Raw genomic sequence first — 119335 nt, forward strand, 5'->3', positions numbered from 1 at the left:
CAACAAAGAAAGTAAAAGAACGCCACTAGCCGTCACTTTCAGCCTCCAACTAAAACCTCTCCAGTGCATCATCAAGGATCTACAACCTTTCCTGAAGGACAATCCCTCACTCTCACAGATCTTGGGAGACAGGCCAGTCCTTGCTTACAGATAGCCCCCCAACCTGATGTAAATACTTACCAGCAACCACATACCACACAACAAAAACACTAACCCAGGAACCTATCCTTGCAACAAAGCCCGTTGCCAACTCTGTCCACATATCTATTCAGGGCACACCATCATAGGACTGAATTACATCACCCACACTATTAGAGGCTCGTTCACCTGCACATCTACCAATGTGATATATGCCATCATGTGCCAGTAATGCCCCTCTGCCATGTACATTGGCCAAACCGGACAGTCTCTACGTAAAAGAATAAATGGACACAAATCAGACGTCAAGAATTATAGCATTCAAAAACCAGTCAGAGAACACTTCAATCTACTTGGTCATTCGATTACAAACCTAAAGGTCATAATATTACAATAAAAAAAGTTCAAAAACAGACTCCAACAAGAGACTGCTCAATTGGAATTAATTTGCAACCTGGACACCATTAAATTAGGCTTGAATAAAGACTGGGAGTGGATGGGTCATTACACAAAGTAAAAGTATTTCCCCATGTTTATTTCCCCCCCTACTGTTACTCAAACTTTCTTGTCAACTGTTGCAAATGGGCCATCCCGATTATCACTACAAAAGGGTTTTTTTTCTCCTGCTGATAATAGCTCATCTTAACTGATCAGTCTCATTATAGTGTGTATAATTTTTTCATTTTCTCTGTGTATATATATATCTTCCTACTCTATTTTCCACTGCATGCATCCAATGAAGTTGGTTTTAGCTCACAAAAGCTTATGCTCAAATAAATTTGTTAGAGTATATCTATACTACGAAATTCGGTCAAATTTATAGAAGCCAGTTTTATAGAAATCGGTTTTATACAGTCGATTGTGTGTGTCCCTGCATAAAATGCTCTAAGTGCATTAAGTCGGCGGACCGCGTCCACAGTACCGAGGCTAATTAATCATTAATCATTAAATACGCTTGCTTTTAAAACATGTGTAATATTTACAAAGGTACACGCACCAGAGGTCCCTTGTGTGCTCTCAGGGTCTGGGAGCACACCTTGGATGAGTTCAGGGGTTACTGGTTCCAGGTCCAGGGTAATAAACAGATCCTGGCTGTTGGGGAAACCGGTTTCTCCGCTTCCTTGCTGTGAGCTATCTTCATTGTCTTCATCACCATCTTCCTCGTACCCCGAACCCGCTTCCCTGTTGCGTGATTCTCCATTGATGGAGTCAAAGCACATGGTTGGGGTAGTGGTGGCTGCACCCCCTAGGATGGCATGCAGCTCTGTGTAGAAGTGGCATGTCTGTGGCTCTGCCCCAGACCTTCCATTTGCCTCTCTGGCTTTGTGGTACGCTTGCCTTAGCTCCTTAATTTTCACACGGCACTGCTGTGCGTTCCTGTTACGGCCTCTGTCCTTCATGGCCTTTGAGACTTTTTCTAATATTTTGCTATTTCGTAGTTTACTGCTACAGAGTTCAGCTAGCACTGATTCATCTCCCCATATGGCGAGCAGATCCCGTACCTCCCGTTCGGTCCATGCTGGAGCTCTTTTGCGATCCTGGGACTCCATCATAGTTACCTGTCCTGATGAGCTCTGCGTGGTCAGCTGTGCTCTCAATGCTGGGCAAACAGGAAATGAAATTCAAAAGTTCACGGGGCTTTTCCTGTCTACCTGGTCAGTGTATCTGAGTTGAGAGTGCTGTCCAGAGCGGTCACAATGAAGCACTGTGGGATAGCTCCCGGAGGCCAATAACTTTAAATTCAGTCCACACTACCCCAAATCCAACCCGCAAAAGCCGATTTTAGCGCTAATCCCCTTGTTGGAGGTGGAGTAAAGAATTCGGCTTAAAGGGCCCTTTAAGTCAAAAAAAAGGGCTTCGTTGTGTGGACGTGTCCAGGCTTAATTCGACTTAATGCTATTAAATTTGACCTAAACTCGTAGTGTAGACCAGGCCTTAGTCTCTAAGTTGCCACAAGTACTCCTTGTTCTTTTTGCAGATAAATTAATGGAGGTTAAGTCCATTAATGGCTATAAGCCAGGATGGTTACGGAAAGTATCCCTAGCCTCTGTTTGTCAGAGGGTGGAGATGGAGGCAGGAGACAGATCACTTGATCATTACCTGTTAGGTTCACTCCCTCTGGGGCACCTGGCATTGGCCACTGTTGGCAGACAGGATACTGTGCTGGATGGACCCTTGGTCTGACCCACTATGACCATTCTTATGTTCTTATGAAGGGTGGGGCAAAGCACTGCACCAGAGTTTCTCTAGTGATGTGGTTATCATATTTGCCTAACACGCAAAAGGCCCCTGGCCTGAAACCAGGCAGAAACATGGTGGTTTACTTTTCTCAGCTCCCCTAGCTGTCCAGCAAGGCATTCCTACTGCTGCCACTGGCCTGTCACTGCGATATCCCCAACCCCTGCATGACAGAGGGTGGTGAAATGAGCTGAGAAAAAGCCTTGGCATCAGTAGGGGAAAGCTAGAGGATCTAGGCCAGTCACCTTTTGAAGCCTTGTGGCTTGGCATCCTCTGCCCTGGGAGTTTGGCCTACAGAGGCCGGCTCTTACTGTTGGCCTTCTTTGCGTGACTTGCCAAAGGAGGAAGTGAGGCAGGAATGGGGCAAAAGAGGAAAGTCATGCTGAGGAAGGCAGGGCGGCAGCTAAGTGCCTCAATGTGGCTAAGTGTGGATAGTAGAGTGCCACCACTCATTCTGCAAAGCCTGGGGAGGTGCAGTTGGCTGCTTGGATGTAGAATCCTGCGCCTGCCTCTTGGCTTACCAGGGATGGCTACTTGCAGCCCAGGATTGTTCTGGGTGAAAGGAAGACAAGCAAAGCTATGGGAGGAAATTTGGGTGCGGGGTGCAGGCTCTGCGCTGGGGGAGGGGGTTGGTGTGCAGGAGGGATGGCGCTTACCTTGGGCGGTGCAGCTCCCAAAGTGACCGGTACACACAACCCTTCGGCAGCAGCTCCTAGGTGGGTGGGGCCAGGGGGTCTCCGTGGGCCGCTGCCTGCAGACACTATCCCCAGAGCTCCCATTGGCTGCTGTTCCTGCCCAGTGGGAGCTGTGGAGTTGGTACTCGGGGCAGGGGCAGCACATGGAGACACTCCCCTCGCCCCAGGGGATGCTGGGACATGCCGGCCACTTCTGGGAGTGGCACGGAGGGATGGAGGTAGAGTGGGCAGGGAGTCCCCTTAGTGCTGCTGGCACATCTCTGCACACCCAATGTGGGAGGGGAGCAGAGGGCCCCCATGTGCTGCCTGGGGTAGGAGCAGTGCACAGAGCTGACTCCCCTCCCGGGTCTATTACAGGAGTGGGTGGGGTCTTTTGGCCTGAAAGGTGCAGCAGGTCGGACTAGATGATCACACTGGTCCCTTCTGACCTTAAAGGCTTCGAGTCTAAAAGGGAGAGGGAAGTAAAGGAAAAAAAATGAAATATAAACCAAACATTGTAATACCAGGATGACTCCAACTGCTCGTTGTATAGTCCTGGCTGTTTCTTCCTCCCATGTGTGTTTAATGACCTGCTGGGATTTGGGACATTGATTCTCTCATTCCATTGATAAACTGATACAATGGGACTGAAATTAAACCAATTCCCAGGGGAGAAAACATCACATGACTGTATTGGCTGGGAATTGAACCCACATCAACTGCTTGAAAAGTAGCTATGCGCACCACTATACCACCAATGCATTTGGTGACAGTATTGCTCCTATTTGCCACTTATGCTTGCCAAATGACCCACCCCCTGAGCTAAGGAGCTGGCTGGAGAGGCTGGAGGCAGCCTGTCAGCTATGAGTAGAGACAGGTTCCCAGAGTGACTGACAGATGGGGACATGGGCTCTACATCCCAGCCTAAGGTAGCTCCAACCCCATCTCTGCTCTCAGAGAAGGGAAATGAAAATTAATTACCATAATGAAAAATTTTACCCCAGAAGGAAGGAGACAGCTCCTTTTAAAGGCCATTTTGTGTTGGTTCCTTCTACATACAGATGGTTTTGTTGCTGATGATGCCAATCCTTGGGCTCTGCCCAGATAAGGAACGATTCAGGGTGTCACTCAAGTGAAGAAGAGAGATGATTTTTTGACAGGGACGGCTACCTCGTCTTAAAGGTGTTTGTCTGTCACCTTCTAATCTAGTGGGTGCTTGGTACATGCAGGCAGCCCCCACTCCTAGATCTCTCCTGAGGAAATAAAGTTTCTACACAAAATCCCAAAGCTTTTCACCAAAAGGAGGGAAAGGAAATGGTCACAAGATGGAGTGAGGACATAAGGAATGTAACACAACCCCGTTCTTAGGGGTAAGCCATTATTTTTTGTCAAGGTCCAAAATTGTTGGTCAAGGTCTAGTCAAGGTCCAGACTCCAGCATAAATAATAATAAAAAATAACAATAATGATGATGATGATAACAATAAGTAAATAAAAAGATTTTGGGGTCCATTCAAAAGCGATTTGGCCTGCCGTCTGCCTATTGATTACCCTGCATTGACTCTGAGAGGTGATTTATCTCCACGCTCTTGGATTTGAAGAGCTGGTTAGTGTTACCCTTGGTATCCCACCAGGCTGAACAAGCCATGTTATCGACGGTGACACTAGGAGTGAAGGATTGAAGGATTATATCGTATTATAAAAAACTGTAAATAAGGATGTAGTCTGAGCGTAAGTGTTCTGTTCTGAAAGGCTGGTTTGAATTCCGAATGTTCTGCTAGAAATGCTCCCTGGGACCTTGGCACTCCCCAGCAGGAGTGAAAGGAGAAACCCCCAACTCTGCACGTAGCTCCAGGCTCATTCATCACAGGTGGGGGGAATTGACTTATTTGCTGCTGAGAAGGGAGCTTGGGCAGTTCTCTGGGAATGAAGGTTCCCAGCCTGACCCAGCTGCTTCATTGCTTCATTCATAGCAGGCTGGCTAACCTAGTGAGGAGGGCTTTAAACTAGGTTCACCGGGGGAAGGAGACCAAAGCCCTGAGGTAAGTGGGGAAATGGGATCCTGGGAGGAAGCACAAGCAGGAGAGCGCAACAGGGGAGGACTCCTGTCTCATGCTGAGAAAGAGGGACGATCATTGAGTTATCTTAAGTGCCTATACACAAATGCAAGAAGCCTGGGAAACAAGCAGGGAGAACTGGAAGTCCTGGCACAGTCAGGGAACTATGATGTGATTGGAATAACAGAGACTTGGTGGGATAACTCACATGACTGGAGTACTGTCATGGATGGATATAAACTGTTCAGGAAGGACAGGCAGGGCAGAAAAGGTGGGGGAGTTGCGTTGTATGTAAGAGAGGAGTATGACTGCTCAGAGCTCCGGTATGATACTGCAGAAAAACCTGAGAGTCTCTGGATAAAGTTGAGAAGTGTGAGCAACAAGGGTGATGTCGTGGTTGGAGTCTGCTATAGACCACCAGACCAGGGGGATGAGGTGGACGAGGCTTTCTTCTGGCAACTAGCAGAAGTTGCTAGATCACAGGCCCTGGTTCTCATGGGAGACTTTAATCACCCTGATATCTGCTGGGAGAGCAATACAGCGGTGCACAGGCAATCCAGGAAATTTTTGGAAAGTGTAGGGGACAATTTCCTGGTGCAAGTGCTGGAGGAACCAACTAGGGGCAAAGCTTTTCTTGACCTGCTGCTCACAAACAGGGAAGAACTAGTAGGGGAAGCAAAAGTGGATGGGAACCTGGGAGGCAGTGACCATGAGATGGTCGAGTTCAGGATCCTGAAACAAGGAAGAAAGGAGAGCAGCAGAATACGGACCCTGGACTTCAGAAAAGCAGACTTTGACTCCCTCAGGGAACAGATGGGCAGGATCCCCTGGGAGAATAACATGAAGGGCAAAGGGGTCCAGGAGAGCTGGCTGTATTTTAAAGAATCCTTATTGAGGTTGCAGGAACAAACCATCCCGATGTGTAGAAAGAATAGTAAATATGGCAGGCGACCAGCTTGGCTAAACAGTGAAATCCTTGCTGATCTTAAACGCAAAAAAGAGGCTTATAAGGAGTGGAAGATTGGACAAATGACCAGGGAGGAGTATAAAAATATTGCTCAGGCGTGCAGGAGTGAAATCAGGAAGGCCAAATCACACTTGGAGTTGCAGTTAGCAAGAGATGTTAAGAGTAACAAGAAGGGTTTCTTCAGGTATGTTAGCAACAAGAAGAAAATCAAGGAAAGTGTGGGCCCCTTACTGAATGAGGGAGGCAACCTAGTGACCGAGGATGTGGAAAAAGCTAATGTACTCAATGATTTTTTTGCCTCTGTCTTCACGCACAAGGTCAGCTCCCAGATTGCTGCACTGGGCAGTACAGCATGGGGAGAAGGTGACCAACCCTCTGTGGAGAAAGAAGTGGTTCGGGACTATTTAGAAAAACTGGACGTGCACAAGTCCATGGGGCCGGATGCGCTGCATCCGAGGGTGCTAAAGGAGTTGGCGGGTGAGATTGCAGAGCCATTAGCCATTATTTTTGAAAACTCATGGCGATCGGGGGAGGTCCCAGATGACTGGAAAAAGGCTAATGTAGTGCCCATCTTTAAAAAAGGGAAGAAGGAGGATCCGGGGAACTACAGGCCAGTCAGCCTCACCTCAGTCCCTGGAAAAATCATGGAGCAGGTCCTCAAGGAATCAATTATGAAACATTTAGAGGACAGGAAAGTGATCAGGAACAGTCAGCATGGATTCACGAAGGGGAAGTCGTGCCTGACTAACCTAATTGCCTTCTATGATGAGATAACTGGCTCTGTGGATGAGGGGAAAGCAGTGGATGTCTTATTTCTTGACTTTAGCAAAGCTTTTGATACTGTTTCCCACAGTATTCTTGCCACCAAGTTAAAGAAGTATGGGCTGGATGAATGGACTGTAAGGTGTATAGAAAGCTGGCTAGATCGTCGGGCTCAACGGGTAGTGATCAATGGCTCCATGTCTAGTTGGCAGCTGGTTTCAAGTGGAGTGCCCCAAGGGTCGGTCCTAGGGCCGGTTTTGTTTAATATCTTAATTAATGATCTGGAGGATGGTGTGGACTGCACTCTCAGCAAGTTTGCAGATGACACTAAACTAGGAGGCGTGGTAGATACACTAGAGGGTAGGGATCGGATACAGAGGGACCTAGACAAATTAGAGGATTGGGCAGAAAAAAACCTGATGAGGTTCAACAAGGACAAGTGCAGAGTCCTGCACTTAGGACGGAAGAATCCCATGCACTGCTACAGACTAGGGACCGAATGGCTAGGTAGCAGTTCTGCTGAAAAGGACCTAGGGGTCACAGTGGACGAGAAGCTGGATATGAGTCAACAGTGTGCTCTTGTTGCCAAGAAGGCTAACGGCATTTTGGGCTGTATAAGTAGGGGCATTGCCAGCAGATCGAGGAACGTGATCGTTCCCCTTTATTCGACATTGGTGAGGCCTCATCTGGAATACTGTGTCCAGTTTTGGTCCCCACACTACAAGAAGGATGTGGAAAAATTGGAAAGAGTCCAGCGGAGGGCAACAAAAATGATTAGGGGTCTGGAGCACATGACTTATGAGGAGAGGCTGAGAGAACTGGGATTGTTTAGTCTCCAGAAGAGAAGAATGAGGGGGGATTTGATAGCAGCCTTCAACTACCTGAAGGGGGGTTCCAAAGAGGATGGAGCTCGGCTGTTCTCAGTGGTGGCAGATGACAGAACAAGGAGCAATGGTCTCAAGTTGCAGTGGGGGAGGTCCAGGTTGGATATCAGGAAAAACTATTTCACTAGGAGGGTGGTGAAACACTGGAATGCGTTACCTAGGGAGGTGGTGGAGTCTCCTTCCTTGGAGGTTTTTAAGGCCCGGCTTGACAAAGCCCTGGCTGGGATGATTTAGCTGGGAATTGGTCCTCCTTTGAGCAGGGGGTTGGACTAGATGACCTCTTGAGGTCCCTTCCAACTCTGATATTCTATGATTCTATGATTCTATGATTGTCCCCTGGGGCTCTGCAGGCTTAGACTGTTCCTGAGGACAAGCAGCTACTCAGGGTACGTCTACACTATGAAATTAGGTCAAATTTATAGAAGCCGGTTTTATAGAAATTGGTTTCATACAGCTGATTGTGTGTGTCCCCATATAAAATGGTCTAAGTGCATTAAGTCGGCGGACCGCGTCCACAGTACCGAGTCTAGCGTCGACTTCCGGAGCATTGTACTGTGGGTAGCTATCCCACAGTTCCCGCAGTCTCCGCCCCCCATTGGAATTCTGGGTTGAGATCCCAATGCCTGATGATGTAAAAACAGTGTCGCAGGGGGTTCTGGGTGCATGTCATCAGGCCCCTCCCCCTCAGTCAGAGGAATGGTAGACAATCGATTCGCACCTTTTTTCCTGGGTTACCTGTGTGACGGGTTGGATCACAGAAACCCCCTTGGGAGCTGCCACCCGATGTGCAAAGACTACCCCTGCTCCCATTTTCCTTGCCAGCTCAGAACTCCAGCACCCTGTCTTGCTGAGCCAGCCACTCCTGTCTGGCTCTAACACAGATCCAGGGTCTGAATCACTTGTCCCAAAGCTGCAGGTTTACCTGAAAACAGCTCACAGAAGTGTGCTTGTCTTTAGCACTCAGATGCCCAACTCCCAATGGGGTCTAAACCCAGATAAATCCGTTTTACCCTGCATAAAGCTTATGCAGGGCAAACCCAGAAATTGTTCGCCCTCTATAACACTGATAGAGAGATATGCACAGTTCTTTGCTCCCCCAGGTATTAATACATACTCTGAGTAAATTACTAAATAAAAAGTGATTTTATTAAATACAGAAAATAGGATTTAAGTGGTTCCAAGTAGTAACAGACAGAACAAAGTAAGTCACCAAGCAAAATAAAATAAAATGCGCAAATCTATGCCTAATCAAATTGAATACAGATAATCTCACCCTCAAAGACGCTTCAGTAAGTTTTTTCTCAGACTGGACACCTTCCAGGCCTGGGCACAATTCTTTCCCCTGGTACAGCTCTTGTTGCAGCTCAGGTGATAGCTAGGCGATTCTTCATGATGGCTCCTCTCTCCTTTGTGTTCTCTTTCACCCCTTTATATATCTTTTGCATAAGGCGGGAACCCTTTGTCGCTCTGGGTTTCCACCCCCCTCACTGGAAAAGCACCAGGTTAAAGATGGATTCCAGTTCAGGTGACATGATCACATGTCACTGCAAGACTTCATTACCCACTTGCCAGCACACACATATACAGGAAGACTCACAGGTAAATACAGCCATCTGCAGACAATGGGAGTCATCAAGATTCCAAACCATCATTAATGGTCCACACTTTACACAATTACAATAGGCCCTCAGAGTTACATTTCATATTTCTAGTTTTAGATACAAGAGTGGTACATTTATACAAATAGGATGATCACACTCAGTAGATTATAAACTTTGTAATGATACCTAACAAGAGACCTATTGCATGAAGCATATTCCAGTTACATTATATTCACTTATCATATTTTTTTTAAAACCATATAGACTGCACAACGTCACAACCTGTGCAGACAACATACCACGGCAAACATGGAGCCCGCTCAGCTCAGCTCAGCTCACCGTTACCATATGTCCTCTGGGTGCCGGCAGACGTGGGACTGCATTGCTACACAGCAGCAGCTAATTTCCTTTTGGCAGTAGACAGTGCAGTGTGACTGGTAGCTGTCATCAGCTACCTGGGTGCTGGCAGACATGGGGCTGTATTGCTACACAGCAGCAGCAGCTCCTTGCCTTTTGGCAGTGGATGGTGTATTATGATTGATATCCGTCATCATCGTATTCCTCAGTGAGTTCAATCAGAGGCACCTGGGCAAACATGTTTTGTCTCCTGGCCTATTTAACCATCTTGACGATGATGGCTAGCAGTCGTAGTACAGCATCTTCTGCCAAGCACCCAGAAGATGCCGGTAGCCAACAGTCATGCTGCACCGTCTGTTGCCAGCTTAAGATGTAAAAAATAGATGGACCAGATTTGTTCTGTATTCATTTGCTTCCCCTCCCTCCATGAAATCAACGGCCTGCTAAACCCAGGGTTTTGAGTTCAATCTTTGGGGGGGGCCATTCTGTGTGACAGTTGTTTGTGTTTCTCCCTGATGCACAGCCACCTTTGTTGATTTTAATTCCCTGTACCTGTAAGCCATGTCGTCACTCACCCCGCCCTCCCTCCATCAGACAGTAGTTTCACGCCTTTTTTCAGCCCAGACGCCATAGCACTGGGATCATGGAGTCCGCTCAGATCACCGCGGCAATTATGAGCACTATGAACACCATGCGCATTGTTCTGGATTATATGTAGAGCCAGAACATGCCAAAGCAAAACCAGGCAAGGAGGCGATTGCAGCGATTGCATCGCGGCGATGAGAGTGATGAGGAAATTGACATGGACATAGACCTCTCACAAAGTACAGGCCCCAGCAATGTGCAAATCATGGTGTTACTGGGGGAGGTTCATGACGTGGAACACTGATTCTGGGCCCAGCACAGACTGGTGGGACAGCATCGTGTTGTAGGTGTGGAATGATTCCCAGTGGCTGTGAAACTTTCACATGCGTAAGGGCACTTTCATGGAACTTTGTGACTTGCTGTTCCCTGCCCTGAAACGCCAGAATACCAGGATGAGAGCAGCCCTAACAGTTGAGAAGCGAGTGGTGATAGCCCTGTGGAAGCTTGCAACGCCAGACAGCTATCGGTTAGTCAGGAATCAATTTGGAGTGGGCAAATCTACTGTGGGGGCTGCTGTGATCCAAGTAGCTAACGCAATCAAAGACCTGCTGATATCAAGGGTAGTGACTCTGGGAAACGTGCAGGTCATAGTGGATGGCTCTGCTGCAGTGGGATTCCCAAACTGTGGTGGGACGATAGGGAACCCATATTCCTATCTTGTCACCGGAGCACCAAGCCACGGAGTACATAAACTGCAAGGGGTACTTTTCAATGCTGCTGCAAGCCCTGGTGGATCGCAAGGGACGTTTCACTAACATCAACGTGGGATGGGCGGGAAAGGTACATGATGCTCGCGCCTTCAGGAACTCTGGTCTGTTTCAAAAGCTGGAGGAAGTGACTTTCTTCCCGGACCAGAAAATAACCGTTGGGGATGTTGAAATGCCTATCGTTATCCTTGGGGACCCAGCCTACCCCTTAATGTCATGGCTCATGAAGCCATACACAGGCAGCCTGGTCAGGAGTCAGGACCTGTTCAACTATAGACTGAGCAAGTGCCGAATGGTGGTGGAATGTGCATTTGGACATTAAAAAGTGCTCTGGTGCAGTTTACTGACTCAGATAGACCTCAGCGAAGCCAATATTCCAATTGTTATTGCTGCTTGCTGTGCGCTCCACAATATCTGTGAGAGTAAAGGGGAGACATTTATGGCGGGGTGGGAGATTGAGGCAAATTACCTGGCTGCTGATTACGCACAGCCAGACACCAACGCGGTTAGAAGAGTACAGCAGGGCGCGGTGCACATCAGAGAAGCTTGGAAGATGAGTTTTGTGACTGGCCAGGCTATGGTGTGAAACTTCTGTTTGTTTCTCCTTGATGAACCCTCTCACCGCCCCCCGCCCCCCGGTTCACTCTACTTCCCTCTAAGCTGTCCAGAGCGGTCACAATGAAGCACTGTGGGATAGCTCCCAGAGGCCAATAACGTCGAATTCAATCCACACTACCCCAAATCCGACCTGCAAAGGCCAATTTTAGTGCTAATCCCCTCGTCGGAGGTGGAGCAAAGAAACCGGTTTAAAGGGCCCTTTAAGTAAAAAAAAAGGGCTTCGTCATGTGGACATGTGCAGGCTTAATTCAGTTTAACACTGCTAAATTCGACCTAAACTCGTAGTGTAGACCAGGCCTTAGTTAGCTTTCCTGGTGTAGCTGTCAGTGCAGGAATATCCCATTCTAAGGGCCTGAGTTCGGCCATCAGGAAAGGCAGCAGCTTTGCTCCCTCCTTCTAAACAGAGCTCCAAGGGAGTGGTTCTCAGCCAGGGGTCCGGAGCTCCCTGGGGGGCAGTGAGCAGGTTTCAGGGGTGGTGCGCCAAAATAAACCAGAAAGCGGGGGTGGCATTAGACTTGCTGGGGCTCAGGGCAGAAATCTGAAAACTGAGCCCTGCTGCCTGGGACTGAAGCCAAAGCAACTTAACTTCATGGGGGCCCCTGTGCTGTGGGGCCGTGTGCAATTGCTCTGCTGGCTACCCCCTAACGACAGTCCTGGCTTTTAATCAACTGGACATGCAGAAAAACAGTTGTTTTGGCACGATTGTGCTGTGGAAGTTTATATCATGTTGGGTGGGGGTAGGGTGACCAGAAGTCCCGATATTATCGGGACAGTCCCGATTTTAGGGGACTTGCCCGCGTCCCAACCTTACATTGGTCGGGAGGTCTGGTCACGCTATATGAGGGGGACTGTGGCAAGCTGGCACTGCCAGTGCCACTCACCTTTCCTTCCTGGGCACTGGGGCAGCGCACAGCTGAACTCCCGGTGTGACAGCGCAGCCCTGCCCCTGCCCCGGGCACACAGAGAGGCAGTGAGGAGGTCTCACTCCGCTGCATGCTGCAGTGGGGCGGGGCTTGTAGACTCCGACAGCAGGCAGCGGGCGCCAGGCAGAGAGCTCCCCCATCCCCCTCCCCTCGACCCGACTCTAGAAAGGGGCCAGAGGCACTGGGAGGGACCTGCCTGCTGGATGCCTCCTGGGATCCGCTCCAGGTAAGCACTGCTGGGCTCACCTGGCCCCCTGGCAGGTCCCTCTGGGGGGGCTCCCCTCAGACCCACTGCCCTCAGCCCCCACCTTGACGCTGTTCCCTCAGTCTCCCCCGCAGTCCCCCCTGTTCCTCCCACCCTCAATCCACTGCCCTCAGCCCCCCGACCCTGTTCCCTCTGCCTCCCCCACAGTCCCTCCCTTCCCCCGATCATCTGACCCGACTCACTGCCCTCAGCCCCCACCCTGACCCTGTTCCCTCAGCCTCCCCTGCAGTGTCCCCTCTGTGTCCCCCACCCTCAATCCACTGCTCTGAGTCCCTGCCCCTGTTCCAACAGCCTCCCCCACAGTCCCTCCCCTCCCCCCCCCCGATCATCTCACCCTGCATGTGGAAATCTGTCCTGGATTCCAGGATGTCGTTAGCCCCTGGGGCAAAAGATCAGCAGAGGTTTCCAAAGGGAAGTTTGCAGCCTTTTCTCAGACCCAAACATTTTCACTTAAAAAAATAAATAAATAAATTCCCAAACCCATCCTGACACCCATCTGCTCTCTCCAGATTTGCTGTTATCCCTGTTGAGGCCAAAGTGGTTTGAAAAATTAAAAATCCTTGACACCACTGTGTTGCTTCCCCCTGTGTTGCTCGTTAATCTGATGGACCTGCCGATAATGAATAAAAATGAATGCCCTGGGAGCAATGTGTCAGGCAGACAGTTTGTAAAGTAGGAGTGTGAATGCTGAAGCCCTCACAAAATGCAGAGGTTTTTCTTAACCTGAGAACTGAAAAAGAGTCAGATACCCTGCATGGGTTTCAAAGAGACAAGAGCCTAGCGACTGACCAGAGCAGCATCAGGTTTGAAGTGATGAGGAGGGTCTGTGTCATGAAGTCTGCATTTCCACTGAGGACTCTTCCATCACCAGGGTAGCGCTGGCACAGGTCTGCCACCCGGCACAGCAATGCTGAGAGGTGCCAGTGTAGATTCGACCCACTGCCCTCAGACCCCAACCTGACCCTGTTCCCTCAGCCTCCCCCGCAGTCCCCCCTGGACCTCCCACCCCGAACCCACTGCCCTCAGTCCCTGCCCTACCCCAAATCTCTTCTTCAGCCTCTCCTGTCATCCCACCCCCATCGCTCCCCCTGCTATCCCACCCCCTCAACTTCCTCCCATTCCAGTCCTGCTCCCCTCTGTCTCATCTCCTCCAGACCCTGTTCCTCTCCCCAACCCCCCCGACCCTCCCCAACCCAGCCCCATTTTCTACCCCGCCCTGCCCCACTCTACACAGCTCTCTACCCTGTCCCATTCATGCTCCCCTCAGCCCCTACTCTACTCTTCCCATCCCAGTCCTGTCCCATCCCCCTCAGCCCCCCTGACTCCCCCCAGTCCCAGTCCTGTCCCCCTCAGTTCTTCCACCCTGCTTCCCCTGGTCCATCCCCACACACCCACCGACTTCCTCAACGTCCTTCCCCCCAATCTCACTGCCTGGACCCACTCCCGTCCCACTCAGTTCATGCAGGAAAAAGAAGCAATGGGCTTAAATTGTAGCAAGGGAGATTTAGGTTAGACATTAGGGAAAACTTCCTAACTGTAAAAGTAATTAAGCACTGGACAAATTATCTAGAGAGGTTATGGAATAGCAGTCATTGGAGTTTTTTAAGAGGTTAGACAAACACCTGTCGAGGATTATCTAGTGTTGTTATTACTCAGTCCTGCCTCAGTGCAGGGGTTTGACTAGATGACCTGTTCATGCCCCTTCCAATCCTACATTTCTGTGATTCACACTGAATAGCCTTGTGCTACTGTCTAGTAGTAGTGGCACACAGTTCTCTGACATGCAGGTTTATAAAATTGTAGTTAATATACAGTTTGGAGCATAGCAGTTTTAAAGCTCTGCATGTTCAGCCCAACTGAGCTGAAAATTGTGATCTATAATATTCAAAACTATTAAGATGTGGGCTGAAATAAAATCAGCATGAATTGCTCAACAATATCAATGGAATCAGCATTGCGCTGCTATATATTGTAAAACATTACAGTGAAATCTTGCAAGTATTACATAGCACGCCACCTTGCCCAAGTGGTAACTAAGCATAACATCTTCCTGTTCCAACATTCTTAACTTGTATCCCATAGCTCCTAGAAGTTGGTTTTTTTCAAACACTGAATGCTGCTAAGTTATGAGTTTTAACAGTTTTTTTTTCTTTTAAACCACAGCATTGAATGTTATTCTAAAATTGTTTTCCAAATATTCTTAAACTCCCAGTTTATCCCCCGCTGATGTTCATTGTGAAAAGTATTGCAGGTCTAATAATAATATTTGGCACTTTTGTAATTCACTGTCCAACCTGTGTTTTGTGCCCTCCTCTGGTGGATTTTTAGAGGATAACTGTATAGCTACCAGCTAAGGGAGTTATATCTTGAACTCAAGTAGTAGAAGCTCAAGCTTTTAAGTAGGGTTACCATATCTCATAAATAAAAAAAGAGGACCCTCCACGGGCTCTGGCCCCGCCCATTTCCCCACCCCTAGCCCCGCCCCAACCCCGCCCCTTCCCCACCCTAACTCCGCCCCCTCGTCCCTTCCACTCCCAGCCAGGGGGAAAGGGTTGCCCCAGTGCTACTGGCTTCAGGGTTTGCCGGGCAGCCCCCAGACCCTGCGCCCCCAGCCGGCGCTTCCCCAGCGCAGCTGGAGCCCGGGAGGGGAAGCGCCCAGCCAGGGGCGCAGGGTCTGGAGGCTGCCTAGCAAACCGTGAAGCCGGTAGCGCTTGGGCTTTGTGCAGCCCCTATGCCTCCGGACCCTGCGCCCCCAGCCGGGCACTTCCCCTCCCGGGCTCCGGTGGCGCAGGGTCCGGAGGCATGGGGGCTGCCCGAAGCCGGTAGCTCTCGGGCAGCCCGGCTCTTAAACAGAGCTGAAGAGGAGCAGAGCCTCCAGCCGCGGCGGCTCTGCGTAACTTACACTGTGTCAGTTACACAGAGCCGAAGAGGAGCAGAGCCACTGCGGCTGGAGGCTCTGCTCCTCTTTGGCTCTGTGTAACTGACACTGTGTCAGTTACACAGAGCCGAAGAGGAGCAGAGCCGCTGCAGCTGGAGGCTCTGCTCCTCTTTGGCTCTGTTTAAGAGCCGGGCTCCCCAAGCGCTACTGGCTTCGGGCAGCCCCCCTGCCTCCAGACCCTGCGCCCCCAGCCAGGCACTTCCCCTCCCGGGCTCTGGCGGCGCAGGGTCTGGAGGCACGGGGCTGCCCGAAGCCGGTAGCACTCGGGCAGCCCTGCTCTTAAACAGAGCCGAAGAGTCGGGGAGGAGCAGAGCCGCCATTTTCCCGGACGTGTTCGGCTTTTTGGCAATTGCCCCCGGACGGGGGTTTGACTGCCGAAAAATCGGACATGTCCGGGAAAAAGAGGACGTATGGTAACCCTATTTTAAGTCTGGATGGCTCGGGTTCAATCTTTGGTGACTAGCTATGATGGAGGTTGCTACACTTATAATCCCTTTAATCAGAGGTTCTGAATATGCTTTGTTGTAGGCAGAGCTAGCCTATAGTTAAGCAACCGAAAATTTAGAATGGGAAGTGTTGAAATGTTGGGAAGCCTTTTAATTTTGCCAGTCTGGAATGAACATCCCATCTGAGGGATGGGGGCGGGGAGAGAGGAGAGAGAGACAGGACCAGGAAACTGGGACAAGGAATCCAGAGTGGTAGTGGGGGGGAAGTTGAAATCAGATGAGGAGCTGGGGCAAGTTAGACAGCAATAGGATAGACATAGACTGGAGGGGACGGGGAAGAAGGGTTTTTGACTACTAGAGACCACTCCATTCGGGAGCTTGGAATAGACCCAGGATTCCTGAGTTTCCCAGTTCCTCTTCTGTCAGCAGATATCTGTGAAACCCAGTGGCAAAAAAAGTGTCTCATCCCCCTATACAGCTGATCTATCACATATAGGATGACAACTTACTGCCTCTGCCATCACTTTAGCTCAAGTGGCAGAAGTCTGTGCAGTGGATCTAAAGATTCATTAGCAGGGTTGGAGCCATACGAGTTTCACGATGATTCTACATGCCAGAATTTCTGGGGCAGTTCAGTTTTGATTTTAAAAAAAAAACCTGGGGAAATGCATACAGAAATCGGGTGACCAGATGCCGAAATAGGGGAATCTCAACAGGAGTAGAGAGGTTATTTTATCTCTGTATTTGGCACTGGTGCAACCACCGCTGGAATACTGGGTCCAGTTCTGGGGTGCACAATTTAAGAAGGATATTGATAAATTGGAGAGTGATCAGAGAAGAGTCACAAGACTGATTAAAGGATTATAAAACATGCCTTATAGTGATCGACTCAAGGACCTCAATCTATATTTCCTCTAGGAATTATTTTGGGAAAGTTCTATGTCTGTGCTATACAGGCAGTGAGACCAGGTGATCACCAGATCCCTTCTGGCTTTATAATCTCAGAACTAGGCACATCAATTCACATGCAAAATTCTCATTGACTTCAATAGGTGTCCTTGCCCTGTGGCTTGTGGTGCGGGCTGCAGCAGGGGCCATACAACCCCTCTTGCAGCTTCCTAGGGCCCCCTCTCATGGCTCTGTGCACCTGTGTCTGTCATTGTCATCCTCTCCCCTCCCCCGCCCCGCTCACCCAATGTGTCCTGATATTTCACTCTTGCGATCTGGTCATCCTAGGTGGGGGCCACAGAAAGAACAATGTTGGGAACTCCTGCTCCAGGGAATCCCGGAGAATAAAGACTCAATCCGACTCAGTGCTGCCAACTCTCATGATTTTGCCTTGAGTCTCATGAGAGTTTTTGTTTTCTTTAAAGTCACAGCTCTTGGAGTCAAGTGGAGATGTGATGATTTCAGCCTTCACTCTTAAAGAAACCGTACCTTTCTAGCCCTTGTTGCTGTGGAGAAAAATTCAAAATGTGACCCCAGTGCACCTTAAAGGCTCATCAAGCAGAAGGCAAATAAAAAGATCCCCAAACCTATTAAAATTACATAATCTCCTGATTTTAAAGCCAATCTCATGATTTTTGGTGAGCCTGACTCACGGTTTTTGAATGTATGGGGTTGGCTGTACTGCAGACCGAGAGCTGGGCACCGTCCTTCACATCCAATGCACCCGGACTTTCCTAAAGTGTTAACTCTTTCTTCTGCTTCATGACACTTTAATGCAGCTGGGAATCCCCATTCCTAGACGAGCTTTTCCACAGACAGTGAATTCCTCATAGGGCTGAGTCCCCCCAGGCAGTTCCAGGGGCTCCAATCTCCCACCCCAAAACAGTTGGGGCAGTAACCGCACATCACCCCTTTGTGACTCCCAGGGACCCTGCAGGGACAGCAGCTCCATGCTGGGCTTAGGGCCCCCAAAAGCACCTGGGGGGAGGGGCAGTAAACCCCCATGTCAGGGGGCTCCTGCTGCCTGGCGGTGACTATATCCTCACAGAGCCTCCCCCTCACACTGATATTCCCATGGACCCTCCCCTTTAGAGCCCCTCCCCTCACAGAGACACTCCATAGCCCTCCCCCTCACAGCCCCTCCCGTCACACTGACACCCCCATGGACCCTCCCCTTCACAGCCCTTCCCCCTCACACTGACACCCCTATAGACCCTCCACCTCACAGCTCCTCACCTCACACTGACACCCACATGGACCCTCCACCTCACAGCCCCTCCCCTCACACATAGAGGGACTTGCTTGCTGGAACCTAACATAACAAACCCAGGGGTGAGATTTTATGGATGTGGAATTCTCCCAACCACATATTAAACTTCCCAACCTCCCCCAGTGCAACGACTCCCCAAGGTAGTCGAGTCCATATGTGGTTCACTCTTTTCATCACACCAGACGGCTCCCTTTGACCAACTACCTTTTGAGGCCAACAAGAAACCTTCCAGTTTGGGCTCATTCATGCACCACATTTACCAGTTGTCCTGGGCTCATTGCCCATGACCTGCATGTCTTTTGGCTGTCAGGTGTGAGACCCTTCCACTCCCTGCCTTGCCTACAATCCTGTTTCTCAAGATCGAGCCCAAGACCAGAAACTTGCTGCAGCTTATGCAGCCCTATAGAGAATTCAGAGACACAAAGAGAAGATCCATAGGTGACCTTGACAAACCCCATAAGAATGGCCAGACTGGGTCAGACCAAAGGTCCATCTAGCCCAGTATCCTGTCCTCTGACAGTGGCCAATGCCAGGTGCCCCAGAGGGAACTAACAAAACAGGCTTCCTGAGAGCATCTGCCCCCTTCCACCACAAAAGCCAGCAGGCAGGTAAAAGAGAGGGGGGGGAAGTCCCAGGAACCCTTCCTCTTTTTTCCACAGCCACTGCCCATCAGCAGGATTTCTCATCCATCTCCATCCTGTGCCTCGGTGAGACTAAAACTCCTCACCTAGACAGTCGGCCCATCCGCCGCACCCTGATCCCCCATGCTTAAACCTCCCTGCCAAAGTCCTGCACCTGGCTCCATAGAATTAAGTCTCACATCTCACTGGGAACTCAACTTCTTGTGCCCAGAGTGTCTCTGCCCCCTCAGCAGATGACCCAAGAAATGCAGTGTCCGCCTTTGCTAAAGAAGTGCTTGGAGAGACTTTTCTCATGTGACCGCATGGCTTAGCAGATAAGGCGTCTCATTTTGGATCCGGTGATTGAGGGTTCAATTCCCTTTGCTGTTGTGCTTGTGCAGTTTTCCCTCCATGCTGAAAGTCCTGCTCTCTTCCTGGCTGCTCAGGCCGATCCTCTGGCTTCAGCTAGAGCCCTGGGAAGGAGTTGGGGGTTGGGTGTCACAAAGGCTAGGGCATGAGCCCCAGGTCTTCCAATCTAGCCTTTGTCATTCCTGACTTTCCAAAGAAAATGGGTGGCTGCCCGGGCTAAAGTGTAGAGCAGTTTCCCTCTTCCAAATGTGCGCCTGTCCCTGTGCTTGATGGGGCTTGCTAAATAGGTGTTTCTGGGTGTTTCTCTGCTTCTCACCAGCTGGGGAAAAATCTCCTGCCCCACTACAAAAGTGAGCACCTTTTGTGGGAACGGTCAGAGGCCTCATGAGGGGGGCTGGCCCTGCTTTCCTGCAACATTCTGATGTTGGCCACAGAGCATCAGCAGCCGCCCTGCATGCTGGTCTGTGGGTGGCCTTCAGTGAGTGTTTGGCATGCCAGGGATCAGGCTGACCAGGTGCCTTTGTGGCTGTCAGCTGGCCACACATAGGCCTGGTCCTCCTCGCCCTTGATTACTCTGTTGCTTTTAAGCCTTCCCTTGGAGCTGTCAGCATGAGCTGCCTCTGCTCTAGGTGCCCAGAGGAGGAAAGGTGTGCTGGGATCCAGCCTGGGATTCTTCCCCCTCCTGCCTAGCCCTGACTATGAAGCCTGGCCCTGGCACTCCTGTCCATGTGAGCAAGAGGAAAAGTGTGGCAGCAAGCACAAGGGCCAAACTTGCAGGCATCATGTGAAGCAGCAAGAATCCCAAACATCAGGTCAAACCACAGGACGGCCAGCATCGATAGCCAGGGGGCAAGTTCTAGAGGCCCAAACCACTGCCACCATCCCGTCACGCCATCCCGACCAAAGACCTGGCTCCAGGGCGTGAGTCACCCAGCAGGAGGGAAAAGACTCGCTCTTTCACAACTGGAGCCAGGGAAGGTGAGCACTTCAAGCGTCAGGGCTTTGCTGCACACAAAGACAAGGTCCCACTGCTATTTGAATTCGGATTGCAGGATTCAGAGTCCTGAGTGCTGACCGTTACACCATGGAACCAGCTTGTGCTGTTTCCTCTGGACATCTGTGACCCTCACGGGGCTGGCTTGTGTAAGGGGATTGTTGGCCCCTTACTAAAACTTAGTGGGTTTTTTTTGGTGGGCTAGTTCCCAGTATCAAAAGAAAGGGGAAGAGTCAATGAGAAATCAGGACCCTGAGACTAACAGTCCCCAGGGGCAATGGGGAGAGGCCAAAGCTCCAGCTCACCCTGACAGACAGGCCAGGCAGTCTGATGAGGGAGTCACCAGGCCAGGGGGTCCCATTCTCCATGTGAGCTGGAACTACCTGGGCCAGAGTGGGGCCGAGCTAAGGAGAGAACAGGAGCTGAAGAAGAGCACCTGAGGCAGCGTGAGGACAGTGGCTCCATCACTGTCCAGGTCCCGCCCAGGCGTGTTACCCGCCCGGAAGCAGATTCCCAGGAGCTGTGAGACCTGCTGCTCCTGGAGCCTTTGGGCAGAGTCTCTGTCCTGCCTGCCCAGCGCTGGCCCCAGGGTCTCTCTGGCCCTTGGTGCCTGCAGCTCCGGGCCAGGGGCAGCAGAGCCTGGGACTGGGTACAGCTGGAGAAAGTTCCCACCTCAGATGGGCACAGAAAGTGCTTCAGTGAAAGTCTGTCCCTGGACCAGCTGCGCTGGGGCCACAGCAGCACCCCAGAGCTCAGCCCCGGCTCCCAGTTCACACTGGAGGCAGCAGCACCAGCAGTGTCTCGTACCTTACAGAGCCCTGCCTCCGGGATCTGCCCCACAGCTCTTTTCCTGCCTTCCTTCCTACCAGCCCCCGGCTCCCCACTGCTCCAGCCCCTTCCTGGCTCCTTCAAGCCCAACCCAGGCTGCAGCTGCCGAATGCACCAGGCCAGGGACTTTCTGAGGTGGGAACTAGCCCCATCTTTGCTCCTCCTCCTGCCTCTGTGTGTCCCAGAGCCACTGCAGAAACTGACCCACACCTAGGCCCTCGCTCCTATTAGCACTCGCAGGGGCCGATCCAGCTACAGGAGAGTGAGCGCCCCTGGGAGCAGGGAAGTGACCAAGTCTCCCTGCCAGAGGGTGGGGGGAGGGGGAAGAAATGGAAAGAGGAGAGAGGGACCAAAAGGGGATAAGGAGAAATAAGTGGGGAAAGCAGCACCCAGCCCTTTTCTACTGCATCACCCCTGAGTAGATGGCTCCTGAGCTCTGGGTAAATATCCCCCAGTTTCCAGGGTCTCCCACATCCCCCTGCCTCCAAGGGAATGCACATAGGTGTCTCCTTCCTGCCAGGCATGATTACAAGGAGCTGTAGGTGTCACCCTTATGCCATGATTGGAGAAAGACAGCAAACCTTGGGAATGTGCATTTGTATTTACAGTCCAGTGTGAGAATCCCTGCTCCAGGAGGGGTTTGTTCTCTACTCCTGCTGGATGGGCACAGAATGGGGCAGCAAAAGGCTTGTGTCAGTTTTTGTTGCTGCACATTCCTTAACTTAGAAGAGTATGAAATGAAGAAAATGGAGATTGAATTAAAGGGAAATATAGAAATAAAAGTTCCAGCCCCGGTTACTTATTGAAAGAAATGACTCAATATCCCAGTTACATGTTTTATTAACATGAACAAATAAAAGCCAAGAGCACCACATCACTAAGGCTAAATGATTATAGACATCACTCAGCTAAGGGTTAAACAATACAGTGATAAAGTTCAGGTCAAATCAGTAAATCAATGATTTAACATGGCTATTGCATTGGAATCAAGTCATCAATTTAATCAAACCATCAGATTAACACAGCAGAAAATCAACCCTTATAAATTCTAAAAGAGCAACCCAAGAAGGCAGGTGCATATTTAGTGATGCCAAAACCCCAATCAGAGATTTTTACCCAGGCAGTGCATCCCAGATTTACCCAGCTGAATATTTCAATACCAAAACCAAATTATTGCTTACATTTAGTCTACAATCTCAAAGCCAATTACAGTTTTCTCCTTAGATTTCACTATTGTGTAGCTAATACTTCTCCTGTCCTCTCACCCCAAAGCACATACAGACCTTAGAAAGACATTAGTAAAAGAAGTTCAAACAGCTCTCACTGAACAATACATATCTGAGACCTCAATTCCTTGCAATGCTTCCATAGGTGAGGAGCATGCGTTCAGTCATTTCATAGAGCAGAGTTTTAAGGCTATTAAGATTTGGGGAACTATTCTTCTGAGCATCGTCCCTTTTGTAGATTTCAGAGGTGTTCCCAGACACACACACACACTGAGCCACACTGTTACACACAATCTAATAGAAAGGCTGGGAGGTCTCCAAGTTAAGAAAAAGAAACAGACACAAAATAGAAAAAGGAACAAAATGTTCCTAAGATTATAAGGGGTTGGGTCTCTGCACCTCTCGGTCTTTGGATTCACCTGGAGTAGGAACTGTAGTCGCAGTTTAGGAACCAGGTAATGGCATAGATGGTCCAGCACTTTGGGCTAGCAGGCTTTTCAGGTACAGGGAGACTTGTGAAGGCTGCATAGACTGTCGCCTTTGTGTTTCATTCCCCAGAGGGGATCAGTCCTGAGATCCTGGCAGTCAGTCTCTCTGAGGCTACGTCCACACTGACAGAGCTATAGCACTGGGAGTTACAGTGCGGCTCAGAGAGCGCTGAAGGGAAACCGCTATTGTGTGTTCACACTGTCAGCTGCCTGTGCAATAGCATGTTCACACTAGTGGTACTTGGAGTGCTGCACTCTGGGCAGGTATCCCACTGAACATCACTTCCTTTTCTGCCACTAAGAGTTTTGGGAAGGTGGAGGGAGGTGTTTCCTAAGCCCAAAAGTGGCATTCCACTGTGGTCAGCACTCCGTGAATGCCATGTTATGCATTGCTTCACATCTCAGCAATCCCTGTGCTTCCATCTGCATTTGGCGCCATCATTCAATAATTTGTGTACTGCGCACTCTGCCTATTTGGTCTGTAGGAATGGGTCTGCACTTACTAAGACATCACGAGTGGCAGTGGAGATATTACTTAAACTACAAAGACAAGAGGAGTTCAACATTGATTTTGCCATGAGTAGTAGCTATGACATGGGATTGCTTGTGGCATTAATGGAGGTGCTGACCACAGTGGAACACCACTTTTGGGTTCAGGAAACAAGCACCGAGTGGTGGGATCACATCGTGATGCACATCTGGAATGATGAGCAGTGGCTGCAGAGCTTTCGGATGAGGAAAGCCACATTCATGGGACTGTGTTATGAGCTCGCCCCAGCCCTGCGGTGCAAGGACACGAGAATGAGAGCTGCCCTCTCATTGGAGAAGCACATGGCAATTGCACTGTGGAAGCTGGCTACTCCAGATTGCTACCAATCAGTCTCTAACCAGTTCAGAGTACGAAAGTCATCCATTGGACAAGTGTTGACAAATGTGCAGGGCCATTAATTGCACCCTGGTCTGAAAGACTGAGACTCTGGGAAACGTGTGTGACATTGTTCATGGCTTTGCACAAATGGGCTTCCTTAACTGCGGAGGGTGATAGATGGCATGTATATTCCAATTCTGGCACTTGACTACCTAGCCACCGAGTACATTAATCACAAACGGTATTTTTCTATGGTTCTCCAGGCACTTGATGACCGTGGGCATTTCACGGACATTAACACAGAGTGATCCAGAAATGGGCATGACACACGCATCTTTCAGAACACTGGCCTATTCAGGAAGCAGAAAGCAGGGACTTTCTTCCCGGACCAGAAGTTCACTGTAGGGGAAGTCAAAATGCCTATTGTGAAACTGGGAGACCCTGCTTACTCCTTAATTCCGTAGCTTATGAAGCCATACACGGGGCATCTTGACAGCAGCAAGGAGCAGTTCAACAACAGGCTGAGCAAGTGCAGAATGATTGAGTGTGCTTTTGGCAGTTTAAAGGCCCGCCGGCGCTGCCTATGTTTAAGGCTGGACCTGGCTGATGACAATATTACTATGCTTATAGCCGTGTGCTATACACCCCATAATATTTGTGAAAGGAAGGGTTAAAGCTTCACTCAGGGCTGGACAGCTGAGGCTCAGCACCTGGAAGCTGAATTTCAACAGCCAGAGACCTGGGCTATTAGAGGGGTGAAGCGTGGGTCAATAGGATCAGGGATGCCTTGAGGCAGCAATTTGAAGCTGAAAGCCACTAATATTTATTGCTATACATGGGACTGCAGTGCTTGTAATGCTAAGAGATGATTGTGATTGGTGCAGATGATGCATCACAAAGGTTTAAGAGAATTGCGTGTTTCTTTGCAAGGCTCTGTTTGCTTTCAATTAATGGAATGACGATTGCTTTCAAACCAAAACTATTCTTTTATTAAAAAGCAACCACCGGAGGAGAGAAAAAAAAGCACATCAGCACTGTGGGGGATGGGGGATGGTGGAAGGGAGGGTCCCATGAGGAGGTGGGGTCCAATGACGGTTAAAGAGTTGTGTATATCCGGGTATCATATGCAACCTTATCCTTTGGAGTACACAGCAGCGGGTACTGTACTTCAGCAGGAATAAACTACAGAGGGACAGGTGTTGAGTGCACTGGGTACTGAGCGTCCACAGGGTTGGACTGTGATGGGGCAGGAGTGGAATGCAGCGGCTTACAGACTGGAGCCAGGAGGTTGCTAAGAGTGTGTTGGCACTGTCTGGGGGAAAGAGTTTTGTGACAGCAGATGCCGGGGAGGGCGGTCATGGAGCTGCTTGGTTTGCAGTGCTAGTAGCGCCTGGAGCATGTCTGCTTGGCACTCCATAACATTTAAGAGCCGTTCCATGGCTTCATTCTGGTGCACCGTGTTCTCCTTTCGGTCTGTGTTTTTCAGCAACAGGGTGCATCATGACATCATGCAGAAAAGTTCTCTTTAGTTCTTCATGGCCGCTTTCTAATTCTGCACAGCTGTTCAGCCGGCAGTAACAAAGAGAGAGGCTGGGATCCCAAGGTCATATCTGTGAAGCCAAAATGCAACATTTTACAGAAGCAGACCACTGATGCAGTGATTTAAAACACAGCCACTATTCACATACCTATCACTAACTGGCTAAACCCAGGCAAGCACACATGAGCCACAAGACCCCCACAAAATGATAACAGCAGGGGCAGGGGAGTGTCCTGTACACTGGGCATGTGGCTCTTCGGGAGAGATGGCACTGTAGGGGGGGCTTTATAATCATTTCTGTGCCCACATTTTCCACAGGCTGTGTTCATTATGGAAGATATCTCACTGCTCAGTGTGATCAGGGAATCAAGGGAGGGTCTTCTCCAAGACTGTGGCATCCGCCCTGGCCCTTATGTGGCTCACCTATGTGCAGCAATGGTTCCCCCCCCACACCCCTCCCGTGATGGCAGAGTAATGCAGGAAAGTTACTCTTAATGGGGCACGAAACAAAGCAGCTGTGCCAAAGAAATTGCAGCAGCGGATTGCTCTGTATCTCCATGAGAGTTTCATGGAGATCTCTGGAGCAGATTCCCAGGAAGCAAGGGATTCAATCACCACCCTGTTCCACCGCTCAGACTGGGCCTGTGGTGGTACGCACATCATACAGATACAAGCCTGCTTTCTGCAACCCTCCTGCCCTCAAGAACTCACTTCAGTGATTCCCAAAATCTAAGCCACTTACCAGGGGCTTCCTCTCCTGTTTCCACTTGGCCAAGCTCCGACAGCTGTGACTGTCTAGCCTCCTCTGGGGTAGAGGAGAACTCCTGGCTGCATGCATCCCTGACCTCCGACTCACCCTCTGCCTCTGGGTCTCCCTCTGCCTCTACAGCCTCATCCAAGATTTCCTGCTCCTGGCTCGGTCCACTCTCGACTGGCATGTGAGCCACCGAAGTATCCACAGTGGCCTTTGCAGTGGAGGTGGGGTCACCACCGAGTATCGCATCCAGCTTTTTGTAGAACCGGGAGCTTGTGGGTGCAGCACCAGAGTGGCAGTTTGCCTCCTGCGAAATGGAGTAGGAGTTCCACAGCTCCTTCACTTTGATCCTGCATTGCAGAGTGTCCCAGTCATGGCCCCTTTCTCTCATGCATCATGAAATCTGTCCATAGGTATCATAATTCCTACAGCTGGAGCACAGCTGGGAATAGACAGCCTCCTCTCCCCAAATGCTGATGAGGACCAGCAGCTCAGCATTGCTCCAAGCAGGCATAGAATGGCTCTGAAGGAATCAGCTGTTTCTCTCTGTGATTAATGAAACTTTGGATCCAAATGGTAAAAGACAGTTGTGCTCAATTTAATCATGGCATCCTTTAGGAGTGTGATCAATGCCACTTAACAAGGGAGCAGTGTTATAAAAATACTCTTCCTGGGCCATAGGTCAACATAGTGTTCATCTCTGGAGTGAAAATCAACTACTAGTACCGGCTATTTCTACCTGAGGTCTTGTCAAATCTTTGACCTTACTTGGAATAATTTTACACTTCTCTGGCATAGAATTCTTCACCAACCACACAACATATCAGTAGCGATGAGCTGAACAGAAATGTCACTTCCATTTTCCCCATCTCTACCTAGATAGGGATTGCATTTCCCAAATAATAGGCAACATGCACCTGATTAGGAAGGAGATATCTTCAAGAGCGACCTCCTGCAGAGCCCGTGCCACAACTGCTTTGGGAGCCCAATGCATGGGTATTTTGCTTAGTTCCAAGTCATTTACTAGGGAATCCTCTTCCCAGCCCTTTAGAAAAAATATTGACCTAACAAACTGAACAACAGGGGGATTGGGATGGTGATGGGGAATAAGGGAATCCCTCTGACGTACTCTATCTTCTTCTGTTGTTACAGAGGGTGAAATGACATTTTTCCCTATCCCTGCCCTCTTCCTGCACTTTGTTATAGTTCAATATATTTTAAGTGAGGAAAATGGTAATAAAAATATCTGCTCTCCAGCACAACCTGAAGCAGCATCAGAACAACTGGGAATGAAACAATTTGTTCCTGAAGAGGGAACTTGATGATTAACAATTGCTTTAAAATGGGGGAACAGTATAACCGTGATGGTTAGGGTTTGTTTAGACTAGGAAAAGTGATGGAGTTTAGGTCAGGTCAAGGGGAAAGTTAATGTCAAACACTGCAGCTGGGCTGCATCTGCTCTACAACGATAATTGTCTTTTTACACCAAGATCACTAACTTGAGCAGCCAACGCCATGTACAGTCCTAGTGGATGTAAGGCACGGGCAGTTTTTGCCTCAGTGTAGCTTGTTGGGATCAAATCTCTCTCCCCCTCCGGGAGCTGATGAACATTCCTGGCTGGAGGGACACACACTCCTACGACTCAAAAGGAAAGGAGTTGATAGAAAAGATCACAGGACTGACCCCAAAGAAGGGTGAGCTGCAAAAGGCAGAAGCAGGCAACTCATCTGGTGGAGCTGAGATACCATGGTGAACATGGTGCAAAAATCACTATGTGGGAATTAGCAAATGTGATTTTTTTAAACAAAATTTTTGGCCAGCCCTAGTCAAGGGATTTATTACAGTTCTCTCTCATGTGGATTTTCTGATGTCTAATAAGGCTTGAGCGCTGATTGAAGCTTTTCCTGCATTCAGAGCATGTATAGGGTTTCTCTCCCATGTGGATTCTCCTATGTGAGATAAGGTTTGAGCTGTGATTGAAACTTTTTCCACACTCAGAGCACGTGTAGGGCGTCTCTCCTGTGTGGATTCTACGATGTGTGATAAGGTGTGAGCTCCGATTGAAGCTTTTCCCACACTCAGAGCACGTGTAGGGCTTCTCTCCTGTGTGGATTCTATGATGTCTGATAAGGTGTGAGCTCCGACTAAAGCTTTTCCTGCACTCAGAGCATGTGTAGGGCGTCTCTCCTGTGTGGATTCTCTGATGTGTGATCAGGGCAGAGCTGTGACTGACGCTTTTCCCGCACTCAGAGCACCTGTAGGATGTCTCTCCTGTGTGAATTCTACGATGTGTGATAAGGTTTGAGCTCTGATTGAAGTTTTTCCCGCACTCAGAGCATGAGTAGGGTGTCTCCCCTGTGTGGATTCTCTGATGTCTGAAAAGGTGTGAGCTGCAACTGAAGCTTTTCCCACACTCGGAGCATGTGTAGGGCGTCTCTCCGGTGTGGATTCTCTGATGTAAGATGAGGCCTGAACGACAAATGAAGCATTTCCCACACTCAGAGCATCCATAAGGTTTCTCACCCATGTGGATTCTCCTATGTGTGATAAGGTTTGAGCTCTGTTTGAAGCTTTTCCCACACTCCGAGCATGTGTAGGGCGTCTCTCCAGTGTGGATTCGCTGATGTGTGATAAGGGTAGAGCTGTGATTGAAACTTTTTCCACACTCAGAGCACATGTAGGGCGTCTCTCCTGTGTGGATTCTACGATGTGTGATAAGGTGTGAGCTCCGATTGAAGCATTTCCCACACACAGAGCATGTGTAGGGCTTCTCCCCTGTGTGGATTCTACGATGTGTGATAAGGTGTGACCTCCAACTGAAGCTTTTCCCACACTCAGAGCATATGTAGGGCATCTCTCCTGTGTGGATTCTACGATGTGTGATAAGGGCAGAGCTCCGATTGAAGCTTTTCCCGCACTCATGGCATGTGTAGTGTGCCTCTTCCAAGTTGATTCTGTCGCGTGTTATAAGGTCTGAGTGGCTACTAAAGTTTTCCTCTGGCCTCTCCTCAGTCTCACAGGCTTTTTCTTTTTCTTGGAGTGCACAACTCCCGGAAACATTCCCTTTAGATCTTCCTGATAACGTTCCATGTGGCTCTACTTGCTCAGCACCTTCCTGACAGGATTTCTCCTCCTCATTCTCACTCACCATCCCATCACCTGATGGGAGACAGAGAGAATCCAGACATAGGTCACTCCCTGCGCCAGAAAGAAAGGAAATCTGAGAGAGGGGAATGGAAAAAGGGATGAACAAACCAAAATATGTGTGGGAGAGATCAAACCTATCAGGAGCTGATTTTCCCCAAACCCTTCCACAGAGGAGAGAGAAATGGATCAGTTTTGGTCCACATCTCACCGGAACACTCAGTGGAAAGTGAGATCGGGGAGGGACCTGCTGCCAGTTGTGAGTCAGGATAGGTGGGAAACCATGAGTGACCTCTGCCTAGTGATTCCACATCTGCAGGGAACATTTCTGAACTTAGAGAGATCACAAGGTCTTTGTAGGGAATCCCAAATGTTTCCTGTATTTATGGACAGTTTTTGAGTTGGTTTAACCAATTCCCTACCTGTGCAGGCAGCTCTCAGGAGCACTTCTTTCTCAGAGCCCTGGAGGTCTCGGACCCAAGGCTCTTCCCCTTGTTCCAGCTGCGAGATCACATCAGGTTTGGAAATTGGAAATCCTACTGCAGGCAAAGAAAAGAAGGGAGGTCAGTGGAATTTGTGGGATACTTCTCACAAAGATTATTCCATGGTTTTAACCCCAGCTCATTTTTAAGCAGTAACATCCCAAGGTTAGTTTCCTTGGCTCAAAGAGGGAGGATAGTTATTATTATAAATCATATTAATTACCTTAGTACCTAAGGACCAACTAACAGCGGGTCCTCATTGTGCTAGGTACAGTGCAAACAGAGAATAGTAGATGGGCCGTGCATCACGGAGTCCCCAGGCGATGCTCTGGGACTGCTCCCCACAAAGCCAGTCAGGACTTTGGGGAGCCTCCTCTCCCTTGGAGTAGACTGTCTTCAGGGTAAGAAGCTTCCATGGCCTCACCCTCATGGGTCTGACCTTGGAGCATTCAGCATATGCCCCTCTGTGCGCTTTCCACAGCGAGACCACCCAGGTGGGGTCCTGGGGAAGCCAGAGGGCCTGAACGCACCCCCACTTTGCAGACAGACATGACTCTTAGCCAGCCAGTAAAACAGAGGTTTATAAGATGACAGGAATATGGTCTAAAACAGAGCTTGTAGGTACAGAGAACCAGACCCCTCAGCCGGGTCCATTCTGGGGTCCTGCGAGCCACACACCTCCATCTGCCCTCACTCCCCGTCCCCAGCCAGCTCCAAACTGAACCCCCATCCAGCCCCTCCTTCTCTGCTGAGTTCCTTTCCCAGGCCAGGAGGTCACCTGACCTCTTTGTTCTCCCACACCTTTAGCATCCCTTTGCAGGGGGGAAGGACCTGGCCATTAGTTGCTAGGTGACAGAGTGTAGGTCAGAAACTGAAGCACCCACACACTATTCAGAGGAAACATTAAGAACAGTCCCACTTGGTCACATCTCATTAAGAACAGTCCCACTTCGTCACATCCATGGCCTGAAGAATTTACAATCTAAATAGACAAGACAGACACAGAATGGGGGAAGGGGTAGAACCCACTGTTAGAATAGAGATATTCAGGTCTGCCTGTAAAGCCTTCAAGAATTTCGGTGTATTTTTATCACTTTGTCTTTATACCCCTGTAACTAGCTAAGAATCAAAATCACAGTCTGCTTGTGTATGGGCCGTCTCTCACTAGGATAGTCTGAGGCCTTGTTCTCAGGCTAAGGCCTTCCATGGGTCCAGATGATGAAGATGTCATCAATGTAGCGCAAGTAGAGTAGGGGCGTTAGGGGACGAGAGCTAAGGAAGCGTTGTTCTAAGTCAGCCATAAAAATGTTGACATATTGTGGGGCCATGCAGGTACCCATAGCAGTGCCGCTGACTTGAAGGTATATATTGTCCCCAAATGTGAAATAGTTGTGGGTGAGGACAAAATCACAAAGTTCAGCCACCAGGTTAGCTGTGACATTATCAGGGATACTGTTCCTGATAGCTTGTAGTCCATCTTTGTGTGGAATATTGGTGTAGAGGGCTTCTACGTCCATAGTGGCCAGGATGGTGTTTTCTGGAAGATCACCGATCGATTGTAGTTTCCTCAGGAAGTCAGTGGTGTCTCGAAGATAGCTGGGAGTGCTGGTAGCGTAGGGTCTGAGGACAGAGTCTACATACCCAGACAAGCCTGATGTTAGGGTGCCAATGCCTGAGATGATGGGGCGTCCAGGATATCCAGGTTTATGGATCTTGGGTAGCAAATAGAATACCCCTGGTCGGGGTTCTAGGCATGTGTCTGTACGATCCATTGTCTACAGCCAAGCTCTAAGATATAACCGCATTTGCTCCAATCCCTCGGATAGAGACAAGCACCTACAAGATCTCTATCAAGCATTCTTAAAACTACAATACCCACCTGCTGAAGTGAAAAAACAGATTGACAGAGCCAGACGAGTACCCAGAAGTCACCTCCTACAAGACAGGCCCAACAAAGAAAATAACAGAACACCACTAGCTGTCACCTTCAGCCCCCAACTAAAACCTCTCCAGCGCATCATCAGAGATCTACAACCTATCCTGAAAGATGATCCTTTACTCTCACAGATCTTGGGAGACAGACCTGTCCTCGCTTACAGACAACCCCCCAACCTAAAGCAAATACTCACCAGCAACCACACATCACTGAACAAAACCACTAACCCAGGAACCTATCCTTGTAACAAACCCCGATGCCAACTCTGTCCACATATCTATTCAAGTGACATCATCATAGGACCTAATCACATCAGCCATACCATCAGGGGCTCGTTCACCTGCACATCTACCAATGTGATATATGCCATCATGTGCCAGCAATGCCCCTCTGCCATGTACATTGGCCAAACCGGACAGTCTCTACGCAAAAGAATTAATGGACACAAATCTGACATCAGGAATCAAAATACTCAAAAACCAGTGGGAGAACACTTTAACCTGTCTGGTCATTCAGTGACAGACCTGCGGGTGGCTATATTACAACAGAAAAACTTCAAAAACAGACTCCAAAGAGAGACTGCTGAGCTAGAATTGATATGCAAACTAGACACAATCAACTCCGGTTTGAATAAGGACTGGGAATGGCTGAGCCATTACAAACATTGACTCTATCTCCCCTTGTAAGTATTCTCACACTTATTATCAAACTGTCTGTACTGGGTTAGCTTGATTATCACTTCAAAAGTTTTTTTTCTCTTAATTAATTGGCCTCTCAGAGTTGGTAAGACAACTCCCACCTGTTTATGCTCTCTGTATGTGTGTATATATATCTCCTCAATATATGTTCCATTCTATATGCATCCGAAGAAGTGGGCTGTAGTCCACGAAAGCTTATGCTCTATTAAATTTGTTAGTCTCTAAGGTGCCACAAGTACTCCTGTTCTTCTTTTTGCGGATACAGCCTAACACGACTGTTACTCTGAAACCTGCCACTTTTACATGGTTAATCAGTCTGGTTCTCTAACTGTTTCTATCTGCTGTATAATAAATTTTGCCAGGTGTAAATTAATTACGGTAGTCGGATATAATTGGTTAGAGAATTATGTTACAATATGTTAGAATTGATTAGTTAAATTTCAGCACAATGATTGGTTAAGGAATAGCTGAGAATATTACTCTATAAACGGGGTCAAACAGGAGAGGGAAGAAAAATTGGAATAATAGAATCATAGATTCTATAAATCATAGAATATCAGGCTTGGAAGGGATCTCAGGAGGTCATCTAGTCCAACCCCCTGCTCAGAGCAGGACCAATCCCCAACTAAATCATCCCAGCCAGGGCTTTCTCAAGCCTGACCTTAAAAATCTCTAAGGAAGGAGATTCCACCACCTCCCTAGTTAACCAATTCCAGTGCTTCACTACCCTCCTAGTGAAATAAGGTTCCTAATATCCAACGAGAACTTCCCTCATTGACCATTACTCCTTGTTCTGTCATCTGCTACCACTGAGAACAGTCTAGATCCATTCTCTTTGGAACCCCCCTTTCAGGTAGTTGAAGGCTGCTATCAAATCCCCCCTCATTCTTCTCTTCTGCAGGGTAAATAATCCCAGTTCCATCAGCCTCTCCTCATAAATCATGTGTTCCAGTCCCGTAATCATTTTTGTTGCCCTCTGCTGGACACTTTCCAATTTTTCCACATCCTTCTTGTAGTGTGGGGCCCAAAACTGGACACAGTACTCCAGATGAGGTCCCACCAATGTCGAATGTTTGTTAAGGGGGGGAGGCATCAGAGCTGAAAAGGGGGTCATGGGGTAAATGCTTTGCGGCATCAGAGCTGGGAAAGGAACACTGGGGAACAGACTGTATCGCTGTACAGAGATAAACCTGACTAGTGTGAAGGGCTTCGGAATACGTAACCTTATAGGTGTAAAAATTGTACAGGCTATACTACCAACCTGTGACATCATCAACAAAGTGGCCATTTGTGCCTGGGTAGGGGCCTTGCTATGGGAGGGAGGAATGCAGCAAGGACTCAGCATCGGTGGCCAGGTTCACTGTGCATAGAGATGGGGAGGTTATATGGGGAGGGGGGTAATGAATGGGAGAGGGAGGTCAAGAGTTAAAATAAAAATATTTGGGTGAAAAAATGTATAATGAAGTGAAACTGAACTGAAATAAAACTGGAGTACAGGCTCTAAAGCAACAAGGCTTGGGTAGGGATTCGGGATTAAAGGTCTATGATCCCCCACAGCTCTAAATCCCCAAACCTCTCCTCCCTCCCACTGACCCACCCAATCCACTTTCTGGGTGCCCTTACTCCACACTCCCCTCCCCTTCTTCCCATTACTCTCAGCCAGCACCACCTCCTGGCACCTTGTATTCTCTCCTTGCTTCTCACTACCTCATCCCTCCCTGCTGGTTCTTAGTTCTAACTCTGGACACACCCTCCCCATGTCCAGGCACCCCAGAATTATCTACTCCCCACCTTCTCCTCCCTTCCTATGGCTCTGTTTTCCCTTCACCTATGGGGTCCTGAATGGCAATATTATACACTCTCCTATCAAAAGAAGAGCTCATCGGACTGTCACACAAGCCATGCATGAGTCATACACCCATTTACTCAATTTAGAATTCTACAGGCGGCATATTTTCCTCTTAAAATGAGGAAAAGTCATGAAAGCTACAGTTATTAATGTAGTTATTAATGTATTCAATAAGGATAAATTAAATACAATTTTAAAATGACTGACAGGACCAGAAAGGCACATGTCCAAACATTATATTAGTGGGTGGGAGATAAGGCAAAAAAAGGGGGACAAGGAAACTTGTCAAAACTTGTATTATGAATAAAGGTATAAAGTTATTACTACTCAGGTTCTTTAGAGACAGCTTCTAATAACTGAGGGGACAGGACTTCTTACCTAGAAAGATCACCGTCTCATAGTTCTCCTGTATGACATCCCTGTACAGGGCTCTCTGAGTGAGGTCCAGCAGAGCCCACTCTTCCCTGGTGAAATACACAGCTACCTCCTCAAAAGTCACCGGCCCCTGAAAGAGAAAGAGTCCAATACTCAGTACCTGCTGCCCCACTCACAACCCCACTATTCACGGAACAGCAGCACCAGGTAAATGGAAGCTCCAGGAGGCACATGTTAACAGAAGTCCCACCCCACCTTCCTTACAGCAGCCAGGAGACATCAGAGGGTTGAAAGAGAGAACCTTTGTGTCTCCCAGCTGACAGACGGAGGCAGGATCTTGACATTTATCTCATACCTACTAGCCAGAGCTTGATATAGGATATGGGGCTGTCTCTGGACCCTACTGGTGGCTCCTTGGTAGGAATCCCAACACTCTCCAAATAAAATATATGGAAGGAAGGGGAAGTCAATAGTAAAGAATAAAAGTTAGAAGGTCAGAACTGTAGAAAATTGGTAAGGGAAGCTATCAGAAATCAATGACCAATTAATGAAAATAAGAAGGAAGTTTTTAAAAAGTATGTTAAGTACAAAATTAATCCCTAATAATGGTAGTGGTAAATTACTAGATGGAAATGTCAGAATTGTCAAAAATAATGCAGAAGAGGTAAAAGTTTTCAATAAATATTTCTCTCCTGGATTTGGAGAAAAACAGTCATATAGTCATATCATAAGATGTTGACGACGACACTCTTTCCATTCCAACAATAACTCACGAGGATGTTAAACAGCAGCTATTAAAGTTAAACATGTTTAAATCAGCAGGTCCAGATAACTTGTATCCCAGAGTTTTGAAAGACCTGGTGGAGGAGTGTTGAGGACTGTTAATGTTGATTTTAATTAGGACTTGGAACACTGGGGAAATTCCAGAAGACTGGAATAAAGCTAATGCTGTACCAATATTTAAAAAGTGTAAAAGAGATGACCCAGCTAATTACAAGAGTGTTAGTTAATTACAAGATTGATACTGGGCAAGATAATGGAGCAGTGAATATGGATTTAATTAATAAAGAATTAAAGGAGGGTAATATAATTAGTACCAATTAACAAAGGTTCAGAGACAATAGTTCCTATCAAACTAACTGGATATCCTTCTTGGGTGAGATAAAAACTTTGGTTGCAACTAAAAGTATTGATATAATACACCTAGACTTCTGTAAGGCATATGACATGCTTCAGCACATTTTGACTAGAAAACTTGAAAGTTACAAAATAAACACAGCATACATTAAATAGATTAAAAACTGTGATTGTAAATGGGGAACCATGGTCGAGTTGATTTCTTAATAGGGGGTTCCCACAAGGATTGGTTCTTGACTCTGTTGTATTTAACATTTTTATCAATGACCTGGAAGAGAATATAAAATCATTACTGATAAAGTTTGCAGTTGCCACAAAGATTGGGGATGGTGGTAACTAATGAATTGTCAGTAGATTCAGGCTCCATCACTGGGAGTCTGGGAAGTTTTCCCAGCCCTGGCTGGAGGGCAATTTCCTGTTCCACAAAGAGGGGAAGTTCCATTCCCAACTCCTGTGCCTTGAAATTAGACCCTATCTCACCCTACACCCCATATTCAGCACAGTGGGGTGATTATAATATGATTAGGACATAATTATGATGCATTTTGTGCAAGATGCATCATGTTTGGTGTCATTGGAAAACTTATGATTTGTTGAATATGATTATCCTATTTGTGTGCATGGATCATGTTTGTATCAGAAGTTATGAATATTGACTATGTATCTGTATTTCAAATGTGCTTACTCTGGGTAACACCCACAACTAGCCTTTCAGGTACAACAGTGAAGAAGCTGGACAGTGCTGATGACTTATCAACAAAGACAATGACGTGGAAGAGCTTAGCCTTCCTGTGAATGTGTCAGCCAGCCTATGAGTCATGGCTACTATGACTCAGCAGGGCATGCTAGGCCATGTGACCAGACCACATGACACTGAACTCCATTTTGGTACCTGTATTTTTCCACTAACTGGACTGGGAACTGAGTTTGGAAGAAAGGGTTCCCGCCATATGGAAAAGCTACCTAAGGTGGGGTGTGACATCATCGCTTGGCCTCATTCCCCTGTGATGGGTTGGATCACAGAAACCCCCTTGGTAGCTGCCACCTAATGTACCAAGACTACTTTGCTCCTGTTTTCCCTGCCAGCTCAGGACTTCAGCACCCTGTCTTGCTGAGCCAGACACACCCGTCTCCTCCAACAAAGACCCAGGGTCTGAATTACTTGCCCCAAGCTGCAAGTTTACCTGAAAACAGCTCACAGAAGTGTGCTTGTCTTTAGCACTCAGATCCCGAACTCCCAATGGGGTCTAAACCCAAATAAATCTGTTTTACCCTGTATAAAGCTTATGCAGAGTAAACTCATGAATTGTTCGCCCTCTATAACACTAATAGAGAGATATGCATGGCTGTTTGCTCCCTCAGGTATTAATACATACTCTGAGTTAATTAATAAGTAAAAAGTGATTTTATTATATACAGAAAGTAGGATTTAAGTGGTTCCAAGTAGTAACAGACAGAACAAAGTAAGTCACCAAGCAAAATAAAACAAAATGCGCAAATCTACGTCTAATCAAACTGAATACAGATAATCTCACCCTCAGAGATGCTTCAGTACGTTTTTTTTTCCAGACTGGACACCTTCCAGGCCTGGGCACAATTCTTTCCCCTGGTACAGCTCTTGTTCCAGCTTAGGTGGTGGCTAGGGGATTCTTCATGATGGCTCCTCTCCCCCTCTTTGGGCTGTTCCACCCCTTTATATATATCTTTTGCATAAGGCGGGAACCCTTTGTCCCTCTGGGTTTCCGCACCCCCCTCACTGGAAAAGCACCAGGTTAAAGATGGATTCCAGTTTAGGTGACATGATCACGTGTCACTGCAAGACTTCATTACCCACTTGCCAGCACACACATATACAGGAAGACTCACAGGTAAAACACAGCTATCTGTAGACAATGGTCCTGGTTAATGGGAGTCATCAAGATTCCAAACCACCATTAATGGCCCACACGTTGCATAATTACAATAGGCCCTCAGAGTTGTATTTTATATTTCTAGTTTTAGATACAAGATTGGTACATTTATACAAATAGGATGATCACACTCAGTAGATTATAAGCTTTGTAATGATACCTTAACAAGAGACCTTTTGCATGAAGCATATCCCAGTTACATCATGTTCACTTATCATATTTTTATAAAACCATATAGACTGCACAACGTCACATCCCCACACAAGAGAACTCCTGAAAGCACCTGAGGAACAAAGACTGAACTAGGGGAAGTGTTGGTCCCAGGGTAAAGAGATTTCTAGCTTGTGTATGGAAACTCGGGGGACTGCGTCTATCATAAGTCAGGGTGAGAAATTGCTAATTCATATTCTATCCATCTAGTATGTTATGCTTAGTTTGAGTTTTTGATTATTTGCTAATTAATCTGCTTTGATCTGTTTACGATCACTCAACGTTGGGAAATTGGCTGTTGTCTTCTATCTGTCCTTGAGTGGCTTAGGTAAAGCACTCAGGTAGCTTAGTTGGGTGTATGGCGCCACCTGCTGTCCTGTGGGTGATAACAGGGCCTGGGGAGGCTGGCTGAATCTCCAGCAAAGCAGTGTGAGACGGGCCAGCCCAGCTTCAGGGTTAGAGGGCACAGTAGTTCCCAGAACTACTCCCTAGACTGCACTCCAGGGGTGACAACCCATCACACCCTAGATTACACAAGTCTCAGCAGGTTTGTCACATCCTGTCCCCTCCCTTTTTCCACCCTAGATATTTCCTGCCTCCTGCCACCTCTAGCAGCTCCCACCCTCCTTTGCATTTATTGCTCCTCTCCCTCCAAACAGAACCCACCACCAGCTCTCTGATAATCCCTTACCTGAGCCAGCTCCATTGAAGCCATTTCCTTCCCCCTGGGAGAATGGGATGATCTGGAGTGAAACCTGAACGTTATTCTGTAACCTACCAGGGCGAGAAGGGCAATGTGAGAGAATTCAAAGGGGTTTTTTGTCCATTCCACATGCTGATTCCCCTCAGGATTTCCCCTGCTAATGGATATTCTAGGTTCTGCCACACTGTGAAGCACAGAATGACCTTATTCCAGTACAGACCTAGCCCCCTCGCACCAGGGTGTAACCCTCTGAGACATGGTGAAACCCTCCCAGTAGCAGAGTCTCTCTGTTACACTTATAAAGTTTGCGGACGAGACCAAGCTGGGAGGGGTTGCAAGTGCTCTGGAGGATAGAATTAAAGTTCAAAATGATCTGGACTAACTGGAGAAATGGTCTGAAGTCAATAGGATGAAATTCAATAAGGACAAATCCAAAGTACTCCTCTTAGGAAGGAACAATCAGTTGCACATGTCACCGAAATTTCGGGTCCACCTAGCTGAGAGCCAATAACAGCCAGACTGGGATAAGGAAGAGTTGCTTTATTCTGCAGAAGAAAGGAGAGCTTTGCACCTTGATACAAAAACTCTGTCTTACACACATTTTACAGATCCTTTATACACATTCAGACAAAGGCCCTTGCCGTGTTACCACTTGATTGGTGGTTGTCAGACCCGTGCTTTTGCTATCTGGTCAGTGAAAACAGGCTTGGGGCTAGCTCCAACTACCTTAAGGCATTGAAAGGGAAGACAGTTGAAAAGTTCAGGCTACTGTGTACTTGAGGTGTCTGCTTCCCCCTAATGGCCGCTGGCTGACATAACAGCTGCTAGCATTTAAGGGAGGTCACTAGTAACTTTCACACACACATACAAAACAGGAAATGACTGCCAAGGAAGGAGTACTGTGGAAAGGGATCTGGGGGTCATAGTGGATCAAAAGCTAAATATGAGTCAACAGTGTTACACTGTTGCAAAAAAAGCAGGTATAATTCTGGGATGTATTAGCAGGAGTATTGTAAGCAAGACACAAGAAGTAATTCTTCCGCTCTACTCTGCGCTGATTAGGCCTCAACTGGAGTAGTGTGTCCAGTTCTGGGTGCCACGTTTCAGGAAAGATGTGGACAAATTGGAGAAAGTCCAGCGAAGAGCAACAAAAATGATTAAAAGTCTAGAAAATAGGACCCATGAGGGAAGACTGAAAAAATTACATTTGTTTAGTCTGGAGAAGAGAAGACTGACAGGGGACATAATCAGTTTTCAAGTATTTTAAGGAGGAGGGAGAAAAATTGTTTTTCTTAACCTCTGAGGATAGGACAAGAAGCAATGGGCTTAAATTGCAGCAAGGGAGATTTAGGTCGGACAGTAGGAAAAACTTCCTGTCAGAGTGGTTAAGCAGTGGAATAAATCGCCTAGGGAGGTTGTGGAATCTCCATCATTGGGGATTTTTAAGAGCAGGCTGGACAAACACCTCTCAGGGATGGTCTATATCGGGGTGGCCAACATGTGGCTCTTTAGAATTTAATATGCGGCTCCTTGAATAGGCACCAACTTTCAAATATGCTGGGTGTGCTCACTGCTCAACTACAGGCTCTGCCCCCACTCCACCCCTTCCCACTCCCTCCCCTGAGCCCGCAGTGCCCTCACTCCATTCCCCCCCACCCCCGAGTGTCTTGCATACATGAACAGCTGATCGGGAGGTCTGGGGAGGTAGGGGGAGGTGCTGATTAGTGGGCTGCCTGTGGGTGGGAGGCGCTGGGAGCGGGGGGTGGGACCTGATGGAGGGCAGCTGACATATTACTGTGACTCTTTGGCAATGTACATTGGTAAATTCTGGCTCCTTCTCAGGCTCAGGTTGGCCACTCCTTTTTTTTAAGCAACTAACAAAATCATCCAAAGCCCAAGATTTGGTGGTGATGGGGGACTTCAACTATTCGGATATATGTTGGGAAAACAACACAGCGGGGCACAGACTATCCAACAAATTCTTGGACTGCATTGCAGACAACTTTTTATTTCAGAAGGTTTAAAAACTACTAGGGGGAAGCTGTTCTAGACTTGATTTTAACAAATAGGGAGGAACTCGTTGAGAATTTGAAAGTAGAAGGCAGCCTGGGTGAAAGTGATCATGAAATCATAGAGTTTGCAATTCTAAGAAAGGGTAGAAGGGAGAACATCAAAAAGAGACAATGGATTTCAGGAAGGCGGATTTTGGTAAGCTCAGGGAGCTGATAGGTAAGGTCCCATGGGAATCAAGACTGAGGGGAAAAACAACTGAGGAGAGTTGGCAGTTTTTCAAAGGGACACTATTAAGGGCCCAAAAGCAAGCTATTCCGCTGGTTAGGAAAGATAGAAAATGTGGCAAAAGACCACCTTGGCTTAACCACAAGATCTTGCATGATCTAAAAAATAAAAAGGAGTCATATAAAAAATGGAAACTAGGACAGATTACAAAGGATAATATAGGCAAACAACACAGGAATGCAGGGGCAAGATTAGAAAGGCAAAGGCACAAAATGAGCTCAAACTAGCTACAGGAATAAAGGGAAACAAGAAGACTTTTTATCAATACATTAGAAGCAAGAGGAAGACCAAAGACAGGGTAGGCCAACTGCTTAGTGAAGAGGGAGAAACAGTATCAGGAAACTTGGAAATGGCAGAGATGCTTAATGACTTCTTTGTTTCGGTCTTCACCGAGAAGTCTGAAGGAATGCCTAACATAGTGAATGCTAATGGGAAGGGGGTAGGTTTAGCAGATAAAATAAAAAAAGAACAAGTTAAAAATCACTTAGAAAAGTTAGATGCCTGCAAGTCACCAGGGCCTGATGAAATGTATCCTAGAATACTCAAGGAGCTAATAGAAGAGGTATCTGAGCCTCTAGCTATTATCTTTGGAAAATCATGGGAGACGGGAGAGATTCCAGAAGACTGGAAGAGGGCAAATATAGTGCCCATCTATAAAAAGGGAAATAAAAACAACCAAGGAAACTACAGACCAGTTAGTTTAACTTCTGTGCCAGGGAAGATAATGGAGCAAGTCATTAAGGAAATCATCTGCAAACACTTGGAAGGTGGTAAGGTGATAGAGAACAGCCAGCATGGATTTGTGAAGAACAAATCATGTCAAACCAATCTGATAGCTTTCTTTGATAGGATAACGAGCCTTGTGGATAAGGATGAAGCTGTGAATGTGGTATACCTAGACTTTAGTAAGGCATTTGATACGGTCTCGCATGATATTCTTATCAATAAACTAGGCAAATACAATTTAGATGGGGCTACTATAAGGTGGGTGCATAACTGGCTGGATAACCGTACTCAGAGAGTTGTTATTAATGGTTCCCAATCCTGCTGGAAAGGCATAATGAGTGGGGTACTGCAGGGGTCTGTTTTGGGACCGGCTCTGTTCAATATCTTCATCAACGTCTTAGATATTGGCATAGAAAGTACGCTTATTAAGTTTGCGGATGATACCAAACTGGGAGGGATTGCAACTGCTTTGGAGGACAGGGTCATAATTCAAAATGATCTGGACAAATTGGAGAAATGGTCTGAGTTAAACAGGATGAAGTTTAACAAAGACAAATGCAAAGTGCTCCACTTAGGAAGAAAAAATCAGTTTCACACATACAGAATGGGAAGAGACTGTCTAGGAAGGAGTACGGCAGAAAGGGATCTATGGGTTATAGTGGACCACAAGCTAAATATGAGTCAACAGTGTGATGCTGTTGCAAAAAAAGCAAACATGATTCTGGGAAGTATTAACAGGTGTGTTGGGAGCAAGACACGAGAAGTCATTCTTCCGCTCTACTCTGCTCTGGTTAGGCCTCAGCTGGAGTATTGTGCCCAGTTCTGGGCACCGCATTTTAAAAAAGATGTGGAGAAATTGGAAAGGGTCCAGAGGAGAGCAACAAGAATGATTAAAGGTCTTGAGAACATGACCTATGAAGGAAGGCTGAAAGAATTGGGTTTGTTTAGTTTGGAAAAGAGAAGACTGAGAGGGGACATGATAGCAGTTTTCAGGTATCTAAAAGGGTGTCATAAGGAGGAGGGAGAAAACTTGTTCACCTTAGCCTCTAAGGATAGAACAAGAAGCAATGGGTTTAAACTGCAGCAAGGGAGGTCTAGATTGGACATTAGGAAAAAGTTCCTAACTGTCAAGGTGGTTAAACACTGGAATAAATTGCCTAGGGAGGTTGTGGAATCTCCATCTCTGGAGATATTTAAGAGTAGGTTAGATAAATGTCTATCCGGGGTGGTCTAGACAGTATTTGGTCCTGCCATGTGGGCAGGGGACTGGACTCGATGACCTCTCGAGGTCCCTTCCAGTCCTAGAATCTATGAATCAATCAAACTAAATCTTAGCCCAGTCTTTCTAATACCTCCGGCAGATGTCCATCAGCTGTCTACTGAGACTCAACATGGCCAAAAGCAAGCTCTTCATCTTTCCCTGCTGATACTAGGTGAAAAATATTTTGGTCTAGAACTGCAGCGGATTCACTGTTTAGTGTTTGCGCTATAATTCTAACAGTGGAAAATAGCGGGGGTGCCTCATTATTCCTTCCCCATCAGATTATTCTTGGCATATTTCACTGGCTCTGTTACCAACTTCCCATGACAAACACTTGAAAGAAGGAGAGACAGATCTGGAAATGGTGGCAGAAGGAGGTGGTGGAGAAGGTGAGAGACGTTTGAAAGCATAACCGTTCCCATTCCACCGTAACAAAAAGTACTGGAGAAGGGAGCTGCACTTCAGAATCACCCAGCAACTACGTGGAGAGAGCACTGGACACGGACTATTCCTGGCTCTGCCACGGGCCTGCTGGGTGACCTTGGGTAAGTCATTGCACTTTTCTGTGCCTCCGATTGCAAACTTGTGTGAGACCCACAACTGCCTATAGGGCTGCTAACTCTTCCCGCCAACATCACTCTCTGCAAAAAGCTAGGAAATTCACTTCTAAAAAACTTTATGAACGCAGGATTTAAGGTTGCCTGGAGCTGTGTCGTGCCCCTCCAGAAGAGAGGGATCAGCAAAACTTAAAATTGTAATAATCAGGAAATGCAGAGATAAGGTACACACCAATGTAATCCTAATTCTGACCTACGTGAGCAATGACTCTTTCTTTACTCCTACAACACACGTATGTGCACCCAGTCATTTGAGATAGTGCCCATCACTAAAGTACTAGGGAAAATGTCAACCAGGGCACACAATAAAGCACTTTATCTTTGCTAAGACGGAACTTGATTTTAAGAGAGCTGCACTGTACAGGAGCTACTGACACCTGTTCTACACTCAGACACTGAGTCTGCTCCCCAGAAACAGCCGCACACTTGGTCAATTGAACACCTCTTCACCCCTTTTTACAACTCTTTCATCCTTACTCACAGAAGTTCCAGCTAACGTTCTACGTTCACTTACCCATTGTTAAGCACAGATTGCTCTCAGATCCCATCTCACTGCTGACCATTCCCAAGGCAAACAGTCCCGTTTCCTCCTGACAACATGCACAGCTCAGTGCAGAAATGATACAGACTGGAAGCTCTAGGTACACATGCACCTCTCTCCTTTCATCGCACACATGGGGGACTCAGACCCAGATCTTCTGATATCACAATCACACCTCCATCAAACTGCTCTAACTAATGCCTCTACTGTTCAATGCAGCTACACCTAACACAGTGAGTGCAGCTGGAGTGCAGGCAGATAACACCCAGTGGGTGTTGCAAGCTTCAGAAGGCAGAGTTAAGTTTGCATTGGCATGTACATTAGCTCTCTATTTCCTAGTTTTCAGAGGTTTGAGTTTTGCTAAACCTGACGCTCTAATTGAATATTCAGTAAATAAGCAGAAAATGATGGCTCCCCGTCCCTACCTGCCATTCATACAGGCAGCAAAGCCCTGGGCAAGGCAACTTTCAGAAGCAAAGAGAAGGGGGCAGAGCTTAGTGGTTCTCTGCCAGTCAGGAACGGGTAGCAGCGAGGGAAGACTGGCAGCTGATAGTAGGAAGGGTGAAGAGGTTTGGGGTATGGTGGGGGGCAGAAGTGGATGGCACTGGGTAATCTGGGACTGGGCAGTCTCCATAGGGAACACTTGCTCCTCCTGTGCCCTTTCCACACCCTCTTGTGAGTAGAGAATGACCACCCTGTCCCCAACCTCTGGGGCAGCCGTGTCTCAGGGCTCTCCAAAGTTGCTCCCACTAACTCTCTTCCCATTTGGAGCATAGCTCAGGGCAACAATTTCCCACCAAGATGAACCCAGCTTACTGCTGGCTGTTCTGGTGCCACAAGGGCCTCTGGTGGGTGAGAGGCAGAACTGCAGCACTTCTCAGGCAGAATGTATCTTCTTCATGCAAAAAAAAAGAAATTCTGTGCTGGACGTGAATTCTGTGCATACCCCCTAGTCATGTAGCTCCTGTCTGGGAGCTCTGCTGAGGCCAGTGGCATTATGATCAGAAGATGAAACTCTGACACATGAGCAGACACATGGGGGAGGGTGGAGGATGAGGTAACATGGAGGCCAGCAGGGTGGAGCATGGCCCTCTCAGCCTCTCCTCTATCCCACCTCCCAGATTCAGTAACTCTGATAAATCGTTCCCTGAAATCTAAATAGCCCCAGTATGTGAGAGAGTGATTAACACAGGTGCCTTAGAGGCTGCAGCGCCAACCCCCTACCTGGATGAGGGGGATGAAGAACTGCAGTAGAAACGGGTTAGGCTGGGAGAGGGCACAGCTGATGTGCGACTGGGAGCCGAGTTGACCAAGAGGCCAAAACTCATGGGGGGTTGGGACAAGAAGTTAACAAGACTGGGTAGAGGCACTTCTGTGTATTTTCTCTGCATTTACCATCCTTCCATGTATTTAATTTAGAAACTTTTCATTCACATTTAAACACATTGGAGCTAAGCTGTGTTGAGGCATTTACACTTACAGTGGTACAGTTTTAATTAGGTGTTTAATCAGATGCTAATGCAACACAAAGCAGTCAATAATTGGTGTGCTTTCATACATTAATTTGACTGTGTGCTGTGCATCGCTTTAAAAAAAAAGATGGTGTGAGCGAGTGTCAAAATTTCAGGCATTATAAAATGGAAATTAGGTGTCAGTTCAGTTCTCATGCGTTTATCTCATAATTTTAATTTCAGTTTTGAATCAGTATTAATACAATGTTGTTTTAACAGCATTAGAGTCTATTTGTATAATTGTTTGTAAGATTTCAGTGGATATTGTGAACCAGCAGTCTTAACCTTTTATTTTGAGATTCCTAAATACAATCCAGCGCACCACTCCTGAAAGACTGCAAGCTCTGGCCGGTGACATGCTCCCTAGAGAGCAAACACCTGATGAGCCCTTTTGCCCTAAAAAGTGCTTTTGGCTCTTTGACATTGCTTTATCCACTCCATCAGAAAATGCTATAGGTAACCAGGTAATTATAGCAGACCTTCACTAGGCAAAGTTCTACCAGCTATGTGCCAAAATTCAAATGGTTCTGTTTGTTTTATCTTTACCTTTGCAATTATTAGATCCCATTTAAAAACTGGAACTGAAATAACCAAAGCAAAGAAGAGAGTGACATCGGGCATAGGTGGGAGTAAGACAAAAAAGGGAAAGAAGTGACTATGCAAAACGGAACATCGCAAACTATCAGAGCCCCAGACCCTCGTCCAACTGAACCCACCCCAGCCAGGCATATCAAGCTGGGCCCCATCGCGTCTGGCAGCGAATGCTGCATGTTCCAGATGGAGCTATGGTGTGTGTGTCTGCTTTGCTGACATGCTGCTTTGGTACGGAATGCACCACGGCCACAGGGAGCAGACATGGACTCCTACAAAACAAAATCTCAAAATCCAACATTGCATTCCCTCCCCACCTCCACACTATCTGCTATCCCCTCCCCCACCTCCACATGGCCATTCTCAGCCTATTGCTAACAGTTCCTTCCAGCCTTCGGCACTATAAATAAATAAAACATGGTGTTACAAAAGTTAGACCCTGCCAGAGAAACCTGATCTCCTTCTGTGAGAAGGTAACTAATTTTTTGGACAAAGGAAATGCAGTAGCTCTCATCTATCCGGATGTCAGTAAGGCATTCCCCACATGGGAAACTATTCATTAAATTGGAGAAGATGGGATTAATAGGAGAACTGAAAGGTTGATAAGGAATTGGTTACAGGGGAGACTACAAAGAGTCATACTGAATGGTGAGTTGTCAGGCAGGAGGGAAGTTATTAGTGGAGTTCCTCAGGGATCAGTCTTGGGACCAATCTTATTCCACATATTTATTAGTGACCTTGGCACAAAAAGTGGGAGTGTGACACAAAGCTCGGAGGGATTGTCAACATGGAGGAGGACAGGAATATCATCCAAGAAGATCTGCATGACCTTGAAAGCTGCAGTAATAGAAAACAGGATGAAAATCAGTAGTGCAAAATTATGCACTTAGAGACATATGACAAGAATGTTTGCAATAAGTTGGGGACTTATCTGTTGGAAGTGACAGAGGAGGAGAAAGACCTAGGTGTATTGGTTGATCACAGGACAATTATGAGCTGCCAATGTGATGTGGCCGTGAAATACGTGAATGCAGTCCTAGGATGCATCAGGTGAGGTATTTCCAGGAGACACAGGGAAGGGTTAGTACTGTTATACAAGGCACTGATGAGACCTCATCTGAAATACTGTGAGCAAAATTCTGGTCTCCCATGTTTAAGAAGGATGAATTCAAAGTAGAACAGGTACAGAGAAGGGCTACTAGGATGATCTGAGGAATGGAAAATCTGCCTTATGAGAAGAGACTCAAAGAGCTTGGCTTGTTTAGGCTAATCAAAAGAAGGCTGAGGGGAGATATGATCGCTCTCTAGAAATACATCAAAGGATAAATACCAGGGAAGGAGAGTAGTTGTTTAGGTCAAGCACCAATGTTGGCACTAGAACAAATGGATATTGATCATCAATAAGCGTTGGCTTGACATTAGGCGAAGGTTTCTAACCATCTGAGTGAAGTTTTGGAACAGCCTCCCAAGGGAAGCAGTGGGGGCAAAAAACCTAACTGGCTTCAAAACTGAGCTTGATGCCTTTATGGAGGGGATGGTATGATGGGACTGCCTACAGTGGCATGTAGCCCATCTGCAACTGCTAGCAGCAAATATCTCGAAAGGCTGGTGATTGCACAGTAGATGGGGAGGGCTCTGAGTTACTACAGAGAATTCTTTCCCAGGTGTCTGGCTGCTGGGTCTTGCCCACATGCTCAGGGTCCAATAAATGGCCATATTTCGGGATGGGAAGGAATTTTGCCCAGACTGAGATTGGCAGAGACCCTGGGGTATTTTTTTGTTTTTTGTTTTGCATTCCTCTACAACCTGGGGCCTGGCATGGGTCATTTGCTGGTTTAAACTAGTGTAAATGGTGGATTTTTTTTGTAACTTGAAGTCTGTAAATCATGATTTGAGGACTTCATTACTCAGCGAGAGGTTAGGGGTCTGTTACAGGAGTGGGGGGGGTGAGGTTCTGTGGCCTGCAATGTGCAGGAGCTCAGACTTGATGATCATGATGGTCCCTTCTGGCCTTAAAGTCTGTGAGTCTATAAACTGTGCCTTGCATTGCAGAGACACTGATGGAGATCAGGGGCCCCATCGTGCTGCGCATGGCAGCCTTCTAACTGGGACATGGTGCACCAGTGCCAATCAGAGTGCACTAGTGTAATTTCTGTCTATACTAAGGGTTTGCACCAGTGCCTGAAACACCAGCGTGGCAGAGTACTTTAGTACCCAAAACAGCAGTACAGTGGCACTAGAACTGGGATCTATTTCTAGCTCTGTCACCAAGTATCTCTAGACACTCCCAGACTGGTGTACCTCTAATCTGGTCTTAAAAGCCTCCAAAGAAGGAATTTCCACAGCCTCCTTTGGAAGTCAATGCAACACAAATACAGAACAAAACAATGCTGTACATACATCTGCTGGGCTTGCGGTTAAGGGGAGAGGCAAGAATTCAAACAATCTGGGTTCAGTTCCCAGTTTTGACCCATACAAACTTGAGCAAATTACTTCAGCTCTCTCAGCTTGTTCTCCCATCTGTAAAATGGAGAGTAGCCTCCCACCATTTGCCAGTTAGACAGCGGCGGCTGGCCCGTGCTGGCTGACTTGGGCTCACACGGCTTAGGCTGCAGGGCTGTTTAATTGTGGTGTAGATGTTCCTGGCCTGGCACCCTCCCACCTCACAGGGTCCTACAGTCTGGCTCCAGCTCGAGCCCAGGCATCTACACTGCAATTAAACAGCCCCTTCACCTGAGCCCTGTGAGCCTGAGTCACCTGGCATGGGCCAGCTGTGGGTTTTTAATGGCAGGGTAGAGATACCCTTGGTGTCTGTTCAGCACCTGTCACAATGGGGACCCTGATTGTGGTCAGTGTCTGTGCAGAGCTCTGCACAACAGGGGGCCTGACCTCAGTCAGGGGCTCTGCAACTCCAGCCATTACAGGATCCCTGATTTTGTTTGGGGTCCCTGCAGCATCTGGCAAAATGTGGGGGCAGGATCTGTATCAGGGTCTCTGCAGTGTCCAGTACAGAGGGGCGTGATGTTGGTTGGGGTCAGTGCAGGGCCAGGCCCGACAGGGACACAGATCTCATTTGGGGTCTCTGCAGGGCCTGGCACAACGGGAGACTGATTTCACTTAGTGATGATGCAGGGCCTGGCACAACAGGGGCCCAGAGCTCAGTCAGGGTCACTGTAGCACCAGGCACAAGAAGGTCCTGGCTCTCTGTAGGCGTCTGTGCAGTTCCTGGCACAACAAGCGTCCCAAACTCGGTCAGGGTTTGTGCAGTGCCCGGCACACCGGGTGACCTGATCTCAGTCAAGACCTGAGCCACGCACAGTACCATAAAAGCCCTGATCTCGGACACCTGGAGAAAAAAGCGGGAAGATTTTCAAGAATTTGATATCAGTATTTCAGAACTGAGGAGAAAATGGGGCACAAACTAAATATTTGCCAATATAAGAGAGAAGCACCAACATCTGGGAGATTTTATGTCACCATTCCACAGTTCAAGACAAAAGTGGGGAAATTTGAGGGGATTATACAGTGATATTCAATCAAGAACAGAATGGGATGAATTCTTCTTGCCTCACATTCACACGGCCAGGAGGGAGCCCTGGGTGATGTGGCTTTCACAGGGGAAAGGAGTGGGGCTGGAGTCAGAAGGTCACTGGGTGTGGGAAAGGGCTGGCTGTGGGGTCTGGAAATGTGACTAGCAGGCGGTGTCTTGGGGTGGGCTGCTGGATTGGGCAGGATGGGGGAGGGAAAGTAGCAGGGGCTCTGCTGTCTCCAGGGGGGACACTTGCTCCTCCCTTCCAGGCCTTTCCATGCCCTGTTACCAGCAGAGAGTGCCTCCCCCCCACAAGCCCAGCCCAGCGGTGTCTATGTCTCAGGGCTCTCCCAGCCTCTGCCCATTAACCCTCTTCCCAGTTCAGAAATCACTCAGGGGAACGATTTCCCACCTAAATAAGGACAAATCACTTCAGGTAGAAATGGGGGGAAACACCCCAGACCTGAGATTGGAACTGGTCACTGGTGACGTGGAGAGAAAATGGGGCACAATCGGGGGAGGAGAACAGGGAACTTCTCAGGGATCTGAAGGAAAGGGGGGGGGGTCACCCTAGATGTTGTTCGTTGCTCTCTAGGGAGAAACGGGGAAGGTCTGGAGAGGATGGGGGGTCCCCACGGGAGGGGGCAGCGGTAAATCCGAGGGGATCTCACCCCCCCCTGTCTATCCCCGCTCCTTAGGGGTCACCTGCTCTTCTCCTCCCCCGGCCATGTCCGGGCTGCACAGACATTTTCCATCCGCCCCTTTCCCAGGTCTCCCCCCCGCCCGGCCCCACGCCGGGACCCCAGTGGGGGCTGGTTCTCCCCCGTGGGGCCCCAGGGCAGAGCCTGGCCGGGCCGGGGGCGTTGGGCTCCTGCGGGGACAGCAGCTCCGAGCCCCCCGCGGGCGCTGCCCCAGGGAGCAGATCCCGGCGCTGCGAGATGCCGGGTCCCCCCCACGGACACTGGGGCAGAGTCACCGCCCGGCCCCGCCCCCGGGGCTCGCTCCGGTACCTGGAGGCTGCAGCGCCGCAGCGGGGCGGGCAGAGCCCGGGGCGGCCCCAGCGGGAGCAGGGCGCGGGCCGGGCACGGGGGGTTAATGGGTCTCCCCGGCACAGACCCTCCTGCTCCGCCCGGCCCCGCAGCGCCAGGGAGCAGCAGCGGGTGAGCGCTGCCTCTGCGCATGCGGGACTCTCCCTCCCCCGCCATCTGCGCATGCCCAGAGCCGAGAGACACAAAACTCTTCTCCAGCTCCGGGGGAGGCTCCCAGGGCTCCGCACGAGCCGGGCAGAACCGCAGGGTCCCGTGCGTGTTCGCAGCCCAGCTCCTCCTCCCACCCCAAGCCAAACGTCACTTCCGCTCCCTGCAGAGTCAGGAACTACATCTCTCAGCCTGCTTCGGGGCGTCCTTCCGCCCTCTCCAGCCCAGGTGAGCTGAAATTGCGCATGCTCCGTGCGAGTCCACGTGGGGGCGGGAGAACAAAGCTGCTGCCTCCGTGTAACCCGGGGCTCCGAGCTGAGCAGGTGCTGCTCCCCGGGGTCCGTGCGGGGGGAGCCCGGCATTAACTCCTCCATGCCCGGCCGGGGGGGCTTTCTCCAGCTGGGACCCGCCCCCCGGGCCGGAGCCCCCCGGTGAGTGAGAGATCCCGGGGGGGCGCTGGGGCCGGGCAGGAAAGTGACTCTCCGCCCCGGGAACCTGGGAGAAGCCTCGGAGCTGCCTCAGCCCCAGTGGAGCTGCAGCAGGATCTGTCCCCGGCCCCGCAGGGGGGCGCGCTCAGAGACTGGGGCCCGATGGGGTGGGGGGCGGGAGAGAAGGTCAGTGGGACGTGGGGGGAGGAGGGGTATTGAACTGTCTCTGTGCAGCCAGGAAATCCCCGGGGGGAGAAGTGGTTGGTGGGTGGGTGGGGTGGTTAATTGGATCCTGTCCCTGTTTGTGCCACTTGCCTCTCACCCCTTGATACAAATTTTCTCTAATTCTTTCCCTTTTCTCTTTCATCAGCTCACAGGTGGCTATAAAATCCGGGGAGATTCCCCACCTTTCTCCTCAAATGATCACCTCTCTCATCTCTCCTGATTTCCCCCTGATCTCTCCATAATTCTGATTTTCCATCTTCAATTGCATAGTTCGTAACATGTTTTCTCTGCAAATCTCAAATATTGATGTAAAATACCCTAAACATTTGCCCCACTTCTCTCTAGTTGTCTATTTCTAATTGAATATGTCCTGAGATTTTTGCCTGTCTCTCTAATTATAAAATACAAAGAAAATCTCAGATTTATGCCTTTTCTCAGATTCTTGAACATAGATATAAAATGGTGCCCATTTCTTCTGTATTCATTTAACAAATATTGATGGGAAACACTCAGATTTTACCTCATATCAACAACTGATATAAAATCCCTCTGATTTTCCGCTTTCCTCTCTATTATTTGCAAAATTGATCCAAAATCTCTCAGATTTCCAGCCTTTCTCTTTTGTTTCTACGTTATTATCAAATGTCAATTAAAAATCCTTTCATGTTTGGGGCTGTTCCCCATCTTTCTCAATCCCAGCAACTTCTCCTTCCTTGGAGGGAACTAGTTGCCCTGAGTCGTTCTCCATCCTGGAGGTTGCAGGGGATTAAATTGCCCAGTGATTATCTTTCCCCTCTCCTTTGAGAATCATTTCTTCCCCCCTTTATCTCTGTTAAAATCTTTGCTGATAAAAGAGACCAGCCACATATTTAATACACATCAAAGCCAGAGGCCTCCCCCTGTTTGGGGATCAGTGGCCCCCACCTGGAAACAGGAGAGTTGGCTGGACCCTTTTCTTTTCTCCAGCTGGCACGGGATGAGGAGGTCGCTCTGAGTGCAGCGTGAGTCCAGAAGTATCCCAAACCGCATGACAAATGGTCTCCATGAGGGGTTGATTCCCGCAGTGCTAAGATGTAGCCACACCTGGGGTGGATCCATGGCCATTATTTGCTAGTGACAGGCCATGGACATTTCTTACCTTTCTTGCCCTCCAGGCCTTCCATTCCCCTGTTCAAGAGGCATCCCCCAGGGCTCCCTCTGCCTGTGTGACTGGCCAGCAGGGGGTGGTGGTAACTTTCTATCCACTTCTCAGACACTGTGAGGTAACACTGTTGCTCTGGGGGCAAGGGATGTCTGTGTGGGGAGATTTCAGCTGGAGCTGAAGGGGCATTATGGTAGGGGAGGTGTTTGGGTGACTGGGCAGGAGGTACCCTAATCAAGTTGGTGGGTTCTGGAGGTTTGGGGGGGTGGTTCTGATGTGCCCAGCCCTGAGGCTATGGGTCCTGGAGGTGGGTGTCGCTGGGGGCCTCTTGGCTGCAGAACAGCGGGGGTGGGCGTCTCTTGGGGAGGCGGGACAGGGGTTAGAGGGAGCCTGGTGCTGTGCCAGGGGCTGAGTCTGGGCTTCCCCCGCTGGCTCCTGCGATCGTTGCCATGTCCAGTGCACAGAGCTGGCGGGGGGTGGGGCGGCGGAGCTCTGGCACTAGGTCACGGAATGCCAGGGAAGCAGAGTGAGGGGTCCCATTAGGCGGAGGAGGGGGTCCCAGATAAACAGCATGACAGATCCTGCTGGAGGGCGGGGGGGAGTCCTAGGCAGGCAGTGAGGGACTGAGTTCCCAGTGGGGGGTTCCCTTGCGGGGGTCCCTGGCTGCTAGGGGCTCTTGATGGGGGGAACCCTTTGGGATTCCCAACCTGGCAGTCATGGTGTGGTGGGGATTCCCTGGCCGGTGGGGCTTTGAGGGGTATCTGGGGTCCCTGGCCAGGGACTCTGGGGGCTGCATCCCAGGGAATATCTGGTGGGACCCTGGCTGGGGGGTGTCTGGGGCCCCTGGCTGTGGGCTCTGGCAACTGCTACTAACCATGATTCTTCTTTCTGATCAACTTGTGCCAGAGTCCTGGCTCCAAGCACTGCCCGGCATTCCCCAGTCACATGCCCTGTCACTGTGATAACTTTCTATCCGCTTATCAAACACTGTTAGTGTGAAATCACAGGTTTTCCTTTTCTTCTCTTTTGAAAAGGTAAGGAACTTTTGGTTCCGTTTGGAAAATTTGTGCCCCCCAGTCCTTGTTCTCGATCTGGGGGGATAAGGGAGGTGGGAAGGGGGTTAGCACTGCCACACAATGGTCTCTTCCACAGCATTCTGGACTCGTTCTTTCTGAAATCTGGTTTAATTGAGACGAAGGTTAATCAAGAGTCACTGCATGGAAAAAGGAGGAGTGACTCCAGATGGACAGTAAGGCAAATGAGATCAGCAATTTTCCCTGTGAGGTGGGGCTCTGAAACCTCCACAACTGCCCTTCTCACCCTGCCAGGCTGCAGAATGATGTCCATGTTTCGCTCCAGTTCATCCCAGCCTCCCATGGGACAGGGGAGAGAAATGGCTGCAGAGGAGTCAGTCCAGGCAGGTATTATCAGGGGGTTGCTGGTGGGTTCCTGCAGGAGGGAGAGGGGCAGCAAATACACCGGAGATGGGAAGGTTTTCACAGTCTGGTTTGGAGGTTGGAGTGGGGCAGGAAATGCACAGGGTGGAGAAATGGAGGAGGACAGCATGTGGCAAACCTGCTGGGAGTTGTTTAATAAGTGGGCCTAGATTCTAGGAACAGACCCATGAGCTTTGGTGGTGGAAATGACCTAATTTGTAGAACAGAAAATAACCCAGCTACATGGGGCTAGAAACACTGACCAGACTCGTAATGCTGAAGGCTGATCTGACTAACCAGTGGCTGATGTGAGATATGAAGGGGGCACCCACCAGTCTGGCTTAGGGGAGATTCCCCTCCCTTCATATCCAGCTCTTCAGAATGGGGCGGGTGTTGGGCTTCCTAACAGGGAGCTCTTCCTGGACCCTGCTAGTGGCTCCATCTCCTTTATCAGTCTGTGGCTAGTAGGTGTGTGATTGATCTGCTGGGAGAACAGAGGGGCTCTCTCTTGGTTCCCTCACTCTGGTGTTTCCTGGATGCTCTGAGCAGGGTGGGAGTGGGACTCTGTTGACTGCAATCCACCCAGGGCTTCCCTTTGATGGGTTCCTCTCCCCCACAAATAGTGGGACTGTGAGTGGGGCAGCAGGTACTGAGCATTGGACTCTTGGTCTTTCAGGAGCCGGTGACCTTTGAGGAGGTGGCTGTGTATTTCACCAGGGAAGAATGGGCTCTGCTGGACCCCACTCAGAGAGCCCTCTATTGGGATGTCATGCAGGAGAACTATGAGAACGTGACCTTGCTGGGTAAGGATTCCCATCCCCTCGGTTCTTGGAAGGGGAAAAGAAGAGTTAAGGTTCACGCCATCCCCACAATGCCACCTCTACTCTGCCCAATTTCAGCATCACCCCAATATGCCAGTGACACACACACACACACTACCTGAGACCCTCCCCCACTGCAGAACACTTTGGGAACAGAGCACAGGAGCAGTATCACACAGTGTCAAATCTCCTGTTTGCTCAAGTAAAACTGAGCGTTAGGTGCGGCATAATCAACAGAAGCTTCCTACCCCTGACCTCTCAAACCCTGAGCCTTCTCCACCCAAACCTGAATGTGCTTGGGGTGTAACGAGCAGGCTGCTGGAGTCAGAGCTGCTGGTCTAGGCTTGCGTATCACACAGACGCTCCGTGTGTCCTTGAATGCTGGCTGGGGGCATCCAGAGAAGGAAGCTCAGTGGCAGTTTTAGCGTTAGTGGGGCCCTGTGCTCAGCTTCATTTTGTAGGCTCCTCCTTCGGACCCAGGCAAGAAAAAGAACATTCTCTCTTATCCCCCCACCCCGATTTTTCATTCTTTTTTTTCTTCCTCCTCCTCCTATAAGTAATAGGAAGTAAATGAAAATAAAGTGAGCTACCTTGATTGTTCTTGTAATCCAACTGATTTTTCCACAGACCAGTTGAAAATCGCTGAGGGTCTCAGTGCACCACTTAATGATCTTTCCAAATGTTGTTTGTACTGTTAGCGAACTATTGTAAAGCGCTTTGGATAAGAGCCCTTTATAAAAAAAAATGTAAAAAACATTGGGGTGTGGGGACTGGCCAGGATTTAGGGTGTGTGAGGGGGCTCAGGGCTGGGGGTGCAGGAGCAGGCTGGAGGTTGGTGTCCAGGGTCTGTCCAGGAGTTAGGGTGTGGGAGGGGGCTCAGGGCGGGGCAGGGGGTTGGGGTGTGGAGCGCTTACCTGGGGCAGCTCCTGCTTCATGCGAGGAATGTAGGTGGAGTTGTGGGAGGGCAGGAGGCTGTGTGTAGGGGGGTACAGGAGTCAGGACTGGGTGTGTGTGAGGGGGTACAGAAGTCAGAGGGGACTGGGGGTATATGAGTGGGGTGCAGGAGTCAGGGGGCTGGAGGTGTGAGGGGGTGCAGGAGTTGGGGCTGGAGCTGTGTGGGGGGGAGGGGTTATGGGTGGTTGCAGGAATCAGGGAAGGCAGGGAATTGGGGTGTGTTTGAGAGGGGGTGAAGGAATAAGGGCTGGGTGCGAGGGGGTGCAGGAGTCAGGGGGCTGGGGGGGTGCAGGAGTCAGAGGGACTGGGGGGTGTGGGGGCAGGAGGTATGGGGGGGTTGCGGGAATCAGGGAAGGCAGGGGACTGGGGTGTGTGTGAGGGGTTAAGGAGTCATGGCTGGGCGTGTGTGAGGGGGTGCAGGAGTCAGGGACGGCAGGGTGTTCAGGGTGCAGGAGTCAGGGCTGGGGGTGCAGGGTCTGGGAGGGAGTTAGGGTGCAGGAGCAGGCTGGCGATTGGGGTACAGGGTCTGGCCAGGTTTTAGGATGCAGGAGGGGGCTTAGGGTTGGGGCCGGAGGTTGGGGTGTGGAGTGCTTACCTGGGGCAGCTCCCATTTGGTGTGAGGGGTGCAGATGGCAATGTGGGAGGGGGTGCAGGAGCTCCCATTTGGTGTTCAGGTTGGGGGTGAGGACGTGGGTGGGGTTCAGGAGTTAGGGAGGGCTGGGGGTGTGTGAGGGGGTGCAGGAGTCAGGTCTGGGGGTGTGGGCTGGGGTCGTGGGGGTGCTCCCAGCCCCCTACCCTGAGTGGCTCACAGCAGGGGCTGGGGGTGCGGGGGGTATGTGATAGGGGAGTGCTTTGTAAAGTAGTGAGCAAGCGACCAGGGCTGCTAACAGGGAGTTTCGTGAGGGAGTTTGGAAGGGGAGTGGGAAGGGGGGCGAGGTACTCTTGCCATTCTTTAAAACACTTAAAGCTATAATACAGACTTCTTGATTTAAACATAACCCCTATTGTTAACCTAGGTAGCTGTAAGAGGGAATGCAGACAGAAGCCCAGCAGCAGAGTGGGGGCTGTCCTGTTTATTGCACTCAATTTAGCATGTATGATTACCTGCCCTGTGGGCGGGTGGCATATGTGTGCATTCGGTGCAAGGAGCTCCTGGCCCTCAGAGACCACGTGGAGGCTTTGGAGGCCAGGGTGGTGGAACTGGAGACGCTAAGAGAGGCAGAGAAGTATGTTGATGAGGCTTTCCAGGAAACTGTAGATTTCTCCCACTTCTGGATAGACCACCCCTGCGCTGTTGAGGAGGATGAAAGGCCCAGGGAAGCAGAGCAGTCAACGGGAACAGAGGGAAACCTTCCCGTAGTTGGGACCCTCCTTCCAGATAGTGTTGGGGTAACCTCTTGCACTGAGGTTACCTTGCCAGGGGAGGGAACTCCAGTCATTAAGAAGAGGCAGCTGTAAGTAATGGGAGATTTGATCATTAGAAACAAGGATAGCTGGGTTTGTGATGACCAGGAGAACCATATGGTGACTTGCCTGCCTAGTGCGAAGGTTGCGGATCTCTCGAGGCATCTAGATAGATTTATGTGTAGAGCTGGGGAGGAGCCGGTGGTCGTGGTACATGTAGGCACCAATGACATAAGGAAGGGTAGGCAAGACGTCCTGGAGGCCAAATTTAGGCTGCTAGGAAAGAGACTGAAATCCAGGACCTCTATGGTGGCATTCTCAGAAATGCTTCCAGTTCCATGTGCAGGGCCAGGTAGGCAGGCAGAGCTTCAGAGTCTCAATGCGTGGATGAGACAAGGGTGTAGAGAGGAGGGGTTTAGATTTATTAGGAACTGGGGAAACTTTTGGGATGGGGGGGAGCCTATACAGGAAGAATGGGCTCCACCTAAACCAAAGTGGAACCAGACTGCTGGCACTTAACATTAAAAAGGTGCAGAGCAGTTTTTAAACTAAGATGGGGGAAAGCCGATGGCTGCAGAGGAGCACGTGGATTGGACAGAGACCTCTCTTAGAGGAGAGTCTAGTGATAGAGATTTTATAGTTTTAGTCAGGAAGAGAGGCTGGAAGAGGATAAAGTAGGGGCCAGATCAGAGGAGAAGCATTCACACACAAAAGAATCTGACACATCAGAAAAGGGCAGACAAATAAACAGTGATAAGTTTTTAAAGTGCTTGTACACAAATGCTAGAAGTCTAAATAATAAGATGTGTGAATTAGAGTGCCTCGTGTTAAAAGAGGATATTGACATAATAGGCATCTGTGACGAACTGGGCCTGTTCTCACTGTGGTCTGTGAATGCTGACAGGGGAGTGTGGCTGGAATAGTCTGCATTGGAGGATGGGAGACAGCCCGAGGGCGCATACCTGAGGGTGTAACACGAGAACCCAGGAAGGGGTTGAAGGCCAGGTGACTCCTTAGCCCGGGAAACTGAACAAAGGCTGTGGGAGGGGTCGCGGCAGCCAGGGTGTGGGAAGCAGGCTGGAGAGATGGCTGGGAGGCAGAGATGGCTCTGACCTCCCAAGGGGGGCTGGGCTGGGATGCCTTGGGACCCCAAGATGCCTAACTGAGGGGGGTCCCTGTTGTCTGTGCCTGCAAGACCTGTCTTGGATTGTATTCCTGTCATCCAAATAAACCTTCTGCTTTACCTGCTGGCTGAGAGTCGCAGTGAATCGCAGGAAGCCGGGGGTGCAGGGCCCTAACTCCCCCACACTCCGTGACAACTGGTGGCAGCGGCGGGATCTACTGCACCCCGTGGACGGCGCTTCCTGCAGTAAGTGACTGGGGAGCAGTAAAACGAAGGGGGATTGATGGGGACCAGGCGTGCTGAAGAGTGAGAGAGAGACGGTTATTACCCCTGGGAGTGTGTGACCAGCGAGAAGGACTTTTGCAGTAACAGGGTCCCCCGGGGGGATCGCAGCGAGTGGTCCCAGGGGCGGCGGAGTCTGCAGCTCGACCCTGGCAGAGAGGTGGTGACCTCGAGAAGGGCTGGCACACTAGGGGGCCCCCTGGGAACTGTGGGGAGCTGTGAGCACACAGGCCGGTGAGTGGCCAGCAGGAAGATGTATGCCAAGCGGCTTAAGAGCGACCTGGTGGAGCTGTGCAAGCAGAGGGGGCTGTGCATTGGGAGGCTCACCAAAGCACAGCTCATTGCCCGGCTGGAGGCGGAAGATCGCGCGAATGAACTGATCCCTGTGTCTCAGGGAAGCAGCCTGGCAAATGCAGCGCAGGCACCAGTGTGTGTCCCAGCTGGGAGTGGTCAGCCGGCTGCTGAGGGCTTCCCGAGACCCCTCCTTCCTATGCCTAGGGGAAGGGTGGGGAGGAGCCCAGCAAATACCGAAGGCGCCGTGGCCCCCCCGGCCAGCAGGGGACCCTCCCGGCGAAGCTCGCCGGCCAGCAGAGGATCCTCCCGGCGACATTCGGCATCCGTGGAGCGGAATTGGCTGGAATGGGAGAAAGAGCTAAAACTGAGAGAGCTGGAGGATCGTGAACAACAGAGACAGCATCAGCATGAACGGGAGGAGAATGAGAGACAGAGACAGGAGAATGAGAGACAGCATCAGCATGAACGGGAGGAGAATGAGAGACAGAGACAGGAGAATGAGAGACAGCATCAGCGTGAACTGGAACTGGCGAGACTGAGGGGCAGCGAACCCCCGGCTGCGGTGAGTGAGGGAGGACCCAGGACTGCACAGAGCTTTGATAAGTGCATCCTGGCCCCACGCAAGGAGGGGGAGGACATGGATGACTTCCTGGAGGCCTTTGAGACGGCCTGCGAGCTGCACCGGGTTGATCCCGCGGACAGACTCCGGGTCCTTACCCCCTTACTGGACCCCAAATCCGTGGCATTGTACCGCCAACTGGGAGAGGCAGAGAAAGGGGACTACGAACTATTCAAAAAGGCCCTGCTACGTGAGTTTGGGCTGACTCCTGAAATGTACCAGGAAAGGTTCCGGAGTCAAGATAAAACCCCTGAGATCTCATATCTGCAACTAGCCGCCCGCATGGAAAGATACGCCAGCAAGTGGGCTGGTGGGGCCCAGACGAAGGAGGACCTGATTAAACTGCTGGTACTGGAGCAACTGTATGAGCGGTGCCCATCCGACCTGAGGCTGTGGTTGGTGGACAGAAAGCCAGAGAACCCGCGACACGCCGGGCAGCTGGCCGATGAGTTTGTAAAGAGCCGGTCAGGAGATAAAAGGGAGGAGTCCCAAAGGAACAGTCCCACCACAACGCAGAGAGAGAGTCACCATGGGACCTCCCTATGGGAAAATACAGAAAAAACCCATCAGAGGGGAGCATCTGGCATCAGGACCATCCGACCTACTCAAGGGGACCCATGGGACATGGGCTGCTACCACTGTGGCCAAAAGGGCCACATACGGGCCCAGTGCCCTAGGCTCAGGGACAGACTGAGCAGACCGAACCCACAGAGGGTTGACTGGGTAGAGACCCAGCCCGGCGAAAGGCAGCATTCCCAGGGAAGAGGGGCTGGCAGAGTACCACCTGCTAAGGAGGGAGGAGAGCTCCAGGCCAACTCCTCTAGGGGGCTGGATGCTCCAGACTCAGGGTTTTTGGTTTATATGGTAGGCGCGGGGCTGTCCCTCCGGAGAGAGTACCTTGTTCCCCTGGAGGTGGATGGGAGGAAGGTCAATGGATACTGGGATACGGGCGCAGAGGTGACGCTGGCCCGGCCCGAGGTGGTGGCCCCAGATCAGGTGGTGCCCAACACCTACCTGACCCTGACGGGGGTGGGCGGAACACCAGTCAAAGTACCCGTGGCAAGGGTACACCTGAAGTGGGGGGCCAAGGAGGGCCCCAAGGATGTGGGGGTACACCCGTATTTGCCCACTGAGGTATTGATGGGGGGGGACCTGGAGAACTGGCCAAGCAATCCCCAAAAGGCACTGGTTGTGACCCGCAGTCAGAGCCGGCGAGGGGCACTGCGCCCTGGCCTTGGGGGGGGGTGCCTTGCCTGAGGCGCAGGACCCTAACCTGGTGGGGAGGGAACGCCCAGGGACACGGCTCAGGGAGGCTGCAGCTTCAGGCCCAGCAGGCGAGGAAGAGCAGGTGGCCATCCCTGTCCCAGCTGCTGAGTTCCAGGCCGAGTTACAGAGAGACCCCTCCTTGCGGAAGATAAGGGACCTAGCCGACCTCAATGCGGTACAGACCATGGGACGAGGTGGCCGGAAAAGGTTCCTGTGGGAGAAGGGGTTCCTGTACCGAGAATGGGCTCCCCCAGGGGAAATGGAGTCAGGGGGGATCAGGAGGCAGCTGGTGGTACCCCAGAAGTATCGCCGCCAGCTGCTGTGCCGGGCCCATGACATTCCCCTCTCAGGGCACCAGGGAACCTGGCGTACCCAGCAGAGGCTGCTACGGAGCTTTTACTGGCCTGGGGTCTTTGTTACTGTCCGACAGTACTGCGGATCCTGTGACCCCTGTCAGGGGGGGAGGAAGGCCTGGGACAAGGGGAAAACAGCTTTAGGACCCTTGCCCAGCATAGAGGAGCCTTTCCGGAGGGTGGCCAAGGTTAAAAGGGCAGCTCTGAACCAAGAGAGCCCAGAGCACAGACCTCCAGACTGGAGCGCTGGGAGAAGACCACAGCCCAGTTGGAGCCCCAGAGGTATGGGGGTGGGGAAAGGGCACAGGCCGCATAAACCTTCCCACATGCGAACTGCGAGTGCCATCAAGCACCCCCGACCTAAGGGGGGGCGTGAAACTGAAGGGGCCTGGTGTAATTCTCACCAAGGAATGGGAGGGATGCGGGAGCATCCATGGGAACGGGGGTAGGTTCGAACTTCCCCAGGTCACTGGCTAAAGTGACCCTGCTCAGTTCGGTCTCGAAGTGGGGAGAGATGTGACGAACTGGGCCTGTTCTCACTGTGGTCTGTGAATGCTGACAGGGGAGTGTGGCTGGAATAGTCTGCATTGGAGGATGGGAGACAGCCCGAGGGCGCATACCTGAGGGTGTAACACGAGAACCCAGGAAGGGGTTGAAGGCCAGGTGACTCCTTAGCCCGGGAAACTGAACAAAGGCTGTGGGAGGGGTCGCGGCAGCCAGGGTGTGGGAAGCAGGCTGGAGAGATGGCTGGGAGGCAGAGATGGCTCTGATCTCCCAAGGGGGGCTGGGCTGGGATGCCTTGGGACCCCAAGATGGACCTAACTGAGGGGGTCCCTGTTGTCTGTGCCTGCAAGACCTGTCTTGGATTGTATTCCTGTCATCCAAATAAACCTTCTGCTTTACTGGCTGGCTGAGAGTCGCAGTAAATCGCAGGAAGCCGGGGGTGCAGGGCCCTAACTCCCCCACACTCCGTGACAGCATCACAGAAACCTGGTGGAGTGAGGACAGTCAATGGGACACAATCATTCCAGGGTACAAAATATATTGGAAGGACAGAGCAGGTCGTAATTTTTTGGGGCGTGGGGAATGGCACTGTATATTAAAGAAAATGTAGACTCAAATGATGTAAAAATCTTAAATGAAACTGCATGTTCCATAGACTCTCTATGGATAGTAATTCCATGCTCTAATAAGAATACAACAATAGGGATCTATTATTGACCACCTGTCAAAGACAGTGATCGTGACGATGAAATGCTAAGGGAGTTTAGAGAGGCTATCAAAATAAAGAACTCCATAATAGTGGGGGATTTCAATTATCCCCATATTGACATGTCACCTCAGGACAAAATGCAGAGACAACATTTGTTGATACTTTAAATGACTGCTTCTTGGAGCAGCTGGTACAAGAACCCGCAAGGGGAGAAGCAACTCTCGATTTAGTCCTAAGTGGAGCGCAGGAGCTGGTCCAAGAGGTAACTATAACAGGACGGCTTGGAAATAGTGACCATAATATAAGAACATTTAAAATTCCTGTGGTGGGCAGAACACCTCAACAGCTCAACACTGTGGCATTTAATTTCAGAAAGGGGAACTATGCAAAAATGAGGGGTTAGTTAAACAGAAATTCAAAGGTACAATGACTAGAGTGAAATCCCTGCAAGCTGCATGGACACTTTTCAAAAACACAATATTAGAGGCCCAACTTCAATGTATACCCCAAATTAAAAAACACAGCAAAAGAACTAAAAAAGAGCCACTGTGGCTTGGCTTAACCATGTAAAAGAAGCAGTGAGAGATAAAAAGGCATCTTTTAAAAAGTGGAAGTCAAATCCTAGTGAGGTATATAGAAGGGAGCATAAGCACTGCCAAATTAAGTGTCAAAAGGTAATAAGAAAAGCCAAAAAGGAGTTTGAGGAACAGCTAGCCAAAAACTCAAAAGGTAATAACAAAATGTTTAAGTACATCAAAAGCAGGAAGCCTGCTAAACAACCAGTGGGGCCCCTGAGCGATCGAGATGCAAAAGGAATGCTTAAAGACGATAGTCATTGCAGAGAAACTAAATGCATTCTTTGCTTCAGTCTTCACGGCTGAGGATGTTAGGGAGATTCCCAAACCTTTTGTGGGTGACAAATCTGAGGAACTGGCACAAATTGAAGTGTCACTAGAGGTGGTTTTGGAACTAATTGATAAACTTAACTGTAACAAATCATTGGAACCAGATGGTATTTACCCAAGAGTTCTGAAAGAACTCAAATGTGAAATTGGGGAACTATTAGCTATGGTTTGTATCCTGTCCTTTAAATCAGCTTCTGTACCCAATGCTTGGAAGTTAGCTAATGTAACACCAATATTTAAAAAGGGCTCTAGAGGTGATCCCGGCAATTACAGACCGGTAAGTCTAACATCGGTACTGGGCAAATTAGTCAAAACAATAGTTAAGAATAAAATTGTCAGGCACACAGAAAAACATAAACTGTTGAGCAATAGTCAACATGGTTTCTGTAAAGGGAAATCGTGTCTTACTAATCTATTAGCGTTCTTTGAAGGGGTCAACAAACATGTGGACAGGGGGATCCAGTGGTGTACTTAGATTTCCAGAAAGCCTTTGACAAGGTCCCTCACCAAAGTCTCTTACATAAATTAAGCTGTCATGGGATAAGAGGGAAGATCTTTTCATGGATCGAGAACTAGTTAAAGACAGGGAACAAAGGGTAGTAATAAATGGTAAATTTTCAGAATGGAGAGGAGTAACTAGTGGTGTTCCCCAAGGGTCAGTCCTAGGATCAATCCTATTCAACTTATTCATAAATGATCTGGAGAAAGGGGTAAACAGTGAGATGGCAAAGTTTGCAGATAATACTAAACTGCTCAAGATAGTTAAGACCAAACCAGACTGTGAAGAACTTCAGAAAGATCTCACAAAACTAAGTGAATGGGCAACAAAATGGCAAATGAAATTTTATGTGGATAAATATAAAGTAATGCACATTGGAAAAAATAACCCCAACTATATGTACAATATGATGGGGGGAAATTTAGCTAGAACTAATCGGGGGGAAAAGATCTTGGAGTCATTGTGGATAGTTCTCTGAAGACATCCACGCAGTGTGCAGCAGAGGTCAAAAAAACAAACAGGATGTTAGGAATTATTTAAAAAGGGATAGACAATAATACAGAGAATATCTTATTGCCCTTATATAAATCAATGGAAACAACTAATTTAGACCCCTTCATTTTATATGTATATTTGGCATTATGTTTTCCAATGGGCTGCAATATGTGATATCCTGACATTTAGTACTGCTGAGATCCTGCGTTCAGTAATATCCCTGCCCTTCCTGTTCCCTTTCTCCACTGAACCCCACCAGCCCATGCTTACTGTTTCCAGCTTCCCCAGGACTCTCTCTTTGTCACCGGACCTGTCTGTCAGCAAGAAGCAGTGCCAGGGAGACTTGCCCTCTCTCTGGAGACTTCCATTTCTGGACAAACCACAAGGAGTCTGGTGGCACCTTAAAGACTAATAGATTTATTTGGGCATAAGCTTTCGTGGGTAAAAACCTCACTTCTTCAGATGCAGAGAGTGAAAGTTACAGATGCAGGCATTATATACTGACATATGGAGTGCAGGGAGTTACTTCACAAGTGGAGAACCAGTGTTGACAGGGTCAATTCAATCAGGGTGGATGTAGTCCACTCCCAATAATAGATGAGGAGGTGTCAATTCCAGGAGAGGAAAAGCTGCTTCTGTAATGAGCCAGCCAGTCCCTATTCAAGGCCAGATTAATGGTGTTAAATTCGATTTCTGGGACGTGGATTTAATTTCTTGGTGTTTTAGAGCCTCTTTGAAATTTAATGTCACAGACACTCACCACAGTGCAATCTGGACTGTTGAACAGCTGTGTCCCCTCAGTTCCCCCGGCTGGGGTGCCTTTTACACTGCTTTACTGTGAGAGCAGCCACTCCTGGGCAGTTAACACACAGTCTTCAGCATGTAACTCGCTCTCAGTTACACAGTTTTGAGTGCTGCTAGTCAGCCACTCACGAATTGCAGTACACTACAGGAGAACTGCAGAAAATTCTCTGGTTCCAGACTTTCCACCAGAAATGTGCATCTTGCCCTGTCCAGAACACTACTGAACAATGCAAGCTCATATGAAGTCTGTTATTTCATCAGTGGAAAATGACATGCTCCAGCCTTGTTATCCCAAATGGAGTTTCCAACACACTTTAATCCAAACACACTGGTTAGAGAAAACAATAAAACAAAATTATTAACTAGTGGGGAAAAAAAAGATTTTAAGTGACTACAAATAAGGATGCATAAAAGTCTGAATTGTTTACAAAAGAAATGCAAGATAAAACATGAACTAATGTTTAACGTGACAAGCTAAAACAGATTTAAAACAAATGTTTCTCTCACCATATGCTGAGACAGGCTGGCCTTCCTTTCAGCCAGGACTCCCCCTAACCTGCCCCTGTTGCCCAAGTTCAGTTCTTCAGGAGTTGTCATGAGCAGAGGGAAAGGGGAGAGAGTCTCAAGCATTTTCCTCACCTCTTTTTATAATTCAGTCCTTTGTACTAGAAACAACTTCAGTTCTCAGCTGAGTAATGGTGACAGACGGTCTGTTGTAGATATGAGCTTCAACTGGTCCCTGTGGTGGAATGTAAATGTCTTCTTCACACCTTCCCCCTGCTGGAGAATGGCTTTTTGACCAGCTGTTTGCCTTGCTGTCTCTGAGGAACTTAGGGTTAGGGTTGCAACTTTTTCAGTAATATCATACCGTAAAATCTCAACTTTACATACACTGTTGCTACACATTTTAACAGGAGGATATTCAGTAAATAATGTCTTTTTCAAATGATAAATAAAGGGGAGGGGATAGAGCTCCCTTTTGTAACACCCAGCCAGCCTTGCTGTAAAATCCCTGTTGGTGTGAGTTCTCTGCTTGCTTTACCTGTAAAGGATTAACAAGCCCACAGGTAAAAGAAAAGGAGTGGGCACCTGACCAAAAGAGCCAATGGAAAGGCTAAACTTTTTTAAATGGGAAAGTAACTTTCCCTTTGTCTGTTGTTCTCCTTAGAAGGAGACATGGAGTAGCAATGCTGTGCATGGCTTGAACCAGGTATGAAAATTCATGTTCCCTACCTGGAATAAATTATTTGAATAGGGAATGTTTAGACAGACACAATCAGGTTTATTTTTTATTTTGGCTTTTGGATCTCCTCTGTGCTATCCTAGATGCTTTTGTTTCCTTGTAAGCTTTAAGCTGAACCCCCAAGAAAGCTATTTGGGGTGCTTACAAAAATTAATTTTCTTTTAAGAGCTAGCAAAAGTCTAAGTTCCAGATATATTCCTTTCCTTTTTAATTTTAATAAAATTTACCTCTTTTAAGAATGGGATTGGATTTTTGGTGTCCTAAGAGGTTTTTGCATGTTGTTTGATTATCTGGTAGCCACAGCTAATTTCCTTTGTTTTCTTTCTCCCCTCTTTTCTGGAGGGGAGATGAAAGGGCTTGAGGGTGCCCCAGAGGGGGTTTTTTGCATTTGGGTCGTGCATTTGCATTTACCAAGCCAAGGTCAGAGAAAAGCTGAAACCTTGGAGGTTTACTACAAGCCTAGAATGGCACAAATTAATTTTAGAATCCTTGCGGGCCCCCACTTTCTGCACTTAGGGTGATAGAGTGGGGATTCAGCCCTGACACATACTATGTACAAAATTGATCATTATTTTGTAGAAGAGTGAACATAGGGGTCCAGACTTGCACAGTGTCTATGTGTTTTCCCAACATATATGTGGGTATTTCAATCCCTCACAATCAAGGTGTTTGGCATCTTCAAAGACCAGGGGAGCCTGTCCTGGGAATTCACTGGTTTATTAAGTGACAGTGTATGGAATTGAGAGACACTTTATATTATTATTATTTTATTATGAATACCAATATGATAAAATTGCAATGAATTCTGCTAGTGTGACAATGAGGTTCTGGCGGAACCCAACTGAGAATGCCAACTCGGGACAACTATCAGAGGGGTAGCCGTGTTAGTCTGAATCTGTAAAAAGCAACAGAGGGTCCTGTGGCCCCTTTGAGACTAACAGAAGTACTGGGAGCATAAGCTTTCATGGGTAAGAACCTCACTTCTTCAGATGCAAGGACAAATTGCTCAAACAGGGCAGTTACAGCCCAAGGCTGGGTTTTTTCCATCTCTAAGGCAAACCCAACCAGCCAGACTAAGAGGACTTCGGTCTCACCCCACTGGCTAACCGCAAGTCTCACAAGCAATCTCTTTAGGCACTCCAGTTTCCCAGTATTACTGCCAGTGCCACTCGTTATGGGAACAGATGGTTATAAAAACCAATACCCCAGTAAAAGAAAAAGGTTCTCCTGATCCCAAAGGGTCTGAGCCCCAGACCCAGGTCAATATACAAATCAGATCTTACCCACAAATCATGCTGTTGCCAATCCTTTAGAATCTAAAATCTAAAGGTTTATTCATAAAAGGAAAAAGATAGAGATGAGAGTTGGAATTGGTTAAATGGAATCAATTACATACAGTAATGGCAAAGTTATTGGTTCAGGCTTGCAGCAGCGATAGAATAAACTGCAGATTCAAATCAAGTCTCTAGAATACATCCCCGGCTGGGATGGATCCTCAGTCCTTTGTTCAAAGCTTCAGCTTGTAGCAAAGTTCCTCCAGCAGTATGAAGCAGGATTGAAGACTAGATGGAGATGAGGCATCAGCCTTATATAGTCTTTTCCAGGTGTAAGAACACCTCTTTGTTCTTACTGTGGAAAATTACAGCAAAATGGAGTCTGGAGTCACATGGGCAAGTTCCTGCATACTTTGCTGAGTCTCAAGGCATATTTGTCTTCTCTCAATGGGTCCATTGTATAGCTGATGGTCCTTAATGGGCCATCAAGCAGGCTAGGCAGAGCTAACACCAGTTTGTCTGGGATGTCACCCAGCAGCATAGCATAAGTTTGAAATACAGACAGTATAGAGCCAATATTCATAACTTCAACTACAAAATTGATACACACATATAGACAGCATAATCATAACCAGTAAACCATAACCTTGTCTTAGACACCCCATTTGACCCCCTTTATGCAAGATTTGCGTGCCACTACAGGACCTTGGTTGCAACAATGATCTATATGGTCCCAGATTATATCAATAACGTCAGAGCTAGATGTGCCATGTAAGGTGTCAATGAAAATATTATGATTTTCCAAATATGATAATTTTGTTTCTATTTTTGTATCACCTTTGTATTGTGAGTTATAGATATGTAGGGTATATCTGTATTTCCAGACTTGTGCAGTGTTTCTGGGTGACATCCCCAGACATATTGGCATCAGCACTGCCTAGCCTGTTCGATGGCCCATCCAGGGTCATCAGCTGTACAATGAGCCCCTGGAAAGAACTAAGAGGATACACCTATTGAGTCAGCAAGACATGCAGGTGTATGCCTGTGTACTGAGAACTCCAAGGCTTTTCCATGCCATGTGCTGTGAAGCTTGTGTTTGGGACAAAGGAAGTAGAAGCCACACGACAAAAGGAATATAAAGGGCAGTTGCATCATCTCCATTTTGTCTTCAATCCCTCTTCCTACCTCTGGATCAACTTCTCTACAAACTGAAGCCTTGAACACAGAACTGAATAATGTGGATGTGTTCCAGACAGGCTTTCAAGCCAGGAACTTATCAATACTGCTAACAACCAGATATATAGATTTCTGAATGTATCTGACTGCTTTCCCATTGAACAACTCCCTTTTTCATTCTTTCTTTCTTTTCCTTTCTTTTCTTTTCTTTTATAATAAACCTTTAGTTTAGATGCTTTCTTGCTTTCTGTCTTCTAAACCTTTAGTTTAGATTCTAAAGGATTGACTGGCATCATAGTATTTTGGGTAAGATCCAAACCTATAGTGACCTGGTAATGTGGCTGACTCTGAGGTCAGAAGAACAGTTTGTTTATATGAACAGAGTTTTTAAATAACCTCTCACTGTACTGGACCTAGGTGCTGATTGGGAGTCAGAGAAGTGCAATGCAATAAAGGGGGCTGTGATTTCTTTTTTCAGTTTCTCGATAACCAGTGTGGGGGATCAGAAGCACAGTTTGTGAGTGGTTGGTGAATTTAACTTCAGTGTTTACCACCAGTTTTGGGAGCATCTGCTCTGCCCTTTTCAGCCTACCCTGATCTTGGCATTTTCAGTGAGGACTGCCCCAGGCACACCAGGTCACGCTAAGTACTGAAGTTAAATTAATAGTGTTTTTTTATGACTCAGTTGTATGAAATCAACTGAACTCCTTTGTTTTCTTTCAGGGTTTCTAGTTTTCAAATCTGATGTGATCTCCCAGCTGGAACCAGGGGAAGAGCCATGGGTCCCAGACCTCCAGGATTCAGAGGAAAGAGAGATCCTGAGAGCTCCCTGCACAGATGAGGAAACATTAAACCAACTCAGAATCTGTAAGTGCCTGAAAGAAACATTTGGGATGTCCTACAAAGCCTTTGGGACTTCTCTCAGTTCATTATTGTCCCTAGCGGGATTGTATCCTCAGGGTAAATATAGCTCATGGCTTCCTGTAGATCCTAGCAGACACCAGGCAGTAGCTTCCTCCCTTCCCCCTGTGAAGTTGGATGGGATGTGAAAGCCAAAATGATCCCCTCCTCTCTCCTATTTAGGGGAAGAATTTGGAAGAGTTCATTTCCTGCTTTTATTTGACCTCTCTCCAGCACTTGTTTTAGTTTGGCCTTCCCCTTTCCATCCCTGTTTGAGGTTTCTGTCTCTATCACAGCAGGTGATGCATTGGTATGCGAGAAAGAGGAGCAGAATTCTCAGCAGGAAAACGTTGAGCAAGTGGATAAACACAGAGCATTATCACAAAGATCAAAAAGAAATGTGTCCAGGAGTTATGAGAAGGAAAAATCCTGTGAGATTCAGCACAGACCAGAAACAGAGCAAGGACACCACTCAGGGGAGAAAGTGGGTAAATTTATTTCCTGTTGGGGAACTCAGGAGAGTGTCAAGGAAACCACAACACAGCAGGAAATCCTCATGGGAAAGAGGAAAAATACATGCAGTGAGTGTGGAAAATGCTTCACTCAAAGATCAGCCCTTTCTGTACATCAGAGAATCCACACAGGGGAGAGGCCCTATGAATGCCGTGAGTGTGGGAAAAACTTCACTAGCAACTCCAACCTTTCTAAACATCAGAGAATCCACACAGGGGAGAGGCCCTATGAATGCCGTGAGTGTGGGAAAAACTTCATTAGCAGCTCATCCCTTTCTAACCATCAGAGAATCCACACAGGGGAGAGGCCCTATGAATGCCATGAGTGTGGGAAAAGGTTCACTCACAGCTCAGTCCTTTCTAAACATCAGAGAATCCACACAGGGGAGAGGCCCTATGAATGCCGTGAGTGTGGGAAAAACTTCATTAGCAGCTCATCCCTTTCTAACCATCAGAGAATCCACACAGGGGAGAGGCCCTATGAATGCCGTGAGTGTGGGAAAAACTTTGCTTACAGATCAGTCCTTTTTCACCATCAGAGAATCCACACAGGGGAGAGGCCCTACGAATGCCATGAGTGTGGGAAAAGTTTCATTACCAGCTCAGCCCTTTCTGCACATCAGAGAATCCACACAGGGGAGAGGCCCTATGAATGCTGTGAGTGTGGGAAAAGCTTCATTCACAGCTCAGCCCTTTCTAAACATCAGAGAATCCACACAGGGGAGAGGCCCTACGAATGCCGTGAGTGTGGGAAAAGCTTCACTCACAGCTCTCGCCTTACTGGGCATCAGAGAATCCACACAGGAGAGAGGCCCTATGTATGCAGTGAATGTGGGAAAACCTTCACTCAAAGATCAAGCCTTGTTCTTCATCATGAGAGAATGCACACAGGCGAGGGGCCCTATGAATGCCGTGAGTGTGGGAAAAACTTTGCTTACAGATCAGTCCTTTTTCACCATCAGAGAATCCACACAGGCGAGAGGCCCTACGAATGCCATGAGTGTGGGAAAAGTTTCATTACCAGCTCAGCCCTTTCTGCACATCAGAGAATCCACACAGGGGAGAGGCCCTATGAATGCTGTGAGTGTGGGAAAAGCTTCATTCACAGCTCAGCCCTTTCTAAACATCAGAGAATCCACACAGGGGAGAGGCCCTACGAATGCCGTGAGTGTGGGAAAAGCTTCACTCACAGCTCTCACCTTACTGGGCATCAGAGAATCCACACAGGAGAGAGGCCCTATGTATGCAGTGAATGTGGGAAAACCTTCACTCAAAGATCAAGCCTTGTTCTTCATCATGAGAGAATCCACACAGGCGAGAGGCCCTATGAATGCAGTGAGTGTGGGAAAAGTTTCATTAGCAATTCAGGCCTTTCTAAACATCAGAGAATCCACATAGGGGAGAGACCTGAGGAACCACCTGATCAGCATCTTGTACAGCAGACAGGAGAAGATGAAAAATGAGCTCTCAAAACTGGAGACTCTCATACAAAACCAACCTTCCACATGGGTGGACTTGACAAAAATTAGACAAGCCATTTACAATGCACACTTCATTTCTCTATGGAGGAAAAAGGACAGTAAACTATCTAAACTCCTACCTGCCACAGAGGGCTGGCTACAACAATGACACCCTCAATTCACCTAACAATATTGTTAGTCCATCCAACCACACACTTAGCCCGGCAGAAGAGTCTGTCCTATCTCGGGGACTCTTTCTGTCCCACCATTCCCACAAATATGATACAGTTTTGCGGTGAACTGGAAGCCTACTTTCGTCGTCTCTTGACTCAAGGAATATTTTCAATGCACCACTGAGCAGAGCACTAGCCCACAGGAACCCGCCTACCAACACTACAAGAACAAGAACTCTGCGTGGACTCCTGCTGACGGTCGAAATGACAGACTGGACCTCTACATAGAGTGCTTCCGCAGATGTGCACAGGCTGAAATTGTGAACAAACAACATCGCTTGCCCCAGAACCTCAGCCATACAGAACGCAATGCCATCCACAGCCTCAGAAACAACTCTGACATTATAATCAAGAGGGCTGACAAAGGAGGTGCTGTAGTCATAATGAACAGGTCCGATTATGAGCAGGAGGCTGCGAGGCAACTCTCCAGGACCACATTTTACAGGCCACTATCCTCTGATCCCACTGAGGAATACTAAAAGAAACTACACCATCTGCTCAAGAAACTCCCGGCTACAGTATGGGAACAAATCTACACGGGGACATCCCCAGAGCCCCGACCAGGGCTATTCTATCTGCTACCCAAGATCCATAAACCTGGAAACCTTGGACGTTCCATCATCTCGGGCATTGGCACTCTTACAGCAGCATTATCTGGCTATTTGGACTTTCTCCTCAGACCCTACGCTACCAGCACTCCCAGCTATCTTCGAGACACCACCGACTTCCAAGGAAACTACAATGCATTGCTGTTCTTCCTGAAAACACCATCCGGGCCACCATGGATGTAGAAGCGCTTTACACCAATATTCCACATGAGGATGGACTACAAGCTGTCAGGAACAGTATCCCTGATGAGGCCAAAGCATGCCTGGTGGCTGAGCTTTGTGACTTTGTCCTCACCCACAACCATTTCAGATTTGGGGACAACTTATACCTTCAAGTCAGTGGCATGTGTACCCGCATGGCCCCACAGTCTGCCAACATTTTTATGGCTGACTTAGAACAACGCTTCCTCAGCTCTTGTCCCCTAGTGCCCCTCCTCTACTTGCGCTACATTGATGACATCTTCATCATATGGACCCACGGAAAGGAAGCCCTTGAAGAATTCCACCAGGATTTCAACAATTTCCACCCCACCATCAACCTTCAGCTTGGACCAGTCCACACAAGCGAGACACTTCCTGGACACTACAGTGCAAATAAGTGATGGTCACATAAACACCACCCTATACCAGAAACCTACTGACCGCTATACTTACCTACATGCCTCCAGCTTCCATCCAGGACACATCACACTATCCATTGTCTACAGCCAAGCCCTAAGATACAACCGAATTTGCTCCAACCCCTCAGACAGAGACAAACACCTACAAGATCTTTATCAAGCATTCGTAAAACTACAATACGCACCTGGGGAAGTGAGGAAACAGATTGACAGAGCAAGACGGGTACCCAGAAATCACCTACTACAGGACAGGCCCAACAAGGACAATAACCGAACACCACTGGCCATCACATACAGCCCCCAGCTAAAACCTCTTCCGCGCATTATCAACAATCTACAACCTATCCTGGAAAATGATCCCTCACTCTGGCCTTGGCTACACTGGCGCTGTACAGCACTGCAACTTGCTGCGCTCAGGGGTGTGAAAAAACACCCCCCTGAGCGCAGCGAGTGCAGCACTGTAAAGCTCCAGTGTAATCAGCGCCTGCAGCGCTGCAAGCTACTCCCCTCGGAGCTGTGAATCCTCAAGTGTAGCCAAGGCCTCTCACCGATCTTGGGAGGCAGGCCAGTCCTTGCTTACAGACAGGTTTTTTGTGGGGGAGGGATAGCTCAGTGGTTTGAGCATTGGCCTGCTAAACCCAGGGTTGTGAGTTCAATCCTTGAGAGGGCCACTTAGGGATCTGGGGCAAAAATCAGTACTTGGTCCTGGTAGTGAAGGCAGGGGCTGGACTCGATGAACTTTAAGGGTCCCTTCCAGTTCTAGGAGATTGGATATCTCCATATATTATTATTATTTATTATATACCTCACTATCACTACTGATATGTTGTGTGGTTGGTGAAGAATTCTACACCAGAGAAGTGTAAAATTACTCCAAGGAAGGTCAAAAATTTGACAAGAACTCAGGTAGAAATTGTAGGTACTGGTGGTTGACTTTCATCCCAGAGATGGAAGCTATGGTGACCTATGGCCCAGGTAAACTATTTTTAGAACAGTGCTCCCTAGTTTTGTGGCATTGATCACACTCCTAAAGGATGCCATGATTAAATTGGGAACAACTGTCTTTACCATTTGGATCCAAAATTTCATGAAGCACAGAGAGAATCATAGAAGATTAGGGTTGGAAGAGACCTCAGGAGGTCATCTAGTCCAACCCCCTGCTCAAAGCAGGACCAACACCAACTAAATCATCCCAACCAGGGCTTTGTCAAGCTGGGCCTTAAAAACCTCTGAGGATGGAGATTCCACCACCTTCCTAGGGAACCCATTCCAGTGCGTCACCACCCTCCTAGTGAAAAAGTTTTTCCTAATATCCAACCTAGACCTCCCCCCCTGCAACTTGAGACTATTGCCCATTGTTCTGTCATCTGCCACCACTGAGAACAGCTGAGCTCCAACCTCTCTGGAACCGCCCCCCTTCAGGCAGTTGAGGGCTGCTATCAAATCCCCCCACACTCTTCTCTTCTGTGGACTAAACAAGCCCAGTTCCTTCAGCCTCTCCTCCTCAGTCATGTGCCAGCCCCCTAATCATTTTTGTTGCCCTCCTTTCTCTAATGGGGGGCCTAAAACTGGATGCAATACTCCAGATGTGGCTTCACTAGTGCCGAATAGAGGGGAATAATAATTTCCCTCGATCTGCTAGCAATGCTCCTACTAATGCAGCCCAATATGCTCTTAGCCTTCTTGGGAACAAGGGCACACTGCTGACTCATATCCAGCTTCTCATCCACTATAATCCCCTTTTCTGAAGAACTGCTGCTTAGCCAGTCGGTCCCCATCCTGTAGCAGTGCATGGGATTCTTCCGTCCAAAGTGCAGGACTCTCACTTGTCCTTGTTGAACCTCATCAGATTTCCTTTGGCCCAATCCACTAATGTGTCTAGGTCACTCTGGACCCTATGCCTCCCCTTCTGCATATCTGCCTCTCACCCCAGCTTAGTGTCATCTGCAAACTTGCTGAGGGTGCAATCTATCCCATCATCCAATTCATTAATAAATATGTTGAACAAAACTGGCCCCAGGACTGACTCCTTGGGCACTGCGCTTAATACTGGTTGCCAACTAGACATTGAGCTGTTAATCGCTACATGTTAAGCCTGACAATCTAGCCAGCTTTCTATCCACCTTATAGTCCATTCATCCAATCTGTACTTTAACTTGCTGACAAGAATACTGTGGGAGACCATATCAGAAGCTTTGCTAAACTCAAGATATATCACATCCACTGCTTTCCCCATATCCCCAGAGCCAGTTATCTCAACATAGTAGGCAATGAGGTTGGTCAGGCATGACTTGCCCTTGGTGAATCCATGCTGACTGTTCCTCATCACCTTCCTTTCCTTCAAGGGCTTCAAAATGGTTTCCTTGAGGACCTGCTCCATGATTTTTCCAGGGACTGAGGTGAGGATGACCGGTCTGTAGTTCCCTGGGTTCTCCTTCCCTTTTTTAAAGATGGGCATTATATTTGCCTTTTTCCAGTCATCCTGCACCTCCTCTGATCGCCATGAGTTTTCAAAGATAATGGCCAATGGCTCTTCAATCACATCAGCCAATTCCCTCAGCATCCTCAGGTGCATTAGATCTGGACCCATGGACTTATGCATGTCCAGTTTTTCTAAGTAGTCCTTAACCTGTTCTTTCACTGCTGAGGGCTGCTCACCTCCTCCCCATACTGTGTTGCCCAGGACAGCAGTGTGGGAGCTGACTTTGGCCTGGTCTACACTATGAGTTTAATTCAAATTTAGCAGCGTTTAATTGAATTAACCCTGCACCCATCCACACAACGAAGCCATTTTTTTCAAAATAAAGGGCTCTTAAAATCGATTTCTGTACTCCTTCCCGATGAGCAGAGTAGCGCCATAATCGATATTGCCATTTTGAATTAGGGTTAATGTGGACGCAATTCGATGGTATTGACCTCCGGGAGCTATCCCACAGTGCACCATTGTGACCGCTCTGGACAGCAGTCTGAACTTGGATGCACTAGCCAGGTAGACGGGAAAAGCCCCGCGAACATTTGAATTTTATTTCCTGTTTGCCCAGCGTGGAGAGCACAGGTGACCACAGAGAGCTCATCAGCACAGATAACCCTGGAGGCCGATAATCGAAAAAGAGCACCAGCATGGACCGTATGGGAGGTACTGGATCTGATGGCTATATGCGGAGAGGATTCAGTGCTAGCAGAACTTCGTTCGAAAAGACGAAATGCCAAAACTTTTGAAAAAATCTCCAAGGGCATGATGGAGAGAGGCCACAATAGGGACTCGGATGGGTGCTGCGTGAAAGTAAAGGAGCTCAGAGAAGCCTATCAAAAAACAAAGGAGGCAAGCGGTCGCTCCGGGTCCGAGCCGCGGACATGCCGCTTCTACACCGAGCTGCATGCAATTCCAGGGGGGCGGTTGCCACCACTACCCCACCTCTGACCGTGGATTCCGAGGTGGGGGTAATCTTATCAGCCACACCTGAGGTTTCTGTGGACGGGGAAGAGGAGGACGAGCTTGTGGAGCGGACACAGCACTCCATTCTCCCCAACAGCCAGGATCTTTTTCTCAGCCTGACTGAAGTACCCTCCTAAGCCAGTATCCAGGACCATGACCCCATGGAAGAGACCTCAGGTGAGTTTACCTTTTAAAATATAAAACATGGTTTAAAAGCAAGTGTTTTTTAATGATTACTTTTCCCCGAGGACTTGGGATGCATTCGCGGCCAGTACAGCTACTGGAAAAGTCTGTTAACGTGTCTGGGGATGGAGCAGAAATCCTCTAGGGATATCTCCATGAAGCTCTCCTGGAGGTACTCCAAAAGCCTTTCCACAAGTTTTCTGGGCAGTGCAGCCTTATTCCATCCTCCATGGTAGGACACTTGACCACGCCATGCTAGTAGCAAGTAATCTGGTATCATTGCATGACAAAGCCTGGCAGTGTATGCTCCAGGTGTTTGTTGGCATTCAAGCAACATCCGTTCTTTATCTCGCTGTGTAATCCTCAGGAGAGTGATATCGTTCATGCTAACCTGGTTGAAATACGGGAATTTAATTAAGGGGACAGAGTTGGCCGTTCCTACAGGGCTGTTTGCCTGTGGCTGAAAAAAAATCCTTCCCTGCAGTTAGCCAAGCGTGGCTGGGGGGTGGGGGGGATTTGCCCTGAGCTTTTCACGTTTGGCTAGGAGGGATCTTCCCTGATACCAGCCACTCGGTGGAGGGAGGGGTAAAGCTATCATCCAGAGAATTGGATGGGGGGCGGGGGTTAATTTTTTTTCTGCTGCTGAAGGTTAACAGGAAAACCACAGCAGTCAACTGGCTTTGCTTGGTATGTGGGAAAGGAGGGCGCAGAAGGTGAAAGACAATGGCTTACCATGGCCGCATGCAAGCTGAATTCTGTTGCCCAGACCTGCGTCTGTGATCTCTAGCAGCAAAGCCACAGGCACTCAATATTAAGAGGCAAAATGCGACCTTGCACAAAAATCACATGTGCTATGTAATGTGAATATTGTTGTACACCATGAAAGAGTATAAGCATTCTTCTGTAAAATGTATCTTTTTAAAAAATTCTCTCCTTTTTTCCCCTTTCTCCAGCAGCTGCAAATTTTTCAAGCCTCCCTCCTCCGTCCCTAAGGCTATCTCAGATAAGGTGTTGGAAAAAGAGGACGCAAGACAAGATGTTCGCGGAAATCATAGAATCCACCCGCAGTGAAAGAGCTCATCTGAATGAGTGGAAGGACACGGTTTCAAAGTATAGGAAACATGCCAGTGAACGTGAGGACATGAGGGACCAACGTGAGGACAGGGGGGACCAATGTGAGGAGAGGAGAGACGCTCGAGATGAGAGGTGGCGGCAGGAAGATCAGAGGAGGCACGTTTTCATCAAGGAGAAACAAACACGAATTTCACACTGTAGCCTGGCCAGTCATGAAACTGGTTTACAAAGTTTCTCTGATGCGCAGCGCTTCCTAGTGTGCTCTTCTAATCGCCCTGGTGTCTGGCTGCACGTAATCAGCAGCCAGGCAATTTGCCTCAGCCTCCCACCCCGCCATAAAGGTCTCCCTCTTACTTTCACAGAGATTGTAGAGCACACAGCAAGTAGCAACAACAAGGGAGATATTGGTTTGGCTGAGGTCTGACCAAGTCAGTAGCGATCGCCAGCGACCTTTTAAAGGTCCAAATGTACATTCTACCACCATTCTGCACTTGCTCAGCCTGTAGTTGAACAGCTCCTGACTCCTGTCCAGGCTGCCTGTGTATGGCTTCATGAGCCATGGTATTAAGGGGTAGGCTGGGTCCCCAAGGATAACTATTGGCATTTCAACATCCCCAACAGTTATTTTCTGGTCCGGGAAGTAAGTCCCTTGCTGTAGCCATTTAAACAGAGTAGTATTCCTGAAGACACGAGCATCATGAACCCTTCCAGGCCAGCCGACGTTGATGTTGGTGAAACGTCCTTTGTGATCCACCAGTGCTTGCAGCACCATTGAAAAGTACCGCTTGCGGTTTATGTACTGGGTACCCTAGTGCTCTGGTGCCAAGAAAGGGATATGGGTTCCATCTATTTCCCCACCACAGTTAGGGAATCCGATTGCAGCAAAGCCATCCACTATGACCTGCACATTTCCCAGAGTCACTACCTTTCATAGCAGCAGCTCAGTGATTGCTTTGGCTACTTGCATCACAGCAGCCCCCACAGTAGATTTGCCCACTCCAAATTGATTCCCTACTGACCGGTAGCTGTCTGGTGTTGCAAGCTTCCACAGGGCTATTTCCACTCGCTTCTCAACTGTGAGGGCTGCTCTCATTCTGGTATTCTGGTGCTTCAGAGCAGGGGACAGCAAGTCACAATGTTCCATGAAAGTGCCCTTACGCATGCGAAAGTTTCGCAGCCACTGGGAATCGTCCCACACCTGCAACACTATGCAGTCCCACCAGTCTGTGCTTGTTTCCCAGGCCCAGAATCGGCGTTCCATGGATAGAACCTGCCCCATTAACGACATGATCTCCAAAGCCCCGGGGCCCACGCTTTGAGAGAATTCTGTGTCCGTGTCCATATCCATCTCCTCATCACTCTTGTCACTGCGCTGCCATCGCCGCCTCCTCCTCACCTCATTTTTCTGGTCTTGGTTCAGCATAAACTGCATGAGAATTCACGAGGTGTTTACAATGTTCATGACTGCTGTCTTGAGCTGAGCGACTCCATGCTTGCCATGGTATGGCGTCTGCTGTGTTGACCCAGGAAAAAAGGCACAAAACAGTTGTCTGTCGTTGCTTTCATGGAGGGAGGGGTGAAGCTGTACCCAGAACTGCCTGCATAAATGTTTTTTGCCCCATCAGGAACTGGGATCTCAACCCAGAATTCCAATGGGCGGGGGAGACTGCGGGAATTATGGGATAGCTATGGGATAACTACCCACAGTGCAACGCTCCGGAAATCTATGCTAGCCCTGGTACATGGATGCACACCACCGAATTAATGTGCTTGGTGTGGCTGCATACAGGTCAACTTTATACAATGTTTCCAAAATTCGAATTCTGTAAATTCGGATTAATCCCATAGTGTAGACATACCCTTTCTCTGTGAAGACCGAGGCAAAAAAAAGTATTGAGTACTTCAGCTTTTTCCACATCTGTTTCTAGGTTGCCTCTCCCATTCATTAAGGGTCCCACACTTTCCCTGACCTTTTTCTTGTTACTAATATACCTATGTAACCCTTCTTGTTACCCTTCACATCCATTGCTAGCTGCAACTCCAGTTGTGTTTTACTGTGACGGGTTGGATCACAGAAACCCCCTTGGGAGCTGCCACCCGATGTGCCAAGACTACCCCTGCTCCTGTTTTCCCTGCCAGCTCAGGACTCCAGCACCCTGTCTTCCTGAGCCAGACACTCTCATCTGCTCCAACACAGACCCAGGGTCTGAATCACTTGTCCCAAAGCTGCAAGTTTACCTGAAAACAGCTCACAGTAGTGTGCTTGTCTTTAGCACTCAGATGCCCAACTCCCAATGGGGTCTAAACCCAGATAAATCCGTTTTACCCTGCATAAGCTTTACTCATCAATTGTTCGCCCTCTATAACACTGATAGAGAGATATGCACAGTTGTTTGCTCCCCCAGGTATTAATACATACTCTGAGTGAATTACTAAATAGAAAGTGGTTTTATTAAATACAGACAGGAGGATTTAAGTGGTTCAAAGTAGTAACAGACAGAACAAAGTGAGTCACCAAGCAAAATAAAATGCGCAAATCTATGCCTAATCAAACTGAATACAGATAATCTCACCCTCAGAGATGCTTCAGTAAGTTTTTTTCTCAGACTGGACACCTTCCAGGCCTGGGCACAATTCTTTCCCCTGGTACAGCTCTTGTTGCAGCTCAGGTGGTAGCTAGGGGATTCTTCATGATGGCTCCTCTCCTTCTCTGTTCTCTTCCCCCCTTTATATATCTTTTGCATAAGGCGGGATCTCTTTGTCTCTCTGGGTTTCCACCCCCCCTCACTGGAAAAGCACCAGGTTAAAGATGGATTCCAGTTCAGGTGACATGATCACATGTCACTGCAAGACTTCATTACTCACTTGCCAGCACACACATATACAGGAAGACTCACAGGTAAATACAGCCATCTGCAGACAATGGGAGTCATCAAGATTCCAAACCATCATTAATGGTCCACACTTTACACAATTACAATAGGCCCTCAGAGTTACATTTTATATTTCTAGTTTTAGATACAAGAGTGGTACATTTATACAAATCAGATGATCATACTCAGTAGATTATAAGCTTTGTAATGATACCTTACAAGAGACCTTTTGCATGAAGCATATCCCAGTTACGTTACATTCACTTATTACCGTATTTTCTCTAAAACTGTTACATTATATTGACTTATTATCAAGTTTTTATAAAACCATATAGACTGCACAACGTCACAGCCTCCCCCATTCATTAAGGGTCCCACACTTTCCCTGACCTTTTTCTTGTTACTAATATACCTATGTAACCCTTCTTGTTACCCTTCACATCCATTGCTAGCTGCAACTCCAGTTGTGTTTTGACCTTCCTGATTACACCCCATGCATGCTTGAGCAATATTTTTATACTCCTCCCTAGTCATCTGACCAAGTTTCTACTTCTTGTAAGCTTCTTTTTTGTGTTTAAGCTCAATGAAGATTTCACTGTTGAAACAAGCTGGTTGCCTGCCATATTTGCTATTCTTTTTGCACATTGGGATGGTTTGTTCCTGTGCCCTTAATAAGTCTTCCTTAAAATACAGCCAGCTTTCCTGGACACCTTTCCCCCTGATCTTAGACTCCCAGGGGATCCTGCCCATCAATTCCCTAATGGAGTCAAAGTCTGTTTTTCTGAAGTCCAGGGTCCGTATTTTGCTACTCTCCTTTCTTCCTTTTGTGATGATCCTGAACTCAACCCTTTCATGGTGACTGCTGCCCAGGTTGCTGTGCCACCCACTTCTACTTCCCCTACCAATACTTCTCTGTTTGTGAGCAGCAGGTCAAGAGGAGAATGGCTCCTGGTTGGTTTCTCCAGCATTTGCACCAGGAAGTTATCTCCAACACTCTCCAAAAACTGCCTAGATTGTCTGTGCACTGCTGTATTGCTCTCCCAGCAGATGTCAGGGTGATTGAAGTGCCCCACGAGAACCAGGGCCTGTGATCTGGAAACTTCTGTTAGTTGTCCGAAGAAAGTCTTGTCTACCTCATGCTCCTGGTCTATAGCACACACCCATCACAACATCACGCACGTTGCTTTCACTTCTAAACTTAACCCAAGGACTCTCAACTCGCTTTTGTCCAGTTTCATACTGGAGCTCTGAGCAATCGTACCACTCTCTTACATACAATGGAACTCCTCCACCTTTCCTCCCCTGCCTGTCCATCCTGAACAGTTTATACCCATCCATGTCAGTGCTCCAGTCATGTGAACTGCCCCATGAAGTCTCTGATATTCCAGTCACATCATAGTTCTTTGACAGTGCCAGGACTTCCAATTCTTCCTGCTTGTTTCCAAGGCTTCTTGTGTTCATTTACATGCACCTAAGATAAGAAGCTGATTGCCCTGCTTTCTCAGTATGAATCAGGAAGCCCCCCACTGCATCCTCCTCTTTGTGTTTCCTCCCGGTATCCCACTTTCCCACTTACCTCAGGGCTTAGGTCACCATCCCCTGGCAAACCTAGTTTAAAGCCCTCCTCATTAGGTTAGCAAGGCTGCCTGTGAAGATGCTCTTCCCATCTCTTTCTAGCAATCCTTCCCGGAACATGCCATGGTCGAGGAATCCAAAGCCCTCTCTCCGACACCACCTGTGTAACCACCCATTTACCTCCACGATTCGACGGTTCCTACCTGGGCCTTTTCCTTCAACAGGGAGGATGGACGAGAACATGACTTTCACCTCAAACTACTTTATCCTTCTTCCCAGAGCCACGTAGTCTGCAGTGACTTGCTCAAGGTCATTCTTGGCAGTAACATTGGTGCCCACATGGGGAAGTAGGAAGGGCTAGCGGTCCCAGGGCTTGATCAGTCTCAGCAGACACTCAGTCACATCCTGAATTGTAGCTCCAGGCAAGCAGCACACTTCTCGAGTCTCTCAGTCGGGTCAGCAGATGGATGACTCTGTCCCCCTTAGGAGGGAGTCTCTGACCATCACCACCCGTCTCCTTCTCTTGGGAGTGGTGGTCATGGAACCCCCATCCCTAGGACAATGCATCTCATGCCTTCTGGTCGATGGGGTCTCCTTCTGATCCCTAGATTGCTCTTCAAAATCATTTGCCACAGTAGAACCTGTGCAGAGAGCTTGAAAACGGTTTCTTACCTCTATCTGCATTGGGGGTACATGGGTTCTCCTCATTCTTCTTCTGGAGGTCACATGGTGCCAGCTTTCTTCCCTGTTCTACACTGCCCTCTCTGCTTCTTCAGTATGTTGTCCCTCCAGAACCAAACACTGACTTCTGTCCAGGAAGTCTTCATTTTCTCTGATGCAACGCAAGGTTCATACTTGCATCTCTAGTCCTATAACCTTCTAATAAGGAGACCAGTTTGCACTTTTTACAGACAAGGTTGCTTCTATCCTCTGGGAGAAAGACAAACATGGCACATCCTGTGCAGGTCACAACAGCTGATCACTCAGTATCCATGTCTTCCTTCTAAGGGTATGTCTACACTATGAAATTAGGTCAAATTTATAGAAGACAGTTTTATAGAAATTGGTTTTATACAGTTGATTGTGTGTCTCCCCACATAAAATGTTCTAAGTGCATTAAGTCGGCGGACTGTGTCCACAGTACCGAGGCTAGCATCGACTTCTGGAGCGTTGCACTGTGGGTAGCTATCCCATAGTTTCTACAGTCTCCGCCGCCCATTGGAATTCTGGGTTGATATCCCATTGCTTGAATGATACAAAAACAGTGTTCTGGGTACATGTCGTCAGGCCCCTCCCCCTCCGTCAGAGCAACGGCAGACAATCAATTCGCGCCTTTTTACCTGGGTTACCTGTGCAGACAACATACCACGGCAAGCATGGAGCCCGCTCAGCTCAGCTCACAGTCACCATATGTCATCTGGGTGCCAGCAGATGTGGTACTGCATCGCTACACAGCAGCAGCTAATTGTCTTTTGGCAGTAGATGGTGTATTACGACTGGTATCCATCATCATCGTATTCCTCAGTGAGTTCGATCAGAGGCATCTGGGCAGACATGTTTTGTCTCCTGGAGACTCAGTCCTGCCAGCAGTCCTATTGAACCATCTTGACAATGATGGCTACCAGTCGTAGTACAGCATCTTCTGCCAAGCACCCACAAGATGCCGATAGCCATCAGTCATGCTGCACCGTCTGCTACCAGCTCAAGATGTAAAAAATAGATGGGACCAGATTTGTTCTGTATTGATTTGCTTTCCCCTCGCTCCATGAAATCAACGGCCTGCTAAACCCAGGGTTTTAAGTTCAATCTTTGGGAGGGCCATTCTGTGTGACAGTTGTTTGTGTTTCTCCCTGATGCACAGCCACCTTTGTTGATTTTAATTCCCTGTACCTGTAAGCCATGTCATCAGTCGCCCCTCCCTCCCTCGGTCAGACAATAGTTTCGCACCTTTTTTCAGCCCAGACGCCACAGCACTGGGATCATGGAGCCCGCTCAGATCACCGCGGCAATTATGAGCACTGTGAACAACAGACACATTGTCCTGGAGTATATGCAGAGCGAGAACATGCCAAAGAAAAACCAGCCGAGGAGGCGATTGCAGAGCGGCGATGAGAGTGATGAGGAAATTGACATGGACGTAGACCTCTCACAAAGTACAGGCCCCAGCAATGTGCAAATCATGGTGTTACTGGGGCAGGTTCATGCCGTGGAACGTGATTCTGGGCCCGGGAAAGAAGCACAGAGTGGTGGGACCGCATCGTGTTGCAGGTGTGGGACGATTCCTAGTGGCTGCAAAACTTTCGCATGCGTAAGGGTACTTTCAAGGAACTTTATGACATGCTTTCCTCTGCCCTGAAGCGCCAGAATACCAGGATGAGAGCAGCCCTCACAGTTGAGAAGCGAGTGGCGATAGCCCTGTGGAAGCTTGCAACACCAGACAGCTACCGGTCAGTCGGGAATCAATTTGGAGTGGGCAAATCTGCGGGGGCTGCTGTGATCCAAGTAGCCAACGCAATCAAAGACCTGCTGATATCAAGGGTAGTGGCTCTGGGAAACGTGCAGGACATACTTGATTTCTTTGCTGCTCCCAAACTGGTGGGGAGATAGACAGAACCCATATCCCTATCTTGTCACTGGAGCACCAAGCCACCAAGAACATAAACCGCAAGGGGTACTTTTCAATGCTGCTGGAAGCCCTGGTGGATCACAAGGGATCTTTCACCAACATCAGCGTGGGATGGCCTGAAACGCACATGATACTCACGTCTTCAGGAACTCTGGTCCGTTTCAAAAGCTGGAGGAAGGGACTTTCTTCCCGGATCAGAAAATAACCGTTGGGGATGTTGAAATGCCTATCGTTATCCTTGGGGACCCAGCCTACCCCTTAATACCATGGCTCATGAAGCCGTACACAGGCAGCCTGGACAGTAGTCAGGACCTGTTCAGCTATAGGCCGAGCAAGTGCCGAATGGTGGTGGAATGTGCATTTGGATGTTTAAAAGCGTGCTGGCACAGTTTACTGATTCGGATAGACCTCAGCGAAGCCAATATTCCAATTGTTATTGCTGCTTGCTGTGCACTCCACAATATCTGTGAGAGTAAGGGGGAGACATTTATGGCGGGGTGGGAGGTTGAGGCAAATTGCTTGGCCGCTGATTACGCGCAGCCAGACACCAGGGCGGTTAGAAGAGTACAGCAGGGCGCGGTGCGCATCAGAGAAGCTTTGAAAACCAGATTTGTGACTGGCCAGGGTACAGTGTGAAACTTCTGTTTGTTTCTCCTTGATGAACCCTCCGCCCCCCCACCCCCACCCCCTGGTTCACTCTGCTTCCGTGTAAACTAACCACCCTCCCCTCCCCCCTTCGAGCACCGCTTTCAGAGGCAATAAAGTCATTGTTACTTCATATTCATGCATTCTTTATTAATTCATCACACTACTAGGGGGATAACTGCCAAGGTATCCTGGAAGGGGTCAGGGAGGAGGGAAGGAAAAGGACACACAGCAGTTTAAAACTTTAACACTTATTGAAGGCAATCATCTGGGGTGGAGTGACTGGGTGGCCGGAGGCCCCCCCACCTCATTCTTGGGCGTCTGGGTGAGGAGGCTATGGAACTTGGGGAGGAGGGCTGTTGGTTATACAGGGGCTGTAGTGGCTGTCTCTGCTCCTGCTGCCTTTCCTGCAGCTCAACCATACGCTGGAGCATATCAGTTTGATGCTCCAGCATCCGGAGCATCGACTCTTGTCTTCTGTCAGCAAGCTGACGCCACCTATCCTCTTCAGCCCGCCAGTTGCTCTGTTTAGCCCGCGATTCAGCCCACCACCTCTCCTCTCGTTCATATTGTGCTTTTTTGCACTGATATTGACTGCCTCCACACATTCTGCTGTGCTCTGTCAGCATGGGAGGACAGCTGGAGCTCCGTGAACATATCATCCGGAGTCCGCCGTTTTCTCCTTCTAATCTTCGCTAGCCTCTGTGAAGGAGAAACATTTGCAGCGGCTGGAGGAGAAAGAGAGAGGTGGTTAAAAAAGAAACATTTTAGAGAACACTGGGTACACTCTTCCATGTTAAATTTTGCTGTTCACATTACACAGCACATGTGCTTTGGTTACAAGGTCGCATTTTTCCTCTTATATTGAAGGCCTGCCGGTTTGGTGAGAGAGATCACTCAAGCAGTGCCAGGCAACAGATCTCGTCCTGCAGGCAGCCATGGTAAGCCACAGTCTTTTGGCTTTTTTAACCTTCTTAACATGTGGGAATGGTTTCAAACAGTAGCGCCCTCATTTCTCATACCGAACACCCATTGGGTTGGCCATTTAAAATGGGTTTGCAATGTAAAAGGAGGGGCTGTGGTTTCCAGGTTAACATGCAGCACAAACCCAACTACCCGCCCGCCCACACACTCACACATACCCAATTCTCTGGGATGATCACTTCATCCCTCCCCCTACCGCGTGGCTAACAGCGGGGAACATTTCTGTTCAGCAGAGCAGGAACGGGCACATCTAAATGTCCCCTTAATAAAATCACCCCATTTCAACCAGGTGACCATGAATGATATCACTCTCCTGAGGATAACAAAGAGAGATAACGAATGGATGTTGTCTGCATGCTAGCAAACACTGGGACCATACGCTGCCATGCTTTGTTATGCAATGATTCCAGACTACATGCTACTGGCCTGGTGTGGTAAAGTGTCCTATCATGGCGGATGGGATAAGGCAGCCTCCCCCACCCCAGAAACATTTTGCAAAGGCTTTGGGAGTACAGGAAGGAGAGCTTTCTGGAGATGTCCCTGGAGGATTTCTGCTCCATCCCCATACCCATTAACAGACTTTTCCAGTAGCTGTACTGGCCGCGATTGCCAGGGTAAATTAATCATTAATCATTAAACACTTTTAAATCATGTGTAATCTTTACAAAGGTACACTCACCAGAGTTCCCTTGTGTGCTCTCAGGGTCTGGGAGCACGCCTTGGATGAGTTCAGGGGTTACTGGTTCCAGGTCCAGGGTAATAAACAGATCCTGGCTGTTGGGGAAACCGGTTTCTCCGCTTCCTTGCTGTAAGCTATCTTCATTGTCTTCATCCTCATCTTCCTCGTACCCCAAACCTCTTCCCTGTTGTGTGTTTCTCCATTGATGGAGTCAAAGCACATGGTTGGGGTAGTGGTGGCTGCACCCCCTAGCATGGCATGCAGCTCCGCGTAGAAGCAGCATGTTTGCGGCTCTGCCCTGGACCTTCCGTTTGTCTCTCTGGCTTTGTGGTAGGCTTCCCTTGGCTCCTTAATTTTCACGCGGCACTGCTGTGCGTCCCTGTTATTGCCTCTGTCCTTCATGGCCTTTTAGACTTTTTCTAATATTTTGCCATTTTGTTTACTGCTACGGAGTTCAGCTAGCATTGATTCGTCTCCCCATATGGCGAGGAGATTCCGTACCTTCTGTTCTGTCCATGCTGGAGCTCTTTTGCGATCCTGGGACTCCATCATGGTTATCTGTGCTGATGAGCTCTGCACGGTCACCTGTGCTCTCCACGCTGGGCAAGCAGGAAATGAAATTCAAAAGTTCACGGGGCTTTTCCTCTCTACATGGTCAGTGCATCTGAGTTTAGAGTGCTGTCCAGAGCGGTCACAATGAAGCACTGTGGGATGGCTCCCGGAGGCCAATACCATCGAATTCCGTCCACACTACCCCAAATCCGACCCGCAAAGGCCGATTTTAGCGCTAATCCCCTTGTCGGAGGTGGAATAAAGAAACCGGTTTAAAGGGCCCTTTAAGTAAAAAAAAAAAAAAAGGGCTTCGTTGTGTGAACATCTCCAGGCTTAATTCGATTTAACGCTGCCAAATTCAACCTAAACTCGTAGTGTAGACCAGGCCTAAAAGTGTCTTCAGATATTGTATTTACTTCTCACAGAAGCCTGAAAGGCAAAAACACTCTGTGGGAACTCCCCACAGGCTACTCCCAGGCAACAACTGATTCTTTCAGAGCCATTCCATGCCTATGGGTCCCAGTCTGGCTTCCTTGTTGGACAAGAAGCACTTCCATGCTGGGCAAATGGTGGTAGCCAGTGAGGGTATCAGATTCCAAGTTCAGATTGCAGGAAATGTGAGTGCTGAGGCCAGAGTCTGTGCTTTGGTTTCTTAGTTTTGCTAGGAAGTCGAATGCATTTGTATCACTTCTCCACCTCCTGCTACTCTGAAAAATTAGAAAATGCAAAAATAGAGAACAGGTGGTTTTTCTCATGATGCAGCTTTCCCACATAGTGTGAGACCCCTTCCACCCACACTTCTGGGGGAAGACCCAGGAAGAAATTAGACAGTCTAGACAGTATTTGATACTGCCATGTGGGCAGGGGACTGGACTCGATGACCTCTCGAGGTCCCTTCCAGTCCTTGAATCTATGAAATGAACTCAGAGAAATGGAAGGCTTCTAGGTTATTGTAGAATGTGACTTCACACCAAGCTGACTGGGTGGAAATGGGAATTAAGAGAAAACTGCCCTATGAGTTTATATTTTGTAACCTTTGAATAAGTTGTTACCAGTGACAATGAAATTAAACATGAAGTTAATTAGTGTAACGTAAGAGGCTGATCTGTGATAACTTTCAGTGTTACAATATAATTCAGGTTTTCTTCTAGTTCTCTCCTTGCCCCTCCTACTATATAGGAAATAGTGGCTAATCCTGAAATTAAAACCTCACTCCAAAAGGAATTAGAGTGGGGGAATATGTGAGAGAAATAGCATGTACGAGAATAGAGACCTAGTATAGACTGTAATTATTTCTATTTCAAATGGAATTTATTTTGATAAATTTTAAATCTTCTGTTAAGAGGAAAATTATTTGAGACAAGATTTGGAAACTTTTACCCAGATAGATGTTGCTGTTGCTGCTGATTGTGTCTGGCCAGCGGATCTGGAGAATCCTTCTAAGGCAACTATTTATGAAGGTCTGGATCTTCCTGGCGACGTGACCTTCAGGCTGATAACATAAAAATAGGCTATACCTGGAACCAGCTAGAGCAAATGGCCCAGGATAGAGGACTCTGGAGATCTGTGGTTGGCGGCCTATACCCCGATTGGGGTGATGGGCATGAGTGAGTGAGTGAGCCAGTTAGAGGGTAACAGCCACAGAGTTCTTCGTGTCTCTTGTTTGCAAAGCAAAGATGTCACAGCAGGCAGGAGATGTCAAAATCTGCAATGGTGATGGATGTGTGATGGTAGCTTTTCTGAGTTTTTTGTTTGTTTTTGTTTTTTTTAATGTAATTTTTGTTTTGTTTTTGCAACCAGTTATTTTTATAGGTCCTGGGGCCCCTTTTCCTTTTGAGCACAGCCGTTTAACCCACAGGCCTGGCTCTGGAAATCTCCTCAGAACTGGCCTTGTGTTTCTTTCATGTTTGATATCTTTGGGGTTCACACATCCACACTACATGCGGTTCACAGCAACAGCTACTTTGAGAAACCTGCTGGGTTAAGCGGGCCTTTTCCAAACTGACATTGGCCCAAAGTCTGCCTCTATTCAGCTGGATTGGGATACATCTGTATCAAAGGAGTGGTTCACATCTGATTTGCCCAGAGATCTTGGGGGAGGTGTGGTAAGATAGGATAAGTAGGAATTGACAACAATAAAGTTAAAGGTAAGGGTGAAAGACTCTCACCTTGCAGGTCAACAAGCCTGTTCTGTTCATTCCCTCTGACGCATCTGGCACTGGTCACTCTCAGGCAGCTCACTGGGCTAGATGGATGACTGTGGCTTTCCTCATCCGAAAGCTCTGCAGTCACTGCTCATCATCCCAGATGTGCATGACAATGTGATCCCACCACTCACTGCTTGTTTCCCGAGCTCAAAAGCGTCGTTCCCTTGTGGTCAGCACCTCCATGAATGCCACAAGCAATCTCATGTCATAGCTACTATATGTGGTGAGATCAATGTTGAACTCCTCCGCTTTTGTACTTTAAGGAACAACTCCAGTGCCACTCGTGACACGTAGTATATTGGTCACCTGTGTTGGATCCATTCCTGCAGCACGAAGAGGTAGAATGCGCAGTACACCAACCATTGAACGATGGGGCCAAATGCGGATGGAAGCACAGGGATTTCTGGGATGCGAAGCAATGCATCACGGGGCATTGGGACAGGACCCAGGATGCCCCGCAACCCCCTCTGCCTTCTCCCGACATTTAGTGGCAGAAGAGGAAGTGATGCTCAGTGGGATAGCTGCCCCGAGTGCACCGTTCTGAACACCGCTGCAAGTGCCACAAGTGTGAACACGCTATTGCGCAGGCAGCTGACAGTGCGAACACAATAATGGTTTCCCTTCAGCGCTCTCTGAGCCGCACTGTATCTCCCGGCACTGTACCTCTGCCAGTGTAGACATAGCCTCAGAGAGACTGACTGCCAGGATCCCAGGACTGATCCCCTCTGGGGAATGAAGCACAATGTCTACAGACTATGCAGCCTTCAGTCGTCTCCATGTACCTGAAAAGCCTGCTAGCCCGAAGTGCTGGACCACCTATGCCATTACCTGGTTCCTAAATTGCAGCTACAGTTCCTACTCCAGGTGAATCCAAAGACCGAGAGGTGCAGAGATCCAACCCCTTATAATCTTAGAAACGTTTTGTTCCTTTTTTTAGATTGGGGTGTAACAGTGCGGCTCAGTGGGTGTGAGTGTGTGAACGCCTCTGAAATCTACAAAGGGAAGATGCTAGGAAGAATAGTTCCCCAAATCTTAATAGCCTTAAAATTCTGCCCTATGAAATGACTGGTTACATGCTCCTCACCCCTTCTGTACCCCCAGCCCCTGCCTTAGCCAGGGGCCTTCACCCAAAATCCCTCCCGGAGCCTGCACCCCTCCTATACCCCCTCACTGCTTTCCCTAGCCCAGAGCCTGCACCTAACTCCCTCCCAGAGCCTGCACCTCCTCCCTCTGCACACCTTCCTGTCCCCAAACTCCCTCCCAGAGCCTGCACCCCAGGCCTAGAGCCTGCACCCAAATCCCATCCCAAAGCCTATACCCCTCACCCCCTCCTGCACCCCTGGCCCAGCCTGGAGCCTGCGCCCAGCACCCAAACTCCATCCCAGAGCCTTCACCCTCACCCCCTTCCCACACACCTCCTCCAGCTCCCAAACAATGCCCAGAGCCTGCACCCCTACCCCCTCCCACACACTGCCTCCTGCCACCAAATTCCCTCCCAGAGCCTGCACCCACACCCCCACACCCCTGTATCCCCACCCTCTGTCCCAGCCCAAAGCCTGCACCCAGCACCCAAACTCCATCCCAGAGCCTGCAGCCCAGACCCCTTCCCCCACCCAAACTCCCTCCCAGAGCCCACCCTCTCACCCCTTCTGCACCCAAACTCCCAGTGCTTTCACCCAAATCCCCTGCACCCCCAATGACCCCCCACCCACCCAATATTCCTCCCAGAGCCTTAGGCATGTGGGGGTAGAGTTTGGGGGTGCAGGCTCTGTGCATTCTGGGCACTACCAAAATTTCTACAGACCTGCCATGCCTGTTGTCCATTGCACTCCTTGGTTCTTGCCAGCTGCTCCCTCTCTAGAGACTTTTCTGTCCCATCTCTCCTTCTCTTCTCTGTGCTCTCTCTTCCCCTGCTCCCATTTGTTTCTTATGGGACCTGGCCCCATAGTTCTATGTTGTGCAATATCAGGTTTAACTTTCCAAATCACCTGGGGCCTGGAGAATATTTCCAGGTGGTTGTTCCCTATGTAGATTGCAGTGATCTCTGGTGTGTCCTCATGGGGAACCAGTTCACAAAAAAGAGCCAGGAGCTGGTCCCAGTGCATCCCCCACCCGCTGTGTGAAGAGAAGATTGCCTCCAGGCCAGGCCCAGCTGCAAACTCCTTGCTGAATTACAGGCTGTCTTGGAAGCCCACTGCACAATGCTGTGTCCACAAATTCATATCCGCAGCCATAGGTGTACTTCCATATAGGCTAAGTAAGAGGCATGGGGAAGGAAGCAAACAGCGTTAAAACCTGCGGTGCCTATGGCCCACCACATGCATTGGCCTCCCCTCAGGCAGGGCACTTATAGGGCCTTCTGCCAGTTGGTGTTAGCAGCAACAAGAGCTGGGTTCAATGTCAAGGGTAGGAGAAAGAGTCCCAAGAGAGGAAGCAGTTGGAGGGAAGCAATGAATGCAGAGTGCAAACTGACCATCTGAGGGTCACAGGAGTCCTGAAGAAACAATGGCTATAGGTCCCATGGTGTAATGATGATCACTCAGGCCTCTAAATCCTGCAATCTGAGTTCAAATCTCAGTGGGACCTTCTGGTGCTATGTTGGTTTGTTGTAACGCCTCAACATGCTTGACTTCCCTGTTCCTAGGTGCACCAAAGTGAGGTTTTTTTTCCTTCCTGCTGGGTGACTGATGCCCATTAGAGCTAGGTCTTTGGTCTGGCTGGTTCAATAGGTTGGGGCCCTAGAATTTAAGTCTGATGTGAGATTCCTGCGGGTTGACCTGATGGTTGTGTTTCTTGCTGCTTCACCTGATGCCCACAATTTGGTCCTTGTAACTGCAGCTGCCATGTTCTCCCTCTTCCCTACACGGCACTTAAGGGAAGCAGTACCAGGGCCAGGCTTAATAGTCAGGGAAAGGCAGGAGGGAGAGAGAGTCCGAGGCTGGAGCCCAGCACATCTTTCCTCCTCTGGGCCCTAGAGCAGAGACAGCTGTTGCTTACAGCTCTAAGGAAAGGCTTAAACGCCACAGAGCAACCGAGGGCAGGGCAAGAGGAGGGGAGGACCATGCCCATGTGTGAATTCAGAGAATTATTGATATCCTCTCTACATACACATTGATAAAAGTGGGCAGATACTACATTGCTGAATGATAAATTTGATAGACTATTAAAGAGCACATCTTTATATAAATGATACCCAGAAATTGCTGATATCAATATCAACTGTCAATTTCCCTGTATAAGCAGACATCCACAGAAATATCAGCATTTGGCCTTATAGGAATTATGAGTCTTCCCTCTACTGCAACTAAACGAGAAATGTTTTCATGGTTTACATAAATTTTCACCTTACAGATAACTTACATGTTTCTCACTGTCCTGAGTTCCACGGGACATGGGGAAGCTCTAGGAGATGGCTCCCCTTGGGATCATGTATTACATGGATCCGAAGGCTGGGGGAAGCCAGACCCAACCTGCAGCCAGGAATACCAATTCCTAGAAGCTCCCTCCTATAGAGAACTCAACTGAAGGTTTGTGAAGAAGTTGGATGTTAGGTAATTTTGGCTGAGTGCTTAATGCGATGGAACAGATATTCATTGGGGTGTCTCCACACAGGTGGAAATGCTGCTATGAAACTTCCTGTCACTTTTGGTTTTAGTGCTGTAATATTAGTGGCCAAACATGCTACTCACAAACATCCTCTTTCTCTCTCTCTCACACACACACACACAAACACACACTTTTCAAGAAAATCCTTGCAAGAAGTCAAAAATGCTTGCTGGAACTCACTGCTCTGTTTGATAGAATCCAAACACAAGCTGAACTTGTCAGGCATAGGTGGAGGCTGGTAGGGAGTCGGGTGTGGGATGGTTTAAATTACACAGGCAATAGAGACAAAGTTCCAGAATGTATGGGAGTGTAAAGCTGGTTGGTCAATGTTACACTCCCCTCCCAGCTGACATTGTCTGTCTTCGGAAGTGCAAATCTCATCTCTAATATGGCACATTCTGCTGAATGTGAGGTACCTTCATTTATGCTCCATGAGATTTGATCTCTGTTTTGTGCACTGTGTTTGTGAATGAAAATTATAGACTATCATATTAAAAAACAAATGCATCAGCACATCTGATTGACCCAACCACGGACAATAAGAGAAATGCCATTGAGTTGAAGATAATGATGTTCCTCTGTACTAGACAGGGACTGGCTACAGAGCTTGCTTACACACACCAGATGCATTCAACATTAGGTCTTTTAATGCTCTGCCACGCCTGGCTGAAATTCGTTTAAATGAGTATTTTACACACAGCCCCACCTTGTGACTGATTAATGGGATGCTAAACTCTACTATACTAACAGGTGCACTGCAGGGCCTCCAGGCTATTTGCCTATCATCTGCTCTGTCTTCTGTCCAAAACCCCGGCAGAGCAACGAGACAGGCATTTGTAGATTCCCACTCACAGCCCAGTCACATCATAGATTCTATAGTCTGCAGAATTTGTTTTCTTCATTCGGGGGTCTTCTCTTCTCCCCACATAGCCAGCAGTAAAGCTTAATAGTCCTAACACACACGCCCCCTCTCTTGTCAGAAGAGACTTCACTAGAAGTGTGGAGAATAGTTGCCTACCTAGAGCAGGGACAGTTGTAGTGATATGATCTAGCTCAGGCCTGCACGACATATGGACCGCGGGTCACATGTGGCCCACATGGGCTCACTGTGCGGCCCGGGGGGGATAAGTAGGCAAGCGATGGGGTGGGACAAGCTAATGGCTGGCTGGCTGGCTGGCCAGCCGGCAGCTGGGCAGGGTGGTGAAGAAGCCAGGGGCAGGCTGGGGAGTGAGGATGAGCCAGCAGTGGGGATAGGGGCAGTGGCAGAAGGTGGGCAGGTAGGTGAGCTGGCGGTGGGGGGAGCAGGCTGTCGGAGAATAACAGAGTTCTCACTTTTTGTTTGGAGTCAGATACTTTATTTTCTCAAGCAATTGCGTAGAGGGAGAGAGCTAAACAGGTCTCTCAACAGGTAAACAATTACAGCAAGCATTTATACCTTTTGTTACAGACAATAATAAGCAACAGCTGCATTTTGCTTATACATAGGTCATTCTGATATTTGTTTTGCTCACTAATGTAGACTTTTAGTCTACATTCCATATTATCTACACATTATCTACACAAGGTTGCAACAACGTCTCACACAGTTCTTTCCCACTCGCCTCAGACATTCCTCGTTTCTACAAATCTCACGTTATTAGGGTTACAGTTAGCCTGACTCTTGCTAACGAACTGTCATACATTGCATCCCCTTCCTGTCAGTTCTTTCTCTGCTTCCACAACCCCCCCTTTTGTACTATTAGTACAACAAACGTTTTCAAACCTCTATTTGCATTAACTCTTTGAATTTAGATTCTACTTCAGATGCTTCAACCTTAAGGGTTTTGATTGGATGTAATGACAATGCATGATTAGCATGGACATGAAAGGTATTACTATTATTACGTCCTTTACAACAACAATAACATACTCCTACACTAATTAACACCAACACAAACAATAATATTCCCATAGCAATAATATGATGGGGTTGTTGTACAGTCTTAGTCATAAAACACAATACATCATACTTAGTACATAAAGTGGACACTCTATAAGCTGTATGAAAGGCATACTTTTCAACTTAATATATATATTGAAGCATGTGAATTTGCCCTTGTATTTCAGAGATTTTCTGAACCTTTGGTAAAAGTGAAAGCAAATTTTGAAATCGATCAGGTACTAAACTAGTCCAATTAAAGGATATCTGGAACCTAAGGGCTACTTGCAAAATTCTATCTGCAGGCCAGTAAATAATATGATTGCCTGCAGTGGTAATGAGATTAAAATGTATGTCTTGCAATGTGGTGGCTTTAACATACACACAGCTATCATTAGCTTGATCATGTCAGGGTAGTTCCTTGTCCTCTACCCTCCCAGCAAATGTAGTCATGAAGAGTAACAACGGCTCCTGGCTTCAGTTTACGGATACACTGAAGCTGTGGGGATTCTAACGGCCAAAATGTCCATTGACTCCCTAACCCCATCCAAATGTCAGATGTAATCCCAGGAGCACTGAACTAAAAATCGATTGGGCATACCAGGAGGTCTAGTTTCCCAGATATCTCGGTGAATTACCCAATCCCACATGCATCCTCCCCATGGACCCGGCAGGATTCGGTATGTGGGAGCCCACAACCCCCGCAACCGGTCCATATACTTAGAAGGAGCACTGAGAACATCTGCACTTCCACCCAGAAAGTATCCAAGTATGTCTCCATGGCCACAGATCAGATGGTATTCCTGATGTGTCTGTAAGGGCAGTGGGCCAAGTCTGATGCTCTAGATCATTCTGAATGGCCATTAGCTGGTCATTCAGGAAATCCTGAATTTCTGAACATGCTAGATCCCACTTCAATGCCTTCCCAGCCTCAGTGATATTCAATACCATCTCTGTCAGCAACTTCTGGGTCGTAGAACTAAGGGCGGAAGTAACATTATTAGTCACTGGAATAATTTCTATGCAGGTAAAATTTCCAGTGGCAAAACAAACTCTTTGGGTATTCATTTAATTGTTCACTAATTGGGTGTCCAAATAACAATAAGGGCCTCTCTCATTTAACACAGTGCAAATTCCAGGAACAGCCATCATATCTACTTCACTATAGAACCCATCAATTGCAATTACAGATTCTTGGAATTCACTATTAGTGATATCATATACTTTCATCTCCACTGATCCATTCTTTTCCATTCAATTGTTCATTTATATGGGATATCCTTATAAAATTTTTTTTCAAACAATATTTAAATAAATCACTAAAGTGTGAAGGCCTTGGCCATTGGTTTTATCAAATATATGGCATTGTCTATATTTGGATGTGTTACAGGGGTAATAATGTAATGGAGGAGATGGCAGGGCAGGGGCAATGGCAACAAGGTGCCTTTGGTACTCATAATTTAAAATCCAATTAGGGAGGGCTATACATGCTGAAAGACTTATCCAAAAAACAGGGCGCAGCCTGTAGAATAAACCCCAAAATCCAATCAATACCACGTTCCCAAGCAGGGGTCCCACACGTTTCTTCCTGCCAGTGTATAATTCTTTGTTTCTTCACTAGGGTCAGTTCTTAATGTCTTCTGTAGTCAGGAATCCCTGGACTTTGTGGTTTCAATGAAGCAAGTGTTCCTTCTTCTCTTTTCCTGAAACAATGTGGTTCAGCATCATTCAGAGGAGAGATTACTAGCACATCACCCTGTAATGGTTTTGCTGCTTCTAGAAAAATCCAAAGGCACACTAGGTCTGTCAGTGGACAAGGGAGAGGTTTCTAGCACTTCAACTTGTCTTTTTTTCCATTTTCCTGCTGTCTGGAAGGCACAGCAGAGCTAGAAGGAGAAATAGGCTTATCAGTCGGAGAGTCCTCCCTAGGTGGAGGGGTCTTTTTCCAGTGAGAAGCATGGGTCCAGACAGGTACTCCTTGGCACTTCACAGCGGTGTTGGTGGTTAACAGGACTTGAAAAGGGCCTTTCCAGTGTGGAGCCAAAGCAGTCTTTCGTTGATGGACTTTACGTAGACTCAGTCTTCTTTTTCATAGATTCATAGATTCATAGATTCATAGATTATAGGACTGGAAGGGACCTCGAGAGGTCATCGAGTCCAGTCCCCTGCCCGCATGGCAGGACCAAATACTGCCTAGACCATCCCTAATAGACATTTATCTAACCTACTCTTAAATATCTCCAGAGACGGAGATTCCACAACCTCCCTAGGCAATTTGTTCCAGTGTTTAACCACCCTGACAGTTAGGAACTTTTTCCTAATGTCCAATCTAGACCTCCCTTGCTGCAGTTTAAACCCATTGTTTCTGGTTCTATCCTTAGAGGCTAAGGTGAACAAGTTCTCTCCCTCCTCCTTATGACACCCTTTTGTATACCTGAAAACTGCTATCATGTCCCCTCTCAGTCTTCTCTTTTCCAAACTAAACAAACCCAATTCTTTCAGCCTTCCTTCATAGGTCATGTTCTCAAGACCTTTAATCATTCTTGTTGCTCTTCTTTGGACCCTTTCCAGTTTCTCCACATCTTTTTTAAAATGCGGCGCCCAGAACTGGACACAATACTCCAGCTGAGGCCTAACCAGAGCAGAGTAGAGCGGAAGAATGACTTCTCGTGTCTTGCTCACAACACACCTGTTAATGCATCCCAGAATCATGTTTGCTTTTTTTGCAACAGCATCACACTGTTGACTCATATTTAGCTTGTGGTCCACTATAACCCCTAGATCCCTTTCTGCCGTACTCCTTCCTAGACAGTCTTTTCCCATTCTGTATGTGTGAAATTGATTTTTCCTTCCTAAGTGGAGCACTTTGTATTTGTCTTTGTTAAACTTCATCCTGTTTAACTCAGACCATTTCTCCAATTTGTCCAGATCATTTTGAATTATGACCCTGTCCTCCAAAGTAGTTGCAATCCCTCCCAGTTTGGTATCATCCGCAAACTTAATAAGCGTACTTTCTATGCCAATATCTAAGTCGTTGATGAAGATATTGAACAGAGCCGGTCCCAAAACAGACCCCTGCGGTACCCCACTCGTTACGCCTTTCCAGCAGGATTGGGAACCATCCTTTATTGTTTCAATGAATGGCAGGGCTACTAGGGTCTTTGGGTAGCACTTCTTTTATCTGTGAGAAAAGAAACCTAACACATTTTATTAATGCCTGGCAGTGTTTTGCAGATCTCATAGTTGCTTGGGCACATTCAGGCCCCCCCTTTTCTTGGTTGTCAGCCAAGTCTTAGCTGTAGCAGTGTCCTTAAATGAGGCCAGCATCTTATCTTTAGACTGAGCTTGCTAGCTATTTTTTTCAATTAACTCGTTCTGTTCTTTTTCCTTCTCCCCTTTTTGGCTTCTTTTAACCTACAAAGGAAACTTCCACTCTTCACTCATACACCTTTTCCCAACAATGAACACATACACATTGCCATTATACAGTACATTAGTCTTATTATTCAATGTATGCCATGTACACCCTTCCAGTAAAATAACTTCTATACAGAGCTCTGAAGCAACAAACCAGGACAAGCACACCCACTTTTAAGGAGTCCACTCGGTACAACCTCTGGTGTCCAATAGCTTTCCTCCCTCCCCAGCCCTCTGGCTAGAAATCTGAGGTAGCCAGAAGGATCCCATGTGCAATATGGGGAGTGGGTTAACCTTCCATATCCTTGCTTCCAAAGACTGTTGGTATGCAAATTTTAACAACAATTTTTCAATTAATAAATATCTGGCCAATGAAGTTTCTTTTTCTTACTTAAGCAAATGTATTAGACTTTAGTATATCACATTTTCCTGATTTATCCAAACACTTTATATTCCAAGTTGAATAAAACAAGTTTCTGCTTTTTGATTTAACCCTTCTATTTAATTTTGAACTAGGCTGTCTTATGGAAATATTAAACCCAACAATTCTGGCCACAAGACAAACACCACAAGACAGGACATAGAACACAAAAATAATTCCTATTGTACCAGTAAATGCATGGTACATTGAATGCTGTTCAGCTGGCATCCGTTTTCTCTGATGATCTGAAAGACAAAAGAACAGAGGTGTACCCCTTCTGGGTAGTCAGTCATTGCTTAAAATATTTCCTTTATATACACATACTCTTGTTGACTTAGGCAAAACAGAAAAATTACCCCATATTTCCTTGTATTTGTTTCATAGGCAGCCCAGGTTTCAGTGGCTTCTACCTTATTAGTTAGAAAATTGCATTAATACAGATGCTTTCTGGCTTGCTTCCAGATTAAAAGCTATCCACAGCTTAAAAATTCTTACTTAAAAAGGGACACAATTAACTTTCCCAGACTTTTGATTGCCTTTTACTTCTAACTTCTGCTTTCGAACACACAGTGATCTGAAAAAGACAACACAACCTATATTGGTAGGTTTGCATTTCTTTTACCTCTACTACAATATACCCTGCACATGTTCTGGGGAAAATGCACATCCTCTCCACAGTTCAATTTCCACAACACTAGCCACATCAATTTCTACACAAGGTGTAACTATTTCTTTTCTTTTCTTTTTTTTTGAACACCGGGTAAAGGCCATTTACTTAACATATAATCCAAAGGGCTATCCTTAGAGGGTTTTACCAGAGACCCACCCATCTGCCTGCTGACACTCTAACAAAGAATTACACAGAGAACAGAGGAATTATGGCCTAATAAGATCTTATTACAGGAATTTCTACTAATACTGACCGCTACAGGGGACGGGACAGAAGGATCCCAATTCGATCTTAGAGCTTCATCGCACGCAATGGCTTCCACTCTGAGGAATTACGAATGAGAGGCTCAGTTCCGTCCACACACCTAAAGCCCAAATGTATAAGACAGAAATTAATTAACCGGTTAACCAAAACCAAACCAAACCAGAACCAGAACCAGATAGTGTCTCCTTATCCTATTAGGACTCACCTTATCAGAACACGAACCCCAGGGGCTGTGGTGAAGCAGAGAAAAGGAGTGAAACACCCCGTTGGCACCGTTCCCAGTTCAGCGCAGCCATCCAGAGTCCAATGTCTGAGCTAGGAGAGTCCCTTCCCTTAACCATTCTTACTCACAAGGCTACCCGAGTCCTCCCTCGTGAGGCTTGCCACCTGGGCAAAACGCATGGCCCATTGGCGTTTATTCAATTTTCTTTTGTGGCAAACACACTGCTCTTACAGCATATACTGAGCATAAATAATTAAATTTTGACAAGTCCCTGAAAGACCGGTTCTTGCTTAGCCAGTGCTTCCTTTTCTGCCTGGAAGTCCTATCTCAAGGCTGCAACTTGCCCTGGGCGTAGGTTTGAGTTGCTGCCTGGTTCATGATCTATGCTCTTAATTGCTCAATTCTAGTTATCAAGTACACAACTCTTCCCTTTTCTCCAGCTTCTCTATTGCCCAGTCTTGCTACGACTGGGGTAGATCCACCTGACACCCTTCCCGGTCAGCCGGGCTGGAGAGAGGAATGCTAAATCCCTCTCCGGTTCTCAGACTTACTGCGGCTGAGAGTAGGCACACTTTCATACTCACACACGTACGTCCAGACTGGCCACATCTGTGTATAATGTTCAGAGAAGGTGCTGTGCAATCTCCAACTTGCTTCCTCTCTTGGGAGGGCAGTTCTTTTACGCCCTGGTGTCTCCTGGGGCATCTTTTCAGTGATTCCAATACAGACCATCTGCCTGTGGCTTCTTCAGCATCCCCAAACCACGCCGGCTCCAGGGTCGCAAAGGCAGACTGTTGGATCTCACTGGACAGTTAAGCTTTGCAAATGTAATCTCAGCACTGTAACTTGTACTGCCTTTGGTTTGACTATGTCTATATTTTTTTCACAGCCAGTTGGGGCCGAAAGCAGTTTTTTCTTTGTACTTAGCCTGGTCTGCATTGATTCTTGACCTTGAACGCAGATTAACTTTCTCTTTATCTCTGGACCAAGCTGAATTTCAAATTAACCCGTTCCTTTCCTCAATAGACAAATTGCTCCCATTGTGTGTCAGAGGCTTTTTGGTGATTAAAAGCTCCTCTGAGATGTATGATCTTATCTAGATTGAAGGTACCTTCTAGTGGGCATTGGTTAGATGAATTTTCACGCGTGTAATGATTCCAATTCTCTAAATACCTGTAGGTTTTAGGACCATAATGTATGTACATGAAATAAGATGGGGTACCCTTAGGGAGTGAGAGGGAATGCTTAGACTGTCCCCCACCCATTTTCCAATCACACACACAGGGAGGATGCCCTGTCCGCTCTAGCGGCACATAAACTAAGGATCTCCCTACAGGGTACTCACACAGGAGAGGCTAACGAGGATGGCCACAACTGTCCTACACCTCCCTTCAGCAAAGAGCCTCGGCCTATCTCTGAGAGATGGCACCGCTTACTCTCGTTGCATCCAGTGAAATGATCAGACAGGCAGTGGCTCACACAGAGAGGAAAAGGGGAGGGAAGATGGGTTCACACACTCCTAGACCCAGGTAGCTTCCTCACCGGACGATGCCAGGCCGTGTTAGCCCACCGTGGGTCAGATCTCCTAAAAGATCCTCTAGTTGCCAGGCTTGCATTAGAGTAGTTCTGGTCATGAGTACTTCGCAGAGTACTCTGGGCGTCTTCCGGTAACTCTCAATTCAAACTGGTGTACACACACACACCCAAGGCCTCTATCTCCAAATACCACGATGCATCTGTACCTTATGTCTGGACTCAATACACTATGAGGCGGTAACAACCCCTCTTGAGGTGGTAAAAACCCCTCAGCACCAGTGCATACCTATGCATCTCGCTTATGCATATGGGGGCGGCCAAACTAACAGGTCCCCAGAACCGCATACAACTACCTTATTAGGGGCGGCTCTGCATCTGATCTTGCTGCACAGTCAATAAGTTCGGATGGCGTGAGCCCAACAGGGACAGACGGCCCCACAGACAGTCCTCCTCCGACACCCCAATAGAGATTTCAAAAGGTCTCCTACCTCTATTGTGGTGCCATGGGGTTCGAAGGGGAACGATCCATAGCAGCTGCCGGTGCCTCTGCAGGCGTTGCCATCCCGGATGAGCTCCCAAATTGTCGGAGAATAACAGAGTTCTCACTTTTTGTTTGGGTACAGCAAGTCAGATACTTTATTTTCTCAAGCAATTGCGTAGAGGGAGAGAGCTAAACAGGTCTCTCAACAGGTAAACAGTTACAGCAAGCATTTATACCTTTTGTTACAGACAATAATAAGCAACAGCTGCATTTTGCTTATACATAGGTCATTCTGATATTTGTTTTGCTCACTAATATTATCTACCCATTTTCTACACAAGGTTGCAACAACTTCTCACACAGTGCTTTCCCACTCGCCTCACACATTCCTCACTTCTACAAATCTCGTGTTATTAGGGTTACAGTTAGCCTGACTCTTGTTAACGAACTGTCATACATTGCATCCCCTTCCTGTCAGTTCTTTCTCTGCTTCCACAAGGCGAGTTGGCGGTGGACAGGCACGTGTGCTGGTGGTTGCAGGGGGGCTGAGGAAACGTGCAGGTGGTGGGAGGTGAGTAGGTGAACCAGGGAGGTGGGGGAATGATGAGCCGAGCGGGTGGGCAGTGGCGGGGGGGCAGGTGAGTCAGCGAGTGGGCAGCAGCGAGTGAGTAGGTGAGCTGGGGGGTGGGGGATGATGAGCCAAGTGGGCGGGCAGTGGCAGGGGGGCAGGTGAGCCAGCGGCACGGGAGGGGGACTGAGGAGGTGAGTGGGTGGTGGGGGGTGAGTAGGCAAGCCAGGGGTTGGGGGATGATGAGCCAAGCAGGCGGGCAGTGGTGGGGGGCAGGTGAGCTGGCAGTGGGGGAGGGGGGCTGAGGAGGTGAGCGGGCAGTGGGGGGTGAGTAGGTGAGCCAGGGGGTTGATGATGAGCCAAGCAGGTGGGCAGTGGTGGGAGGGCAGGTGAGCCGGCAGCGGGGGAGGGGGACTGAGGAGGTGAGCAGGTGGGCAGTGGCGGGAGGGCAGGTGAGCCAGCGGCAGGGGCAGGGGACTGAGGAGGTGAGCGGGCGGCGGTGGTGAGGAGGCAAGCTGGCAGGTGGTGGATGACAAGCCAAGTGGGCAGGCAGTGGTGGGGGGCAGATGAGCTGGTAGCAGGGGAGGGGAGCTGAGGAGGTGAGTGGGTGGGTGTCACCGAGTATTGGGGGACTCAGGGCCCTGCACCCCCGGCCTCCTGCGATTCACCATGACTCTCAGCCAGCCTGTAAAGCAGAAGGTTTATTTGGATGACAGGAACACAGTCCAAGACAGGTCTTGCAGGCACAGACAACAGGGCCCCCCTCAGTTAGGTCCAGCTTGGGGTCCCAGGGCATCCCAGCCCACCCCCCTTTGGGGGGTCAGAGCAATCTCTGCCTCCCAGCCATCTCTCCAGCCCACTTCCAGCTCTCTGCCTTCAGCGACCCCTCCCACAGCCTTTGTTCAGTTTCCCGGGCCAAGGTGTCACCTGGCCTCCAACCCCTTCCTGGGTTCTCATGTTACACGCTCAGGTATTCTCCGGTCAGTCTCCCATCCCCCAATGCAGACTGTCCTAGCCACACACCCCTGTCAGCATTCACAGACCACAGTAAGAACAGGCCCAGTTCGTCACAGTGGGCAGTGGCGGGAGGGCAGGTGAGCTGGCAGCAGGGGAGGGGGACTGAGGAGGTGAGTGGGTGGGCAGTGGCGGGAGGGCAGGTGAGCCAGCGGCAGGGGCGGGGGACTGAGGAGTTGAGCAGGCGGCAGGGGTGAGGAGGCAAGCTGGCAGGTGGTGGATGACAAGCCAAGCGGGCAGGCAGTGGTGGGGGGCAGATGAGCTGGTAGCAGGGGAGGGGAGCTGAGGAGGTGAGAGGGCAGCGGGGGGTGAGTAGGTGAGCCGGGGGTGGATGATGAGCCAAGCAGGCAGGCAGTGGTGGGAGGGCAGGTGAGCCAGCGGCGGGGGAGGGGGACTGAGGAGGCGAGCCGGGGGCGTGGGGAGATGACGAGCCGAGCAGGCAGGCAGTGGCAGGGGGGCTTTATACTTGGGGGGGTGAGGAGGCAAGTGGCGAGTTGGTGGCTGACCTGTTCTACTGATCTTGTCTCTCATAAAAATTGGTTCTTTTTTCTGCTTTTCTCTGGGTTGGGGGTTAACCCAATGCTGCAAAGAGGGTGTTTCCAAAGGAAGGTGCTTGCTTCTAACCCCCGAGGCCATCAGTATGTCTGCTCTTCTCTAGTCAGCCCACTTGACAAGTTTGATTGTTCTTGGGTCTGGCTTCCATCCCCTCTTCAAAGGGTTGCAGCTGTCTGGAGGTGCTTGCCTTCCACGCCTTCTTCATTCACACCTCATTCATTCAACAGGGCAATTGAGTACGAAGTGGGGGGAAGATCTTATTCTACTTCTAGCAAAAAGACATTTTTCTTTTACCTTAATTATACTACCTTAGGGGCCCACTATAACATATTCCCAAGGTTCAATACTGCTGTTTCGATGGGGAAGCGCTGGGGAAGGAGGGTTTGTTTCTGCAGGGCAGGCAGTGCTGGGGGGGGGGTGTTTCCGGGGGCTGGGTCGCACTGGGGGGGGTGTTTTGGAGGGGCTGGGGTGTTTCGGCCCTCAGTTGTTTTCTTTGGAGTAATATGGCCCTCGCTGCTTTACGAGTTGTGCAGGCCTGATCTAGCTGAATGATAAAAAGGATTAGAAAACAACTTGTAGGGTTAGACTAAAGGAGATCAATCTATTTAGCTTAAGACAGAGAAGATTAAGGGGTGACTTGATCCCAAGCTATAAATATCTAAGTGGGGAACAAATATTTAATACTGGGTTCCTCAATGTAGTAGAGAAAGGTTTAACCAGGTCCAATGGCTGGAAGTTGAAGCTAGACCAATTCAGACATGAGATAAGGTGTATATTTTTAACCATGAGAGTAACTAACCATTGGAATAATTTACTAAGGGTCGTGGTGGATTCTCTATCTCTGACCATTCTTAAATTGAGGTTGGATGTTTTGCTAAAACATCTGCCTGAAGAGTTATTCTGGGGCTGTCCAATAGCCAATGTTATTTAGGAAGTCAGACTAGATGATTATAACTGTCTCTTCTGGTCTTGGAATCTATTATACAAACTCGTTAAGTAGTGTCAAATGAGAGGAACACTCATATCAAGTTTCAGAGTAGCAGCCGTGTTAGTCTGTATCCGCAAAAAGAAGAACAGGAGTACTTGTGGCACCTTAGAGACTAACAAATTTATTAGAGCATAAGCTTTCGTGGACTACAGCCCACTTCTTCGGATGCATATAGATAAGTGGGCTGTAGTCCACGAAAGCTTATGCTCTAATAAATTTGTTACTCATATCAAGACTTCAGATCAAGCTTTTTTTCCAAGTTATAGGCAGAGGGACTACAAAGCAGAAATTAATAGTGCATGCTCTTAGTGCTCCTGCTGATGTGCACAGACAAAGTGTGAAGGAATAGTTGCAAATGTTTTTGCTCCATGGGCAATGATGAACTAGTCGACAACCTGAAAAACATTGACTGAGTGTCACTGTCGGTGCATTGAATCACAGATATGTGGAATTGCTTCCTCTCTTGGATCACAATTTCAAGGCTTATGAAGGCAGTTTGTGTCTGCAAACTAAACCTGTGGATTTTGTCAAACTTAAAGAAGAAACATCAGAACTTATTGCAGCTGAGATAATAAGTATTCTGAATAAGTATGGAAGCAAATAGTACAAAGACAAATTTTGGTGGTCAATACAGACATGGAAGAGAACATTTGCACACCAAAGTAAAGATGAGCTTAAAAAGAGAAGTAATAGGCCTTAGATGTCCTGCTCACATCATGCACAAGTATACAGGGGATACTATCCTGGTAGATGTTGAGAGCATTCTAAATAACATCTTTGGATATTTTCATATATTCATTGTTTGTGTGGAAATACTGCAAAGTTTTTATGAGTATGTGGGACGTGAATATAGGAATATACTGGGATACATATCTGTTGGAAGATTATTACAACAAAATGTAATATTGCCTGAAAATTCTTAGCATGCGTAGAGGATAACTTTCTGATTCATAACAACCAGGGGGTTATCCATTTTGGATTTGGTTTTGACTAACAGGAGTCAATTAGTTGGGAATGTGAGGGTGGTGAGGAACTTGGGAGAGAAGTGATCATGATCTGATAGAATTCAGGACCCTGTGGAAAGGATGACATGAGAACAGCAAAGCAAGACCACTGGACTTCAGACAGTCGGATTTCAACCAACTCAGAGAAATAGTAGGCAAAGTCATCTGCAAATTTGATCAGTATGCTCTCTATTCCTACATCCAGGTAGTTAATGAAGTTGTTAAACAACATCAGACCGAGAAGAGGAGGTTAGACTACATGACTTTTGTGGTCCCTTCTAACCCTATGATTCTATCATTCTACAACCACCTCTGCTTACATTTTCCTATATCTTTCTAGAAAACGCAAGAGACCTCCATTAGTAATCCAATTACTAGATTGTTAAGGGAAGGCTTTTTGCAGAGGAGCATTGGGAAAAAAATTAAACCATGTGCCTGGACTTGATGAAAAGGCTGCTGTGACTAGCACTGGCAAGGCGGTTACTTGGACTGCAATTACTGCAACATGAAAGCCTCTGTTGCATGTCCTTGTGATTCGCTGGGGATGTCTGCCAGGGCCGGCTTTAGGCCGATTTCGCCGATTTCCCTGAATTGGGCCCCGTGCCTAAGAGGGCCCCGCGCAGAGCTGTGCTGCTCTCCTGGAAGTAACAGCTGTTGCTGCTAGGCAACCAGAAACGCTGGCCGGCAGAGGACTGAGGCAGAGGCAGTGGCTGTTGCAGGTCAGGACGGGGGAGAAGGCACATGTGCTTTGTAGCCTTTCCCTCCCCTCCCCCCGATACTCACCTGGAGGAGACGCTGAAGAGGCTTCCTGCAGTGGACCTCACTCACCTCGGGCCCAGTGCAGATCGGGCAGCATCCCTGCCTGAAGCAAAGCTCTGAGGCTCTCCCAGAAGCAGCAGCTGTTGCTGCTAGGCAGCCAGAGACGCTGGCAGGCAGAGGGCTGGGGCTGAGTCAGTCTCACCTCAGTCTCTGGAAAAATCCTGGAGCAGGTCCTCAAGGAATCAATTATGAAACACTTAGAGGAGAGGAAAGTGATCAGGAACAGTCAGCATGGATTCACCAAGGGGAAGTCGTGCCTGACTAACCTAATTGCCTTCTATGATGAGATAACTGGCTCTGTGGATGAGGGGAAAGCAGTGGATGTGTTATTCCTTGACTTTAGCAAAGCTTTTGATACGGTCTCCCACAGTATTCTTGCCGCCAAGTTAAAGAAGTATGGGCTGAATGAATGGACTGTAAGGTGGATAGAAAGCTGGCTGGATCGTCGGGCTCAATGGGTAGTGATCAATGGCTCCATGTCTAGTTGGCAGCCGGTTTCAAACAGAGTGCCCCAAGGGTCGGTCCTGGGGTCGGTTTTGTTTAATATCTTTATTAATGATCTGGAGGATGGTGTGGACTGCACTCTCAGCAAGTTTGCAGATGACACTAAACTAGGAGGCGTGGTAGATACACTAGAGGGTAGGGATCGGATACAGAGGGACCTAGACAAATTAGAGGATTGGGCCAAAAAAAACCTAATGAGGTTCAACAAGGACAAGTGCAGAGTCCTGCACTTAGGACGGAAGAATCCCATGCACTGCTACAGACTAGGGACCGAATGGCTAGGTAGCAGTTCTGCAGAAAAGGACCTAGGGGTCACAGTGGACGAGAAGCTGGATTTGAGTCAACAGTGTGCTCTTGTTGCCAAGAAGGCTAACAGCATTTTGGGCTGTATAAGTAGGGGCATTGCTAGCAGATTGAGGAACGTGATCGTTCCCCTTTATTCGACATTGGTGAGGCCTCATCTAGAATACTGTGTCCAGTTTTGGGCCCCACACTACAAGAAGGATGTGGAAAAATTGGAAAGAGTCTAGCGGAGGGCAACAAAAATGATTAGGGGGCTGGAGCACATGACTTATGAGGAGAGGCTGAGGGAACTGGGATTGTTTAGTCTCCAGAAGAGAAGAATGAGGGGGGATTTGATAGCAGCCTTCAACTACCTGAAGGGGGGTTCCAAAGAGGATGGAGCTCGGCTGTTCTCAGTGGTGGCAGATGACAGAACAAGGAGCAATGGTCTCAAGTTGCAGTGGGGGAGGTCCAGGTTGGATATTAGGAAACACTATTTCACTAGGAGGGTGGTGAAGCACTGGAATGCATTACCTAGGGAGGTGGTGGAGTTTCCTTCCTTGCGGGTTTTTAAGGCCCGGCTTGACAAAGCCCTGGCTGGGATGATTTAGTTGGGAATTGGTCCTGCTTTGAGCAGGGGGTTGGACTAGATGACCTCTTGAGGTCCCTTCCAACCCTGATATTCTATGATTCTATGAGGTAGCGGGGGCTGTTGCAGGTCAGGAGGGGGGGAGAAGGCACATGTGCTTTGCAGCCTTTCCCTCCCCTCCCCCCAGCACTCACCTGGAGGAGACACCGAGGGGTCTTCTGGTCCGGTGGGAGACAGGAATCTCTGCAGTGTGGACCTCACTCACCTGAGCAGCTGCTGGGGCTTCGGTTGGTGAATGTTTGACCCCGTGATTCCCCATAGGTTTGTAATATTGGGTTGATTTTCGGTGATGTTGCTGTTTGAGGGTGAGTTTGTACCTGCCTGTGTCTGTTTCAAAACTAAACTCGGGATCATGTAACCCAATAAACCCAGGAAGAAAGCCCCGAGCCAGTACTTAGTGCTGTGAATTCCAGATGGGGGGGGGGGATTGGACGAGGAAATCAAATACATCAAGAGGGGAGAATGCGAAAGGTCTGCAACAGGCAGGCTGAGACTCTTATCTCTCCCCCCCCCCCGTGAGAGAGGGGAAACTGAGGCATGGAGTGATCTGATTCCCCTCCCCAAATTATTTTGCAAAGGAGGGGGACAGGGGCTCCTATCCAAACCAGTTCCCTTCCCATCAACTCTGCTTCCCCTGCTGCAAGACTGCTGTAGGGGCTGAATATTTCTATTAAACTCTGGCTCCTTCGTTTGCCCTACAACAATAAAATAGACCGGCTTTGGGGGGGAGGAATAGCTCCCACCCCACAAAGCTGTGTGGACATTAACATTTTGGGGGGGGGGCGCACAATAATATTCCGGATCAATCAAACACCCAGCTCAGCTTTCTAGCCATCCAGCAGCTCTAGGGCAGGGAAGGAAGGTGCTCTTGGTGCAGAGTGGTCGCAAAACAGGGGTGAATTTAGCAAGGGGGGGGTCCAGTTGAAATCCCGCCCGATGCAGCCACACAGAATCACTGGTGGCGCTGGGAGAGGCCAGGAGTGGAAGCAGATGGCCCGGGGGTGGGGGGACATTTGCCCTCAGTCCTGGGCTCTGGGATGGACTAGGCTGGCTGGTGGGTTCAGTCTAGTCTTCCAGCCTGTTGCTCTCGCTGGGGTTTGTGGTTTTCATCTGGCTCCACCGAAAAGATCAAACAAGCCCAGTAGAAAAGGAGGGTGAGAGAGGCGGGAAGGGGTTTGTAAGGAGTTAAAGTGACCCATCCATGAAAGAGCAAAACCAGAGTTTGACTGGGTTTCCCCCTAGCCACCACTCCTGCAAACACTGGGCAAGGAGCAGCCCCATCCCACACCGAGGCGATGGTGAGGGGCAGCAGGGGAGCCACATGTAATGGCAGTCCCCTCGCCCCCCAGCACTCACCACCCTCTCTCCAGACCCCAAACTCTGTCCCAGAGCCTGCACCCACCCCTCCACACTCCCTCCCAGAGCCTGCACCCCTCCACCCATCCTGCACCCCACCCCATGCCCCAGCCCGGATCCTGCACCCAAACTCTGTCCCACTCAGCCCTGGGCAAAGCTCTCCTTGGGTCTGGCTCCCAGCCCCTCTCCAAGGGTTGCAGCTGTCTGGAAGTGCCTGCCTTCCACACCTTCCTCATTCACACCTCATTCATTCAACAGGGCAATTGATTACAAAGTGAGGGGGAAATCTTATTCTACTTCTAGCAAAAAGACATTTTTCTTTTACCTTAATTATACTACCTTAAGGGCCCGCTATAACATATTACCAAGGTTCAATACAAAGTCATATACAAGTTATATAAAAATGCATAATGCAGAGATTTATCTACAACTGCATTGATTGACTGCTGTGTGCAGTAATATAGTGACCCCTGGGTCTTTGAATGAGGCTTTATACTTGCGGGGGGGGCAAGCGGCGAGTCGGGGATGAGCGGGTGGGCAAGAGGCAGGTGGGCAAAGAGGCGAGCAGTGAGCCAGCAGGAGTTCTAGGGGCAGGCATGGGGGTTTATGGCAGTCAGATGGGTTTGTCAGTATAATGGAAAAGTGAAGGGATAGAGTTAAAGTGTTACTAGGTGTGATAGGAGTGTAATATATGAGCATACACTGGAAGGCTGCCTGGCTCCTCTCTCAAACCAAGGTAAAGCAACCAGTTGGGAGGGGCAAGGAGGTGGATGGGGGAGTCATAAGACACACTAAAAGCCAAAGAACAGCCTGGCCTTGACCACTGCACAACCTCACTTCTTACCCCTCCCATCGGGCACAAAATAGGTGACATGGAGGCCCCAGATTAGTGACCCTCCAAAAAGGGAATATGACCATAAATTGTAAGGGGTAGGACGAGGGTTGTGCACTGCACGCCTATTTGGGCCTGCTTAGAAAGAGGAAGGGGGAATGGGTAAAGACTCTGCAGCATTAGAGCTGGGAACAGAACACTGGGAAACACACACTGCTGGCATGTGGAGCTATGGATATGCTTACTTGAAACTAACCCAATAAACATCGCTTTGCCTGCACTTCCAACTGCTGGTCTCCTGATTTCTGCCTGCATGACAAGAACCAGTGCAGGGGGTGAAGGGAAGCCCCCTAACAGACAACTGCTGAGTAAAGAGGAGATTCAGGATCCAGCACCCAGTGGTGCCTGACTGAATGTGTCTCCTCGACCAACTGCTTGATCAATTTTTGAGGAAATGGAGAAGACGGCCTTTGCCTAGCCGTACATTGCTTGCAAAAGAAACAGGTCTTTCGGTGACAAGTGTTGAAAGGAGGAACTAGACAACTGTGGAGAGAAGGAAAAATGTCCCCACAACTGAACTTGCATCTGTGGATGTTAAAGCCACAACACAGATTGCTAAACACTGTATGACCATGGCTTGTGTTAGAAGAGTCTGTATCAAAGCCTTTTTCCACTAGCAGGGGCCTCTCTGTGCACAAAACTCCTGATAGTTTGATGTCTGCAGGCAGTGGAGAACTCTATTTTGGCATCTCTTTGTCTCTTTTGTGGTGAACATCTGCAGTGACTGTTAAAAGGCCTCAAGATAGTGGTGTTTGGGAAGAGCTGGCTGAAGAGCCTTCCTACTAACCAGAAGAGCCTGGCTTGGCCTGCCAGTTCTTCCTTGCAAGTCTTGAGGGAAATGGGGAACGTCTGTACTTTGGAATTTGCAGGTGTTGTCCTGGACCATCAAATGGAACAGTTGCAAACACTTCCATGAGGTAGGCACCATGGCTTAACTGGTTAAAGTGCCTGTCTAATAAACAAGAGACCCTGGGTTCAACTCCCAGTGGTACCTTGTTGTATGGCTTTTGTCACAAATGGAGCTTCAGTCCTGCCTGTGCTTTTATCCTAGTGCTTATCACAGATTCCCATTTTCAGCTATAGGCTGAGCAAGTGCAGAATGGTGGTTCTCTCTACTTCGCTGTAAGCCAACTGCCCTCCCCTCCCCCCTTTGATCTCTGCTTGCAGAGGCAATAAAGTCAGTGTTGTTTCAAATTCATGCATTCTTTTTTACTTCATCACACAAATGGGGGGATAACTGCCAAGGTAGCCTGGGAGGGGTGGGAGAGGAGGGAAGCAACAGGTGGGGTTGTTGTAGAGGCACCCCCTAGAATGGCATGCAGCTCATTATTTCTGCAGGATGTCTGAGGCTCTGACCCAGAGCAGCCGTTTGCCTCTCTGGTTCTTTAGTAGGTTTGCCTGATACTCTAGGCAGGACTGACTCTCCATTAGACAAAACTTGAAGAAGAGAATGACCTGGGGAGTCATTCCCATTTTTGTCCAGGCGCCCCCGACTGATCTCACCGAGGCTGGCCAGGAGCACCCATGACAGCAGCAAATGGTACAGTATGGCTGGTAACCCTCTTTGCCAACTTGCAAAGCAGCAGACGGTACAGATGGCTAGTAACCGTCTTTGCTAACTTGCAAAGGGGATGCTGCTATGTAGCGCTGCAGTACCGTGTCTGTCAGCAGCATCCAGTTGACATATGGTGACAGTGAAAAAAGGCTGAATGGGCTCCATGGTTGCTGTGCTACGACGTCTGCTCGGGCAATCCAGGGAAAAGGGCGTGAATTGATTGTCTGCTGCTGCTTTCAAGGAGGAAGGATTGACTGATGACATTTACCCATAACCACCCGGGACAAATTTTTGGCCCCATCAGGCATTGGGAGCTCAACCCATAATTCCAATGGGTGGAGAGACTGCGGGAACTATGGGATAGCTACCCACAGTGCAACACTCCGGAAGTCGACGGTAGCCTCGGTACATTGACGCACACCTCCGAAATAATGTGCTTAGTGTGGCCGCATGCACTCCACTTTATACAATCTGTTGCCAAAAATCGAATTCTGTAAAATCGGAGTAATCCCGTAGTGTAGACATACCCCGTTACCAGAGCTGGAGATGTTATTCAAAAATAGCTATTTTTCTGCAGCTATTAGATTTCCAACACTGATTTCATATTATACACATTTTTAGCACCCACAAAGAATAAATTAAACAAAAACCCATGTCTACTTCCTGAACATCTGCATCATGAAGGGGACTACTCCCCACACCATAGAATTATCTAACAGAGATCTTTTGTAGGGCCTGGGTTACAAATGCTTTGGGAACCAAATACATGGGCATTTTGCCTAATTCAAAATCACTTACCATGGAATTCTCTCCCCAGATCATCTGGGACAATATTGACTTAAACAATTGAACTACACTGTGATCATATGCACTTTGCTCAGTTAGTTGGGATTCTACTGTTGTTCAACAAATCCGAGAGGAGATTTTAAATCACTGCTGTTTCTTTATTAGCATCTCCAGTAAATGGGAGAGTTCTCTCCTGTTGACAGAATTGCACTTGAACTTTCTCCATGTCATCATGGAGGGATGGGGGAAAAAGAACGCTGAAGAGAAATGATGACTTTAGCAAAAGGCCATTTGTCTTAAATTCTCCAATAAATCTGAGCAACATCCTATCAGACTGAACTAATATCTAATTGGGTGACCAAAGAGCCTTCAGAAAAGATAGAAACCCACACCACGGAGAGACAGAATACATGACAATGGAAGTTTATAGTGAAATTCCAGAGCAGGTTACATCTGATTATTCAGAATAGGGACAAGAGATTCTCCCATCACATTCTCCTCTTATCCATTGAAGCCTGCTTCACTCAGCACTGTCTCAATAGTCCGTTATGTTATTTACAACATGTTTAGTATCCTAGCATCCCCATAATGGGGGACAAAACAGCCACCTTGCCAGAAGTGGCTTTACCAATAGATGGAACCTGGGATTTAAACTCCAAATGATCACACTGTGTTTGGGATGCATTTGAAGTCCCCTTCCAGCTCTTTGACACTTTCATCTCCAATCATAGAGACTCTGATATAGGATTAAAGAAGTCAAAACATCTTCATCACATGACGCTTTGAGAAGTGGAGGGATAGAATGTGACGAAGATACCTCCTCTCTGAGTCATGCAGAGTTAACTGTTCTGGAGTGATGGGGAAGGAGGGAATCTCTGAGTCACCCCATCACCTTCCAGTATCACAGAGGCTGAAATGACACTTTTTTCTGCCCCTGCTCCTCTTCATTTAAATATAATTTGAAAAGTTCCCAACATAACTCTTGAGTACAACCCAGAGCAATGTGAGAATAACTGGCAATGATACAATCTGTATAATTTGTGACTCTAACAATAACTTTGCAATAGGAGGAATGGTATAAATGTGATGCTCCCTGATTCCTGATAGGAAGGGCAAACTTGAATTACTCATGGGACAATGGAGTAGATAGAAAAGACAAATGGGTCCACTTCAAAACAGGGCAAACTGCAAAAGGCAAAAATGGGCCCCTCATCTGGACAAGCTGAGGGATAACGGTGCTGTAAACCGTTCAAACAGCTTTAGAAGTTACTATGTGGGAATCAGGAAAAGTATAAAAGAAAAGAAAGTATTGATAGCCCTAGAGGTTTTTATGGTGTTGATCTCCCTTGCAGATTCTCTGGTGGATAACATGGACTGAGTGCCAAGAGAAGCTATTCCCACACTCACGGCATTCATAGGGCCTCTCCCTTGTATGGATTCTGTGATGTTCAAAAAGGGATGATCTTCGAGTGAAGCATTTTCCAAACTCATTGCATTCATACGGTTTCTCAGCTGTGTGGATTCTCTGATGCTTTATAAGGGCTGAGTAGTCACGTAACTTTTTCCCACACTCAATGCATGTATTTTTTCTCTTTCCCATGAGTATTTCCTGTTGTGTTGTGGTTTCCTTGAGGTCCTTCTGAGTTCCCCAACTGGAAATCAATTTACACACTTTCTCCCCTGGCCAATTTCCCTGCTCTCTCTCTGGTCTGTCCTGAATCTCACAGGATTTTCCCTGCTCATTACTCCTGGACACATTCCTTTCCAATCTTTGCAATAATTCTCTGTGTTTATCCAGTTGCTCAATATTTTCCAGCTGAGAATTCTGCTCCTCTTTCTCACATACCATTGTATCACCTGCTGTGATAGAGACAGGAACCTCAAAGAAGGATGGAAAGGGGAAGACCAAACCAAAACAAGTGTTGAAGAGAGGTCAAATAAAAATCAGGAACTGAACTCCCCCCAACTCCTCCCCCAAGTAGGAGAGAGGAGGGGATCATCTCGGCCTTCACATCCCATCCAAATTCGCAGGGGGAATGGAGGAAGCTACTACTTGGTGTCTGCTAGGATCTACAGGAAGCCATGAGCTATATTTACCCTGACCCCTTCTAGGGACAATAATGAACGGAGAGACTTCCCGAGGGCTTTGTAGGGCATCCCAGCTGTTTCCTTCAGGCACTTACAGATTCTAAGTTGGTTTAATGTTTCCTCACCTGTGCAGGGAGCTCTCAGGATCTCTCTTTCCTCTGAACTCTGGAGGTCTGAGACCCATGGTTCTTCCCCTTGTTTGAGCTGGGAGAGCACATCCGGTTGGGAAACTTGAAACCCTGCTCAGATAAAAGAAAAGAAAGGAGTTCAGTTGATTGCTAAGACTTTGTCATAAAAAACATTCTATTAATTTAACTTCAGTACTTAGTGTGACCTGATGTGGCTTGGGGAGTCCTGACTGAAAATGCTAAAGTCAGGGCAGGCTAAAAAAGGGAGAGCGGATGCTCCCAAATCTGGCAGTTAACACTGAACTTAAACGCACTGACCAATCGCAAACTATGCTTCTGATCACCCACACTGGTTGTCGTGAAGCTGAAAAAAGAAATCCCACAGCCCCCTTTATTGCACTCCAGTTCTCTGACTCCCAATCAGCACCTAGGCCCAGTACAGTGAGAGGTTATTTAAAAACTCTGGTCACATAAACAAAATGTTCTTCTGACCCCAAAGGGTCAGCCACATTACCAGGCGAGTATAGGTTTGGAACTTACCCAAAATACCATGCTGTCAGCCAATCCTTTAGCATCTACACTAAAGGTTTATAACAAAGAAAGAAAGAACAGATACATTCAGAAATTGATATATCAGGTTCTTAGCAGTACTGGGGAGTTGCTGACTTGAAAGTCCATCTGGAACACATCCACAGCTTGGATGGGTAATTCAGTCCTTTGTTCAAGGCTTCAGTTTGTAGAGAAGTTGCTCCAGAGGTAGGAAGAGGGATTAAATAGAAAATGGAGATGATGCAGCTGCCCTTTATATTCCCTTTGCCATGAGGCTTGTACTTCCTGTGTCCCAAACACAAGGTTCACAGCACATAGCATGGAAAAGCCTTGGAGTTCTCAATACACGGGCATACCCCTGCATGTCTTGCTGACTCAATAGGTGTATCCCGTTGGTCCTTTCCATGGGCTCATTGTACAGCTGATGACCCTTGATGGGCCAGCGAACAGGCTAGGCAGTGACGATGCCAATATGTCTGGGGGTGTCACCCAGAAACACTGCACAAGTCTGGAAATACAGATATACCCTATGTATCTATAACTCACAATACAAAGGTGATACAAACATAGAAACAAAATCATCATACTTGGAAAATCATAGCACTTTCACTGACACCTTACAGGGCATATCTAGCATGATTCATTGCAATTTCATCATATTGGTATTACATTATTATTAAAGTGTCTCACAATTCCATACGGTGTCACACTTAGTAAATCAGTGAATTCCCAGGACCAGTTCCCCAGGTCCTTGAAGATGCTGAACACTGTGCTTATGAGGGATTGAAATACCCACATATCTGCTTGGAACACACACACACAGACACCGTCAGTCTGTACCCCTATGTTCACTCTTCTAGAAAACTATGATCAATTTTGTACACAGTATGGTTTGTGAAGTATCACTTGAAATCGCATAATCTACTGAATATTATCCTCCTGTTAAAATGGGTAGCAACACTGTATGTAAAGTTATGAGATTTTACTGTATGATATTACTGAAAAAGTTACAATTCTGGGGAACACACAGACCAGTTCCTCAGAGACAGCAAGGCAAACAGCTGGTCAAATAGCCATTCTCCATCAGGGGGAAGGTGTGAAGAAGACATTAACATTCCATCACAGGGACCACTTGAAACTCATCTCTACAACAGATAGTCTGTCACCATGACTGAGCTGAGAACTGAAGTTGTTTCTAGTACAAAGGACTGAATTATAAAAAGAGATGAGGAAAATGCTTGAGACTCTCTCTCTCTCCCCTTTCCCTCTGCCCTGAAGAACTGAACTTGGGTGGCAAGGGCAGGTTAGGGGGAGTCCTGGCTGAAAGGAAAGCCAGCCTGTCTCAGCATATGGTGAGAGAAACATTTGCTTTGAATCCATTTTAGTTTGTTAAGTTAGACTTTAGTTTGTGTTGTATCTTGCATTTCTTTTGTAAACAATTCTGACTTTTATGCCTCATTATCCGTAGTCACTTAAAAATTTTTTTCGTAGTTAAAAATCTTGCATAACTGTTTCATCTAACCAGTGTGTTTGGATTAAAGTGTGTTGGAAACTCCATTTAGGATAACAAGACTGGTGCATGTCATTTTCCACTGATAAAATGACAGACTTCATATGAGCTTGCATTGTTCAGTAGTGTGCTGGATGGTGCAAGATGAACATTTCTGGTGGAAAGTCTGGGACCAGAGAATTTTCTGGGGTTCTCCTGTGGGGTACTGTAATTCGTGAGTGGCTGACTAGCAGCACACAGTACTGTGTAGCTGGGAGCGAGTTAGATGCTGGAGACTGTGTGTTAACTGCCCAGGAGTGGCTGCTCTCACAGTAAAGCAGTGTAAAAGGCACCCCAGCTTGGGGAACTGAGGGGACACAGCTGTTCAACAGTCCAGACTGTACTGTGGTTAATGTCACAGACACTCAATTTCAAAGAGTCTCCTAAAACACCGAGAAACTAAATCCACGTCCCAGAAATCGAAGACTCCAGAGAGAGGGCAAGTCTCCCTGGCACTGCTTCTTGCTGACAGACAGGTCCAGAGACAATGAGAGAGTCCTGGGGAAGCTGGGAACAGTAAGCATGGGCTGGTGGGGTTCAGTGGAGAAAGGGAACAGGAAGGGCAGGGATATTACTGAATGCAGGATCTCAGCAGTACTAGATGTCAGGATAACACATAGTGCAGCCCATTGGAAAACATAATCCCAACTATACATATAAAATGACGGGGTCTAAATTAGCTGGTTCCACTCAAGAGATGGAACTTGGAGTCACTGTGGATAGTTCTCTAAAAACATCCACTCAATGTATAGCAGCAGTCAAATAGAAAACAGAAAGTTGGGAATCATTAAGAAAGGGATAGAAAATAAGACAAAAAATATCATATTGCCTCTATATAAATCCATGGTACACCCACATCTTTAATGCTGTAGGCAGAAGTGGTTGGCCCCGTCTCAAAAAAGATATATTGGAGTTGGAAAACAAAAAATCTGACTTGGGGTATGAAACAGCTTCCATATGAGGAGAGATTAAAAAGACTGAGACTTTTCTGCTTGGAAAAGAGACGAAGAAGGGGGGATATGAGAGAGGTCTATAAAATCATGACTGGTGTGGAGAAAGTACATAAGGAAGTGCTATTTACTCCGCATTACACAAGGACTAGGAATCACCCAATGAAATTAATAGGCAGCAGGTTTAAAACAAACAAAAGGAAGGATTTCTTCACACAACACATAGTCAACCTGTGGAACTCTTTGCCAAAGGATGTTGTGAAGACCAGGACTATAACAGAGTTCAAAAAAGAACATGATAAATTCATGGAGGACAGGTACATCAAAGGCTGTTAGCCAAGATGGGCAGGGATGGTGTCCCTAAATTCTGTTTGCCATAAGCTGGGAATGGGTGATAGGAGATGAATCACCTGTTCTGTTCATTCCCTCTGGGGCACCCGATATTGGTCACTGCATGCATCTGATGAAGTGGGTTTTAGCCCACGAAAGCTTATGCCCAAATAAATTTGTTAGTCTCTAAGGTGCCACAAGTACTCCTGTTCTTTTTGCTGATACAAACTAACACAGCTACCACTCTGAAACCTGTCGGAAGACAGGATACT

The 119335-nt window shown here is 48.1% G+C and overlaps 2 protein-coding genes, 2 long non-coding RNA genes and 1 other non-coding gene across 11 annotated transcripts; 4 read left to right on the forward strand and 1 right to left on the reverse strand.

Annotated features, from left to right (window-relative positions):
• Positions 1-22070: 22070 nt before the first annotated feature.
• On the reverse strand, positions 22071-50939 carry LOC128823005 (zinc finger protein 436-like). 6 transcript variants are annotated; one of them, XM_054005001.1, is made up of 7 exons: positions 50654-50697; positions 46240-46386; positions 38558-38640; positions 34613-34739; positions 29692-29808; positions 26113-29323; positions 22071-25440 (listed from the first exon to the last, which is right to left on the reverse strand). In XM_054005001.1, the coding sequence occupies exons 2-6, from the start codon at positions 46250-46252 to the stop codon at positions 27948-27950; spliced, it is 1716 nt and encodes a 571-aa protein (XP_053860976.1). In that variant the 5' UTR covers positions 46253-46386; positions 50654-50697; the 3' UTR covers positions 22071-25440; positions 26113-27947. The 6 variants fall into 6 exon arrangements, with proteins under 6 accessions (XP_053860976.1, XP_053860977.1, XP_053860973.1 ...); XM_054005002.1 differs by lacking the exon at positions 46240-46386 and having other exon boundaries at positions 50654-50729; XM_054004998.1 differs by lacking the exons at positions 38558-38640; positions 46240-46386 and having other exon boundaries at positions 29692-29805; positions 50654-50939.
• Positions 50940-51101: 162 nt separating this feature from the next.
• LOC128823136 (uncharacterized) lies at positions 51102-69424 on the forward strand. 2 transcript variants are annotated; one of them, XR_008441688.1, is made up of 4 exons: positions 51102-51162; positions 53962-54054; positions 54746-54872; positions 69273-69424. It is a non-coding gene; the product is annotated as an uncharacterized LOC128823136 (long non-coding RNA). The 2 variants fall into 2 exon arrangements; XR_008441689.1 differs by lacking the exon at positions 69273-69424 and adding an exon at positions 66270-66310.
• Positions 69425-69687: 263 nt separating this feature from the next.
• LOC128823359 (zinc finger protein 883-like) lies at positions 69688-73813 on the forward strand. The gene is made up of 2 exons (XM_054005602.1): positions 69688-69754; positions 69994-73813. Exons 1-2 carry the CDS (start codon positions 69688-69690, stop codon positions 71667-71669), a joined length of 1743 nt encoding a protein of 580 aa, XP_053861577.1. The 3' UTR covers positions 71670-73813.
• A 1058-nt stretch (positions 73814-74871) lies between these two features.
• Positions 74872-79261, forward strand: LOC128823128 (uncharacterized). Its single transcript, XR_008441680.1, has 2 exons — positions 74872-76740; positions 77700-79261. It is a non-coding gene; the product is annotated as an uncharacterized LOC128823128 (long non-coding RNA).
• Positions 79262-112048: 32787 nt separating this feature from the next.
• TRNAI-AAU (transfer RNA isoleucine (anticodon AAU)) lies at positions 112049-112122 on the forward strand. The gene has a single exon. It is a non-coding gene; the product is annotated as a tRNA-Ile (tRNA).
• Positions 112123-119335: the final 7213 nt, after the last annotated feature.

Source organism: Malaclemys terrapin, chromosome 15, assembly GCF_027887155.1.
Source record: "Malaclemys terrapin pileata isolate rMalTer1 chromosome 15, rMalTer1.hap1, whole genome shotgun sequence".
Lineage (NCBI taxonomy): Eukaryota > Metazoa > Chordata > Testudines > Emydidae > Malaclemys > Malaclemys terrapin.

Bases quoted from the DNA above. Each gene is read 5' to 3' on its own strand.
- LOC128823005 (XM_054004997.1), bottom strand. From the start codon at position 50,848: ATGGCGGGGGAGGGAGAGTCCCGCATGCGCAGAGGCAGCGCTCACCCG. The intron at 34,740-50,653 runs GTACCGGAGCGA...TTTCTCTTTCAG, and splicing joins TGCGGCGCTGCAGCCTCCAG to GGGCCGGTGACTTTTGAGGA. The intron at 29,324-29,691 runs GTAGGGAATTGG...TTTCTGGCGCAG, and splicing joins CCTGAGAGCTGCCTGCACAG to GGAGTGACCTATGTCTGGAT.
- LOC128823359 (XM_054005602.1), top strand. From the start codon at position 69,688: ATGTCCTACAAAGCCTTTGGGACTTCTCTCAGTTCATTATTGTCCCTA. The intron at 69,755-69,993 runs GTAAATATAGCT...CTATCACAGCAG, and splicing joins AGCGGGATTGTATCCTCAGG to GTGATGCATTGGTATGCGAG.